The sequence below is a fragment of the Panthera pardus genome, unplaced genomic scaffold, assembly GCF_024362965.1.
Source record: "Panthera pardus isolate Hobbes unplaced genomic scaffold, ASM2436296v1 HiC_scaffold_6, whole genome shotgun sequence".
NCBI lineage: Eukaryota > Metazoa > Chordata > Mammalia > Carnivora > Felidae > Panthera > Panthera pardus.
The window spans coordinates 655,494-764,453 of NW_026526991.1; the positions used below are offsets into that span (position 1 = coordinate 655,494).

General features: G+C 53.7%; 3 protein-coding genes across 11 annotated transcripts; 1 reads left to right on the top strand and 2 right to left on the bottom strand.

Annotated features, from left to right (window-relative positions):
• Positions 1–34,902: 34,902 nt before the first annotated feature.
• Positions 34,903–59,120, bottom strand: KCNJ4 (potassium inwardly rectifying channel subfamily J member 4). 7 transcript variants are annotated; one of them, XM_053895163.1, is made up of 2 exons: positions 58,648–59,120; positions 34,903–37,114 (listed from the first exon to the last, which is right to left on the bottom strand). In XM_053895163.1, the coding sequence occupies exon 2, from the start codon at positions 37,073–37,075 to the stop codon at positions 35,696–35,698; it is 1,380 nt and encodes a 459-aa protein (XP_053751138.1). In that variant the 5' UTR covers positions 37,076–37,114; positions 58,648–59,120; the 3' UTR covers positions 34,903–35,695. The 7 variants fall into 7 exon arrangements, with proteins under 7 accessions (XP_053751138.1, XP_053751141.1, XP_053751139.1 ...); XM_053895166.1 differs by lacking the exon at positions 58,648–59,120 and adding an exon at positions 57,495–57,608; XM_053895164.1 differs by lacking the exon at positions 58,648–59,120 and adding an exon at positions 55,671–55,888.
• A 10,301-nt stretch (positions 59,121–69,421) lies between these two features.
• KDELR3 (KDEL endoplasmic reticulum protein retention receptor 3) lies at positions 69,422–84,065 on the top strand. 2 transcript variants are annotated; one of them, XM_053895815.1, is made up of 5 exons: positions 69,422–69,698; positions 74,355–74,455; positions 79,005–79,163; positions 79,803–80,055; positions 80,827–84,065. In XM_053895815.1, the coding sequence occupies exons 1-5, from the start codon at positions 69,587–69,589 to the stop codon at positions 80,865–80,867; spliced, it is 666 nt and encodes a 221-aa protein (XP_053751790.1). In that variant the 5' UTR covers positions 69,422–69,586; the 3' UTR covers positions 80,868–84,065. The 2 variants fall into 2 exon arrangements, with proteins under 2 accessions (XP_053751790.1, XP_019302435.1); XM_019446890.2 differs by having other exon boundaries at positions 69,429–69,677.
• DDX17 (DEAD-box helicase 17) lies at positions 81,761–102,333 on the bottom strand. 2 transcript variants are annotated; one of them, XM_053895814.1, is made up of 13 exons: positions 102,052–102,333; positions 97,546–97,696; positions 96,563–96,662; positions 95,607–95,740; positions 95,246–95,311; positions 93,628–93,769; positions 93,109–93,269; positions 92,850–93,022; positions 92,419–92,529; positions 92,234–92,295; positions 90,556–90,615; positions 86,190–86,426; positions 81,761–84,807 (listed from the first exon to the last, which is right to left on the bottom strand). In XM_053895814.1, the coding sequence occupies exons 1-13, from the start codon at positions 102,099–102,101 to the stop codon at positions 84,302–84,304; spliced, it is 1,953 nt and encodes a 650-aa protein (XP_053751789.1). In that variant the 5' UTR covers positions 102,102–102,333; the 3' UTR covers positions 81,761–84,301. The 2 variants fall into 2 exon arrangements, with proteins under 2 accessions (XP_053751789.1, XP_053751788.1); XM_053895813.1 differs by having other exon boundaries at positions 86,184–86,426.
• Between the last annotated feature and the right edge of the window lie 6,627 nt (positions 102,334–108,960).

Here is a 108,960-nt window from a genome sequence, read left to right on the forward strand (position 1 = left end):
GGGCGTCTGGGTGGCTCAGTCGGTTAAGCGGCCGACTTCGGCTCAGGTCATGATCTCACGGTCCATGAATTCAAGCCCCGCGTCGGGCTCTGTGCTGACAGCTCGGAGCCTGGAGCCTGTTTCAGATTCTGTGTCTCCCTCTCTCTGACCCTCCCCCGTTCATGCTCTGTCTCTCTCTGTCTCAAAAATAAATAAACGTTAAAAAAAAAAATTAAAAAAAAAGAATAGTGTCTCTGGCGGGGCGCCTGGGTGGCTCAGTCGGTTAAGCGGCCGACTTCAGCTCAGGTCATGATCTGATAGTTTGTGAGTTCAAGCCCCGCATCAGGCTCTATGCTGACAGTTCAGAGCCTGGAGCTTGCTTCCGATTCTGTGTCTCCCTCGCTCTCTGCCCCTCCCCGGCTCACGCTCTGTCTCTTTCAAAAATAAAATAAAACATCAAAAAAAAAATTAAAAAAAAAAAAAAAAAAGAATAGCGTCTGGCACACAGGAGGTGTGAATGAATATTTGCTGACTGAGCGAATGAATAGTCTGTGAAGAGACAGCCTTCACTCTCTCTGAAAAAACAAGAGCTACACATATTGAGCGCCTACTGTGTGCCAGGCACTCTATAGGACACATTACCCGCATTGAGTCATCCAACCTACACGTCCATCCTCAGCAGAGGAAGTAGACCGACAGAATCTGCGCCCCTAACCACTTCTCCCAAGCTGGTGGAGAACACAGGGCGGAGACGAGTCCCCGGCCCCTCCATCAGACTCTTGAGCCCCTCTCCTGGAAAAGCAATTCTGGGCCCCACCAAGAGCCACAGGGGCCCGAGGGGGCTCCTTGATTCCGGCTCGATCATTCTACAGGCGGAAAATGAGCCCCAGGGAGCCTCACTCAAAGTCACAAAGGTAGCCCAAGACGGAAGCCCACTGTGGTTAAGAAGCTGGCCTCGAAGGCTGACTTCGCTCCTTTTGAACCGTGTGACCCTAGGAAAGTTCCCTAACCTCTGAGTCTCGTTTGTAAAATGGGGGTAATACAGATGATGATGCACGGGCAAGTTAGCCCAGAAGAGGCCCTGAGGGAGAGGAAGATGTTGACAATGTTGTGAAGAGCGGGCAGGGAGGGAAATCCAGGCCACCTGACTCGGACTTCTCGCACACAGGCTGCATCACCTCCGGCTTCTTCTTCCCTTGCCCTCCCCATCCCCTTGAGTGGAGGTGGGCCGGAGGTATGCACACGCAGGGGGGCCCAGGTGAGCCACTGGCCTTGCCCACCCTGCGTCTTCACCTATGGCCTTGGCTCTCAGATGCCCCTGCAGGGCGTTTTCTGAGTCTCCCTCTTCTTAGCTGCTAATTGTGCCTCTCCCACGACCCCCGAGGGTCAATGACCCACCACAGGCTCTGCTCCAAGGGGTCCTCCTCCAGCTTGCCAGCCTGAAAATGCTGCCCTGGTGCATTCTTCTCGCCCAGCGAGGCCTTGGCAGCTTGCCCCCAGACTCTTCCATGATGTTCCACCCACCTCTGACTGCTCTCAGGGCAGCTGCAAGGGACTTGGCCCGGGCCTCTCCAGACTCCACTGGCTCTAGATGCTTCTCCTGGTGATCTCACCACATCGCCATGTTTCTCCGGCAGTGGTTCCTCCCTCCTCCTCCTCCTCCAGCTTCAGTGGTGAGGCAGCCGGGTACGGCAGCGAGAGGCCTGGACCAGGGGCCAGGAAGCCCACATTTGAGTCCCAGCTCAGCCACTGGATTTCAGCAGGAATTTGGAGAATTCGCAGCCCCTCTCTCAGGGGCTGGACAAGGAGACCTCTAAGGCCCTTTCTTCAGTCTCCCCATCTATAAACTAAGGGCTGGACTGGATGGGGAAGGTCTACACATTCCACATCTGGGGCACTCTGTTGAGAAAGATGCCGAGGTCACACACATGTGGGCTCAGAGGGAAAGGGTTTTCTCCCCCCACCACTCCCATATTTAAGACATTGTACGCGTCCCATCGGCAACACCTCCCAACTGTACTCTGAACCCAGTCACCTCTCACTGTCTACATCCTTCACTCGGATACTACAGTGGTCTGTTACCTGGGAGATCACACCCCTTGGCTACCGAAAATACACCAGTATTTTCTGTCCTTAGCGTGCGATCCATGTTCTTTCCCAGGCCTGCTCTGCTCTGGCCCCGGCCTGCCTCTCGGACCTCATCTCAAACTATCTTTTTTCATTTCTTCTTGCATTTCAAAAGCCTCAAGGCCTTTGCATTTGCCATTCCTCCTGCCTAGAATTATCTCCCCCCCAGATCTTCAATGGCTTGAACACAATGACTGGTGTTCAAGTCACAACTCAAAAGTTACCTCCTCGGAGAGGCCTTCTTTGACTACACAGTCTTTTAGTAGGTTCCACACCCAACAAGGGGCTTGAACTCACAACCCGAGATCAAGACTCACATGCTCTACCGGGTGAGCCGGCCAGGTGCCCCGACCACACAATCTTAAGCAGGCCTCCTTCCCCTCTGCCTCTTCCTACTGGATCATCCTGCTTCCTTTTCTTTTCTTTTTTTTTTTTTTGTTTATTAATTTTTTATGTTTATTTATTCATTTATTTTGAGAGACAGACACAGAGTGTGAGCGGGGGAGGGCAGGGAGAGAGGGAGACACAGAATCCGAAGCGGGCTCCAGGGCTCCGAGCTGTCAGCTCAGAGCCCGACGCGGGCCTCGAACTCATTAACTGCGAGATCATGACCTGAGCCCAAGTCGTACTCTCAACCGCCTGAGCCACCCAGGCGCCCCCATCTTATTTTCTTTATGGCACTTACTACAGGCTGAAAACATTAACTTGTTTATTTTGAATGCCCTTACACATAAGCTCCAGGAGAGAGAAGTCCTCTTATATGCTCCTGTGGGTGTCCAATTGGTAATGGGTGCCCCATAAATACTTGTACAATGAGCAAATTCTGCTGCGGGTGTGTGGTTGTAGGAGTGGAGGCGAGGGCCTGGCACTTTCCATCCCTGGGCCATACGATGCCTGACAGCCTTCCCTTAGGGACAGGCCTTACTTATCCTGTGGTTCCTCCCCACCCCGTCCACCCCTTCTTGGGGTGGGCTCTTGTTCCCCCCCCTCCTTCAGGGCAAAGCCTCTCTCGGGGTTCCCTGTGGTGCTGGTCTTTGTTGGGGGAATCAACTCCCAGAGGAGCTGGGAACGCCGGTCGCTATAGGCACAGGCACCCCAGCATCACCAAAGGGCCACCGGCTTCACCTCTCCTCACCCCCGCTCTCCCGCCTCTGTCTCTATCCTTCCTTCAACTCGGCCTGTCACCTCGCTGCCCCTCGGCTCAACACGACCTCCCCGTTCGCACTGCGGCCAGTTCTCTCCAAAACGTGCTCCTTCCATCCTCTGGGAATCCAAGGAATCCCATCTCTGGGACACACAACCACTCATTAACTGGGCCGCGGGAATTACGATGATTGCCACGGCTAATGATCCCAATTCCCACAGCAACACTTCTCGACTCAGCATAGCTGGGGCGACTCATCATCTCACCATGTCTCACGTCTGTCCACAAACATTTCCTGATGCCTACTCCTCTCGGGGCCTGAGAGATCCACACCGAGTCCTGCTCGCCTCCAATTGACAATCCTGGGGCAGCTGGGTATACACAGGAAAAAAGATGGATGAAGGATCCCGGAGAGGACCTTAGTGCTAAATAGTGAGCGCCACAGGTCACGTCCACGTGGCCTGGGGTCAGTGGGGGGGAGTGGCACCACGGGGTGGCCGGCCACCCCTCTCACCCTGCACCCGGGGAGGGCATCCTGTGAAATGCACAACGGGGGAGTTTCTAACTTTATGCGAAGTGCTACGTGGATGAGCATCCAGATAAGTCCCTGAGGCCTCTTCTAACCAGATTGCCCACCAAGCCCCTTCCCTGGAGAAATTGGGGAGTTGCCCCTGGGGAAGGGAGAAGGAGGAGGGGCTCGAAGGTGGGGAGATTTGGAGGGTGGAGAGGGACAGCCCGAGCCAACCCAACGCTACGGTAGGAATCTCAGACATTTGAAGCTGGGGGGGCCCACCGTAGGGAGACCAGTCAAATGGCACCCAGGATCCCCCTCCCTGGGGGGAGAAGGCTGATGAGGGAGATGGAGGCACGAAGGGTCTTTAATCGCAAGCAGCTAAATATGGGATTTATCCACTGGTTTTGCTCAGAACAGCTTGGAGTTCTGCACACAGAAAGGAAGAAGAGGGAGAGAGTGAGAGAACTCGAATTTGCTGGACCATGAGGCACCACAATAGGCACTTTTCATTGGCTCGTGCTTAATTCTACAGCCAGCCTATGAGCCGGAGATCACCCCACCTGTTTTACAGGTAGAAACCTGAGACTGAGAGAGTGTACCAGAACATGATTTAATATTCACAAAGGTTAGGAAGGACTCCAATTTACCCTTCAGACCCACCCAGGGGCCTCACCCTGCCTTAGGGACTGTACCCCACTCAGCCTTCGTTTCCCACGGGGCGCGCCAACAGGAACCTGCACGGATCTGAGGCCCCGAGGAACGGGTCCCCTTCCCCTTCAGGACACCGTGAGTCTGCTCACCTATGCTGAAAAGCATTCAGGGGATTCTGGTGACCACTAACGGAGCTGTCTCCAAAGTAGATGCCAGCGCCCAGGAAGTTCCCTAGGCAATCTACTGGGGTGTGGGAAGAAAGATCAGAATTTGTATTCTTATTTAAGTTCCCAATCTTAGCTTTCCAAATATTCTATTTTCATGTATGTTTTATAATGCGCACATGAGGGGCACCTGAGTGGCTCAGTCGGTTAAGCGGCTGACTTCGGCTCAGGTCATGATCTCACAGTTCTTGAGCTCGGCCCGCCTTGGGCTCCGTGCTGACGGCTCGGAGCCTGGATTCTGCTTTGGATTCTGTGTCTCCCTCTCTCTCTGCCCCTCCCCCACTTGGTCCGTCGGTCTCTCAAAAATAAATAAACTTGGGGGCGCCTGGGTGGCGCAGTCGGTTAAGCATCCGACTTCAGCCAGGTCACGATCTCGCGGTCCGTGAGTTCGAGCCCCGCGTCAGGCTCTGGGCTGATGGCTCAGAGCCTGGAGCCTGTTTCCGATTCTGTGTCTCCCTCTCTCTCTGCCCCTCCCCCGTTCATGCTCTGTCTCTCTCTGTCCCAAAAATAAATAAAAAACGTTGAAAAAAAATTAAAAAAAAATAAATAAACTTGAAAAAAAAAAAAAAGAAAGAAAAGAAAGACATGGAATGTCCATTGGATTACGAGAGTTGATGCACATAAAGCCTGCAGCCCGGAGTCTGGCACCTGAATGACAGATACAGTTATTACTGATGCAGTCACAGGGAGCAGAGCTGGGCCTGGCCTGGGCCTTGGGGTGGGCTGTGCCCTAGGGAAGTGCATCTATTGTAGGAGACCCAGAACCCAGAAGAAGTCATTAGAAATCAGTGTGACCAGGGTTAAGACGGAGACTGCTAAAATTTCTAGGGGAGGCTGACAGCCTTATTACTGTCCTAGAGTGACAGGCTGGGCAGAAAGAGGCGGCTTCAGAGGGTCGGGGACCCTCACTACAAGATTTTTTTAGCACTTGGGAAACTCCCACCATGCAGTCGCATGCTGTAGGGGGACATTCCAGGAAGGCCAAATTAGAAACACAGAGCAAAATCTCTCGGGCCTAGAAACAGATGAGGTATGGAATTTCTCATCCTAACCAAGATGTGGCCACAGGTACTCACCAGATTCAGCCGACAGGTACCCAGATCCCTCTCTGAAGATGGCCAGGGGGCCATGAAGATGAGGGGGTCATGGTGGGGGTGTATGACCAGAGATTGAACAGGCCCTAAAAATGGAAGGAGGCCCTGGCTACCCGTCAATGGACAAGCTTGGCAGTGGGTACTAGGAAGGGGGGGTGGGAGTGGGGGGGAGTTATTATCCCATTTCACAGATGAGGAAACGGAGGCCAAAGAACAGACTTCTGTTTTCTCTAGGCATACCTTAGCCTAGTCCAAGTGCAGTGATGACTCAACCCTGACCTCCTCCTTCCCCCAGCATCCCGTAGTCTCTGTTGCAGAGATCCCCGGGGCGGGGGGTGGGGTGAGGGTGGGGGTTAGGAGCCCTGGGTCTAAACCTACTCTGTTACTGCTACCTGTGTGCATCCTGAACAGATCCCCTGTTCTCTGAACCTCAGTTTCTTTATCTGTACAAGGGGTTGGTTCCTAAGCTCCACCTTCACTCTCCCCTCCTACTTTTCTTCCAGTCCTCTCACTTCAAAGCCCTTCCGGAAGCTTATCCCAAGGGGTTGAACCCTTCTAGGAGCCTGGAGGTCGCAGCCCTGCCTTAGGGTCCTGTCTGTGCCTGGCCCCCACACAGCGGATATGAGCCCATCGGCCCCAGACCCAGAGACATCTCCATTCTGGGGAGCCTGTCCTCAGCTCTTCATCTACTCCCTCAGCAGCTCTGGCTGGCCCAAATCCCTCCTCCAAACTCACAAACATGTGGACCCTTTTTCTTCCAGAACCACGGGGATGATGTGGGAGGCTTTCTACATAAATTAGCTCACTTAATCCTTACAACATTCTGGGGAAGTAGCTTTATGGATCCAGTTCCCTGATGTGGAAACTGATGCAAAGATCGTTCTCGAGATCCCAGTGTTGGAGGTGGAGGTTGGCCTGACCCAGAGCCCGTGTTTTCCTCTGACACTTCCCCGTCTCCCCCTCAAATCCTTCCTGCAAGGGTTCAGAGGAGCACCCAACCACGGCCCCTCCCTCAAATGTAACATTATGCAGCCATTAAAAATAATGATTACACACACACAGATGACTAATAACAACACGAGAAAATGCTCCTGACACAACGTAAAGAGGAGAAAAGCAAGACACAAAAATTGTAAATACAGTACGATAAAATTATAGTCACACGATCGCGCACACAAACAAGACTCTGGAAGAAAATACACCGCAGCATCCACAGTCGTTCCGTGCGTGTGTTAGGACCACGGGTGATTTCTTTCCTACTTTGCTCCATTTGCCCAACAGTCAATCCATGCGCATTACTTTTACGACGAAGAAAAGATACCAGGTCCAAAAAAATGATAGCTTTGTGGCTGAAATACTTGGAAACCTGCTGTTTTCCACTTCAACTTCCTCTCCTTCCAATCCCTCCAAAGCCTACATTTTCAGTACAACGTGACTCTGGCCAAGAGGCATCGCAGGAGTTTGGGGGCAACCGGCGCCTCCCCAGACCCACGCACAGCTCCGTCTCTCTGACCAGCCTGCTTTGACCAGGCTCTCCTCTGCGTCCGGTGAGGACCCCCCACCCCGGACCCTCCTCCCAGCCCCCAGCCGGGGCTCCTGCTAACGCTCACCTGACACTCGCTGGCCGGCCTCCCGAGACGCGAGATGAGCACACCTGTCCCTCCAGGTGAGGACTCGGCGGCGGCGCCTCGCAGGAAGGAGGGAGCCGGCCGGGGGCGGGGCCGTGACGCCACCCTCCCAGCCCCGCCCCCGGCTTCCCGGCCCCGCCCCGGCTTCCAGGCCACGCCCCGGCTTCCCGGCCCCAGGCGGTGGTGATTGTCGTGCTTGCGGGGTGAGCTGCCGAGGACACTCCTCCCGCCCCGCACGCCCCACGTGGGCGGAGCCCCCAGCCACCAGCCGCACCGACCAAAGGGAGCCTCCGAGTGCTCCCCCCGGGGGTGGGCGGGCTGAAAGGGGAGGTACTACTTTTCCAAAGCGAGGGTCCCTCTGAGAAGCCTGGAAAGAGCGGGGATCCCTACTGCCCCCCCCAACCCCCACCCCTCCACCACCACCCCGGGTTTACAGGGACTGTTAGGTCCGCAGGTTCCAGGTTCAAATCACTGGAAGTAAGGAGTGACGTCCGAGGGACAGAGGGAGTGTTTTCTTCTCTTTGTACCCCCCTCTGGGTGCTCCCCCAGGACCCTTCCTCCGACCCCTTCCGCCAAGGAAACCAGAATGGGGGTGTATGGTGAGTAACCAAGAAATGTGGTTCCAGCCCTTGGGGGTTAGGAAAAGGTAATCGGGCATCTGACACCTGTGGTCAGAAAACTATTTTCACCTACTTTATATCATGCGAGATTGCTTATATTTGGCAAAGTTCTGTATTGGAAACGCCAACCTGCCGGCTGTGGCGAAAAGAAAGGGCACCGCTTCTTTGAAAAGGCGATCCAGCCTCGCCTATCCAGAGCTTTAAAAATGTGCTCACCTTTGGACCCAGCAATCCCATTTCTTTTCTTTTCTTTTTCCTTTTAACATTAAAAAAAATTTTTTTTTAATGTGTATTATCTTTTGGGGGGGGGAGGGGCAGAGAGGGAGAGACACAGAATCTAAAGCAAGCTCCAGGCTGTGAGCTGCCCGTCATGGGGGATTTGAACCCACCAACCGTGAGATCACGACCTGAGCCACCCAGGCACCCTGAGCAATTCTGTTTCTGAAAATCTACCTAAGGAAGTCATTCAGAATGCATGTTCATCGAGGTGTTCCTATAGCTTGCTTGCTTGCTTTATTTATTTATTTATTGTGGTGTTCTTTATAATGGTGAAAATTGGAAGTAAGTGTAGGTGTCCAAAACCCCAGGGCAGGGGTGACCAGCACAAACCACAGTGGAATATTACACAGCCATTAAAAGGGATGTTTACAAACAGCTTATAATAATATGAGGAAATGTGTTATACTATTACAAGAAGAAAAGCAGGATGTAAATGTGTTGACAGCAGGATTACAGTTGCGCTTAAAAGCAGAACACAATCTCACGCACAGGAAAGAGCCTGGAAAGAAATTCTCGCTGTGGTTCTCTCTGGGTGGGGGCACTAGGAGGCTTCTTTTTCCTCCTTCTATTTTCCTGCATTTTCTTCTAATGGGCTTATATCACTTTTATAAAGCTCCTTTATTTTAGCGTTTATTATTTATTTTTGAGACAGAGACAGAGTATGAGCAGGAGAGGGGCAGAGAGAGGGAGACACAGAATCCGAAGCAGGCTCCAGGCTCTAAGCTGTCAGCGCAGAGCCCGATGCGGGGCTCGAGCCCACAAACCGTGAGCTAATGACCTGAGCCAAAGTCGGACGCTTAACCAACGGAGCCACCCAGGTTCCCCAAAGCTCCTTTATTTCATAAAATGTTCTCATTAATTGACCACTTACTAGAATCTAGGATAAGCCCCTTTCACGTAATCCTTGCAATAGCGCTGAATAATAGGAATTACTATTTTCCTCATGATACAAGATGAAGAAACCAAGGTCTGAGAGGTTGTTTCTCAAGGTCAGAAATGCTTTCTCTCTTTCAAGGCCAAGGGGCACTTTTAAGCACCCTCCTGATTAGCCACCAGGCTAAAAGGGCTACCAGCCTCAGTTGGGCTAAAGGGAGCCACGGAGAGGGTTTGTCCATCCTTGGGCTTTAAGAGGAGAAACACTGTGAGAGGGAACCACAGAGTCTCAGCATGCCCCCCTTCCTCCCTGTGGGTGGGTCCTTCCCTCCTGCCTGGGAGACTTTGAGGCTGACTCACACTGGTGGGACCCAGGGAAGATAGAGCTTTCCAGAGACCAAGCTCCAAAGTTGAGAGGTCAGCTAACTCAGCCTCGTTGATTAGTTGTAGCCTTAATATATTTTTCTGATTATAAAGGCAATATATAGTTATTATAGAAAATTGGAGAGACCCATAAAACATAAAGAAGAAAGCAAAAGCCGACCCCTTTATTGCTTTACCTTTTATTATAGGTATTTTATTTTATTTCTTTAAAGTTTGTTTATTTATTTATTTTTAAGTAATCTCTGCACCCAATATGGGGCTCGAACTCATGACCCTGAGATCAAGAGTCTCATGCCTCACTGCCAGCCAGGCGCCCCTAGACATTTTAAATAATACTAAACAGTTGAGGGAATATAGTGTAACAAACCCATGCACCCAGCACTCATTTTCAACAAACATCAATATTTTCCATTCTTGTTTCATCCATCCCTCACCTACATTTTGTTAAAGGGAATTCCAGATGTATTATTTCACCTATAAATACTTCAGTAATTACCTCTAACAGATGAAGAGTTTGTAAAAGAACAACAACAACAACCCACACACATAATACCCTCCTTACACCCAGCAATAGTAACACCGTTTTTTTCCATCAAATTATTTAAGAGGCAATCCCTGTTCAAATTCCCTAATTTGCCTCCAAAACGTCTTTTTCCTGGGGCGCCTGGGCGGCTCAGTTGGTTAAGTGCCCGATTCTTGATCTCGGCTCAGGTCATAACCTCATGGTCCATGAGTTTGAGCCCCGTGTCCTGTTGGGCTCCGTACTGACCACGTGGAGCCCGCTTGGGATTTCCTCTCTCTGCCCCTCCCTCTCTCTCTCTCCCCTCCCCTCCCCCACAATAAATACGAAACACTTTAAGAGAAAAGTCTTTTTCTAGTTGGTTTGTTTGAATCACGAGCCACCGAAGGCCTACTACCTATTATATCTGGTTGATATATCTCTTACATTTCTCTTTCTCTCTCTCTTTCATTGCACTATAATTTACATACCATAAAATGAACCATTTTAATTTTTTTTAATGTTTTTATTTATTTTTGAGACAGAGAGAGACAGAGCGTGAGTGGGGGAGGGGCAGAGAGAGAGGGAGACGCAGAATCCGAAGCAGGCTCCAGGCTCCGAGCTGTCGGCACAGAGCCCGACGCGGGGCTCCAACCCACGAACCGTGAGATCATGACCTGAGCTAAAGTTGGATGCTTAACCAACTGAGCCACCCAGGCGCCCCAAAATGAACCATTTTAAAGCGTACAATTTGGTGGCTTTTTGTAGAGTCACATGGTTTGTAGCCATTACCACCACCTAATTCTCTAACATTTTTATCACCCCAAAGAGAAACCCCCTTACCCACTGGTAGTCACTCCCCATTTCTGCCCTCCCCTAGTCCCCGGGGACCACTGATCTACTTTTGCCTTTTGCCGATGGGAAATAGTTCCTATAAATGAGATCATACAATATGAGACCTTTTGTGTCTGGCTTCCCTTAGCATCATGTTTTCAAGTTTCAACCACATAGCATGTTGTCCGTACTTCCTTCCTTTTTATGGCTGAATAATATTCCAGACTGAGTTTCCCAGTCTGGAGTTGCTTGATTGCATCCCTGTGGTGTCTTTTAACGTGTTCCACTATCCCCCAGATTTCCTAGAAACTGGTCATCGAAATGTGGACTTTGAGGCTGGAGGCTTGATTGGATTTGGATACGATTATTTTATCAAGAATATTCCACAGATGACGTCGTCTTCTTCCTGGTGCATAAGAGTAGGAGCTGCGGGGTGTCAGGCTCTTTACTTTCTAGTGATGGTAACGTCGATCGGCGGCTTTAGGTGTTGTTAGCCTTGTTGTCTCTTATAAAGTTACCCATCGGGGCACCTGGGTGGCTCGGTCGGTTAAGCGTCCGACTTTGGCTCAGGTCATGATCTCGCGGTCCGTGAGTTCGAGCCCCGCGTCGGGCTCTGTGCTGACAGCTCAGAGCCTGGGGCCTGTTTCAGATTCTGTGTCTCCCTCTCTCTGACCCTCCCCCGTTCATGCTCTGTCTGTCTCTGTCTCAAAAATAAATAAACGTTAAAAAAAATTTTTTTAAAAATAAATAAAGTTACCCATCAACATCTGACCCAGTGATTTTAACATCCATTGATAATCACAGCCTAAGTCTGCTCTTTTTTTTTTTTTTTAACATTTATTTATTTTTGAGACAGAGAGACAGAAAGCGCACGAGCAAGCAGGGGGAGGGGGAGAGAGAGAGGAGAGAGAGAATCCCAAGCAGGCTTCAAAGCGCCTAATGCAGGCTCAACTCACGAACCATGAGATCATGACCTGAGCCCAAGTCAGGTGCTTAACCAACTGAGCCAGGTGCCCCTGATCTCCCTTTTCAAATGAGGAAAACTAAGGCCCAAACCGGTGAAGAAACCTGCCTTTCTTTGATGAGTCATTTGGCAATCCATGTCAGGAGATTCGAGACGACAGATAAAGGGAGAAAACACAGTTCTTGCTCTGCTAAATATAGACACAAACAAGGTGTACAGAACCATAAGAGAAAAAGATATGGGAGTCATGGAAGTCTTCCCAGAGGAAGCATCACTGGATCTGGGCCTTCAAGTATGTGTAGGAGTTTGCCACGGGGACTAAAGGCAGTGGAATGAGCCCACCGTACGAATAAGGCCTGAAGTGTGACTTGGGCTGTGGTCGAAGACTCCATTCCTCACCATGGACATATTCTCACAAACGTGTGTCTTTGGGAAGGAGGAAGAGAGGGCGTGGTTTGGCCCATCACGTACTTAGAATATGCAGGCTTATTACAGAGTGAGGAGTACAGACAGCACTGGGATAGGAGTCTGGAGATTAGCGTTCAGCGCACTGGGAGGCCTGGATGTTGCACCCAGGTATGGTCCCTACCCTCAAATGCCTAAGAAAAACGGATGGAGATAGACCTGGGGGTCATTAGCTCTTGCCCTAGAAAGGAGAAAGGTCACCTAGTCCAGTCCTCCAGAAGGGGAAAAAAATGTGCAAATCATGCTGTCCTTCATATACAAAGAACACCTGGAAATCGATAAGAAAATAAGAATACACACAGACTATTTGCAGAAAAGGAAATACAAAGGTCTCCGAAACCCAGGTCAAGACTGCTGCCTCATTCAAAATAGGAAAAATGCAAATTAAAATTTACACAGAGATTCCACACTCAGCCGGCAGGTGAGGAAAGTTACAACATTTTGGGAACACTGACGGCAAGTCTCGGGGGGAACTGGCACCTTCATTTGTGGGAGAGTAAATGAGAACAGCCTCTAAGGAGGGTAACATCTACCAAATTGACAACTGCACATTTCCTTTGCCCTCGGAATTCCAAATCTAGGTATTTATCTTACAGGTATAATCGCGCAGGAGGGAAATGGCCTATCGAAAGTGTTATTCATAGCAGAGTCTGTGTGTGTGTGTGTGTGTGCGTGTGTGTGTGTGTGTCTGATGGACCTTTTGTCCATCAGTAAAAGGGCTGAGAAAGTAAATCATAGAACATTAATCCAAGGGACCATAAGGAAGTCACGTAAACGAGGAAGCTCTTTGTTTACAAATGGGGAAAGGGCTACACAAAGTATTGTGCTGCGTCGGTGTCTCTTTATGGAAAAAGGCAGGGAGAAGAAAGAACGCACATCATTTTCTTCTGTTTCTATCATACGCGTGCGTCTCTGGCCGGCCGTGTCAGAAGCTGTTGAGTGGCCGTCTCCTCCAGGAGAGGAAGTGGGGGGCTGGGGGCAAGGCACGGGACGGAAACTTTTACCGTACCCCTTTTGGTAACTTTCAGACTTTGATCCACGTGCAAAGATTTTCCATTCCAAAAATTACATGCAATTCAAAGTTTAAGGGTCCGTTTTACAGAGAGCGGCTCCGCGGGTGTCCAGTTTGTAAGTGCCTCTCATAGGCGGCCCAGGGTGGAGGAGGGCAGGAGAGGAGGGTTGTCCTCTGGTAGGGCATCCTTCTTGGTCTCCTGATTTAATCCTCATGGCAGCCTCCCCATTTTTCAGATATGGCCACTGAGACTCAGAGACAGAGAATGACACCCTGAGCTTCCAAGGCTGGGGTGCGGTGGGGAGCCAACGTCTAGCTCACATTCATGGCTCATGACCTTCCTATCGGCCCTGTCACCACACAGTGCCAGCCCCAGCTGGCCAGCAGGCGTGACGGATTTCTCATTCAACTGGTGCCGGCCATGCTTCATCCTGAACTTTCTGGTTATTTGACCGAAGTGTACTATCGTTTGCCTGAATTATACTTTATTAAAAAAAAAAAAAAAGGATAAGCCGATTGCATGAGCAGTCATAGGACTGGAATAATTAACGAAATTATTTTCCGATTGAATCATGGCAGTTTCTGTCAAGACTCAATTTGCCTCCTTCTGAAGCTTTTCTAGAGTTTACCAAGGAGTGCCGGGGGCATTGGAGGCTCCTACCAGTCAGGTTCACTCTGTGTAGCAGGGGCTTCCTGCCAAGTCTGGTCCTGGGGCCACTTCCTCTGGGAAGTCCTCTAGGATCCCCCACACTCTGCCCTCCACGGCAGTCACGCCTCCCTGCCCCGACTTCCCGGTTCACACTGGGTGGTAGGGAAGGGTTTCCAGAACTGTTTCCCTATGAGGCTCTCTGCTCTTGTGGGATGCAGGCTGTGGCTTCACCTGGTCCCAATGCTTGGCACATGTCTTGGCTCAGAGCAAGGGCTCAGGCCAGGGGTGGAATGAATTCACCCCAGGCCTTCTGGGTCCCAGGCCACGGACACAAGCTGCCCTCCCACTCAGCTGGGACATTCAGCTTAGTTCTTCTGGGGGGGGGGTGGGTTTCTAACTAACCCATGGTGGAATGATATCCCAGCACCCCCCTAATCTAGCATCTAGCACCCCCTAATACAGATCTCCAAAGTGCACCGGCCTCTACAGTTTACGAAGAGTTCCCCACCCTCTCTAATACCCAGAGCCATCCACTGAGGCGTGGGTTCTCTTCCCCCTCGTACAGCTGACATCCCCCCGGGGCTCAGAGAGGGGCAGAGTCTTGCCCAACATCACAGAGCCGGTGGGCGGGGCAGGTCAGGACTCCAGGCTCCTGGAGAGCAGGACTGAGGCCAGGAGGTGTGCAGGGTGGTGGAGAGATTATAGGAGGAGCCTCACCCTGTGCTTGAAGGGTAGAGGGATGCAGACTGGGGAGAATCTAGGTTCAGGGAGTTGTGAGATGGGGCAGCAGGAGGTCAGGGAAGATTCCACAAAGTCCTGGGAGGTGAGGAGATGGCCAGCAGTAGTGGGAGGAGGAAACTGACGTGGAGTCACCTATTCAACCAGCAGCAGACCTGAGGGCTGGGCCCCGGAGGGTGGTCAGGAAGATACTGAAGGACGAGGAGGTGTTTGCCCGGCTGGAAAAAGAGAATTCTGCCAGCTGATGCTTCTCAAGGGCCCGCTGTGTACCTGACTCCGTTCTAATTGTTCTCCACACACTGACCCGCTTAGCCCTGCGGCCAGCCTGGGGGCTGGGGCTCCAGTTCACCGGGCGGGTAAGAGACAGAGCTAGATGTGAACCCCGGGCAGGGAGGCCCCAGAGCCTGGCTCTTTGCCGCACTGCCCCGGCCTCCCAGCACACCGGGTCACGGGCAGGGGGAATGGACGCTCGGGGATGTGGAAGGAGCAGCTCTCAGAGGCAGGTTTTCTCGCTTTTTCTACGTTCCCAGCAGCATCGCGGTGAGCGAACAGAAGGCAAGAGGACTTGGGTTTAAGCCCCACCTCGTGCACTCACAACTGTGCAAGCTTGACCTCTCTGAGCCTCAGTTTTCCCGTCCGTAAGATGGGCAGAGAATCCTTCCTGGAAGCTTATGGAGAGAAAGCCCAACACCTGGTCAGTAAAGCGGGGTCCCCTCCCTCACTCGCATGCCTGAAGAGGACAGGGACACAGGCGCTTCCCTTCAGCCCCAATTCCAGCGGCCTAGGAAGGTCTTCTTGTCCAGCCCTCTGTGTATATAGAGAGCTGGCTCGTCTCTGGCCAGAGATGCCCTGAAGAGAAGGAAATTCTTTGAACTTCTTGATGATGATGGAGTTGGGCATGATGACAATGAAGGTGGTGTTGGTGGTAGGGACAAAGCTCTGGCCCCTCCCTGACATTCCGGCAGGGCAGGGCAGCCTCAGCTAAGTGCCGAGCATAGCTCTGGGTTGGGGGGTGGGGGTGAGCACCCAGAAAACTCCCCTGTGGCGGTGGTGACTTTGGCTCTGTCACCATCTGAGCCCCACCCTCAGATCATGGCTCTGATGACGCCCTCGGCCCCACCTCTACTACTCTGTGACCGAACGTGTTCCCTGGGACTGACTACTCAGGAGGCTACATTTCCTAGAAGGTTGTAACCAAAGCCCAGAGAAGGGAGACACTTGCCTGAGGCCACACAGCAAATCGGGACAGGGCAGGAACCCAGGGTTCCAGACTCTCAACTCTCTGCCAGCCCCATTTGCTCCCACCGAGTTAAGAGGGTGGACAGGGAGCCCGCTTTAAACAAACCTCTCGGCAGATTGTGCCGGAGCCCCTACTGGGCGCTGGCACCAGGAAGAGCCTGGAGTTTGTGGGAAGCCGGCTCTGCCCAGTGGAAGGTCACAGGGCCTTGGGGGAAGACGAAGGAGGCACCCAGAAGTGGGGCAAGGTCGGCCTTGGAGGGTGGGAGGGGGCATTCCTAGAGGCAGGAAGGCCAGAGTCAAAGGAGGGAGGGAAGGAACGGCAGGACGTGGGCTCCCGTGAGGCTGCTGCTCCTCGAGGTGGTCGTGGGTGCCCACAGGGCGAGCGTAGGGTCCTGCGCGTGGTGGGGCCCAGCGGCCCTCGCGGGGTGGCGGGAGAGGTCAGCTGGGGCCAGGGGCCAGGAGCTTTAAATGCCAGAACAAAGCCTCTGGGTCATATCTTGCAGACTATGGGGGGTCCCAGAAGGTTTTTAGCAGAGGACAGGACCGAGGGTTTTCCCAGAGGCCAAGGGTGTGCGTGACAGCTGGGGTAGGGGCAGGAGGACTCTAAGACTCCCTGAGTTACCATGACTGTGCTCTTGGGAGCATAGAGCGTCTTGCCCAGCGTGACTCTGTGTTGGGATGGTTGGGGTCTCGGATGGGTTGGGAGGTGTTGGGACATTGCATGACAGTGACAAGGGAGTCGTGAGTGTGCTAGCCGTGCCCCGCCTGCCTGTCCCCCGTCAGCGCCCCATTTCCTTCCCCTTTTGCACTCTGTGCTCCCAACTCAGTCCCCTTGCCTCTTGGGGACACACTCTCCCTCCTCTTCTACAACTTTGAGAAGTTGCTCAAAACTACCCTGCTCTGCCTGCCTGATTTCCTGCAGTTTGTTTATTTTTTTTTTTAAATGAAAACAATCAGGGGCGCCTGGGTGGCTCAGTCGGTTGAGTGTCTGACTTCCGCTCAGGTCATGATCTCACAGTCCGTGAGTTCGAGCCCCGCGTCGGGCTCTGTGCTGACCCCTCAGAGCCTGGAGCCTGTTTCAGATTCAGTGTCTCCCTCTCTCTCTGCCCCTCCCCTATTCACCTCTGTCTCTCTCAAAAACAAACATCAAAAAATTTTTTTAAAAATGAAGTTGTCATTTTAGCCATTTAAAAATTTTTTTTGAATGTTTATTCATTTTTGAGAAAGAGAGAGAGAGAGAGAGAGAGTGCAAGCAGGGTAGGGGCAGAGAGAGAGGGAGACCCAGAATCCGAAGCAGGCTCCAGGCTCCGAGCTGTCAGCACAGTGCCGGATGCAGGGCTCAAACCCATGGACCGTGAGATCATGACCTGAGCGGAAGTCGGATGCTTAACCGACTGAGACACCCAGGCGCCCCTATTTTAGCCATTTTTGAGTGTCACTAAATACATTCATTCACTTTGCCGTGCCCCTGTCACCACCACCACCATCTTCCCGTATTGAAACTCCGTGCCCACGGAACACTAACCCGTCCCCCCCAGCCAGGGGCCGCCACCCTTCTTTCTGTCTCTACAAATTTGACTCCTCTGGGTACCGCATGCGAGTGCAACCATACGACCTGTTTCTAAAAGCCCAGAGGGGCCGCCTGGGTGTGGCTCAGTCAGTTGCGCGTCTGACTGCAGCCCAGGTCATGATCCCGTGCTTCGTGGGTTCGAGCCCCGCGTCGGGCTCTGGGCCGATGGCTCGGAGCCCGGAGCCTGCTTCCGATTCTGTGTCTCCCTCTCTCTCTGCCTCTCCCCCACTCTGATTCTCTATCTCTCCCCCCCACCCCCAGGCAGAGAATCACGAAATGAGCTTCAGGTTCCCCCCTGCTCCACGCACCGCAGGGGGGGGAGAGGGGGAGCTCCAGAGGGCTTCTCACCCAGCACTCCTGCTTCAATAGTGTGGCCTTGAACTGGGGCCAGGGGAGGAAATTCTTTGAACTTCTTGGAAGTCCATGATGATGATGATGATGATGGCGGTGATGATGAAGAGGGGGAGGAATCTCTAGCCTTCCCGCTGACACATTTCTCTGACCAGGGCGGTCCCTGCAGACCGGGATCACGTCTTTTACCACCTCTGCCAAGGCTGGGCACTGCCTGGGTCTGAGGGCAGGGTGGTGGGGGAGGACCGCAGCTCTCGCCACCATGCCACCAGCCTCTCATCCTCTGCGCCCCTCCCCATGGTCCTCGATGCTGGTGGCCCTGGCTGTCCCCTCTGTGGCCTTCCCTTCCCCCCCCATAACCTGGGGAGGGGGTACTGGAGGGTTGGCCCTTGATGCTCTCCCCCAACCCTGGCACTATCTGGAACACGCTACCCAGGTCAGCTGGGAGGCTCTCTTCGGTACTTTTTTGCATTGTGAGTGGGTAGGCCTGGGGAAACTGAGGCACGGGGAGGTGTTCTGACTCACCCAGGCCACTCTAGAAACCTGTTCCCCTACTGTGCCCCATCTGAGGCCACATGGGGAAGCAGCCTGCTGGGCCCCTGCCCAGGAGACAGGGCAGACCCTAGGCTCAGTGCCAGGTGTCAGCCAGGCTGACCCGGGTCATATGGTGCCAGCCTGCTCACTCGTAGTGGCCATGGCCCCATCCTCGTCTGTAAGTGGGACAGGTGCTGGTGTTGTGTCCCACGGGGACCGGAGCACCCAGTAAGGCAAGCACTCCAGGGCAGGGCCAGGCTCGTGGTTAGGGGCTCGGCAAATATCCCCTCTGCCTTTTCTTTCCTGCCCTGAGGTATGACAGCTGGATGGTGTAGACAGGCCTGCAGACAGGGAGGTTCAAGTCCTGGCCTGCCCCTGAGCTACTCTGAGCCTTAGTATCTTCGTTTGCCTCCTGTAGCTGCTGTGCTGTGCGCGTGAGAGGGGCCATGCCTAGGGGCTTCGAAAGGCGCCCCCAGCTTTGTCCTCCCTCTTGCGGGGGATGGAAGGGGCTTGTGTTAGGCTGGCCATGAGGAGGCAGCTGGAAGGGGACCAGGTGGGAGGCAGGTGCTGGGCGGCAGGGCCGACACTGCAGAGGTTGTGAAGGGGGGCTGTCCCCTGAGTCCAGGACCTCCCACGGGGCCTCTGGAGCCTCTCCCTGGTCCCTCTGTGTGCAGAATGGACTTAAACGTCCCTTAAAGGTCCAGGGAGCACTGGTCAGAGACAGAGGCACACCTCTGCCCTGTCCTCAGTGTGAGAGCACAGGCACATCGCTTCCCCTTTGGGGGCTCGGGTTCCTCATCTGTACCTGGGGATTCCCACAGGCCCCGGGCTGGGCTTCGGGTCAGGTGTGACCTCAAGGGACTTCCCTCCGTCTCCCAGCTTTTCTCCACCTGGAGATAAGAGGCTTCTGTCAGTTGGAGGCAGGACCCCACCGTCTGAGCCCGGACACCAAGGCACAGAGCCCCTCTCTGTTTGTTACTAACGTTCATTCAGGGATTGCCAGGGTCAAAAAAGTCCCCTGTAGGCAGCCTAGTCCATTTGATAGATGGGGAAACTGAGGCTCCCCGGATGAGGTGACCTGCCCAGAGCAGGTAGTAACAGCCAGACCCAGGCCCAAGTCCTCTCCCTGAGGCTTTTGCTCTCTGAAGAGTCCAGGCAAAGGCCCCGGGCTAGAACTCAGGCGGCGGGCGGCGTGGAGGGCGCTCGCCTGCTGCCCCCGTGTGGCCGCTGCGGGTGCTGCATCCGGGACGCCGCGGTGCCTCCCGGTCGGGGTCACGCGGAGCGGGGGCGGGGGGCTGGGGCACTCCTCGGTGCCAAGCTTCCCGCGGACGCGGGGCAGCTCACTGAGAGAAGACAAGCCCTGACTGTCCAAAACCTTCGGGCCTGGGCCTGCGACCCCTAGAAGTGCCTTGAACGGGGTCACTTAGAATAGGGAAACCAGGAATGCTTCTGGGGCGTCGTGTCACTCGAACAGGTGGCCCTGAGGGTTGGTGAGCGCCCTGCCTTGGAGAGGTGCAGGCCCCGGCTGAATTATGTGCTGGACTAAAGTAGCGAGGCTTTGCTGAGCCACCCAGGCACCCCAAGAGAGTTTCCTTTTAAAATAAATTTGCTTAGGGGCACCCGGGTGGCTCGGTAGCTGAAGCGTCCGACTTCAGCTCAGGTCATGATCTCACGGTTCGAGGGTTCAAGCCCCGCGTTGGGCTCTGTGCTGACAGTTCAGAGCCTGGAGCCTGCTTTGGATTCTGTGTGTGTGTGTGTGTGTGTGTGTGTGTGTCCTCTCTCTCTGCTCCTCTCCCTGGTGCTCTGTCTCTCACTCTCTCTCAAAAATAAATAAACGTTAAAAAAAAAAAAAAAGAAAGAAAGAAAAGAAAAAGAAAGTGAAGGCTGATTCAGAGAGACCCAGAGTGAACGTGGAGATGTTACTGGGCTCCCCTCCCACCTTGGGGGGCCCTGAATGCCAAGGGGAGTGGGTGGGTCTTTGCCGGGGGTCACAGCTGCCCTCCCAGGCCCCAGAGCACCCAAAACCCCAGCGGAGAGAGATCTCTGCCTGAGAGCAGGGAGAGATAAAAGCCCCCCTTCCCACCCTGAACTCACACCCATCGGCCCCAAGCCTGGCCAGCTTATGTTGGAAAAAATCTCCCTGTTCTCATCACCTCTGCTCTAGATACAGCCTTTTCTTCGGGAAGGAAACCAGCGCGCATTGAAGAGTCTGATCTGCTCCATTGCGCGAGACTCCTGACCCACAGCATTGCTGCCCTGAGATCCGGGAGCCACTGCCACCCGATACAGATGAGGAAATGGGGGCTCAGGGAGGGGGTCAGATGGGAGTGTGAAGAGTAGCCTCCAGAAGGACACAGGGGAACAGTCCTGGTGCTTGCCTCGGGGCACGGGGGCGGAGAATGAGGAGACTCACTTGTCTGTTTGAATGTTTACATCATGCATTACGAGGCGCATATATTCTGAGGGGCTATAATTATAATGCATGACCGTGTGCTTGCTCAATAAATGAATGCGAAAGTAAATAATCACCTGGGGAGCTCCTTAGACACGCGGGCTCCTGGGCTGCAGCCCCCCCCCCCCCCCCCCGGGAGATGGAAGCGGTAGGTCTGGGGGGTGGCAGGGGACCAGGATGCGTTCCCCAGGTGATTCTGTCACAGGTGGCCCTGGACCACACTTCGGGAACAAAATCACCAGCTGGGGCCTCTTCCCACCAGCCACCAGCCGGGCTCACGTGCAGGGTCTTTTGCATATATTTGCATGATTTCTCTGGTTCCCCAGGAAGCCTCCGTTAGCCCTCACGCTCCTTTCTGCCTGGGCCTAAGGAAAGCTTCTCCCCTCCCACCTCATCCCCCAGCCCTGCCCCCATCCCCGGACCTGTATAAGCCCCTCCTCCTCACTCCCACCCCCCCCACCCCCCCCACCCCCCCCACCCCCCCCACCCCCGTCCTCCAGCCAGATACACCATTCTCGTGTCCCATCTGCACGTTTTCCCGACTCCCCAGGGCCTGGCACACACACATCACCTCCCTCAGAAGCCTTCCGCACCTCCCAGCTGAAAGTGCGTTCCCAGTCCTGCCCTCCATCCCCTCTGCTAGACTCCCAAACACGCCTGCCCCCCACCCCCCACCCCCCACCCCCCAATTAGGAGCGTTTCCTGTGCCCAGGGCTGAGCCCACCCCTACACCCATCCCATCGCATCCAGTCCCTCAGAGACCCCATGACCCATGAGACGGGACCGCATGAGGCCCATTTTACAGAGGAGGAAACGGAGCCTTCAGGAAATCACGTGACTCGCCAGACAGCGGCGAGCCCTTCCCAACCCACCAGTCAGCCTCCTAGAATGCCCCGGTGCCCGTTTTCTCCCACCTCGTGGTAACGTTATTTGGGTTTTCTTTTGCTTCGTTTGCTTTAATTGTGTCTTTACAATTGCTTTCTGGAAAAAAAAAAACATGCAAACGATCCAGAAATGTTTGAAGCAAGCATGAATTCTCTGCTTGCCCATCCTCCCCCCCCCCACCACCCCCCCCCCCCCAACACTCTATAGGCAAAGCTACTGTGAACAGTCTGGGGGTCTCCTTCCACCCTCTTGTGCCCTTACATACAGATGTGGTATATGCAAATATACAGGCGTAGCGTTTTTATTGTAAGACACGCATGCAAAAGGTAAACAATTTAAAGAACAATCCAGGCGCGCCTGGGTGGCTCAGTCGGTTAAGTGTCTGACTCTTGATTTCGGCTCAGGGCGCGATCTTGTGGGTGTGTGAACTCCAGCCCCCATGTAGGGCTCTGCACTGACAGCTCAGAGCCTGCTTGAGATTCTCTCTCTCTCTGCCCCTCTGCAAGGCTAACCTATTTTCCAAGGAGATTGAACCAGTTTTGACTCCTACCCAAAGTGGGTGAGCGTCCTCACTGAGCCATGCCTTTGCCAAATGCGGAACTGGTTGACTTTATAATTTTTGCCAAGCTAGTGGGAGTAAAATTCCAACTCATTGTGGCTTTAATTTATGTTTCCCTGATTACTAATGATATTGGCTGTCTGTCTTGTTTATATCTTCTGTATCCTTAGTGATTCTTTTCTCTTTTTGATAGATCAGTCATCGAAAGTGTTGAGATAAAATCACTAATTGTGAATAGTGGGTTTGCCAATTTCTCCTTGTTTTGCTTTATGTGTTTGGAGGTTATGTTGCCAGGTGTATGAGTTTAGAACTGTTCAATCTTCTTGGAGTTATATATTCCTTCTTTGTTTCTAATAATGCCTTTGCCTTGGGGCGCCTGGGTGGCTCAGTCAGGTAAGCATCTGACTCTTGATTTCGGCTCAGGTCATGATCTCACAGTTCATGAGATCGAGCCCTGTGTGATAGGCTTGCTGTCAGCCTGGAGCCTGCTTGGGATTCTCTCTTCCTCTCTCTCTGCCCCTCCCTCCCTCCCTCATGCATGAGCCCTCTCTCTCTCTGCCTCAAAATAAAGAAACATTAAAAAATAATTATGCTTTTGCCTTGAAGCCTCATTTGTCTGTTATTAATAGAGTGAAAAGCCTTTTGACTTTGATCTTTTTCCAAAGAAGGACAATTTATTTGCCTCCAAACAAACTACGACTAGTTGGCTTAGTGAGAGGTGACCCGATTTCTTAGTTTATAAGTATTTATATTATAGAAACTTTTCAACATCTACAGAAGTACACAGTCACATAAAGTGAACCTCCTTGTACCCACCGACCTGAGTAGACACATACCAAATCAAACGATTTTAGCTCTCCCATCCCATATTATTTTGAGGCAAATCCCACATACATATAAATCAATCCCTAAACATTTGAAGATGTATCTCTCTTTTTAAAAAAATTGTTTAAGTTTATTTATTTATTTTGAGAGAGAGAGAGAATGTGAGCAAGGAGAGGGCCAGAGAGAGAAAGAGAGAGGGAATCCCAAGCAGGCTCCGTGCTGTCAGCACGGAGCCCAATGTGGGGCTCGAACCCACCAACGGCGAGATCATGACCTGAGCCGGAAGTCGGACGCTTAACCGACTGAGCCACCCAGGAGCTCCTGAAGATGTATCTCTAAAAGAACTTAAAAAAACAAAAAAAACCCAAACCCCATCACCATCCTATAATGACAATTCCCTAACATTATCAAATGTCATTTTTTTTCCCATTTGTTTAAGTCAGGAATCTTAACAAAACCTGTCAGGGTGTAATTGGTCAATTAAGTCTCCATCTGTAGGTGCCTACTGTATCTCATTTTCTTTGCACTTTGTGGAAGAGATCAGGTCATCTCTCCATTATATAACAATATTTTGGGGACGCCTGTGGGTGGCTCAGTGGGTTGAGTGGCTGACTCTTGATTTTGGCACAGGCCATGATCTCACGATGGTACGTGGGATCGAGCCCCACATCATTGGGCTGTGTGCTGACAGAGGGGACCCTGGTTGGGATTCTCTCTCTCCCTCTTTCTCTGTCCCTCCCCTGCTCACGCTCTGCCTCTCTCAAAATAAATATATAAACTTAAAAAAATAGCTTGTTTGATGGGATTCCATAGATAATGTTCTTTAGCAATATATATGGGCCATCTTTCCTCTTAGTACATAGAAGTCAATGCTGGGTTTCTGGCTGGTGCACAGAACCCCATAATTACTATTTGGTAAAGTGTCTTATCTCCTTTACTTACTAGGAGGATTCGATGAGAATTCGGCAAATATTTAGCGAGCCCTTACTTAGTGCCAGGCCCCATACAAGAGTCTGAGAAATATAACGGTGAACACGCCAGAGGCCTTCCTGGAGCTTCAACTCAGACTTTGGTGGTCCGCCGCATCCCTTGAAAGATTTGTTACAATTCAGGGCTGCCGGAGGCCTGGGAGCGGGGGCGGAAATGGGTACTTTTTGTCTACCTAGTCCACAGCTATCTTGTGGAAATATATGACCTCAAACAGGACCTGCATTTGTCCTTTTAAACTTTCTACCTATTACATAAAAAAGTAGAAAGAAGGGCGCCTGGCTGGCTCAGTCTGTTGAGCACCCGGCTCTCGGGTTCGGCTCAGGTCATGATCTCTCGCTTCTTGGTGAGATGAAGCCCCACGGTCATGACCTGAGCGGAAGTCGGAAGCTTAACCGAGACACCCAGGTGCCCCTAAGAGCAAAATATAGTTAATAAATATACTTAATACATACATTAAAATACTTTAATTATGTATTGTATTTAACCCGAGGTATCCAAAATATCATTTTCAACATGTAATCGGTAATAAAAAGTTACTGGAGATGTTTCGCTTTTTTTTCGAGAAGAATGAGACCCTTTCCAAGACACATGTTTTGGAGTGTTTATTTATTTATTCTTTAAGATTTCCTTTAAGAGAGAGAAAGAGCTTAAGCAGGGAAGAGGGGCAGACGCGGGGGGGGGGGGGGGGGGGGGGGGCGGGGGGGGGTGGAGAGGGGGCCGGAGAGAGAGAATCTTGGCAGGCTCTGGGCTCAGCGAGGACCTGGGCCGAAATCAAGAGTTGGGCCCCTTGTATGCTTTTTAAAATTTATTTATTTAAAAAAAAAATTGTTTTTTTTTTTTAAACACACTAAGTCCTTGAAATCAGGCGTCTGTTTTACATTTACAGCCATCTCAACTCCGATGAGCCACGCGTCGAGTGGTCTTTGCGGGGTCCGGGCTGCGGTTCTAGAAAGCACAGCCCGCGAGTCTGATCCGGACGGCCGGGCGGCGGGGGTGGGGGGGGGGGTGGGGGCACAGTGGGGGCGACGCTGGGCTGGAGAGTGTCTCTGGAAAGCACTTTGCAAACTCTGGTACCCCACACAAAATACGGGGACAAAGTCACACCTGGGCTCAGATCCTGACTGCGTCCCCTCCGCGCCCCGTGCCGCTCCGAGACCTTGGAAGTTGCCTTCACCTCCGGAGCTTGGATGTGCGCGCCCCGGTGGAACCGGCGGACGAGCCCTGCCCCGCGGCGGTGGAGGAGCACCCGAGACCTCGTGCGGGCGCCCGCTGGGTGTTGGTGGCAGGGCGGCAGGACGGCTGCGGGGAGGTTTGGTGGCGCAGAGAAGGCGGAGAGCGGGACTCAAGCCTCGGAGACCCAGCGGACCGCCGGCCGCGGCGCCCGGCGGGGAGGGGGTGCCGGTGCTCCGCCCGGGGCCACGTCGGCTGGGCGCCCGCCGCCTGCAGTCCCCGAGGCCGCCGCGGGGCGGCGGTGTGGGACAGGGACCCCGCGAACCGCGCAGGGCCCTTGGGGTGGGGGGGGGGGGGGGGGGAAATACAGGCCCCGCGGGGGGCGAGGTGAGAATTACTCTTAACAGCTTCTCTGGCGCGGACTTCCCTGGGGAGCGAGCGTTCTGGTGTCTTCTGCGGCTGGAGGGGAAACAGGCAAGGAGCTGTTCCCTCCCCATCTTTATCCAATTCCACCAACAGCTGCTGTGATGGAAGGGACTCGGGTTGTGACCAGCTGGGGGCCTCGGGCAGGCGGTCCAGCAGCCCGGCCTTTTCTCTCGCCTTGGGAGACGGGGTTTGCGGTGCCTCCCAGGGCCTGGGGGCTCCCCCGCGGACGATGGCCAGAAAGGGGTTTTGCCACCCGTCTGGTGCTGAGCCAGGGTCACCCGGCGCGCAGGGATTGAAAGCTGAACTTGGAAGGACGAGGATAAAAATATCAACTGCCCTTAACTAAGGGCTTAAGCCCCTTAACTCTCCCGTAACAGCGCAAGGGTTCGGTGCCACTATTGCCCCCATCTTACAGATGAGAAAGCTGAGCCTCGGGGACATGGTGTGACTTAACCTGAGGTCACACAGCCCAGCAGCGTCTGTCCCCTGACATCCGGGTTCTGTGCTCGTGCCTGAGTAGAAGTTGGCTGAGGTTGAAGGGGACGGATCTTTTCCTGCCCCGCCTCCCTCTCCCATCCCTGGTGCCTGGCTTCCTTCCTCCCTTCTGCTTTCTTCTCAGCCTCCCCAGCCTCCCCGCCCCGCTGAGGCTGTCTTTCCCCCCATTAAGACACGCGCCTCTTCCTGTCCACAACTCAGGCCTGGCCAGTCAGGTGCCCATGCCCCTGACGGCCATGGTGGGCTCAGGGTTGCAGGTGACTCAAGCCTGGCCGATGAGGCAGGATTCTGGGACTCTGATGGAACTGTTGAGACTCCTTTTGCTGCCGAGGAGCTGAGCAGCCGAGAGCCTGGAGCCCAGGTGGGGGTCGAGGTGGGGCCTGGGAATGTTGTTTGAGCCTCAGCCTTTACCTTCAATGGAGCGGAGCTGACTGAACCCCCCCCCCCCCAGGATTAAGGAATGGGAGGCAGCCTCCCCCACTGTCCACCTCCTCCTCATCTCCACCCCTCTCCCTGCCCACTCACCAGATGTGAGGCTTAAAGGGTGCAGAGTATGGGCTCTGGAGACAGACCCCCTCCACCCCTTCCCCCCCCCAACCCCCCCGGGCTCTCATTCCAGGCTCTTGTACTCACGAATGTATAACCTTGGCACTTCTCTCTGTGCCTGTCTCTTATCTGGAAAACGGGGGAAAGAGGCAAGTCCACCGGTGTCTCCAGAGACCAAAAATGTTCTGCCCGATGACAGCCGACCTGTCTTCCCTAAGGCTCTGCTCAGCCCATGCCGTCCCTCCGCATGCACGTTCTTCCAGAGGGACCCTGGAGTGGTTCAGGGCGCGGACCTAGGCCGCCCGCTTTCCAGTCCCAGCTGGAGCTAAAGGAGAAGGGCGTCCCAGGCAGGGGAACTACAAGTGCAGGGACACTGAGGTTAGAAAATGGCGCCTCGCCCTGGGGAGAAGGTTCTGGGGGCTGAATGAAAAAGGTGCATGGTGGCACTCCTAACCTCGCAGTCCTGTCTCCTTCCTTCTGCCCCCAGGAGGACTTCTGATGGGGCTGTGGAAGCATGCAGGGGGCCTCGTTTGAATAATGCAATGGAGACTGCGGGGCCCCTGACCAGCGTGATGGTCCTGGGGTCTATGGGAGACACGGTGTCCAAGTGGAACTGAGACCCTCCATTGGAATTGGAACTGAGCCAGGAGGAACAGGCAGCCTCGGCTCGGTGAAGGGCCCTGGGGGCCCAGGCCGTCACCAGGAGGCAGAGAGGCCAAGGCCACAGCTTGGCAGGAGGCGCAAGGTGTGGGCACGGATAGCAGGGTGTGGGGTGAGGGGCACGGGCTGGCAAGCGGTTGAGGACGACAGCTGCCGAGGGGGCCGGCAGCCTGAAGCCACAGTCATTACCTCCCTCCACACTCCCAGCAGCCCTGGGCAGTAGGAGCTGGGGCTTTCCCTACTTCACAGAACAGACCCAGGTTCAGAGACACCAAGCCACTCACCCAAGGTCACACAGCAGCAGTGGCAGAGCCGGGAATTCGGCCTGGGTCTGGGTGGCTCCGGAGACTGTGCTCCTAACCACAGCTGTGTGCGTGAGCATGACCGCGATAAGCAGAAGGCTCAGCCCTTTCCTGAGAACCTACTACGTGGGGGGCCCTTTGCACACGTTAGTTCTGGGAGCCCAGGCCCCATCCCGGCGGGAAGCCACCATCATCCCCCTTTCCACCGACGGGCCTGAGGCCAAGAAGGGTCAAGCGTGGGGTGTTCCTGCCTCTATCCAAGTTACCACACAACCACGGTCACGTCCTTTCCCCTTCTGGGCCCCTGTGTCCCCATCTGTAATTCAAGGAGATGAGGCCCGGTCCCAGCGGGCCTGGCCAGCTCTGGTACTGTGAGACGCGTCGCCGGGAGACTGACAGAGGGCTGGGGGCGGGGAGGGGGCCGGGACGACTGAGGGAGCGTTTGGAGCCTGCCTTCCCTGCCCTGCCTCCAGCAAACCCATTCTCCAGGTCTTCAACCGAGGCCTACCCATCCCCGAGGGCAGAGAGGGAATGCTCATTTGCTTAGCCCAGAACCTGCCTGACACTGTGCCACTTAGTCTGTATGTCCTCGTCCCCATGAAAGAGCCGCTGTTACCGTGTCGTTCTTACCGGTGAAGCCCCGAAAGGGAAGACAGATCCCACAAGACGACTCAGAAAGGGAGGGACATGACTGTGATGCTCAGGGAGGCTGTGGGCTCGAGAACCTGCCCTTTCTGCTGCCTCCTTCCTGAAGCAACAAAGTCAGCCCCAGGCATTCCTCAGTCGAAGACTGATTTTAGCCACCACCCCCCTACCCGCGCCCCCCCTACCTCCCCAGCCTGGGTTCTTGGCTGTCCCTGGGGCGGGGAGGTCATTTGTGGCCTCCTCCTCACCCACCCCTTCCCTGCAGGGTCTGGGCCCTAAATAGCCTTGTCCATCGTCGAGGTAGGTTTCCACCTTTGCTGCTCGCTGTGCTCAATTGCCCGTGTCCTCCCTCCCTTCACCTGTCATGGCGAAGACGGGAGCCATCCCACCCCCTTCCATTCCCCCCCACCCCACCCTGTCACCCCCCGCCGCCCCCTGCCGAGGCTCCTCTGGCAACATCTCAGTCCGGACCCCCTCGGGGCTGCCACTACCGCCTGCCCTGGACAGCCAGCTTCCGTCCCTGCCCACTCCCCCACTCCAGCCCACTCAGCCCGAGCTCGGCTTCCTGAGTGCCTCCCCCATCACTCACTCCCCTGCTCCAAGACCGTCCAGGGCTCCCACGGCCTGCAGGGAAAGGCCCAGATCTTCACCTCCTTGCCTGGCAACTGTCTTCTCCCACACGCACCCCCTTCCGGCCCCGCTCTCCTGTCAGCCAGCCTCTGCTGTGGCTCAAGGGCTGAGAACCCGTCACCAGTAGGCCCGGGGAAAGGGTCACATTGCTGTGAGACCTTGGGGAAGGGGGGCACAGCCTCTCAGAACCTCTGCCTGTGCAGTGAGGATCCGAACAGGGTCCCTCCTCAGAGGGCTGACGGGAATGTTAAATGAGAAATCAAAGATTAAGGCTTTGTAGGGGCGCCTGGGTGGCTTAGTTGGGTAAGTGTCCGACTTCAGCTCGGGTCATGATCTCCCAGTTCGTGAGTTCAAGGCCCGCAGCGGGCTCTTGTGCTGGCAGCTCAGAGCCCGGAGCCTGCTTCTGAGTCTGTGTCTCCCTCTCTCTCAGTTCCTCCCCCCCCCCCCGCCCCCGCTCGCACTGTCTCTCTCTTTCTCTCAAAAATAAATAAAGATTTAAAAAAAAAATTTTTTTTTAAAAAGCTTGTAATCTATAAGGTGCAGACATTTCATTGTTGCAGTTGTCCCATGAAAGGCTGGGAGATTTACCTCGCACTGTAACCAGGGGCCCCGCGGGATGCGTGGGACAGGGTGGGGCTGCCCCACGGGGCCTCGAACACAGGGCTGGGAGGCCACATCCACATCCCCAACCCAACCCACCTCTTCTCTCCGCCTCTGCGCCTCTCCTCGGACTCCACTCCGGGCAGCTCTTCTCTTCCATGAAGTTTCCCTCTGGCCAGCTCTCTCTCCCTGTCTGTCCTGCGGGCCTCTGTCTCTGCCACTGTCTCTCGTCTTCCCGTCTCTGGCTCTCTCACTGTCTCTCGGTCTCTTTGTGTCTTTGTGTTCTCCTCGCCCTCCCCCACCTCTGTCGACAGCCGCTCTGTCCCTGTCACCTTCTCTCATATCGGTGTGTAATATCCCCTTCATCCCTCACAGCATGGGCACCGCCCCTGGAACCCTCTGTCGCCTCCGTGGACTCACCCTGAGCCCCTGTTGACAGGGAGGCCCCGGAGGAGGGGAGGCCAGAGGGGGGGCTCAGACAGGCCTCAAAAAGTCCTGGAGGTGAAAAGGGAGGACGGTGAGCTGAGCCTCTGCTCTGCTTGGCAGGGAAGGTTCCAGAAGCGTGAGGGACAGGTGCTGGCCTCTGGGCCCTCATTCCAAGTGGCCACTTCCAGTGCAGGTGATCCTAGGGGCAGGTCGGGGGTCAGGAGCCCGGTCCCGGATTGGGCTCTGCACCTGCCCCTCTGTGTGATGTCTCCCTGAGCCCGTCTATACCCCGTCCCTGAGGTCCCACCCAGGGGTCCCCTCCTGGCCTCCCTCCCACTGTGGGCACGGTGAGTGCTGGCAATGGCTTCTGTCCGGTGGGGGCTCCGGCCCACCTGCCCCACTGCTCTGGCACCTGTCACCGCAGTGGACAGTTACGGAGGCGGAGACCAGGGAATCCTGCTCACTGTCCTAAGCGTAAGCGAGGAGGGGCAGCGACTGCCCATGGTGCCACCTGAAGTTGGCAGCAGGACCCAGGCCAGAGGCCTCAGGGCTGCCAGCCCAGCCCCAAAGTCCGGGGTTGGGGGTCTGGGGGCCCAGGCCCCAGCTACATCTGTGCTTGTTTGGCTCAGTGCTGAACCCCTGCTCCTAGACCAGGGGCCTTACTTGCTCATAGTAGGTGCTCAACGAGTATCTGTTGAATGAATGAATGAATGAATGAATGACACAGAAGCCCTTGGGAATCTGTAAGAGTGATGCTGATGTTTGCGCTGACAGTCAGGGTGCAGGCAAATGCCTCTGCTTGGGGAGTTCCCGCTGCGGCTGGCGTAGGGACTTTTATATCAGACGTGAGGCAGTCAGTGCATGGAGTTAGAAGTGGATCCCGGAGGTCATTAGGTCCAACCCCCTAACTTCAGAGATGGAGAAAATGAGGTCCAGCCAAGGGAAGAGAGCACCCGGGATCACACAGGAAGTCGGAACCCCAGTTCTTGCTCTAGCCTCCCACGCCTCATACACTGAGAGCTAAGTGATCTATCTGGTTTCCCTTTTTGCATGGCTGCCAGGAAGCTCAGAGGTCAGTTTTCAAACCGTCTGTGTCTCCTAAAGCAAGACCATCAAAATCTTTTCTGGAAGGTAAACTCACATTACTCGGGCCCCCTAATGTGCCCAACACCATGCCGTGCCTGGTCCCACGTGAGATCTCATTTGGTCCACGTGAGCATGTGAGAGAGGTATGAATGGTGCTTTTTCACAGATGAGGACACAGGTCCGGAGACATAACTGACCCAAAGTCCCATAGCTGGTAGGTGGTAGAGGGAGAATTCAAGCCTGAGGCCCTCTGGCTCTCACACCCACAGCCTCTCTTCTGGGCAAATACACACAAGGGTGCCACTCTCTGCTCTCAGCTCCCGCCCCGGGCCACTTCTGTGCCCTCCCCTGACCGCCCCGTCTCAGCACACGGCCCCCAGAGAAGCTGTGGAAGGGGAGCTTGGCTTTAAACCTTCTCCCCTTCGTCATCCTTACTTAGAACTCAGGTTTGTACTGTCCTTGTGGAAAGATTGAGACGCTGGGGTTGCACTTTGACACAATCTGGCCAGTGTAGCCCAGAACTCTGTTAATACTCAGCCTGAGCAAACAACCACATGAAGGCAAACAAGAAACAACAACAACAAAAAGCAGTACAAAGGCGTTGGTCGGCAGCTTTTCTCGTGGAGAAGAGCTGGCGTTCATGGTGATCCCGCAGGGGCGGGTTCGCCCAGCAGAGCTCAACTGAAGGCTGGCTTCACGGGAGGGACCTGAGCTCGGTTTAATCCCCGTAGTCTCTGTCTTAAAAGTCTTAATTTTCTCCTTGAACTTGTGCTTCGTAAGTGAAGTCCGAAGAGACACGGTGGCAGGCACGTGAGCAGAGAAGGCAAGTAATCTAAAGACAGGAAGAAGCTTTACGTTTTGGGTGTGCCCTTAAAGTGGCGGTTTCCCCAACTTTTGAACAAGGGACACGTATTTTCACGGTGCAGGGGACCCCGCCGTTGGGTAGCCGTTCTGTGTGTCGTCGTGGCAAGGGCCCTGGGCCGGGATCCAGGACAGCGGGGTTCAGGGCTACTCCCCTCTAGGCCTCAGTTTCCCCACCTATAGGCGAGGGGCTGTTCCGCTGAGCTCTAGGCTTCCATGAACAGTATGCAGTCGTTCAAAATTGGAAATCCGTCAACTCCGTCGATACCAAGAAAAGCCGCTACCCATGACAAACTACGGTGAGAAAAGCCTGATCCAGGAAGAAGGGGCCCCAGATCGCAGCCGGTGACCTAACGAAGGGCCAGCAAAGATAAGGAGGGGCTTTAACTTTTTCAGAAGCTGGCGGGAAGGAAGCAGAGGTGGATTTATAGGAATTATGCCTGAAAGGTGGGATTTGAGGCAAGATGAGGGGGTGTTTTTTCAGCTCCATCAGACCACACCCTCTCTCGCGCCCTGCCCCCCCCTTCTCTTCCTCTCCTTCTCCCCACCTGCTATCCCTTTCTCCATTCCTTCCCTCCCAGCCGCCCACCACTTGCCCCTGCTGTGACTGAAGGGGGAGGGCAGGGCAGGGGAGGTGAAGGCCTGGAAGATGCAGGCGCAGCGAGGAGGGGCTTAGTGCCCCCCCCCCCCCCCCCCCCCCCCCGCTTCAGCCAGCCCGTTTCTGTGACTCCGGGCTTCATGATACCCGAGGTTCCTCCACCCCAGAGACAGCGACCCCCCCACCTCCAGTGAAGTGAGACAGATCAGAGGAGTTGCCTGCCAGCAGCAGGAGGGAGGGCAGGTGGGAGGGCTGTGAGAGGGGAGCAGGTGGGAGAGGGAAGGTGAGTCAGCACCAAGCCGAGCAAGCAGGGGTTTGCAAGCAGCCCGAGTGGCCCGGGAGCCTCCCTGCAGCTCTGTGGCCCTGCCCCCTGCCCACGGGCACGGCACTCCTCTTTGACACCCCAGACAGTCCTTGCTTTTCCAACCCCGTGTCCTCTAGATCGTGCCCTTATGTTAACCTCTAAGATATGTTCTGGGGGCTCAGAGTGCCCGAGTCTGAGGTCCTCCCTAGGGACTGCTGGTTACCCAGGCACCAAAGCATACTGGGAATGAGGTCGGCAGGAGAGGATGAGATTGGCGAGGCCCACCCAGGAGCCTGCAGGGGAGAATAGAGGGACATCTCTGATGAGCTGGGTGAGAGGTAAGGACCCCGGGGTGCCCCCGCCTGGCAGAAGGGCACTAAGGGACCCTCTGAGAACGTGGGCAACTGGGAAGCTGCCCTTTTGTCTTGCTGAGTGGTCCCCCGTAGGCCCCCACCCACCCACCCCAGGCCCCCAAAGGCCACAAGTGCACTCTGGGAAATCTGGATGGGGCAGCCCCTCCCCCTCACTCAGTCCCTGCCGGGGAGAGGGGAGCGAAAGGGACGCAGGCCTCTTGGCCTCTGACGGTCCTCACCTGGGTTCAGGCCAGCGCCTTAGTTCCTCGGCCTCCATTTCCTCACGTGTAAAGTGAGACCACAGTCCTTACCTCCCCGCCTCTTGACATTTGGTAAGGATTCAGCGGACGAAGGAATGTGAAGGGTGTCATGTTAACGGGAGGCATTAGGACCAGTGATTTGTTGAGGGGCTTGGATCCGGGTTCGCTTGTTAAGCTGTTCAAGCACGTGGGGTGCACAGCGTTTTACCCAAATGGCACCCATGTGGCCAGCACTGGTGGGAGGCGATCGTTCACGAAGGAGCTCATCGCACTTCGCAGTAGGTGACCTTGCCTGCTGGTTCCTTGTGTTTCCGGAGGTGGGGGCACCCTTACCCAGAAGATTCCTGGGAACAGGGAGGGTCCCTCTGCCTCCTTATACTCCGTGGGTATACAGTTGGCATGTAGCTTAGAGGTAGGGCTGGAAGGAGCGCTCAGACTGAAAGGTTCTGTGATAGACTACCAAGTACGCCCACAGTCCCACCCTTGGCCGTGCGACGTCACCAGCGCTCCCGAAAGCTGGAGCCCGATTTCCCATCCTTCGGCTCTGGGTTGGCCTCGTGACCCGACTGGCCAATAGAATGGGGTAGCAATGTTATCCAAGTTCAAGGCTAGGCCCCAGAGACCCGGTAGCTCCTGCCTTCACCGTCTCAGGTTGCTGTCCTGAGAGGCCCTGAAGGAATCTGGAGGAAGAGAGGCCCCAGCTAACAGCCAGACCAACCACCTGACGTGGGGGGGACAGCCCGCTTGGGCCTGGCCGCCTAGGTGGCACTACCAGCCGAGCCCTGCCGCTGGAGTGAGCCCAGAGAAACCAGACAAGGCAGCACCCAGCCCACCCGCAGAACCTCGAGGAAGAATAAAGCACCGTCGTCTAGGTTTGAGGGGTGGCTCGCTGTAGAGCTCAGGCTAACTGAGGCCCGGAGAAAGGAAGGAACTTACCCAAGGTCCCACCCACAGTGAGACAGAGACTGAGTCGGACTAAGACCGGGTTTCCCAGCTGCCCCCTAGAGCCCTTCCCACCAGGGTCCCGAGGCCAAATTCACCAGCCCAGCCTGGGGTGTGTGCGTGTGTGCGCTGTGTAGATGCAGGCTCTTCCCCGAGCTGCAGAGGGTCAGCTGACATCCACCCAGGGCTTTCCTGCCCGTCATCTCTTGGGAGGGAGCGATGGTTCGTCCCATGCTGCAGATGATGAAACCGAGGCCAAGAGCATCCGGGTAACTTGCTAGCCGCCACACAGCTAGGAGGCAGCGAAGCTCCGACCCAAGCCCAGGTCCTCTGAAGCCCCCTCGGGATCTTTCCCATTGGCTCCCAGGAAGGAGAATGGCAGGTGATACAGTTCCCTCCAGGGGTCAGTGTCTCAGAAAGGGACACACGTACCACACACAGACACACTCACATCATTTCGGCCTCTCTTTCTCTAACTCTTCTTCCCAGCTTTCCATCTCCAGCCAGCCTACCCCTAGTGGACCATATACTTTATTAAAAATATATAGTTACAAACTCCATTGTCAATCTGGGCCGGACCCCGGGGACCTGGAGGGACCACGGGGGTGGGGGGTGGGGACGGTCCTCATCCTGCCCCTTGGGGTCCCACCTCTGCGCCCAAACCCAACACCGTCCAGGGGCCAAGATGGCTGGCTTTGGGACCAGCCAGCTCGCGGGGCAGGGGGAAGGGGCTAGGCTTGACGGGCAGGGAGGGGTGGGAGAGGGGTTCACCGAGAGGGACCAGCACCTCCTTGTCCTGCAGGTACAAATGGCAGAAGGTGGATTCGGTGCCTCCAACTCTGCATTTATAGGTATTTACAAAAGAAAGGCAAGAGCAACAGGTCACAGTCATGCAAAAGAAACGCACCCCCCGCCCTCCCTCCCCCCAGCACTAACCCCTGCCCACCCCAGAACCCCATGATGCCCACCCCCCAGCAGTCCAGCCGCCTTCCCCAAGGTTCTGAGAGCAAAGGGGGCACGTCCTTGAAGTGTCGGTGGGAAAAGGGTGGTGGGTCTGGGGTCCCCGAGACGCCAGCGGGTCGGCTGACAGGGCAGAGGGTGTCCTGGGCCCTTCCCAGGCCGGGGCTCTGGAGTCGATAGGGAGGGGTTCCCCAGTCTTTGAAGCCCCCACCTCCCTCCAGAAGGTCCACGGAGCCAGGGGCGGCTCTGTCCTGAGCGTGGAGGGGCGTGTCCTGGCGTCCCACCCCTCCCCCCGGGGGGGGCGGGGCAGAGGCTCCTGTGGGAAGTGACGAGGGCGGGGCCTGGAGGTCAGATGGCGGACTCCCTGCGGTAGGAGATGTTGTCCAGCGGGAGGGTGGCTTGCATGCGCTCCAGATCCAGGTGGCTGCCAAACTCCAGCATTCGGATGATGCCCGCCTCCTCCTTGGAGCCCGCCTCCAGGCCCAGGCCTGCGGCCACGGCCGCGGCGGCCGCGGCCTCCTCCTCCATCACCTCCTCCTCCTGGCTCATGAGGGCCAGCTCGTTCTCGTAGCAGAAGGCACTGGGCGGGGGCGGCGGGGCAGGCAGCACGGTGATCTTGCTCTCCTGCAGCTCCCGGGCCGAGCAGCAGGGCGTGCCGGCCACCTCGTAGGTCTTGTGGAAGCGCGAGTAGTCCACCTTATAGTGGCTCTTCTCCTCGAAGACCACGGGCTCGAAGCGGTGGCCCCACAGGATCTCGCTGGCCAGGTAGGAGCTGCGGGCCTGGGTGGTCATGGCGGTGGCCTCCACCATGCCCTCGAGGATGACCACGATCTCAAAGTCCTCCGACTCCAGCTCCTCCTTGCCCATGCCGTAGAGCGGGCTGTCCTCGTCGATCTCGTGGACGATGATGATGGGCGACACCAGGAAGATGCGGTCCAGGCCGATGTCGTAGCCCACGTTGAGGTCCCGCTGGTCCAGCGGCAGGTACTCGCCCTCCTGGGTCATGTAGGGCTTGATGAGCTGGGCCCGCACGTGGGCCTCCACGATGTGGCTCTTGCGCAGGTTGCCCACGCGCCACATCAGGCACAGCTTGCCGTCGCGCACCGAGATGACCGCGTGGTGGCTGAACAGCAGCGTCTGCGCCCGCTTCTTGGGCCGGGCCATCTTGGCCATGATGGTGCCGATCATGAAGGAGTCGATGACGCAGCCCACGATGGACTGGACCACCACGGCGATGACCGCCAGCGGGCACTCCTCCGTCACGCACCGGAACCCGTAGCCGATGGTCGTCTGCGTCTCCACCGAGAACAGGAAGGCGCCCAGGAAGCCGTTCACGTGCATGATGCAGGGCTTGGGGGCCGCCGGGGCCGCCGCGCCCCCGCCCGGCGGGGCCCCCCCCGCCCGCCGCCGCCGCCGCCGCCCGCCCCCCCCGCCGCCGCCCGCCGCCGCCGCCGCCGGGCCGGCCTCCAGGTCGCCGTGGAAGAAGGCGATACACCAGAAGAGGAGGCCGAAGAAGAGCCAGGAGACGAGGAAGGCCGCGGAGAAGATCATGAGCATGTAGCGCCAGCGCGTGTCCACGCACGTGGTGAAGATGTCCGCCATGTAGCGCTGCGACTTGTTGCTCAGGTTGGCGAAGTAGACGTTGCATTGGCCGTTCTTCTTGACGAAGCGGTTGCGGCGTTTCCGCCGGGGCACGTGGGCCTGCCCGTTGCGGCTGTGCCCGTGCATGTCCTGAAGCCGGCGTGGTCACCTGGGAAGACGCAGGGCCTGGGGAGGAGAAGCCCGAGACGCGTGAGACGCCGGTGGCCCGGGACCTCCCCCTCCCCCTCCCCTGTCCCCGCCCCCCGCCCCCAAGAGATGCTCACAAGGGGGGGGGGCCTGGCCCAGGCCCCCCTCTCCCTGCGCGCAGAATGTGGCACATCAGCCTCTTCTGCAGACAGGCAGGGAGTATCGGGACCAGCGCCAGTGCCTCCGGGGACCAGAAGCTGAGGCCACCAGGACAGCCCCTCGCGCTGCCCCCTCCAACCCTCCTTGGCCCCCACCCCGGCCGGGGAGCTTCCTCATGCCGTCTGTCCCAGCGCCCTGAGCAGAGGGAGCTGTGAATGCACTGGCCCGCCCCCCCCGCTCACCTCCCTGGGTCCAGCCTCTGCCCTCTTGGGTCTCTCTCTGGGGCTGGACATCCTCCCACGCGGTCCAGGACAGCAGCCAAAGGCCACCTGTGGCTTTTGACATTTACTTAAATACAGTTGTAAGTTCAGTTGCCGGCATTTCAAGTGCTCGGCGGCCCCTTGCGGCTAGTGACTGCCATTCGCAGACAGAGTGGACAGAGAACGTTTCTACAAGTCACAGGTGGGGGGAACAGGGCTCAGAGAGGGGACGTGACCTGCCCGAGGCCACACAGCCGATGCGTCAATCCAAACTCAGGTGTGTCTGACCTTCAGTTCCCCGGGTGCCGTCAGCGTCTTCGAGCTCACGGTTGTGGAGACCCAGAGGCAGGGAGGCAGGCACGCCTACTGCCTCGCCGTGACACCTCAGATAACTCGTGTCCCGTCTCTGAGCCTCGGTCTCCTCACCCGCGAAATGGGTATCAGAACCCTACCTCACAGGACCGAAGGAGATAGTAGGTGCTCAGTTAAAACGGGTCACCCTGCTGTCCTCCTTCCCGCTTCTCCAGAGCGGGAGGAAGCCGGCAAGAGGCAGGAGTCACCTGTCAGCGTCCTCAGCTGTTTTAGTGGAGGCGGACGGCCCTTACCCCACCGGGTGGCAGGCGCACCAGCTGGGCCCACGGAGGGCAGACCCTCCCCTCACCCCTCCCTTCCACTGGGGCCCCGGCAGAGACAGGGTGCTGTGGGGGCGGGGAGGGCAGCCGCTGGCAGGGCTGGGCCTGGGCCCGGGCTCCCGGTAACGTTTTGGCCCAGAATTACATAAGGCTGGAAGTTTCTATTTTCTGTTCTATTCTTCTTCCTGATCTAATTGTGCATCTGTGGCAATGTTTATACACTTCCCCGTTCAGGACAACTCGGTTGCCGCAGCAACCAGTGCGCGCCAACGCTATAATTTAGAGATCAACAGCCTGGTGCCTGCCTGCGCCTCTTCCCGGGAGAAACTCCCTCCCTCGGCCAGGCCTGGGGAGAGTGAGCCCTGCCCCCCACCTCCCCCGCGATCACCCCCCACTCTGGGTTCTTCTTCTTTCCCCACCTCAAAGGCGCTCCCTGGGTCCCACAGTCATGCACTGAAGTCCTTCATCCGCCGCATAACACGGGCAAGTTACTTGGCTGCTGTGAGCCTCAGTTTCTTCTTCTGGAAAATGGGACCGGTGAGACCCACCAGTCCAAAGACCTAACAGACAATGTGGGCGTGCAGTGCCGGCCCTTAAGAGGTCATAACTTTAGCCGGGAGTCCCGGACCCTCTCTGTCGCCTCCCCCAGAGCCCTAACAGCCAGGGCTCCCGGTGGTCAGGGCCGGGAGCACCTTCTAGTTTTTAGGGAGGTCTTCCTTCACTAAACATCTCCGTCTGCTCTGCCCCCACTGTCTTGAACGCCTCCATTAGCACCACAGAAGGAACCAGAACCAGAAGGAACGGGCGATCACTGATTTCAAGACCCTCATTTTCTATCTGAGGCCCAGATTTGCTAAGGGTCCCAGAGTGAGGCGGGGTGGGCCAGCCCTGACCCAGGGCTCCTCACTCCCGCTCCAGAGCTCCTGGAAGGTTAAGGTGCCCCTGGAAAGAAGGGCGTCCTCCCTGGAGTACTTGGAGGGCGGTTTGGGGCTAGAGAAGAGGGGGAACCTGCTTGGCCCCCGCATGCCCTGGACCCACCGGCCGCATGCCTCAGGAAGAGGGGCAGAGGGGACAAAGTGTGGTGACCTGGCCTTTGACCGATGACACTAAGGCCCAGACAGGGTGAAGGGCCTTCCCAAGGCCAAGCCCAAACCCAGGGTGCTGGGGACCCCTGGCTCTCTGCCCAAGGGGACTTGTGCTGTAGGAGAAGGCTCTTTATGGGGCTTTCACTCTCTAGGAGGGCCCTGGGGGTGAGGGTGAGGGAGAAGATCTCTGAATGCTCTTGGCTCTCGGTCCTCCCTGACCAGCACTGCCCACTTTCCCCCCCTTTCCTGAGCGGAAGTGGCAGGAATCAGCCTAGCCCCATGCTCCGGGGTCAGCCCCGAGGCTCCGCATGTCCCCACCTGACGCTCCCCCACCCCCAACTTCAACCCTCAGCCCCAGCCCCTACCTTTCCATCACCCCATCCCCGCCAGCCTCACATCTCAGCCCGGTGGGGGCTCAGCCTGTCCCCCACCCCTGCGGTGATCCAGACCCTGCGCCCCTCACTCTGCCACGCTCGGGAATGTCCGCTCGGGGCTGTTGGGAAAGCTACCCCCAGACCCGTCCACCCTCCACCACGGAGGAGCCTGCCCCCCTGAAGACGCTCGGTTGGCGAGGGCCCGGTCTGCGGTGACCCGCTCAAAGATGCGAACACTCCCCTCACCGCTAACTCCTCGGCAGGAGTGACAGGCTCACCTGTCAACGTGTGGGCTGCCCCCGCACAACGCCCGACCAAAACGTGCAAAGTACCACCCTGGCATGGTGCTTTCGGGTGACGACCGCCGGGAGACGGCCAGGTTTTCTTTCCCTCGTTTGTCACACGGGGCTTCCTGGCGAAGGCCCAGGGGCCCACGGGGAAAACGCGAAAGAGAAAGGGCACAGATCGTCGAAGAGGAGCGAGAGGCATCGACAGTTGGGCACCCTCCTCTGAATACACGTTTTATTAGAGCGCACGCCCTGGTTGTGCAGGTGCCTGGATCGTGCCTCCAATTAAACCGTACTGTTCTGGAAGGCAGGGAGCTGGTCTAATTCTCTTGCAACAAGGGTGCCACGAAACGAACACACGTGGAAGAACACGGTCTCAACACATTTTCTACGGCGGAGGCTCTGGGAGGCCGGGCCCCTCTCCCTGCCGTGCAGGGTGGCCTTGGACAAGTCCTTCCCCTTCCTGGCCAGCTTCGCCTGCTGGTCACTATCCTTTATTCTGAGTGCATCCTGGGACCCCTTTCATGGTAAACTTTCTTTCTTTGGAAGATCCTGGCTGCCTTTAAAAACTTAACGTCTCAGGGCGCCTGGGGGGCTCAGTCGGTTGAGCGTCTGATTTCGGCTCAGGTCACGATCTCACAGTTTGTGCGTTCGAGCCCCGCATCAGGCTCTGTGCTGGCAGCTCAGAGCCTGGAGCCTGCTTCAGATTCTGTGTCTCCTTCTCTCTCTGCCCCTGCTCCGCTCACTCTCTCTCTCTCTCTCTCAAAAGTAAATATTTTTTTAAATGTTTATTTATTTTTGAAGGAGAGAGAGACAGAGTGTGAGTGGCAGAAGGGCAGAGAGAGAGAGAGAGAGAGAGAGAGAACCCGAAGCAGGCTCCAGACTCTGAGCTGTCCGCACAGAGCCCGACATGGGGCTTGAACCCACAAACCGTGAGATCATGACCCGAGCCGAAGTCGGACGCTCAACCGACTGAGCCACCCAGGCACCCCTCAAAAGTAAATTTTTAAAATAAATAAAAAAACAACTTAGCGTCCCTTCTTGGCAAAATGAAGGATTCGCAATGTTGTATCCGTTACCAAAAAAACGTTTTTCCATTCAATTTGATTGTGCTGCAAACATCCAAAATCTGGAGCCCCTAGACCAGACCTCACTGGACAATTAGAGAAACTGAGGCCAAGAGCAGGGCTGTGGCACAGTGAGGCCCAGAGCTGTCGGCTCAGTGGCGCTATTGCTAGCCTGCTCCTTCCGGAAGAGGGCTGGGCACCCTGCCTGCCAGGGGTCCAGAGGAGGCAGGGAAAAGACCCCACGCCCGTCACTCTGTTTTCCCTCTGATTTTACGACACCATATACCCCCCCTCCTGGCCCACAACTTCCTTTGCAAAAGAAAAGCTGCTAGGGGGCCCTGGGTGGTTCACAGCGGGTTAAGCGTCGGGCTCTGGGTGTCAGCTCAGGTCTGGATGGCACGGCTCGTGGGTTCGAGCCCCGTGTTGGGCTCTGTGTCGACAGTGTGGAGCCTGCTCCGGATTCTCTCTCTCTCCCTCTCTCTCTGCCCCTTCCTCATCCGCTCCCTCTCTAAAGAAATAGATAGGCTTTCAAAAGAAAGAAAGAAAAGCTGGTAAAGTGACAGCCGGCCAGGCGGATTCCCACAACCCCGGCAGGCTACGAGGGCAAATCTCCCTGCGTGCACCCACCCCACTCACGGGAGAGTTACTGAGGGCTGCGGGTACATCTCACCCCACCCTCGAGCCCTCAGCAGCGGCCCCTCCAGAGACCTGAGGCAGGCAGGCTCTCGTAGGGGGCAGACGGCTTAGGGACAGGCTGGCCTGCAGGGCCTTTATGCATCTAACTGTTATTGGATGGGACAAGAGGGGAGGTGAAGTGACTTGCCCGAGGTCCTACTGCTCAGCCCTGGGGCCCAGCTGACACTGTCTCCTTCTTTGTGGCTGCTTCCAGGCAAGGAACCCTCTGGAAGTGTCAGCTCCCTGCCAGGCACTGCCTGGTCTATCTCCCCGAAGCGTCACTGCAACCCTGTGTTTATTTAGCAAGTATTTATTAAGCACCTATCACAGCAAGAAGCAGGGTTATTATTTCTCTTCCGAGCTGAAGAATCACAGGCTGGGGGTGGGGGGAGTGGGGACGAGGACCGGGGTCACAGCAGAAGTGGCAAAGCTGGGATTCTGACTCAGGTCCGGCTGGTTCCAGGTCCCCGGCTCACCCCGGTCCCCAGTCTGGCTTCCGGCTCCCTTCACTTTCCACAACACCCTGCGCAACCAACGCGGATCCCTTGTGCCTCTTCCCAGCACCCCTCCCCCCAGCCCCCCAGGCCCAGCCCCCCCCCCCCCAGGCCCCAGTCTCTGAATCTTCCCTGGCTGTCCCACCAGCCGCAGCCCTGCTTTCTCAGAGCCCCTTGGCCCTCACCACCTGTCTGCACCACCCGGCTCCTTTTCGACTTCAGAAAAACAACGTGTTGGCTAAGCCCTCGCGTTTGGGTGGTAAAACCTGGCTGTCAGTCTCAGCTCTGTCACCTCCCAGCATGTCCCCTTCGGACCTCAGTGTCCTCATCTGCAAAGCGGAGAGGATGCCGATGTACCTACCTCACCCGGCCCTTTGTTGAGACCAATGTGCTATAACTACTGGGAACAGAAACGCCGGCCGGCCTGGAACAGAAACGCCGGGCCGGCAAAATGCGAAGAGTATGCAGGTGACGATGGTGGCGGTGCTGCTGACCAAGATGACGGTGATGACGAGACAGGGAGTCGGGAAACCCAGCTTCAAGCCCTGGCTTCACCACTAAGCTGCTCCGGCCAGGCGCTCCTTCCCTCCACCTGCAGAATGGGGGACCATGTTTGCTCCCTGGCAGGAGAGTGGGAGAGAAACAAGGCGCCCAGCACAGAGTCCGAAATAAGGCGGGAGATCTGGTGGGTGCTCCCGAGTCTCTTCAGCCCCGTTCATCCCTGAACCCCTCTGGGGTTTGGACAGGGAGGCTGACTCTTTTCTTCTACCAGAGGGAGCAGACACAGGGCAATAGAGGCGAGGCGGGGCCCAGGGGTTCCTGACTCAAGTGCACCCAGGACGGGTTCTAGAGGGTGGGAGGATTTCCCTGGGGGCCGTGGAAGGAATGAACGCCCTTGTCCCCCTTTCCCAGCCCCGCGAGGAGCACGGGGCCTGCCCCTTCTCCCGCTCTGACTGAGGCTTCTCCGGCCTGGCCGGCCTGGTTGGGGGGGGGAGGGTTCATTCAGCTCTGACCTGCTGCTCAGGCCCCAGGAGGTCTGACCACGTCCTCGTCATGAGTCTCAAGAGCCCTCATCGTCCCCCTGCCGTGGCTTCAGCTCTGGACTCTCTGCACCAGTTTCCGCCTGCGTGACCTTGGGCAAATCACTTAGCCTCTCTGGTCCCTGCTAACAATAGTCCTTACCTCATAAAACTGTAATGAGGAACAAATGGGATCGTGCCCTTCACGTGCCCCGCGCGGAGTAAATGATTGCTAAGTGGGTACAAATCACTCCCCGGGGCTGCCCAGTCCTTCCCTTGACCTCCTCCCCTGAGTTTCAGCCGCAGCTCCCCAGAGCCGGCCCTGCGCCCATCACACGGCCCCGCCCGGTTCGTTTTCCGACACCAGCACAGGGAGGAGCTGAGTGAGGGCCGTGGCCTCGGCCTCTCCCCAGGCTGACCCGGAAGTGGACGGGTCCCGCCTCGCTCCAGCAGACTCCTTGACCTCTCTCTGGGCCTTGGTGTCCTCATTGGCAAAGGAGCGTGGTGATCCCTACCTTGCAGGGGGGTCGTGAGGGCCGGACGCAGGCTGCCAACGGTCACAGACGTGCAGGCCCCCCAGGGGGTGCCCAGTGAACGCCGCTCCTCCCTCGCACCTTCTATACCCCGAAATCCCACTGCACACGCACCCCCTCCCCCACTGGCCAACGGTGTGACATTGCAAAATCCACGCGGAGCGTTTAGCACGCGCTTCCTCTGGGCCGGCGCTGGTCTGAGTGCTTTATGCTGATCAATTCCTGCCATCCTCACCATGACCTCAGAGGAAGTTACCATTATTATCCCTACTTTAGAAGAAAACTAAGGCAGAGAGAGGTCCGGCAGCTCGTCCAAGGTGACACAGCTCATTAGCGGTAGAGCCAGGTTTTGGATCCAGGCAGTGGGCGCCCTAGGCTCCCGCCCCAAAGGAACACTGTCACATTGTTTCTTCCAGTTGGTAAACATTTACCGAGTCTGACTCTGTGAAGTCAGCCCTTCGGGGAAAGGAGGAGCTGGGTCGTGGGGCGAGTTGGAGCCAGGACCTGGTCCCTGATTTTAGAGCCAGACACACGGGAGACGCTGGGGTCCCCGAGGGGCTCTGAGCGGCGTGACGTGAACTGGTTCATTCCTCCATTTCTGCGCCTCAACTCCCAGCTCCCCCTCCCGGCCACTCAGCCAACAGGTGAGCAGGCTTAGAAAGCAAGTTCCCCGGCGGGGCGCCCGAGTGGCTCAGTCAGTCGAGCGTGCGACTCTTCGTTTCGGCTCAGGTCATGATCTCGTGGTTCGAGAGTTCCAGCCCTGTGTCAGGCCCTGCGCTGGCAGCACAGAGCCTGCTTGGGGTTCTCTCTTTTTCCCGCTCTCTCTGCCTCTCCCCCTCTCTCTCTCAAAATAAATAAATAAACACTTAAAAAGAAGAAGAAGAAGAAGAAGAAGAAGAAGAAGAAGAAGAAGAAGAAGAAAAAGAAAAAGAAGAAGAGAGAGAAAGAGAGAGAGAGAGAGAGAAAGAGAGAAAGAAAGAAAAGAAAGAAAGAAGAAAGAAAGAAAAAGAAAGAAGAAAAGAAAGAAAGAAAGAAAAGAAAGAAGAAAAGAAAGAAAGAAGAAAGAAAGAAAAGAAAGAGAGAAGAAAAGAAAGAAAGAAAGAAGAAAGAAAGAAAGAAAGAAAGAAAAGAAAGAAAGAAAGAAAGAAGAAAAGAAAGAAAGAAAGAAGAAAGAAAAAAAAGAAAGAAAGAAGAAAAGAAAGAAGAAAGAAAGAAAGAAAGAGAAGAAAGAAAGAAAGAAAGAAAGAAAGAAAGAAAGAAAAGAAAGAAAGAAAGATAGAAAGCAAGAAAGAAAGAAAATTAGTTTCCTAGAATGTCCAGAGAGGCCTCCTACCTTCTGATCATGGTCACATAGCAGGAGCTGGTGCCTGGAGGACCCAAGGGTCACTGCTCCCACCTGCAGACGTGCCCTTTACTGCACCACCAGCGCCTGGCCCCTGCCCTGCCGGAATGCTCCCCACCCCTGCAGGAGCCCCCTCTATTGGCCAGACAGTCCCACCAAAGGGACTGTCCCCAAACACCTGTGCCCTCCTTCTATACAGGGATTAGAAGGCGAGAGCAGATCCCTGAAGGCTTCTTGTTTCTAGAACATCCTCAGCTCTCTCATTGGTGGTGGGATTCGATCCCCCACGACCTTACTGGGGCCTCTAGGGGCCTGGTCTGCTGCTTATTCCTCCTCCAAAGTTGCTCAATTGCTATTTATTGCGCCCTTGCTGCGGGTCAGAACCAGGCCGTGGACCCACCCAGCCTTCTGGATCAGCTGCGGAGAGATGCCATACACATAAAAGCATCTGCATAGACGGGGGGTCAGAAATTGTGGCAAGCTGCCTGAAGGAGAAGTTCGGCAGGACATGAGAGAGGACAGGGGCCTCTGGTTGGCTGGGGGTCCCCTGGGGCCTCTTTGAGAAAGTGACATTGAAACTGAAACCTGAGGAGTGACTGGGGAGTCCAGCCGGTGAGGAGAATCCTGTGTCTGTGTGAAAGCTGGTGTGTAGAACATTCCAGAAAAGAGTTTGGTGAGTCGAGAATCTGCAGCAGGCCGGGTAATGGGAGTGAAGTGAGCAAGACGAGGGGGAGAGAACTTGCCCAGGATGAGGCCCCAGAGGTGGGGGGAAGAATCACAGAGTTCATCCTCATGGCCACAGGACACAGGTGGGCAGGTGGTCGGGGTTTGCCTGGTTTGACCGTTTAAATTTCCATGCAGGGCCTGGTGGCAGGTTGCACGGGGCGATTGGGAAGAGGGGTGCTGGGAGCAGGTAACGAGACGCTGAAAGAGGACCAGATTTAAGGAGTGACTGTTTCCAGCGTGCGGTGGCTGTGGGGGTCCAGGTAGAGAAATCCACAGCATGTCAGACCCCAAGGTCCGGGCTCAGATGTTAGGTGCTGACCGCCCGGGGCGGTGTTTTAAGTTGTGCAAACCGGATGCAGCCGCCTGGGGCAAGAATGCCGGGAAGAAGAGGGAAGGGCCCCGGGGCCGCTGGGCGTCTCCTGCCCGCGAAAGAGGACCCGGACCCAGCACGGCAGAAGACCAGAGGAGCAGAAGGACAGCGGGGTCCCCAAAGCCAGAAGAGGGGTTTTAGCAGGGCTGCCCAGTTGGCCCTGACCAGCGCAGACCACACAAGGCCAGCCGCCCCATGTCCCTTCTCCACTTGGATGCTGTCCCTCCCTTGGCCACAAGGGGTGAAGTGAGGACATGGGCAACAGGAGAAGGCAAGGTGTGGGGAGAGCGGCTGTGGTGGGCCGGCGGGCAGGAGCAGAGGGCGGGCTTGGAGACCACCACCCCAACCTTGGTTTCTCAGCAAACCAGACTCCAGGAGCCTGGCGGGGGGAGGGGGTCCCCTGAAGCTGTGCGGCATGGGGGCTGTTGTCCCTCGCTCACACCGGCACAGGATTCTCTGGATTCTCCGATGGGCCCACAGGCCACACCTAAGAAGAGGTGTCGGGAAGAAGGGAGGGTCAGGGAAGGGGAGTCTGAGCCAAGTCCCAGGCTTGCTTCCTGTCTTGCTCTGCGTGGGCCTGGGTGGCTTCGGAAGAGGCACGGGACGGACTGTCTGGGGCACTTGGGGGCACCCCTGGGACCTCAGCCCGCAGACAGTCACGCGCATGGGGAGCCAGGAGCCCTGTATGCCCAGCCTGGCCTGGAAGAAGCCAGTGCCCACCCATGAACGGCACATCGCACAGCCGGGAGGGGGGGGCGGCGGGGAAAGGAGGAGGGAGCCTGGGAAGGAGCGATGCGGGTCTTCAAGATGTGTTTTTAAGAGAAAAAAAAAAAAAAAGGCAGCAGCGACGAACGTTGAGCGTAGTATCTACCATTTGTGTAAAAAAGCAGAGAAAGAAATTTATAGACACACATATTTGCTTGTCTCGGCTTGTCTGTGGATGGAGACCCAGGAAACTGGTGACACTGGCTGTCTCCGGGGAGGGGAAGCAGGTGGCTGGGGATGGGGTGGGAGGAAGAATTCTCACTGTATTCCTGTTTGTGTCTTGTTAATTTTAGAACCATATGAATGTATTACCTACAGAAAAAAAGACACATAGAAAGTTTTAAAATTAGTGCACACATATGTGTATTTTTCTGAGAAGGCTGATAGCGTTCATAAGGTCCTCAAAAGGGCCCGGGATCCCAGAAAGCCTGAGACTCCTTAACTTCTGTGCTGTGTGGCCTTGGGGAAATGCCTTAACTTCTCTGAGTCACGTCCGTAAAATGGGGAGGAATGACGCCCACCTCCTAGGCATGCTGCGAAGATGAACAGGAGTGGCGGACAGGAAGAGTTTATAAACCGTAAGGCGCAGAAGCCCTTCTCGAAGGGGGTGACTCTACCAGCATCCACGTTCCCCTCCAGGGTTCCCTTCCAGGGCTCGGCAGCTCTGAGGGAGGCCCTGGCTCACCCCTGCCTTCCTCCTTGAGTCCTCCGGGCCTGAAGGCCCCTCTCCGGATGGCCCCCTCACTCTCCCTCCTGCAGCCTCTTGCGGCTCCCAGGCTCTGCCTTGGCCTAAAATACCACCGGTCCCCTCCCCCCGACCGCCCCACCCGTCCTTGGGAGCAGCGGGCAGAGTGACCTCCTGCTCCCCAGCGGCGTCTGCTAAAAAGGGGCACTGCCGACCCAGCGCTGCCGAGACGACCGACGACCCCTCCCCAGCCTTCCCCAGCGCAGTCTGTGACCTCCACCCCCGGCCCAGAGGGTTGCTCAGCTAACACTGGGGCGTCACCCTTCAACCCCCCCAACGCCATCATCGCCATGACGCTAATGATGGTGTAGCGACTAACACCGTTAGCTGTGGGCCAGACCCTGGCCACAACTTTGACCCCACGCCGGAGGTGGGTGCCGTTACGCTCAACCTCACCTGGGTTTCGGGAGCTCCCCCAAGAAGGTGGACGGCCCCACGCTCTGTCCGTCCAGCCTGCAGCGTCCTCCCTGCGCCACGCCACGTCGTGGCCAGACGACTCCAGGGCCTCCCCCGCTGCGGTCCCACGTTGCCCCTCGGCTTGGAGCCCTCTGGACTTCCCACGACGCGGCCCTGGGCCTCTCCTCTCCACCCCACCCCTGCCCAGCCTTCCTTCCCGTTCCTCGAACGCGGCGAACGTATTCCCCTCCGGTCTTTACTCTGGCCGTTCCTTCGGGCTGAAATGCGCCAAGACGCCACTGCTCACACCTTGCGACGGCTCAGGCGTGGGTCAGAGCCTGCCTCCTCCAAGAGCCCCCCTCCCCCCACCCCCCATGCTCGGCCTCCCGATCCTCACGGCATTTATCCGATCCGGGCCCATCTCATGTACAACCTCCTTAAGCGCAGGGACCTCGAACCTCTGCTCTCTGCCTCACCCCCGGCCCCCGGTGCCCGGCACAGAGTGGACCCTTAACAAACCTCTGACGACCGACCGAGAAACAAGCTAATTCCAGCTCGTCCATAATTCCCGCGAAGGATCCAAGCAGGGGATATGACAGAATGTGACCAAGGAGGAGTTATTCCTGTCCCCGTAGTCAGGGAGAACCTCTCAGGCGGAGGTGGTCTCTGAGTGGAGCCAGATGGAGACCTTCTGTGGCACCAGAGGGAGTGCAGGACGGCTGAGGCCTCAGGCCTTCGCCTCACCCTCCCACAGAGCATAGGCTTCTCTGACGTGTCCCCTGGGGGGCCCCTGGGTGTCCCCGATTCACAACAAGGGCTCCAGGCCCAGAAGAGAAGCTCCAAGGACCGGAGGAGGAGGGCGGGGAGGCTGGGGCAGGCGGACCGGTCTCAGAAGGGCCAGAGATGGCGGCAGGAACACCCAGCCCCTGCTTCTACCCCAACACTCCTGCTCATCCACAGACACGAGTGACTGTCCCTAGCAGGATGCCTAACACACAGGCAGAGCGCTACGTGCTCCCCATTCTGACAGTCCGCCCAGCCGGCTCCTGAGGTCAGAGACTCGAAGACTCCATTCATTCATTCATTCATTCATTCCTCAACCTAAACGTCCGCTGAGCTGCAGGGACCTCCGCCCTCCTGCCCCGTGTGTCTCCGACTCAGCACAGAGCCTGGCCTCGGACGGTGCTCTCTATGAACCGCTGTGGAAGGAGCGAGCATTTACTGAGCACCTGCCACGTGCTCGGGGAAGAGAAGCAGGTAAGACACACCTCGTGCTTTGCCCAGGTCCCCGGGGAAACAAAGGGTCTGCAAGGCCAGAGGGCTTCCTGTCCCCAGGAAGATGTGGGGCAAGCAGGAAGTGCGAAGAAAAAGCAGGGCTGGGCCAGGGCTGGGCTGGGCAGAGAGCGGGATGTAGGCCCTGGAGAGGGGGGTGGTTGGGCGGGGGGGACTGGACGGCCTGGAGCCAAGCGGGCTGCTGGGCCAGGGAAGGGAGGTCTGAGGACAGAATAGTGACATCCTGGAATTCCTGGCACTTACATTCCTAGGAACTGAGCATCCTGGAGAAAGAGGAATCTGCACGCGGAGCGTCTCCCAGCGCTGCCTCCAGGATTTCTATACAGGGCAGTAGCTTTTAAACTTTCGGACCAAGGGGCGCCTGGGTGGCGCAGTCGGTTAAGCGTCCGACTTCAGCCAGGTCACGATCTCGCGGTCCGTGAGTTCGAGCCCCGCGTCAGGCTCTGGGCTGATGGCTCCGAGCCTGGAGCCTGTTTCCGATTCTGTGTCTCCCTCTCTCTCTGCCCCTCCCCCGTTCATGCTCTGTCTCTCTCTGTCCCAAAAATAAATAAAAAACGTTGAAAAAAAATTAAAAAAAAAAAAAATAAACTTTCGGACCAAGACCCAGAGTAAAAACAAACATACCGTATACTGACCGTGGGCTTTTGGAGGGCACAGCCGTGGGGAGAGTTGGTGAAGGTCGCGAGGGAATACTTGGGACGGTCTGTTAGGCCCTTAGGGCCACGGGGCCTCCGCACTGAGGCCCACACAACAAGGACTCTGGGCTCTGGGTCTAATCCCTTCCCCTGGCCCTGTATGAGAACCTGCTGCTGTCCTCCTAACAGATGTCATTCAGCAGCTGCTTGCACACCTCCCGTGACAGGGAGCTCACCCCCTCCTTAGGCAACCACTAGAGCGTGGGGAGGCTCTGCCGTGCTATTAATGCAGCTGATAATTGTAACCCCCCTCCCATAGCTGGCGGTCCATTCTCCTGTCCCCTGGCCTGTCACCTCAGGGACCCAGGCCAGCTCCAGCACGAGGCCAAGCCTGCTCTCCGCCCCACCTGGTTCCTTCCCCTCCTTGTTGCCCAGCTCTTGCCCAGTGTCGGGGGGGATGGCTCTGAAACCCAGCCAGAGAGGCTCTTTCCAAGGTCAGGCGGCCTGAGGGTCTGCAGCTGTTTGGCCCGGCGCTGGTACTCAGCCAGCCCTACCCCCACCCGGGCAGGTCTGGAGGGTTCGGCAGAGAGTTCAGGCGCTGACACCCGAGATAACTAGACAGGCAGCATCGGAAGGTGACGGCCAGTGAAGGTGTGGGGCCTGGGGCCTGGGGCCTGGAAACCTGCGAGGAGTCGCCACCGACCGGTTCGGGCCACACAGCAGCTCAGGCAACAAGAGGCCTAATGTTATAGTCAAAGCTCATGGATCTTCCCATCAACAAGCCCACCCCACCCCATAGGTCAGGGGTAGAGGCTCAGAGAAGTGAATAGGCTGCCCGAGGCCACATAGACACTCAGGGGTGGAGGTGAACTTCAACCCAGATCTGTCTCCCATCCACAGGCCTCCGCTGGGACCAGGGAGGCCGGAGGAGAGAAGCCTCGGGGGCACGGGATAGCCGGCCACCTCTCCTATAGGGAAGAGGCTGGGGCCCTCCGAGCGAAAGCCAAAGAGGGAGGCAGGTACCAATTAGCAGAACCTTCCAGACACAGTGGGCTGCCCCAAGAGATGGTGAGCTCCCTAGCAAGAGGCGTTGGGGCGCCTGGGTGGTTCGGTCGGTGAAGCATCCGACTTCGGCTCAGGTCATGATCTCACGGTTCGTAGGTTTGAGCCCCGTGTGGGGCTCTGTGCTGACAGCTCGGGGCCTGGAATCTGCTTCAGACTCTCTGTCTCCCTCGCTCTCTGCCCCTCCCCAATCACACTTTGTGTGTGTGTCTCTCTCAAAAATAAATAAACATTAAAGAAATTTTTTTAACAAGAGGGGTCACGTGCCAGAGTGACTGAGCCCCTCCTGCCCTCCCCCACCTCACCACCCACAGCCAGGTCACCTCCAGTTCTGTGCCTGCCACCTCCCCTATATGGTCCCATGGAGTTTCCAAAATGCTGGCCCCCATTCCAGGGCAGGGGGCTTGGACTTCTTTTCAGGCCTACAGTGGGAGTTTGGAGTAGAGGTAGAGGTTGGGAGGGGAGGCAGCAGGGCGGGGTGGGGGAGAGACTTTGCCGAGGGCAGTGGGGCGGTATCCCAGAGGCCAGATGGTAAAACCTGGTACCAATTACGCCACCCAATCAAGGTTGGCCAAACTCCCTCCCCAAGGCCTCAGTCTCCCCATCAGTAAAATGGGATGAGTCCCGCACAGTCATGCACCCTCTCCTCCCTGGCCTAGCGGGTCCCCTCCCATCTCGCTGCCCAGGTGGAGCCGGGCTGAGCTCTGAGAGCAGACGGGGAACAGAAGGGGAAAGCCAAGCACAGCCCCTCATCGCTGCAGGTTGCCTCTGCTTCACGGAGGAGCAAAGGTCCTCGTCCCAGTCAAGGTCACAAGGGGTAAGTGAGTGGCTAAACTGGGATTAAATCAGAGAGCAGGTGTCGTCAGGGGAGTCAGGAGGCAGGGGAGTCACGAGGGGCCCTGGGCAGTTCACTGTGGTCTCTGGGCTCAGCGGCTCCGTGTCCTAGCAGAGTGCTGGAGGATGAGCAGATACAGGAGACGACGGGGCCACCAGAAAACGTTGGGGAGAATTTTCTCCATCGTCCCAGGCCCAGGGGTAACTCTGCTCGACCGCACTCCCCGTGCCCAGCCCCATCTCCCCTCTGCCCTTCCGGAGGCCCCTGCTGGGCACACCCAGCAGGCCTAGACCGAATCTCCCAGCTGACAGGGTACCGCAAGGCCCTCTCCCTGCACAGCTCCAGCTGGGGTCTGGAACACCAAGGACCGCCCGTCTTGGTAGCTTCTCTCTTTGGCCTGGCAATGCCCCGCATGGACGCGTCCCCTCCCCCTGCCCACCGAGACCGGATCTCCTGCTGCTGGCACGAGAGCTGGTCAACAACTGGCCAGGTAGCCACAGGGAGGAATGCAGGGGGAGTTGAGGGGAGCCCCAGGCTGGAAGAGACACACCCTTCCTCCTGCAGCAAGCCAAATGGAGGGTCCCAGAATGGCTAGAACTGGGAACATTCCGGCAGGATGATGGTATACGGCTGAGCCCACCCCGCCGGACCTTGGGCAAACTCTTGCTTCTAGCTGAGCCTCAGTTTCCTCAACGGAGGGTGACAAGGAGGATTAAGTAAGATCATGAACACAAAAGCCTCGCCTAGAGCCTGGCACTTGGGGGTCTGTCCCCGTTCCTACAGCAGGACCCCCCAAGAAAACCTCCCTGCAGCCCAGCCAGGAAGCAACAGCGCCGCGTCTCGGAGCAGCTGAGCGTCTGGGTGTGCGCCCGAGGGAAGGTGTGAGAGGGGGTGCGAGCGTGCGCTGGGAAGACTGAGGCAGGGGGGACACCAAAGGGAGACGGCGCCACACCCCTGTACTCCTCTCCCCCATTTGCCTGTGTGCCCTAAGGCAGAACAGGGGTCTAAGAATCGGGCAAAACCCACCAGCTCAAACCTAGTCCGGGCCCCTTTCTATTTGCGTCCCGCCAGCCACTCCCCCTTGCTGGGACCTCAGTTTCCCCTCCGGTAATCAAGACCACCGATGTCCCAAGTCTTGCCGGTGTGCCGCAGGGAGCAGGGAGTGGGTGGCAGGGGGCAGAAGGGTCCCAGGCCTTTGAGAGTGGGGGGCCGAGACCCAGAGCCAGCTGGAGCATGAGCCCACCCTGCCCCCCCACGCTGCACCCCACCCACCACCCCGTGAGCCCCGTGTGCGCGCCGGCAGGAGCGGGCGCGCGCGCGCGCGTGTGTGACTCAGGGTCTATTCATAGCTGAGCTCCACCAGCTGCAGCGTCACAAGCAGAGGGGCCTCAGCCCATATTATTATTTCAATTACCATCTGAATTAAAAGTTTGAGCAGCGATCAGCCCACGTAGCAAGGGGAAGAGGGAGCAGGAGAAAAATAAAGATGAAAAGGAGAAGAAGGGCTGCGCCCGGAGATTCCCCCCACACCGCAAGGAGGGCTGAGTCGCCGAGGAGGCTTAAAGGTTATGCCAACCTCCAGGATTCCTGCCTGCCCCTTCCCGGGGCCCAGGGTCCTCGTGGGGATGGGAGGAGCACTTTGGGATGACAGCCCAGCGGCTGCTACGTTCGTTGGGAAACGGATCATTCGGTCCAGATTCTTGGTCACACGGGTGAGCATACCAAGCTCAGAGAGGGTGAGGAACTAACCTAAGGTCACACAGGGAGCCACACCCAAGGCTAGCTCCAAGAGCCTCCGCTCGTGCCAGGCAGGCCCCACCCACGGTTTCCCCTGACTTCACCGGGGGTCTGACATGGACATCTGCGGGCAGGACCAGGGCCCAGGGGAGGACAGAAGTGGACCCGCTGTCCCTGCTGATTTCTCTTCCTGCTCCCTTCTCCGCGTTCCCGCGTTCTGGAGGCCGACTTCGCCCCCCACGGCCCTAGCCTGGAGCCAGCACTCTCTCTCAGCCCTCTGCCAAACCACTGAGCCGCCTGCACCCCCAATCCCAGACCTAACACCGTCATCGGCCCAAAGGAGCCTCCTGCCTCACCAGCGCAGGGAAAGACCCCTGGCCCAAATCTGACTCTCTGGGCACCTTTGGGCGGGTCACTCTTCGTCTCTGTGCCTCGGTCTTCCCACTTGTAAAGTGAGTTCTCCCTTGGGTGCACGTCTATAACTATGTCTCCAGAATGGAGCCCCCAGAGGATCCTTGAGGGGGTGTCATGCTGTGGGGGCGACACATCATCTCTTGCCAAGCCCCGGCCCAGGGGAGGGACTTTTTTCCACTCTTTTCTCAAGGAAGTCCCAGGGACAGCCCCCGAGAATCAGACTGGCCAGGACTCAAATCCAGACTCATTCACTTCCCTGCTGTGTGACCTTGGGCAGATCACATAGACTCTCTGAGCCATGGCTCCCCCATCTGTGACACAGGGACATCAAATCGACATTGCGGGGTTGATGGGAGGATTGCAAGCGAAAGTATTTGCAAAGAGCTCCCAGCCCAATGCCCGGCGTAACAGTGAGTTTCCTTGCTGGAAAGCGGGCAAGCAACGACGGCTGCGTCCCAGCCGCTCCTGGGATAGGAAAGGCTCCTGGGATTTTGGAGGCGGGACTGTCATTCAAACTCACCCGTAAAGTAGGACTCACTGGGTCTTGGCAGGTACTCATCTGGTTCTGCTTAAATAGCTCTGGGAATGAGGAGCTCACTACTTCACAAACCATCCAGAGGCTCCCCATCTTTCTCTACCTCCAGCTCTGAGAATCTTCTAGAAGGGGCCATAATCTTCTAGCTTAACTCCAAATCTAGCGTGTCGCTGCCTGAGACGGCTTGAAACTCACTTTAAAATGAACCCAAGGTGGGGTGTCTGGGTGGCTCAGTCGGTTAAGCGCCCGACTTCAGCTCAGGTCATGATCTCGCAGTTCGTGGGTTCGAGCTCCGGGTCAGGCTCTGTGCTAATAGCTTGGAGCCCGGAGCCCGCTTTGGATTCTGGGTCTCCCTCTCTCTCTGCCCTCCCCCTGCTTGCGTGCTCTCTCTCTCCCAAAAATAAATAAACTTAAAAAAAATTTTTTTTAATGAGCCCAAGGGGCACCTGGGTGGCTCAGTCCATTAAGTGGCCGACTCTTGATTTCAGCTCAGATCACGATCTCACAGTTCGTGGGATTGAGTCCCGTGTCAGGCTCAGCGCTGACAGCTTGGAGCCTGCTTGGGATTTTCTCTCTCTCGTTCTCTCTGCCCCTCCCCCCCCCAAAAAAATACATAAATAGACTTTTAAAAATTACATATTAAAAAAATAATAATATAAGCCCAAAAGGGAGCTCTTGAAACAGACCAGACGAAGGAGGGATTAATGCCCAGGGATGGTGGAGATGATGGGAGCCAAGGAGCAGGAAGGGAGAACGGAGGAGGCCACAGTGAGAACGGGGCCCTCAAACTCCTGGGTCCTGTCCAGTCTTGCCACAGTGTTCCACGGGGTAGGTATCTTCCTGCCTGCCTGTCTGCTTCTAGGCAGGGCTGGGAACTAGGAGCCCCGGGTTCAGGCCCCACCTCTACTTCCTCTATCCCCCAAACCACCACTGTGGCCTCGGGGTGGGGGTCCACTTCCCTCTTTGGGCTTCGGTTTCCGTTTTTTAAAACAAGGACGTCAGCCCAGTGATTTAAGGGCCAAGCCTTCTGTCTGTATGGAGATACTGGTCTACTGCCCCCGTCGCCTCCAGCCCAGCCTGCCGGGAGCCACAGGGTCCCCGAGGGTCTGTGGTTTCAGGGCCAGAGACCCCCCTGTCTCTTCCCCTGTCTCTCACCTGCGTGTCTCGTACCTCTTCCACATTTAGCGCCTTTGAGGGCTCTGTCGACCCCGTTTGACAGGTGAAGAGACGCAGGTCTAAGGTCTTGCTAAAAGTCACAGTGAGCCACCGAAAATGCAGAACTCCTCCTCTGTGCCCAGGAGCGCAGCAGGACCCAAGGGCATCTTTTTTCAGGAGAGTCCCCAAGCTCTCGAGTGGCCAACTGTTCTCCACACAGATGTAGACACTGCACAGGGCGGGGGTGGGGGGCGGGGGGACCTGCCCAAGGTCACACGGCAAGGCGATGACAGAATGTGCTGCACTTAGGCTCCCTGCCTCCCAGGCGCCACCTAGCCAGGGGGACAGCGACGCGGTCTGACCTCCGGCCCTGGCCCTGGGATCTCTCCAAGATGGGAGCCCTCGTCCTGCCTCCAGGCCCTGCTTGCCTGCTCCCCGGAAGCCCCCAACGCCTGGGACTGAGGCAGCAAGAGTGAGCAGGAAGACAGGAATGAAAGTTGAGGCTTGGCCACTTGCCCCCCGGCCCTCTGTCCCTCCCTCTCCTCGTGCAGGGGGAGCGGCGGTGATGTAATGCACTCGGCTTTGGTCCCGGTGCCAATCTCAGAAGAGAGACGACAGATTGCGTGAGCCAAATTTGGCATCCTAGGGGGAGAGGCATGAAAAGTGGAGATGTGGAGGAGAGGAGCGAGGAGCCTGGGGAGGTGCGGGAGAAGCCCCCTGCCCGGCGGCCCCTAGAGTCGCCTCTCCTTCTGCCCTCGCCTTCTCTCCACCCTAGCCCGCCTGACCTCAGGGTCTCCCCGCTACTCCCTCTGGGAGACCAGCCCGGTTCTTCTTCCCCGGACCCTCCAGCCCCGGTACTGCCACCCCCCACCCCTCCCCGACACACGGCTCCAGCTCCGTTTCCCACCGCCACGAGTCTCCTGGTTACCATGTTGCTGGTTGTCATGTCGCTTCCATGTCCTCGTGACTCAGTGGTCCCCGCAGAGGGGGCCCCTCCTCCTCACACCCCCCTCGGCACTCGCCCCCGCCTCCCCCAGATCCACATTAAGAACCAACCCGCCCTGTAAGCCTACACTGTTCCTCCTCCCCTTCCTTCTTATCCGAAGCAAAGAAATCTTTCCACAGCCTCTAGAGCTACTTCATCCTGGTTTCTGCAAACGTCTGAGAACCTACTATGCTCCAGGCTTTTGCAAGCTGCTTTCAGAGGCCTCAAATAGTCGGCAAATCGCTCGGCAACCCAGTGGAGTCAGTACCAACGTCCCCATTCTCCGGGTGAAGACACTGAGGCCCAGAGAAGTTGAGCCAGCGGCCCAAGGTCACCCAGCAGATACTCAAGGCCAGCTCTGCCTGTTCCCAGTCACCCCAAAGGCTTTCATGGGGAGAGGGGCTTCCTTTTCCAGGACCCCCAAAGGTTCCTGAGGAATAGCGCCCAAGCCCCAGATGCCCCTCTAACTCCTGGACATTCCCCTCCTTGGTCAATCCTCTCTTGGAGGCCATATACTCCCTCCCCGTTAGCTGTTCACCTTCCTGAAGGTAAAAGGAATCCTTACTGCCATCCGCCCAGCACTTTCTTGAGTCTGTGAACGGCCCTCCGCTCATCTGAGCCCTTGGAGGTCAGTGGGGCAGGGAGCTGTGTCCTCATTCCACAGCTATGGAAGTTGAGGGTCGGGGAGGAGAGCGACTGCCTCAGGGTGCTGGTCCCTCAGCTAGTGAGCTGATTTCCAGGAGCCTGAATGTAGGGTGTGTGAAGCCCCCTGCCCAGGGTGGAAAGCCCCCAAAAGAGCCCGCCTCCCTGTGGAAAACGGTCGAATGTTCTAGGCTCACCCCTCCAGGCTCCAACTTGGATATGGGTCAGCTCGACGGCCAGCAGCCCGTGCTCCTGCCATGTTGCAACCCAGACCTTAACCCACCACCTCTTCTAGCTGTGGCTGCTCCCATCCCAGGCCAAGGCAGGGCTTGCGTGGCTCGCAGGGCCCCCAGAGTCCTGCCAACAGCTCCCCAAACTGCCGAAGCCCTGGAGGTCACAGGACTGTATGTGGGGAGAAGCGGAACAGACATTTTAAACACACACACACACACACACACACACACACACACACACACACACAGAGGAGGTCTGGCTCCTCTCTGGGTCTCGAACGCGTGGCCCTGGGACCTCCATCCCTCAGTTCCCGGTTCCCCCAAGCCGCTGCTAAGCATCCTACTGGCCTTGAGGGCCTCACCTGCCGGCCTGGCCAGGCTGCCCTGCCTCCGGTGCTTCCATCACACTCCCACCTGCCACCTCCCTGTATTCTCTCCCCATCTCACAGCCTAGGCACCCACGGCCGAAGTGTGGTGTTGATGCCGGTGGGGAGGCAGGGAAGTTTCCCTGCTCAGGGGTTCATTCAGACCTCTTTCCTTGGGGCTCTCCTCCAGGGAGGGAAAAGCAGCCCTTGCCTCTCTCCACAGTCTCTACCTCGTTTACTGGACCGCACCCTGGGCTCACCTGGCCCAAAGTAGGTGCTCAGAGCATGAGAAGTGGGACGTTGTCGTCTTCGGTCAGATCAGAGGGCCAGGGCCCTTTGCAAACAGGTTGCAGCTGGGGAAGCGGAAAGGGGACCCCCCCCCTCCTTTGCCACAAGTCACCTGCCTCGAAGCTCCTCAGAACGGGCTGACAACCGGGGGTGGGTGGAGGCAGGGAAAGGTCGTGGCCGGGGCAGGAGGTCAAGGCCTCTTCCGCCCACCTCTCGCGGCCTTGCCGGCCACAACCCAGACCTTCGCGCTCCCCACCGACCGACCGACCGACCGACAGAGCGACAGAGCTTGCCAGCTCCCGGGGAGTCGCTGGACCGCGCTGAACGCGCGCCTGGAACCCGAGACCCGCGGGGATAAGGTGCTCGGCGGGCGGGGCCCACGGAGCCCAGACGGGACACACAGACACGCACGCGGCCGGACGGACAGACGGACGACGCCAGCGGTGGGCGTGGGCCCGGCTTACCGCGGGGCGGAGGTTCCGACGAAGGTCCAGGAGGCGGCGAGCGGGCTCTACATCCCCCGGCGGCGCAGTCGGGCGGGCGGCGTCCCGGGCGGGGAGAGGGGAGTCCCGGCGCCCCCTCCCCGCGAACTCGGCGGGCCGGCCCCGCCCCCCTCCCCGGCTGCAGGTGGACGTGTCCGTCGGTCTCCGGGTCTCCGCGCCTCCGGGCCGTCCCGCGCCGCTCCCCGCGGGCCGCCCAACTTTCAGCGCTGCCCCGCGCCGCGCCCCCGGCGCCGCCTGGGCGTCAGCATCGTCGGGCCGGGCCCCGGCTCAGAGCGCGGGGGTCCGGGGGCCCATGGCGCTCGGCCGCCCGCGCTCGCGCCCCCCGCCCCCGCCGCAGCCGCCTGCCCTCCGCCGCCCCCCCTGCTGTTCTCGCGCCGTCACTCCGCGCCGTCCCCCGCCCTGCGCTCCGCTCCCTGCCCCGCTGCACTGTCCCCCCCCCCCCACCCCCTTCCTCCTCGGCCGGCCGGCCCGGGATCCGCCGCCACCTCCCCCGGCTGCCCCCTCCCCCCGCCCGCCTCCCCGGATCTCTGTCGCTCGGTGGGTCTCCTCCTTCCCGCTGCCGCTCTCTCCGTGTCTCCCTGCGGGGTCCCTTCGTCTCCGTCGCCCTCCCGGTGTCTCCCCTGCCTGCCTCCGCCTCTGCCCTGTCTCTCTCCCCTGCGCGTCTCTATCTGTCCTCCTCCCGGTCCCCGTCTGTCCGTCTCCGTCTCTCTCCCCCTCCCACTCTCGGTGCGGCCCCCGCTGTCTCGGACCCAGGCCCGCGCCTCCGCCGCGTCCCCGGCTCGCCCGGGAGCCCGAGCTCCCGCCGCCCGCGGCGTGCCGAGAACTCCCAACTCGCGGCACGCCGCCCCGCTTTGCGAGACTTTCGCCCCTCCTCACACGTGACCCGCGCCCCAGTGCGGAGGCCGCGCGCCCCCCCCCCCCCAGGGCCCGGGCCCCCGGCGGCCCGCGGGCCCCCGGCCCAGCCCCCTCTCCGCAGCCCGGCGGGTCTTCCAGCCCCCTTCCGCCGGCCGGCCGCGCGGGGCAGGGCCGGGGGCGGGGGGCTGCGCGGCCCCGCTCCTGCCCGCGATCCTGCCCGGGTTTTCCTCCTCCCTCCCGGAGCGCTCCTCCCAGAACCCATTCCGAGAATCCGCTCCCGGGTTTCCTGGCCCCCAGGGACGGGTCGGTTGGGTTCCTCCGGGCCGGGAAGGGGGTGGGTGGGAGAGGGTCTGTCCTGGGTTCCGTGGCTCCCGGCCTCGCGGCTCAGCGCTCCCCTTCCCCTTCCGGGAGTACCCGCACTTAAAGACCCTACGCACCGTGCTCGGGGAGACGGAGGTGGCCTGGCCGGAGGGACCCTCACGGCCGCCTAGACAGCGGCGCCTCATTTTACAGACTGGGAGACTGAGTGCCAGAGAGGGTCAGGAGCTCGCCCAAGGTCACGCAGAGGTGGCAGAGCCGGACCCAAACCCAGTCTCCGGGTCTCTGCGCCCGCATTACTCCGAACTGTCTTTGCAAGGGAGGATCCCCGCCCCGGCGTCCCCCCAGGTCTGGGCCCCACACTCTGGGCTGCGGGGAGTACACCCCCGGCCCCTCACCGCCCCTGGCCACCCCGACCCTCTGAGGAGGGGAAGTGCTCCTCCACCGGTGGTGGGAGGAGAGAATACCTATAGTTAGACAGCCAGAAGAACTTCCCCGAGAGCCTGGCCATCTGTGGCTAGTCTCAGTTAAGAGGCGGACAGACTGAGGCACCCCAAAGCCGGATTGAGAATTTATTGCAGGTGAAATTTCCTCCAGCTTCTCCTCCAAGCTGATCCCGGAGCATGTGTCCCGCACACTAACCACCATGACAGCCTCCCTTCCCCGTGCCTCGTCCCCACCTCCAGTCGGGATCCAGTCCCAACTCCTCAGCATGATGTACAGTCAGGCCCCACCTTACCCAGCACCCTATATACCCACACATACGCCCTGATTCCCACAGATTCCAGAACATACCAGATGCTTCCGCACCTCTCTGCCTTTGCCCGTGCTGTTTTTCCTGCCTGAAGTGCCCTGCCTCCTCCTCTGCCCAGAGAATTCCTGGGGCCCTCCGAGCCCAGTCTCCCCGCCACTTCCCCTGGGAGGGCCTCCTGACGCCCGAAGCACAAGTCGTTCATTACCCACTCATTCATTCATCCAGCCCTGGTGCCCCGATTTTTTACTTAACCTGTTTGTAACACGGGGTCCCTAACAGTCCCGCCCCCTCGCAGGGGCAGATTAAGGGAGGTAGATGCACAAGAAATGCACAGCTCATAGCAGGTGTTCAATAAACGTGACCATCTCGCACGGCTCATAGTAGGTGTTCAATAAACGCGACCGGCCCTTTCTCAATCCTCCCTTCAACACTGTGCAGAGCCCCAGGGAGCACTCCATGCCCCCTCCCTCATGACTCTGCGGTGGCCTCACCGGCAGGCAACCAGGACTGGGGTTCCCGTGAGTCTTTGGTGTGAACCGCTGGGGAAACTTAAGTAATCGGAATCCTGGCTCAGTGGCAGAGAAGTGTCTGGTCACTGTCACACCTTTCCGGGGAAACTGGAAGGATTTCAGGGGAGGCAGATGACCTGTGTGGTCCCTTCACGCAGCCAGAGGCCTGGCCTGGTGGCTGCCCTGGGAATGCGGGGTGCCAGGGAAGAAGGGAAGGGCAAGAAGGGGGGGGGACAGAGGTGTCTGTAGACCCAGAGCCTCTGTTCCTGTGGGATCAGTCCTGATGCTAGGTCACTGGGCACAAGTTTAAGGAAAAGGTAGAGGCTCGGGGACAGTGACGTTTGGGAGACAGGAGAGGGAGGCCTGGTGGCTGTGACACCATAGGGTTGAGAGGAAACGTTTGGTCATGGCCCCCTTGCTAGTTCCGGGACCCCTCTGGCTCATCTCCTGTAAGGAGGGTCTGGTGGAGGCCGACGGTGGGCTGAGAGGAGGTGCGGTGAGGCAGACAGGGCAGCTCCAGTCAGAGAGAGGTTCAGGGACCCCAGGAAAAAGAGTCCCCTCCCCACACCCAAGCCTTGAGCGCCTCTGGGCAGCTCTCCTCTCCTCTCTGTGCCTCAGTTTCCTCATATGTATGATACCCTATCATATCGTAGGACAACACCCCCACTGTTGAGACTAGAGGGAGAATTCGCTATATTGGGGAAGGGCAGGGGTGGGGAGGGGGCGGGGGGGAGGGATGTGAGACAGGAGCGCAGAGGCCTGAAGGGGCAGGGGAGAGAGGCTTAGATGTCAGAACCTGGGTGACCCCCGGCACGTGGCTTGTCATCTCTGGACCTCAGGAGCCTCACCTGTGGTGGGACAGTCTGGACTGGGTCCCCAGAGGGTGAGTAGGCTTTGACTTCATCTAGCACAGAAGCACGCCCCGGAAGGAGTGAGTAGAACGGGCCCCCTCGAGTGGTTCCATTAGCCCAGCACTATATCACAGGCCTTCGGGGGCACTGTCCCATTTAATCCTTGCAAGAACTCTATGGTGCAGGCGCTTGTTACTCAACGGGGAAACTGAGGCACGGGTCATCTTGTTGTGAGCGGCGGGGCCCCCGGTGGCCAGGGACAGCTCTCTGGAAGGGCAAGACTTGCTCTGAAGTTGGACGGGTAATGATGGCGAAACCTTCATCCGCCTGGACGTTTTGCCAAAGCCCCCCTGCCCGTTTCCCACTCTCAGATTTGAACCTCGCAATGTCTTCTTTATGAGGGAGAGTCTACGAGCGTCCCTAGTGCACAGGTGAGAAAACTGAACTAAGACACGGAGAGAGGGAAGTGCCCAGGCTCACTCAGAGAGTAAGCAAGTGTCTGAGCCAGAAGTGGAACCGATTCCCAGTTTCTGGAAAGGTCGTTCCAGGCCAGCAGGGCGCTCACCGGTCGTTTCGCTCTGGGAGCCCAGTCAGGCCTCCCTGGTCCCACGGGGGCCTTGAGAGCCTGTGCAGAGGGCAGGGAGGACTGGAGGTGAGGGGGCTTGGGCCAAGCAGGTTGGACACCCGGAATGGGGGAGGTGGACGGGAAGGGCCGGTTCAAAATGCCGGAGTCACAGAGCCCAGGGGTTTGGGGCTTAGAGAGTTCCTGAACATCTGGCCAGCCCATTCTACAGATGGGACAAACTGAGGCAGCCCAGCCGCTTAGCTTGGTAATCAGACCAGGACACAGCTGGCCTGCCTCAGAACTCTAAAGTCCCAGCAGCCCCGAGGGGGTGAGGACCCACGGTGGGGAAAGGGGCCACGGGGGTCCAGCGCCCCAAGACCCAGCCCAGCAGGCTGTGCCCTGGGTATGGAGGACCGAAGGGGTCTCTCCCGCCCTCCACTCCCACCCTCGCCCACCCCCCAGCACTCAGTAGTCACCAGGGTGGAATATTTTAGCACCTATAGAAAAACCGCCACAGACGGCCTGTGGCAGCTGTTGCTAAGGAAACGCTCCCAAAATAGCCCCCCTCCGCCAACCTTTCCCGCTGCTGCTCCTGCTGTGGGGAGGGGAGGAGGCCAGGAGGGGAGGGGGTGGCACACGAACCCCGGACCCAGCTTCACCCACCCGCCCTTGCCTCTGCTGCCACGCTGCCCCAACACTGGGGCAAGCCAATGACCTGGGCAGCCACAGGTCTGCAGAGGGGGCAAGGGCTGGCCGGTGGCCTCGACCACAGTCCTCGGCTGGAGGAAGGTCACCCAGATGAGGGGAGGTGGCGGAGAAAAGAGCCGCTGCACCCCAACCCCCCCGGCACACTCCTCTACGGGCACCATCACAGACCTCACCGTTTTACACGTCCACTTGTGCACACCACAAGTACAAACGCACAAATGCCCCCCCCCCCAGATATGCCTATTCACCACCCAAGACACAAATAGACGCCCGGGTAAACACATATGCCTCAAATACACAACACACACCTGCAAGAACATACCCGCAGCCATAAATACGCACATTGACATACACATACTCAAATATGAATCCCAAGTACACACAAACACCAGTGCATGCACGCACGCCTGGCACACGCACACACACACACACACACACACACACACCCCGATGTATACACAGTCTCACAGCCCGCGAATATGCAAGTGGACAAACACGTGCCCAGCACGTGGCATTCAGAGAGCCCCGAGTGGTGCTACCGTCGGGTTCTGTGCAGAAGCCACGCGCGCCCGGGGCTCTCCAGACACCCTCGCTTAGTGGAGAACTCCTGTGACCCGGCCACGGAGTAGAAGATTAGGAGGAGGTGTACAGGAGCGTGAGTAGAGGTCGATGTCTCTGCGAATCCCTCGAGTAGGCGGTGGGGGGACCAGAGGATCCCTGGTGCCTGGGAGAACGAACCTGGGTCCATTTCTGGGAAAGGGGGCAATTCCGGGAGGGAACTGCAGACCGGAAACCTCCGGGCCTGGAGAGTTGGGAGCCCCAGGTTCACCGGGCATCTGGATGTCACCAGGCCTGCAGCTGGGGGGGAGGGCGGGGTGAGGATGAAGACAAGAGGACACTGGAGTGGCAGCAGTGACGGTCCTTAACATGCGCACAGCGCTTTGCAGTTTACAAGCCACCTGACGCTCGTCATGTCACATAGTTGGTAGCGGCTACTCTGAGTTATCCGCGGCGCTGTCCCATCTCTGCGGCACAGGAGGGAGAGGGGACTGGAGGGCCACGCGGCGAGGCACTAGCAGAGCTGGAGCCGGAGCCCAAGCAGGTGCCAGCACCCAGCTCCACGCGCCTGCCACTCGGCTGCACTGCGCGAGCTGGAAAGCAGGCCAGCGGGGTGCAGGGCTTGCCTTGGCCCCTGATTTCGCCCTGTGATATTGGGGAGCAGCCAAGCCCTCCATCTCCCCGCCGGGAAAGCGGAGAGCGGACCCCGGGGGTGTACACGCTCAGTAGTTTGTAGCCACAGGGCTAGACAGAGGTGCCTGCCGGATGCCCTCAGAACGGCACCGCAAGGAGGCAGGGCACCGGTCGCTCGCCTCCGCACTTGGCCAGCCACCCCTTCCCCACAGCCCCCCCGCCCCCACCCCCGCCCCCGCGCACCACGCGCTCCGTGGCTCCGGTTCCTCGATCCGGGTTCCGGGTCTTCGCTGACGCCTCGTCACTCGGGAGACGCGGCGAGCGGCTTGCGGTTGCCTTGGGAACCTCGCGGCGGCCCGGGCGCGCGGCGCACGACTCGCGGGGCGCGGGGCCTGCACCGCGCGCGCGGAGTGTGGCCTTTGATGTCTCAGAAGGACACCTGTCGCCGGGAGCGAAGGGAGGGGGTGTCGCAAGGTTTGTTATGTTTCCTTTTTCTATTAATTGAGGTGTAACTTACAAGCCGTAATACCTACATCTTAAAGGGTCCAGCTCAGTGGATTTTTACGTGTGCATGAAACCTGTGATCACCGCCCGGATCAAAACACACAACGCTTCTAGCGCCCCAGAAGGCTTCCTCGGGCCCAGAGGTTATTTTTAATTGTCTTTTTTGCACTTCTCCTGGAATAAACCGGCGAGGGGATGATCGCCTTCTGAGAACACGGAATGTTCGGAGTTTTCTTCTTTTCTCCCGGCTCTGCTTCGCCAGGCCCTCTTTGGGCCTTGGTGTCCCCTCAAGGGAAGCCAGGGACTGGTTCCCCTTGTTGAGCGGTTTCCTGTTTGCAAAGCGCTTTAGAGACTTAGCTAACTTTGACTCGGATAACTAACCTATGAAGTCAGTCCTCGGTTCACACCCAGGTTACCCATGAGAACCGTGTGACTTGGAAAGAGAAAACGAAGTGCCCAGATTCGGACAGCTCCTCAGTAAGTGGTGAAACTTGAGACTTGAACAAAGATCTGTCTAACCTTGGTGGTCATTCTTCACCCCCCTCCCCTTTCCCCCATTTATTGGCCTCTTTTAAAGATCTATACAAATAAAATACGCTGGGAGAGCGGGTCGTATCCCATTTCCGTGCCTTGGCGCACATCGTTCCTTCTATTTGGGACTCCTACTCTTTTCTCCCAGGTTTTGTCCTTCAGGCAAGCTCCTACTCATGCTGCAAAACCCACTGGGGCATCGTCTGAAGCCTTCCTAACTGCAGTCCTCCCTCACGACTCCCCCCACAACCAAGGGTAATCAGTCTCTCCCCTGTGTCAGATTTAACCCTTGCAGGGACCCCGCCTCCCACGGTGCCCCAGGGGCTCCTTGAGGCTGCCTCTTGGTTCACCCTGCAAGGCACCAGCACGCAGCTGGTCTTCAACAAACGTGCTCGGAGCTAAAAGCAGAGGTTTTGGAGCCTTGGTTTCCCACTGTGTTAAAAATAGGGCCGCACTCGCTCTGCGGAACGTCGCTCAAGAGATACTGGGGGGTGGGAAGCTTCCAGAACACCTGGGCAGAACTGCAGGAGGAGAAAGGCTGCCCGCAGCCCACCCAGACTAGGTGAGGGAACGGACTTGTCCGCCCCTCCCGAATGACGAATGACGCCGTGGGGGGCTGCCCGGGAAGAGTTCATTCCTCCTACTGGGGGGCGCCCACTCGTGCAGGCCAGAGGATGCCATAGCGGCCCCCGGTGACCCTAAGGGAGTCCCAGGAGCTGGGGCCCATAGCTCCCCAGTGTTTCCAGGGCCCTGCCCAGCGAGAGGCAGCCAATTCACTGGTGGGTATCCTCGGGACGGTGCTTTTCACCCGATAGCCGCACTTTCCTTCCACACGGAATTTGAGGCAGCTATTCAGTTGGGCGTGTAACAAAGTGTAACAAAGGGCGAGGACCAGGGAGGAAAAGAGATTGTTATACCCATCTTCTTTCCCCCCTAGAACTCAGTAACTCCCCCATCCTCTCTCCTTTGACTCTGAATGTACAATTTGCATTGTTAATGAGGAAAACAGAACCCTTGCCCTTTGAGTTGAAGGACATTTCCCTCCTGGCGTCCCCCCAACCGCATCCCCGACGCACCCACCGACCGCAGACACATGTTGGGTGTCGGGAAAGCGGGGCTTGCCGGGATGAGGGATGTGCCCGGAACCACCCAGCATCAGGGAAGGACAGTGTCAGCTGGTGGCCTAAGCGCTGGCATGAGCCAGAGCCAAGGGCTTTCCCTCTTCTCCACGAGGAGCTTTGAAAAGGGTTCCAGCTTAAAGATGGGGTGAGTATGAGGAAGGCAGGGCGGGTCACTAAGAACAGAGTGGTGGGACTTTGGAGAGAGCCGTCTACGTGACCTGGGGGAGCAAGAGACAAGTTTGAGCCTCAGTTTCCTCATCTGTAAAATGGGCGTGATGAGCTCCCTGTCTTGAGACCTAGGGAGTACCAGTTCCCTGGGGACGCTGGAGACTAGAGGCAGGGAGGACCACGTCCCCCGTCAGCAATACTTTTCCCTTCGTTGTCCCCACTAACAGGTGGAAAAGCTGAGGCCCAAGGAGGGGCCCTGGGAGGCTCAAGGCCACGGGGGCCACCCAGCCCGGGATCTCTCCCCTCCGCCACCACGGTGGCCATTCCTCAAACCTACCCTGGTCTCAGCCAGTTCCCCTGGGACGGGGAGGGGGGCCTGGAGAAAGAGAGGGAAGAGGAGAATTCTAGCCTTGTTCCAGCCCCCGCTGGCAGTTGGGGCTGCTTCTCGGGAGGACAGATGTTTCACCAAATGGCAAATGCACGTGCTTTTCCCTGGCTTGGGGAGGAGGTGGGCGCTGAGAAGGAGATGCCAGCTGGTAGGGCAGAGAACCGTAGCCACACCTGAGGGGTTTAAATAGCCACCGCCTTCTCTGGGCGAGAGAAGCATCTGGGCAGGACTGGCGGGGGGGGGGGGGGGGGGTGTGGCGGGGTTGGGGGGGAGGAGAGAGCAGAGCAGCCCATTCAGAACCTGCCACAGCCCCGAGACGAGTGCCTGGCTCCTCCTTCCAGAAAGACTTGGCTTCCGCACCTCACCTCCCTGGACCTCCACAGCTGTCACCTGCAAAACGAGGATTTCAAGCCTGCTTCGGAGGGTGTCTGCGGAGGCTGAACGGATAGAAGCAACTAACGTGCCCGACGCATGCAAGGGACCCGGTCACCGCTCAATACTTGGCGGCTGTTGTTACTCCAAACTCCCTGCCAGGGCAGAAGCCCCCCCCCCCCCCCCCGCGGCATCCTTGGCAAATGGACACCCACTCTCTGTTCACCCACCTCTGGTGACAGGGATCTATCTCATCATCCCCTATTGACAACCCACGGTGTCGTACATTCATTTAATTGCATAAACCCTGGGGGGGGGGGGGCCTGGCTGGCTCGGTAAGAGACGCACGCGACTCTTGATCTCAGGGTCGTGAGTTGAGCCCCACGTTGGGTGTAGAGATTACTTAAACGCAAAATCTTTTTTTTTTTTTTTTTTTTTTAAAGCCACGAATCACATAAACCCTGGAGCCAGACTGTGCTGGAATCCAGGCTCCAGACTTAGGGTCTGCGTGACTGGAAGCACATCACCTAACCTCTCTGTGCCTCAGTTTCCCGGCTGTAAGATGGGAGTGATAGCGGTACCTCCCCCATGGTATTGCTTACATCAGTGCCTCTCAAACTCCCGTGGGCCCCTGAATCAGCCAGGGATCTTGTTTAACCACAGATGCGGATCCAGTGGGCCTGAGGTAGGACTCAAGATCCCTTTTTTTTTTTTTTAAGTTTATTTCTTTATTTTGGAGAGAGAGCAAGTGGGGGAGGGGCAGAGAGAGGGCTCGAGAGAGAATCCCGAGCAGGCTTCGCGCTGTCAGGACGGAGCCCCGTGCGGGGCTCGAACCCACAAACTGTGAGATCATGAGCTCAGCTGAAGTCAGATGCTTAGCTGACTGAGCCCCCCGAGCTTGAGATTCTGCATTCCCAGCAGGTGATACAAATGTTGCTGGCCCGTGGACCGCATTCTGAGTCTCGAAGGACTGCCTTGCCTTAGGAGTCATGGTGAGGGAGCCACGGAAGGGTGATGAGCAGGGGCGAGACAGATTCCATGGTAGCAGAGCCTCTCTGGCCGGGGCAGGGATGAGGCTGGAAGGAGGCCGGTGTTTGGGAGAGAAGATCCTGGGGTCAAAAGGAGGGTGGTAATGAGGGGCCTTAGCTCATGCCGTCCCCTCTTACAGATGCAGAGACCAAGGCCCGGAGAGGGTGGCACAGCCCTGGAAAGACCCCTGCGGGCCCTTCACCCTTCCCGCCTCCCAGCCTGCTGGCCAACAGCCCGCAGCCCCCTGGAGTCTCCCGGCCTGTGTTCCCGTTTTACATCCTGTCACACCAAGAAGAGGGAGACACTAGTCGCGGCCCCCGGGGTCTCCCTGACGGACATCTTTCATACTCACAGCAACCTCATTTCACAGATGAAACCACTGAGGCCAAGAGCGGGGGAGGGAGGCCCACAGCACTCGGGCCGGAACAGAGGTCAGCCTGACCCCAAACCTGAGGGCCATCTTTCACCAGCTTCACCGCCCCGACTGGGCGGGTCAGGACAAGGGGGCTCTGGCAGTGGACAGGTAAGAGCGCGGGAAAGGAGGGAGGCCTTGAACCCCAGGCGGATGCTGACAGCGGCAGTGGGTCACATTCACGGGGCGCTGCCAACCCTCTAGGCTTAGGCCAAACGCTGGCGCGCGCCCCGCCCCCCCCCCCCATCCACCCAGGCCCCCGAGTTATAAACCCTGGAGGCGGATGAGGGGGCCCCCGGCGGCGGGAGGGGCGCGGGGGCCCGCCCAAGGTCACGTGCGGGAGGCCCCGGGGCCGCGGCGCTGGGACGGGAGGGAGGCGGGATCTCGGGCGGCGGCGCTTCCTGGCTCGCCCGGCACGGCTGCCGGCCTGGCCACGTCACCGCCCGGCCGAGGGTGCGCTGGCGGAGCGGCGGCGGCGGCGCCGGCGGGGAGCGCGGGGCTCGGAGCGCGGGACCCAGAGCCCGGCCCGGGGACGTGGCAGCCGCCTCTCCCGCCAGAAAGTTTCCCAGGAGTTGGCCGCGCGCGGTGCGGGGGCAGGGGTGGGGGCCGCCCGCCCGGGGAACCATGAACGTGTTCCGGATCCTCGGCGACCTGAGCCACCTCCTGGCCATGATCTTGCTCCTGGGGAAGATCTGGAGGTCCAAGTGCTGCTCCGGTGAGGGTCGCCCGGGCGGAGGTGTGCGACGGGGTGGGGGGTGGGGAGTGGGGTGGGGGAGGGAGGGCCTGGGCCGCCTGGGCCCCAGCCGGTGCCGCCTGCCTGCAAGCCCTGGGTGGGGGGCTGCTGAATTTCCGTTCAGGGTGGGGACTTCGGCCTGGGGGTGCTTGAGACTGTCTTCGCACAGCTCAGCTTCCAGAGAACATGGGAAGGTGCACCCCATCAAAGAAGGAGGACCCTCGGAGATTCTGGAGGGAGGGTGATTTACCCCTGCCCCACCCCTGCCAGTGGGAAGAAGAGGGGGTGCGCAGGAGGTGATACCCTCTTGCTTCCGCTAGTCTGGCTTGTTGGACAGTTTGCTCTTTCTGCTTCTCAGGAGCTGGCGGCCTGTGACTCTGTGTACCCTCACTCAGGCCCAGAGTGGGATCCGAAGGTGGAGGGGGGGGGTCTGCACCCAGGACTGGCCTCCAGTTCTCAGGGGCTTCTCTTTCCTCCCCCCACCACACTCCACGGCCCCTTCCAGACATCCCCTCAGGCTGGGCCCTCTTCCCTCCTCTGCCTGCGCGTGGCACACGAGGCCGTGATGTGGCAGGAAGGACACCAGGCTGGGCCCTGGCGAGCCCGGACCTGCCCCTGTAGCAGAAGCCCCGGAAGGGCAGGAGAAGTCCCCCTTTTGCCCAGCAGTCTGGCTGCCTTCCCTGGGGGGTTTGGAGACGTTTCAGGGTGGGACTGCTGGTGGCCAAAAGGACCCGGTGCGTCAAAAAGGCTGCTCAGGCCTCCTGCAGCCATCTTTGCCCCGCTGGTGTCCTGGAGGGGCCCACCCTGTGCTTGGCACTGGGGTCAGGGGATACAGAGATGAATGCAGGCGGAGTGGGGGCCCGAGGAGGCAGAGAGCAGACCCCTGAAGTGTTGGTGGAGGGAGCAGCTCTGTGCTGGGTCCTGGAGGATGGGCGGGCTGTCACCAGGAAGGGTGTGCTGTGTGGAGGGTGCTGGGGGTGCCAAAGCCCACAGGGATTGTCCCAGGGAGAGCTAGCAGCCCGATGTGGGGGAGGGCCGCAAGGGAGATGAGTGGCAGAGGGGTGGGGGGTCCAAATGTGAAAGCGCCTTGTCGGTCAGGCTAGGGAGTCGGGACTGGGGAGCGGCGGAAGTGTGGGGAGCAGGGGAGGGGGGCTCGGAAGGGACGTGAAGCAGGTCACTCCCTCGTGTACTGGCCACGGAGGAGGGGCTGGGTGCTGGCTGGCGGGAGAGGCATTACAAGAGGGTGTGGTCCTGGACCTGCTGGCCATTCCGGTTTCCAGTCTCTGGAGAGATGGGCACTCTGGGCCCCTCAAGTTCCCACTTGGGGAAGTGAGGCAGGGGCTCCGGTGTGGGGAGGGTGGGGGAGTCTACCTCGGACCGGTCCCTGCACTTCCACGGAGGGCCCTAGGCGGGAGTGAGCAACCATGACCGGGAGGGGGCGCTGTTCCCCAACCCACGCTGCCCCGCCCGGCCCTTGGCCCCCCGGAGGGAACACCGACAACTTGGGCCCCGCGCCTGGTGGAGGGGACTTTCTAGCAGTGGAGACGTGCCAGCCAGCAACAGTCGTAGCAGCCAAGTAAATGATACGGTTTCTTAGAGGTGCTAAGTGCTACGGGGAAAGAAAAAGGGCAGCTGGGCGGTGAAGCGTGTGTGTGTGTGTGTGTGTGTGTGTGTGTGTGTGTGTGCGCGCGCGTGTGTGCGCGTGTGTGCGCGTGTGTGCGCGCGCGCGCAGGGGGATTGGCACACGCCTGGCGGGGATCTGAGGAGGTGAGGTGCCTGGACGCCAGCCCCGTCTGCCCCCAGACGCGGAGCCTGGTGTGACCCTCGCTGACCCACCCCAAAAGGTAGGAGACTGGGGCTTAGGTCTCGCCCAGCCACTGACTCCCTGTGTCACCTCGGGCCTCAGTTTTGCCATCCGTCAAATGGAAGGAGGGCTGCTGTGTGCTCAGGGGATCCCCGGGGCGGGGCGGTGGGGGGACTCTGGCCAGGTACCGGCTCGCATTCCCTTCCTTGTCCCGGGTCTCTGTGCCTGGCTCCCTTCGGTGGAAATGTTTCACTGCTTTCAAAGGAGCGTGAAAACCTTTGTGCTCCTGACTGTCGGGCTCTGGAGCACTGAGGTGTGAGTGAAGCCCAGGAACCCAGCAGGCTGAGGATGCAGAGGGGAGCGGGGGAGGAAGGCCATGTGCCGAGAGGGTAGCTGTCCCCCGCCGGACCCTCCTCCTGGACCCTCCTCCTGGACCCTCCTAAGTGGTGCCGAGGACCTCCCTGGAGAGGCCTCTGGGAGGGCTCAGTGAGATGGGGTGGCCACAGGCATGGCCCGGAGCTGGCCTCGGGTCGGCATTGCCGCCTGGACCCCAGGCGCCACTGCCAGCAGTGGGCTCCGTCACCACAGCCAGCCCCACGGCCTCAAGTCCAAGTCCCAGACCCCCCCAGGGGGCACTCACACCCTCACTGAGTCCTGCGTAGGCCTCACGTCAGTGCTGTCCCACCCATGGCAGGGGGGGGGGGGCGTTCATCTTACAGATTAGGAGTGTGGGGCTCGGGCTCGCCATACTGGCAGGAAAGCCGGCACGGGGGGCCCGGTGCCCCCCAGAACGTTGGGGGGCATCAGCAGTTGTCTCCCTCCCCAAAATGTGCAGCACCAGAGAAATAGATAAGGCACAGTTCAGGCGTATAAAGGAAGCGGGCCCTTAATCAGGTAATGTCACTTCTGGGTGCCAAAGTCCCCAGTCACTCGGTTACACGTAGAGTAAAACCCAGATGTTATCATCGTGACTGGAGGGAGGGACTGAGGGGGACAGTGATGAGATATGGGGCCAGGCAGGCCGCCAGGAAAGGTTGGGCGGGACCTCAGGAGCCACGAGGAGGATATGAGTCTCTATTTTAAAGGGCATTTGGGAGCCACTTAAGGGCTTTAAGTGGAATTTTATTTTAAAAATAGCCCATTGGTTGGCAAGTGGAATGGGGGTGGGGGTGGCAGCAAGGAAGGACTTGGGGAGACGGGTGGGAGCCCTGAGGTAGGGTGCTGGGCCGGCGAGGGGCATGGGAGTGGGGGCGGTGGAGGTGGATGGCTCTTGCTTTCCTGGCGTGAGCTTGGAGGGGACCGTGGTGACATTCTTGAAGGAGGGGAGACACGAGCGGGGCTCGCGGGGAGATGGTGAGTCTGGTCAGGCTGGAATATAGGGGTCAGAACTCGGAGGAGAGTCCGGAGCTGGGGCGTCCCTGAGACGGCACGGGGCCAGGGAGAAGCCCGGGGAGCCCTCAACGATTAGGTGGTGAGGACGGGAGCGGCCAGGGGCGGTGAGCTAGCCATGAGGACAGTCGCAGAAGCCCGGGGAAGGATGTGGTTCTGAACGCAGTCCTCAGCCGCCTCTGGGGAGGTTGGGTGAGTTGACCTTTGGATCAGACACGCAGGCATCGTCGATGGGGATGGTTTGGTGAGGTGTCCAGACTGTCCTTGCCTCCCCCACCTCCGTGACGTAGCAGAAGTGGCCGAAGGGCGATTAAGGAACGTGACCACTAAAGGCAGCATCGATCCCTGGATTGGCTCGCGGAACAGGAGGAGGGTGTCAGTGGGAAAATGGGTGAAACCTGACTGAAGCCTGGAGCTCGGTCCTAGTAGTGCCATACGAGGGTGAATGTCTTAGTTTTGGTAAATGTTCTGCAGGAGGAAGCTGGGTGACGGGTATACGGGAACCCTCTGCACTGTCTTTATGATCAGCTGCTTTTTGTTTTACAAAGAGCAAAAATAGTTATTCCTTTTATCGGTGAAAAAAAAAGCATTTGGAAACTTTAATTTCTTAATTGATTTTCTTTTTAAAAATTTCTTATGTTTGGGGCGCCTGGGTGGCTCAGTCGGTGAAGCGTCCGACTTCAGCTCAGGTCACGATCTCACCGTCCGTGAGTTCGAGCCCCGTGTCGGGCTCTGGGCTGATGGCTCAGAGCCTGGAGCCTGCTTCCGATTCTGTGTCTCCCTCTCTCTCTGCCCCTCCCCCGTTCGTGCTCTGTCTCTCTCTGTCTCAAAAATAAATAAAACGTTAAAAAAAAAATTAAAAAAAAATTTCTTATGTTTATTTTTGAGACAGAAACAGAGCATGAGTGGGGGAGGGGCAGAGAGAGAGAGGGAGAGACAGAATCCAAAGCAGGTTCCGGGCTCCAACCTGTCAGCCCAGAGCCCGACGCGGGGCTCGAACCCACGAACCATGAGATCATGACCCGAGCCGAAGTCGGACGCTTCACCGACTGAGCCACCCAGGCGCCCCGCGTTTTGAATGTTTAAAATTTGGAAAATAAAATAGGATGGTCCTCCGGCCCTGCTTCTTCCTCTGCCCGCTCTGGTCTCCCTGATGAATCACCTCTCAGTGAGTTGCCGTCTAAAAGGCAGAACTTTGGGGACTCAGTGGAAGTGTGAGGGTGGAGCGAAGAGAGGCCCGGACCCCCCTACCCCCACCACTACACACCCCCTCTCCAGAGCTGAAATCCGGGCAGGCACACGCAGGGACACCGGGATCCCTGAGATCGAGACCTGAGCTGAGGTCAAGAGTTGGACACTTAAAGGACGGAGCCCCCCCCCGGGGCGACCCCGGGCACTGGGCCTCTTGAGTGTCGTGGGGCCTAGGAGTTCGGGTCTCATTTTCCCCTCTTCTCGTTTGGCCACAGGCATCTCTGGGAAGAGCCAGATCCTTTTTGCTCTCGTCTTCACCACCAGGTACCTGGACCTGTTCACCAACTTCATCTCCGTCTACAACACAGTGATGAAGGTGAGGGCGGCGGGGGGGGTGGCCGTGGTGGCGGGGTCCCCTGAGCCCCGCAGACCGAGACTGCGCGCTCGGGAACACGGGCTGTGGAGCCGGGCAGACCTGGATGGGAATCCTGACTGTGTTGACAGCCGCTGGGGGCCCTGGGCTTGGGCGAGGCCCTGGGCCCTGTGCACTTCATCTTCAGACTGAAGACGGTGCCAGTACTCGCCTGGGCGGGTTCCGTTGTGAACACGAAATGAGGTAATAAATGCAAATACACCACAGCCATCGTATATCAAGTATTCGATAGAGGGTGGCTGTTATGACGGTTCCAAAAAATGAGCCAAAAATCAAACCTGGTACCCTGAGCTTGCAGAGAGGTTATTCGTCCGACATGCATTTGACAAATATCCGTATTTCTTGAGCACCTCCTGTGAGCCAGGTACCTGAAGAAGACCCGCGAGGCTCCTGTTCTCAAGGAACCTACATTCTCACTGGGGAGACAGATAATAAAACGGCCAGCAAAACTTTGGTTAGGGGTGAGGTTATGCAGATGTTATTAAAATAGGGTGACGTTGGCTTTCATTCTGTTTTTTAACGTTTATTTATTTTGAGAGACAGAGTGCAAGCGGGGGAGGGGGCACAGAGAGCAGGAGACACAGAACCCGAAGCAGGCGCCAGGCTCCGAGCCGTCAGCACAGAGCCCGACGCGGGGCTGGAACCCACGGACCGCGAGATCATGACCGGAGCTGAAGCCAGACGCTTCACCGACTGAGTCCCCCCAGGCGCCCCTCCTTTGGTTATAAGAAAAGAAGTTTTAATACCTGGGTTACGTGATAGAGAAGGAACAGGAAAATGTTCAGGGAGTGTGACCAGGAGGGGCCTCTCTGAGGAGGTGACACGTAAGCCAAGGTCTGTGTGACACAAGGAACCAGCCACGAGGCGATCAGAGGAAGAGCGTTCCAAGCAGAGAAGAGCTGGTTCAGAAACCACCCAGGTGGGATCAAGCCTGCTGTATTCAGGGGACAGGCAGGGGCTCTGCCGCCGAGGGCTGGGGGAGGGTGCAGGTTAACTTGGACTTCACTTTGTGATGGGAAACTGTTGCTTTGAAGCATGGTCCTGTTTCACAGGGGAAACTGAGAATGTCTTGGTCCTATTCTGACGTCTTGGGCCCCGGGCCACAACCGTTGGAGGTTACGTTGGGGTGAGCTTTTTCCAAATTAGCCATCCCACGTCTTTTTAAACTCCGCACCCAACGTGGGGCTTGCACTCGCGACCCCCAGATCGAGAGTCACGCGCTCCACCGACTGAGCGAGCGGCCGGGAACTTCTCTCCCTCAGCCATCTTAGCTCTTTAAGGCAACACAGGTTAGTGGAAGGAGCCCGGGTTTCAGAGGGAAGCGGAATGTTCCTGCTTGGATGCTGGTAACAGAGACTTAAGAGTGGTCTCAGTAGGGGCACCTGGGTGGCTCAGTTGGTTAAGCGTCTGACTTGGGCTCAGGTCACGATCTCGCAGTCTGTGAGTTCGAGCCCCGCGTCGGGCTCTGTGCTGACAGCTCAGAGCCTGGATCCTGTTTCAGATTCTGTGTGTCCCTCTCTCTCTGACCCTCCCCCATTCATGCTCTGTCTCTGTCTCAAAAATTAATAAAAACGTTAAAAAAAAAATTAAAAATAAAAAAAAGAGTGATTTTAGTAAGATGAAGGTTTATTTTTTCTTTACTCATAACATGGAATCTGGAGGTGGGCCATCCAGGCCGGGGATGGCAGCTCCTTTTGTTTGTTTGTTTATTTATTTAGAGAGAGCGCGCACACACGAGCAGGGGAGGGGCAGAGAGAGGGGAGAGAGAGAATCCCAAGCAGGCTTGTCCGCGTGGAGCTCGAAATGGAGCTCGATGCGGGGCTCGAACTCACAAACTGTGCCCAAATCAAGAGCTGGATGTTGACCGGCCCACCCAGGCACCCCTAGCTCCTTTTAACGTTCTGCTCCACTATCTTTAGTGTGACCATGACTTGTCAGTGTGGGACACATGCAGTTGCTCAGAAGAGCCCTACACTGGGTTTAATGCTTTGCTGTTGCCATCTTGAAAATTTTTTTTTTTTTTTAACATTTATTTATTGTTGAGAGATAGCGCGCGAGCAGCGGAGGGGCAGAGAGACAGGGAGACACAGAATCCAAAGCAGGCTCCAGGCCCTGAGCTGTCAGCACAGAGCCCGACGCGGGGATTCAAACCCAGGAACTGTGAGATCATGACCTGAGCCGAAGCCAGATGCTCAACCAACCGGGCCACCAGGCACCCCTTGAAATTTTTAATTTTTAAAGAGGCCTTGCAAGTTATATAGCAAGTCCTAATGTGGCATCTAGCCTCAAGGTTGCCTCAGGGTCACAAAATGGATGCCAGGGCTCCTACCATCACATCACATTCTGGGCAGGAAGGAAGAGGAAAGGAAAAAAGAGCAACAGTGTACCTGCCATCTGGGTAAGCCCTTTGTAAAGAGCTTTCCCTAACCCTAGCCGGTGACTGCGCGTCACTGACCATCCTTATCTGCAAAGGAGGCTGAGAAATGTAGTTTTCAGTTGGGCACATCATCTAATAGTTCCATCTTTTTTTTCCTAAAGTTTATTTCTGAGCGAGCGCAAGCAATCATGAGCAGGGGAGGGACAGAGAGAGAACATCCCAGGCAGGCTCCACACTTCCGGCGCAGAGCCCGATGCAGGCCTCGATCTCATGAACTGTGAGCTCATGACCCGAGCTGCGATCAAGAGTTGGATGCTTAACTGAGCCACCCAGGCGCCCCACTAACAGTTCCCTTTTTAAGGAAGGAAGGCTACATAATGGGGAACTCTACCGATCTCGCGGGGCTATTGTGAAGACTGTATGAGATGATTTAGGTAAAGCGCCTGGCACCCAGAAGGTACTTTCTCCTCCTCATCAGGGATGTGACTTTGGGATTCCAGGCATCTTGCTGGAATGGAAGATGTTGTTGCCTGTGGGGCGTCGAACTGTGTGAACTTGTCTGAGGTCCTGAAATCACAGTCTGCTTAAATTCAACACGGAAATAGCAACCACCACCTGCTCGGTTCATTTTTCTGCCTGAGGGTCGGACTTGAACGGTCCTGGGAGGGGCTGAGGACCCAGCACTTGGCATGGCAGAACGAGTTAGTTGTGGAAACCTCAGAGAGGCCAGTTTCTGCATTGGTGAAGTGAGGAAGTGATCACCACTTCATTGATTCATTCATTCGTTCTGGGATGTTTTTTGTGCCGGGCCCTGAGTTAGGGGCTGGGTGTTCAGAGGTGGACAGGACAGTCAGGACCCGCTTACAGAAAACGGGGGAAAGAGACCGGGTACACAGACATTTCCAGAGCATGTGATTATGGGGGACATCGTGTATGTTCCCGTGGAGCTATGGTGACACCAAGTGTATTTGCCTCATTCTGGTGAGAGACTGAGTTTTGAAGTTCACATAGGAGTTCTCTAGGCCAGTGAGTTCCTGGACCAGCAGCATCAGCATCACATAGGAACCTGCTAGAAATACAACAGGCCTACTCAGACCTACCAAATCAGTAACTCTGGGGGCAGGAGGGGAAAAACGTGGCTACTTGTGTGATTCTGATGCACAAAGTTGAGAACCTCTGGCCTAGAAAGTTAGAGGCCAAACCATAACGTCACATGCTGGAGGGACGGCTACTGCAATTAGAGCTTTTCTGGGCGCTTGGGTGGCTCGGTCAGTTAAGTGTCCGACTCTTGACTTCGGCTCAGGTCAGGATCTCCCGGTTCGTGAGTTTGAGCCCTGCATCGGGTTCTGCACTGACAGTGTAGCACCTGCTTGGGATTCTGTCTCCCTCTCTTCTCTGCCCATCCTCCGCTTGCTCGCTCTCTCTTTCAAAATAAATTAAAAAAAAGAGCAGTGCCCGGGTGGCTCAATCGGTAAGTGTCTGACTTCGGCTCAGGTCATGATCTCGCGGTCTGTGAGTTCGAGCCTCACGTCGGGCTCTGTGCTGACAGCTCAGAGCCTGCAGCCTGCTTCAGATTCTGTGTCTCCGTCTCTCTCTGCCCGTCTCCTGCTTGTGCCCTCCCTCTGAAAAGTAAATATTTAAAAAAAAATTTTTTTTTAAAGAGAGTGCTTTTCCGCAGGACCAATGACCAAATGATTCAAAGGACGTTAGTCCTAGTGGAAGAATGCTCACAGGTCACTGATGCAGATCTAGGAATTTGACATTTAAGAGCCCTGGAATGCCACTGCTAAATCCCCCGACAGAGACCAACCCATCCCCCCATCTCCTGCCTGAGGCTCTCCAGTAAGGAGATGCCCAGGCACCTTTGGGTCCTCACACGGTTAGTGCCAGTGGTCCTAATTAGAAGCAAGGAGTTACTTAACAAAGGGGTCATTAGTTTCGGAATCGAGGGGAATGACTCCGGAGAAATGGTACGCATTTCACTTCTTCCCCCTTGGGGCAAGAGCACTGGCCCTTTAGTTAGGCTGGTCCCAACTCAAGGTAGCTTGGAAGCCCAGCCAAGAGAGTGGAAAATGACTTCATTATGGATTCCCCTGTGGCTCTTTCCCTTGTCAGGTGGTTTTTCTCCTCTGTGCCTACGTCACAGTGTACATGATCTATGGGAAATTTCGGAAAACATTTGACAGTGAGAATGACACGTTCCGCCTGGAATTTCTTCTGGTCCCTGTCATTGGTCTCTCCTTCCTTGAGAACTACAGTTTCACTCCCTTGGAGGTAAGTGAAGGGACGCGGAATACCAATCGCTAAGGGTAAACACATTGCCGAACATCCTTCCCTCTGATCTTTTGTAAGGTCTGGGCTTGTGTTTTGGTACAACCGTGACCATCGCTCGTGTATCGTTGTTAGTTGAGAAATCGGTAATAAGCTATTCACACGACTCCATTTGGAAATGGGCGCATCCAAATAGTCCTGTGGACAAACAGAGCAGGCATCACAGCACCACTTATGGTTACTGAGAACTTCTGTCCCAAAGGTGGACACCTGAGCACAGTCCAGGCCGAGAACGTAACTCAGGAAGTCTGGGCTGTGGACCAACAAACATGAACTTGTGATGCCCGTGCATTGAGAAACTATGGCCTGCATGAAGGCGAGTTTATACAATAAAGTTCTGCTACGATTAAAAAATTATGTTCGAAAATGTCCACGTGATGTGAAAAAAAAGCAGTTTACTTGGAACTTTTAAAATATTTCCTATTTACAGAGAAAAGGGGGTGGAATGGATTATATTTCGGGAACTTTCTTGTTTCGTCATATTCTGTCCCGTGAACATTTTAGTAGTTACCTTCTTTTGAAGAGACGGCCCCCTTCTTGGTCTTGATCAGCCTCCTCCGGCCTCTTCCCTCTTTGGCTCAGATCCTCTGGACTTTCTCCATCTACCTGGAGTCGGTGGCCATCCTGCCCCAGCTTTTCATGATCAGTAAAACCGGAGAGGCGGAGACCATCACTACTCACTACCTGTTCTTTCTCGGGCTGTACCGGGCGCTCTACCTGGCTAACTGGATCAGGCGGTACCAGACCGAGAACTTCTACGACCAAATCGCGGTGGTGTCTGGAGTGGTACAAACCATCTTCTACTGCGACTTCTTCTACTTGTATGTGACCAAAGGTAGGTGCTCGGCCACAGCAGTGTTGCTGGCACTGGCAGGTGTCACCCGTTCACCAGTTGAGGGCGTTTGGGAAGTGAACGTAGCTCCAAGTCTCTGTCCCTCGTGGTGCTTTTATTTCAGTGGGAAGAGAGGAACGAGTGTCGTTAAGAAACGAGCACCGCGAAGAACTACAGACCAGGACATGGACACAAATGATATACATAGGTCGACTAGGAGAGGACATCGGACAGAATGCTTGTTAGAAAGATATACAAGGAACATTCCGGAAGAATAGCTTGCGCAGGAGCCCTAAGGCAGGAACCAGCTTGGTGTGCTAAAGGACAGAAAGGCTAGCGTGTTCAGAATCTATGAACCTGGAGAGATCAGAGGGTAATAATGGGTTTGCATCGCACAGGGCGGCCACCGGAGGGCTCATTTACAGAGCCAGCAGCTGCTGGGCAGCGAAAGGGGCCGAAGCAGGGAGACTTGTTATGGGGCAGGTGCGGTTGTTGGAGAGGTCACCGGTGGGTGGGCAATCTTGAGCGGAGAGGAACCGGATAGGTGTGAAACGGAAGTGGAGGCCAACTGCATTTGTGGCCCGAGGGAGCGTGGGATCAGGAACGTAGGTGGGGCGTAGGGGTGAGGGAGTCTGTAGGTAATCCGTGACGAAGCTTCCCCCTTGGCTGTAACATGTAGCTACCGTGGACTGGGCATTAGAGATCCTAAGGTTATGTAGTTAAAAGGGAGTTCTCGGTGTGGTGAATTCTCATTTCGTCTCTATTTTCTCCTAGTCCTTAAAGGAAAGAAGTTAAGTCTTCCAATGCCAATTTGAGGGCCCCACAGATGGTTCTACGCCTTCACGAGGACACAGAATAAACTCTTTGAAATAGTCTCCCGGACGACTTCTACAGGACTCAGGCCTAACGTCAGTCAGAAAAATGCTTAGTGGGGATATCTCAGCAGAGCACTGATCTACGTAGAAGACGTTCTCACCAATCTCTCCCTTAAATTATAGCTGCAATGAGAAACCCAGGCCAATTACACGAGCATGGTGCCTGTCAGCTGGACATCAAGAAATCTTAGGTGCTTAACCCATATATGGGTGAAATAACCTTGCTCTCTATGGCCCTAGTGTGAGCCTCCCACTAAGGAACAGTCAGTCCCACCTGGAAAGATGTCTCTCTGTGTAGAAGACAAATGCCCCCAAAGACCAGACCAAGAAAAGCAGGCTGCTGTGGCGATTTTCACTTCCCAGACAGGAGACCAAGTTTAGGCAGGGATACAAAGCTGATAGTCTCACGGGGATGAAGTGTCGTTACTCCACTTCTAACCCGCCTCCAAAAGCCAGACGAAAGCCAAATAGATGAGCTTCGGCCAGACTTCAGTAGTCGTGTGCCTCGGCTCTAAAATGGCCTTGCGTCTTGCCACGGCTACGGCAGCTCCACACGGAGTACTTAAATCCAAGCAATAACCCAGGTGGGTACTGCTACCGCGAGGCCCATTTTATCAGTGAGGAAACCGATGCTGAAGCCTCACCCTACTAGGTGTTCTGCCTCGTTGCTTTGGGATTCAAATCTTCCCAGTAAGAGCCATCAACCCCACCTCCCTTCCACGTTTTTAGGTGCTAAGGTTACTACTCGACCCAACACGCCCCAAACTTGGTCCTGAAGCGAATAAAAACTGTAAGGCGACTACCACTGTCCTGTGCAATAAAAAGCTCACACCTTATTGTCAACAGTGTTTTATTTATACCTACAAAAGAAAACAAGATGGTATCAAAAGGACAATTGACAAACTAAGAACAGTAACGTAGCTCTTAGAATCCTGTGCCTGAACATCACACATCTACACATCTTTCAAGTCTTAATGCGACAGGAATGTGTTCAGAGACCAGCAAGAACATGAATAGAGCACTGATCCCAAGCAAAAGCCACCAACCTTTTAGATGAGAGAAGTCCACACAACGAATGGTTAGGGAGGAACTGGGGAGAAGCAGCCCCAGAGCTTAATTTTGAAATCCTTTCCCTAAATGAGTTTCAACCGTGACTGCAGTAACTAGCCTCACACGAGGACTCTTCTGCTCATGTCCTGAAGCAAAGGCAGAGCCTGAATCGTGAGGGACAGACGGAGAGGCAGAAGAGTTACTCTAAAGCCGTTTAGGAAAAACTCTGCCCGATTTCAGCTGCGCTCAGGCCACGATAGCTTTTGAGATTCGGGCTATGCCGTTCTTTTGACTCTACGACCACAATATCCCTGGCGGAAAAAGGGAAGCGAGTGGCAGACCGAATGCCGTCTGCGGGCCCAGAGGCCTTCACCACCAAGGGAGGCTTTAAGACCTGCGAGAGAGCAAACGGCACCCCTTACAGTGGCACCTCTGTTTAAAAATAGTCACGAGTCTGATGTAGAAAGAAATGTCTACGATGGACTGGTCAGTGCTCAGACACAATTTTTCTGTGGCGGGGGGGCACTTTGGTTTGAAAGCACAGAGCGGTTCTGCCCAAGTTTTCCTGTGCCTACCATCCTCCCTCGGCCTCAACTTCTATAAGGGGGGAAAAAAGAGAAGTAAAGGAAGAAGAAAGTGTGGGGGGACTGGGGGGAGACGACATGTCAAAGTTCTCACATGCACAGATTTCAGCTTATGCTGACAACCTACCTGTATGTTGCACATTCAACCATACTTTTCAGAACCCCTCAGAAACCATCCCTTCTCTCTCCCTGAAGAATTTTAAAAAGAAAAGAAAAAAACAAAAGAACCTCAAGTATTTAGATATTACAAACCAGCAAGCACCCTCAGGCCTTAGCCAAAGGACGCAGTGGAGCCTTCCCCCTTTAACTACATTGTTCATGAACGATACCAATAGCATAAAAAAATTAATAGTCCAACACTGGATATGGAAGAGGTTTCTGGTGCTGTCTGGTTTCCCTGTCCTGTTACGGTGACCACAAGAGCAGAGAATTCTTTCTAGGCCCGTGTGCTACAGGGAGTCTCAGTTAAACGGTATCATTCTAAAGGGGACAAACTCACCTACCTTCGGAAGGAGGAAAAGTGAAAGGACTTAGGCTTTAGTCCTCTGTAACTTCTCTTAAGCACTACCTACCTGTAAAAAGCTGAGTGCAAAAGGATGCTGAAGAAAATGTGCATCCCAAAGCTGTTACAACAAAGCACTGCAGAGAAGAGTATGAAGAGAATTAAGAGTTCTTTCTTAACAGACCCCGAAGGTTCTTTATTCAAGAGAATTTGGCCGAAAGGGCAGAGTAGCTGGCAAGAGTTGCTTTTATTCTAGCTTTATAGATACGGAGTTTAAAAAGAAACTTTGCCACTGAGTATATTGTTTATAATTAAAAGTGGTTTTTACACTGCAGGTGAACGCATATGTAACTGGTTAAATTATTTAACTGGTTAATAAATTTTCAGTGAGCATTTACGTTCATTCTGCCCCGAGCAACTATCTAGTTGGAAAATGAATTTCACAGATGGTCCCTGGTTATGTGGGGAAGAAAACTAGGCAGCTTCCACCCAGACGCCGAGATGCTACGTTTCACCATTTCAATAAACACTTGGGGTTTTTAAAAGACACACTTAAGAAACTCAGACTCAGCAATTCAATGTCTAACCTGACTAAAATGGTTATTTTTCAGTAATTGGGAAGGGGCAAGGCAGATATAAGGGAGACAAAACCAATTAGGAATTTTTTTAACTGTCAAATGCGCTTAAGGAGCAATCAGCCAAAATGACAACGGCCAATGCATTGTCTTAAATACTCATCAGGCCCAAGGAACATTAAAAAGTATTACAGAATGTGCAGGGAATTCCCTCTTGGTTTTCTAACCCAGTAATGAGAGCAATCTAAAGCACAGATGCCACCTTCTTCTGCAGAATTCAACCCTCTACCCTCCCCCCCCACCCCCAACTCAGGACAACAAAAACGGGCTCCCACAAAAGGGCCTAATACCTTACTTTTTCTTTTAAGATGAAAAATAGCTCAAGTATCCTCAACATGCAAGAAGTTGGGGAAAAAAAAAAAAAGAATCTCTTCCAGTCGGCTATATATACGTTTTTACAAAATCTGTTATTTCAGACTGGATCATTTTGGCGGACAGAAGAAACCTGGCAGTGAATTCTAACTAATCTGCATGAAAGACAAATCACAATGGTTGGGGGGAAAATAAAAAAAAAGAAAGAAAAGGGGAAGAGAAATAAAAGGGAAAGACAGCGTTCCTTTAAATGCAGTTAAGTCTGCGCAAGTCACTACCACTCAAGTGGTTTCATTTACGTGAAGGGGGAGGGGGAGGAGGGGGAGGGGGGTATTGATAGGCCGTCTGCCCCATGTAACCTATCATATTGGTAGCTCCCGGAGGCTGTGCGAACTGTTGTGACATCAGTGGCTGTGGCTGCTGCCCAGACCGGCCTATCCCACTAAACTGCTGGCTAGAGCTCTGTGAACTTCTCCCAGTCGAGGTGGTGCTACCAGCCCCGTAAGTGCCAGCGCCATATTCCTGGGCTGTATAGCCACTGGTGCCATAAGCAGCTGCCCCATAGGTGCCTTGACCATAGGTGTATTGGCCTGCTTGCGCTCCAAAGGCAGAATTTGGACTTCCATAGCCACTGCCGTTAGCATAACCGGCTCTATCGGTTTCACTACGATCCCGATAGCTCGCAGAGTCTCTCCGGCCACCATCCTTGACTCCTCGAAGCCTCCGGTCACACTCGTCCTGATACATCAGATTGGGATTGTTGGCAGAAGAAGTGGTCCGGTATCGAGAACGACCTCCTGATGGGAGGACACGAGGAGTTTTTAATGCCAGAAATACAGTCCAAACACGACCACGTGTAAAAACTTCTACCGGGTACAAAAGCAGTCAACGTTCCTTCTTGATCTGATTTTTACCCAGGCCAGCCTCCAAATCCGTTACTTTAAAAGATACCCACCATTCGATTCTTTAATAGGACATATTCAAAAGAATGGTAAACACGAAAAGACATTCAGCTTCTCACCATTGTAAATCCTTTTCTTTGAGGATTATTAAGAAACAATCTTACAAATGTAGCAACAATGGTAAAGAAGTTGAGGTGACTTACCATAGATTAAAAATAAAAAGACAGTGGGGCGCCTGGGTGGCTCAGTCAGTTAAGCGTCTGACTTGGGCTCAGGTCATGATCTCACAGCTCGTGAGTTTAAGTCCCGCACTGGGCTCTGTGCTGACAGCTCAGCGCCTGGAGCGTGCTTCAGATTCTGTTTCTCCCTCTCTCTGCCCCACCCCTGCTCACGCTCTGTCTCTCCTTCAAAAATAAATAAACATTACACGCAAAAAGGTAAGCAGCCAAGTTGCTATGACCCTACGAGGACCGTCTACTAGCGCACACCAGCTCTCGGACGTTGCTCCGTGGGCCTAGCCGCGTCAAAGTTACCTCACAAACTTGAAGTTCCTAGGCTCAATTCCAAACCCACTTACAAATAAACCAAAAACCTTGTATTTTAAAAACCGTTCAGGTAATTCAGACACAGAGCTTTAGCATGCAGTGAGTTGGGGACAAAAGAATACCAAAATAGTAGTTCAGAAGCTATGACCCTAGCCTATTTTGCAACTACCCAATTTTTTTTTTAAGTAGGCTTCATGCCTAGTGAGGAGCCCAAGGCGGAGCTCGACCTCATGCCCGAGATCAAGACCTGAGCTGAGATCAAGAGCTGGGATGCTTAACCAACTGAGTCACGCAGGTGTCCCAGAACTATCCAATTTTTATATTCGTTAACTATACCTGTTTCTACTGCCACAAAACGATATAAAATTACTGCTGTCTTCACATGAGGAACTGAAAGCCTAATACACTAAAGTTTTTGAAGGTATTAAAAATAACCGTAATTCACCTTAATTTTGAACATGCACCATATACTTCACAACACAAAAGTCAGTTTTAGATTACTGTCTATGGAAATACCATGCTGCTAGGAGGCCAAACATGACAGCCCCCCCACCCCCCGCCCCAATCACATGGTCTTACTCAGGAACAATTATGAAAACCTATTAATCACTATCCTCTGTTATTCAGTAACACTTCAAAGTCTTCACAGGACTTAAGCAAACCAAAAAAAGGCCCAATGAGCCCAAAAAGATACCTTGGCAGTACCTGGAAAACTCCAGGACTTACCCTTACCCCCTCCTCCGCCGCCTCCTCTGTGGTCCACCAGCTGCATCAGTTTTGGATTGATAGCCTGATTAGCCTCTTCCAGCACTTTGATCAGCTCTCTGGCCTGCTTTAGGTTCCCTGGGGTGAAGAAGGTGTAGGCAGTGCCCTTGTTGGTGCTACGGGCCGTTCGGCCAATACGGTGCACGTAATCCTCAGAGCTGTTCGGATAGTCATAGTTGATCACAAACTTGACATCTTCCACATCTTCGAGGCCAACGACGAATCGGTGTGTAGGTTGATGTGGCAGGGAAAGAGAAGGTAAAGGACATGCCAACAACAGGTGGGAAGCACGAATGCAGATGACAGCAAGAGGAAAGAAGATCAAGTTAGTAACCATTCTGAACAGGAACAAAAAAAGACTCATCCCAACAGAGTAAAAGAGGATTACTGATTCTTGGGACATGCACAGGAAGCGGCATCTTTATCAGCTATGAAATCCTAATGGAATCCCGTTCGACCACCCGAACTCTTGCCTCTTTATTTTAACCAACGTACTGGCAGGAGTTGTATCGAATTCCAGCTCCTTTCCAAAACCGGAAATGCAGAAAAAAAGTGGTACCACCGATAAGCTACAAGATCAAATTACTTCTACTCTGTTGGGAGAAGCCTGGCAAAATCTACCAGTAGTATAACAAACTTACCTTTAAACCAGTCACAGAGCAAAATGAGAAAAGAAACTTCATATATACTTTACTGCATTTTCAAGGAGACTCAATCAGAATAGATTAAAAGAATTTTTGCTCTCGTCATTTAAAAAACTGATCAGAGCCAAAGTACAGTACACACCTATTTTCCTTTGCAGAAATATCCGAATTATCTTTCCCCATTCAATTACCACAAGAGCACATTACACTAAAATTTCACTGTACTACCAAGCCCAGCTCTGCCAAATGAGGTTTTTTTGCTCAACTCAAGGTTATTTCAACTCAGTACTTGCTTCAATTGTCAAAGATTGTCTACATAACCTGGGAAATTAAAATAGCCAAAGAGGGTGGGAAAAACCATGAAACCTTGAGACACAAGTTTAATGTTCTATCCACTGCTGGGAATTGGGTTGAATAACCTCCTAATGCTTCAAGTATGTAAATGTTAGTGTAATGCTTTCAGCTAAATGTCGATTTTTACCTACTTAAACAAACAAGTCTAATATAACAAAGAATCCTAATGTTTTGTGGAAAAAAATCTGCATTTTACAAAGAATATTCAGAAAATATCCTAGATAAAACACAGATTTTTGTGATATAAATAATTAAAAAACATTCTCTGTTTGTTACCAGACCGATGCACACTCCCTCCTCCTTTGGGAAACCGCTGCAGCCGATCCCGTCTCTTTGCCTTTTATTTTTGGCGGCCTCCTTTCGAAAACTCCGCCTTCTGACACGGGACCACTGGAGCGCGGGGAGCATGCATCAAGGGTCCGTGGCAGTGAGAAGTCCCCACACACGCTCGCTCTGTGAACTGGCTTAGATGCTTCTCTGTAGCCCCATTTGGTTGCCAAGCGCCGGAGAACCTGGGTTCGGGTAAAAATTTCAGGTCCTCCAACGCCTCCCCCAAGGATAATTGGGGTGATTGTAGAAAAAAATAATTAATTAAAAAATGTAAGTTACATCCAAAGGGTCAGACTGCATCTATTGCCCAGACTGGATCAATTTCAGGGGAAAGGGGAGATGATTAAAAAAAAAAAAAAAAAAAAAATTAATTCAGCTGTTGTTAAAGGGCCTGTGAAGAAAGGGGCATTATGTCTGTTTCTTATTACGATAAAGGCTCCTCAGTCTTTACTGACCCCTAAAGTCCTGAAATCACACCAGAAAGACGAGAAGGCAGTTATCACAGGGGGCAGCGTGAGTCTCCGGCTAGGGTCGTTGATGCAACAAAGGAAAAATAAAAATTGCCAGGGCCAGGATGGATGTGGGCTGAAGGGCTGGGAAGTTACGCTCCAGGACCACATCTTCAGACCTATGGTAATGCTCCTCAGAGTCAGTCCCACGGTGTAGGACCGTGGGCAGCAGAGCAAGCTGAATTACTGCACTGGAGGCGCAGACGTGTGCTTTCCTAGCAGAAAGCACTGGGCACTGGAGTCAACCGTTCAGAAACTTTTAGTCGGGAGTATTTCTGGAGGGGTTCGATAGGGGACGGCCATGTCGCAAGTTCTTCACCCTAGAAAGGGGTCCTGTGTGTGTGCACACAGAGCTGGCTGAGGGCACCAAAGAGCAAGCGCAGGATCTGGTTTTCTCCAGTCGGGCCTGCCCTGATCTTATCTGCGCACTGCCACAATATGATCTTGCTGCCTTTAGAGGAGATGCTGTAGCAGGGTAAGACACTGAAAAGTTAACGTTTTGGCCAGCTGCCCGGGATAACAACTTTCTGTCTGACAAACCCCTCCCAATCACTAATTGGGAGGGACTGAGACTAGCCAACAGGCTCATCTAGAGCTGCTTCGGGCCAATGTAGATTTGCCTCGGCCATGTACTGAGTGATCTGCAGCTGATATCAAAGCTTCTGTTAAAAAACAAAACAAAATCAATTCAATGCTTTTAGTTTAACAGTGTGTAGTTTAAACGAAAAAAAAAGAAAAAGAAAAATTAAAAATATCCCAGCGCAAAGGGAAGAGTGGTTTCCTGAGGATGACTATCATAAAACTATGGGGATTGAAGAACTTACCTGAAGGGAACATTTAAGAGGCCATCGCTGGACAGGAAGTGAAAAAAGGCCTGGTGACTCAGCTGAAAATTGCACCCCTGTCTATGAGGTAGAAGCCTTCACTTTCCAGGATCTTGTAGGACCTTGGTCAGCATTCTGCCATTTTGGTGGGTTTTCCCCCTCCTTTTGATTTTTACAAGGCAGCAAACAAAGGGGCCCAAAACAAGCACTGATGCTGAGTAACAAGAAACAGACTCAGGTACCTTCCCTCTCCCCTCACTTGGATGAGTGGGGGTGGGATGAAGAGTCTAAGTTATTCTAATGGTAGCCAATTGATTTGGTTTAGAAATGCAAGGGGAAAGGGAGGAAGTATTTTTAATTGTCTAGGCAAGATGCACAAAGAAGCTACCAGCACATAGCAAGCCTGTTTAAAAACCACCATCACTGAAAGCTTTTGTGTAAACTGCTTTCAGGCCTCAGCCTCTTCTCCCAACAGGCCCAAGTTCTAACCGCACAGATCCAGACATGACCTCTGAGGGCAGAGACAATTTTCAGTCATGGCTGCAGGCCACCACCCCTGAAGGAGGGAATGATGAATGCAATGTATAAAAAGCCTTCATTCTCTTGTATTCCGGTTGAACGCTTTCTCTTTACGCTACGCATTACAAGGGAATATGGTACTTCTCACCTTACTGGGCAAGAAATTAAACACCTGTCAGTAATTTAAAAAGATCTTTGTGACAGACATAATGTCATCTTTTTTAATATAAAAATTTCGAGATGTACCTGTGTACCTCGGAAAATAATGGGATCAAGTACCACAAAATAGTTCTATAAATTTAAATCGTAATGGGTGGAAACCTCCAAAAGAACATAAGCTTCAAGTTAAGTTCTTAAACTGGAAGACAGCACATTGATGATAGGAGCATAGGTGGGAGGAGGGGACAACTGAGCGTACACAATTACCTTACTTCAGTGAATAAAATTGGGCAATGCAGATTTAATTACTGAATGATAACATATTTATGGACTCATTAAATACCAAGATTATGTTAGCATTCATGGAATCGGAACTCCACATACATATAGATGTATATATACACACGTGTATATATATATATATATATATGTATATGCATATACAGAAGAGGGGGGGAGAGAGGGAGGGAGAGAGGGAGAGGGGCGGGGGAGAAGGAGGGAGGGAGGGAGAGGGAAAAGGAGGGAGGGAGGGAGGGAGGGAGGGAGGGAGGGAGGGAGGGAGAGAGGGAGAGAGAGAGAGAGAGAGAGAGAGAGAGAGGAGTATCTGCCGAAACTAGCTTCTAATAAGTTAGGTTCAATCAGACTCATCCTATCCAGCCAGAAAACAGAATAAAACCAGGAAAAAGCTGAGCTGTTCAACTGAATGTCTCCTGTCCCCTCTAACCATTTGAATAGTCATGCCTAGGCCTTGCTGCAGACCAAAGCCTGTTTGTCAGGAGCAGGAAGAGACTTTGAAAATAAAAGAAAACAAAAAACAAAAAACACCAAGGTTAAAAAAAAGTTGTGGGGGGAAGGGAAATTATCACATTTTGTGTTCTTCTCTTTTAGATATTTATCTAAACACATGTATACACGACTCTAATTTGAAATGACAAAGAAATCTTTAAACCAAAAGATACATATACCATTGACAGAGACGCCTATCTATACAAACCTAGCCCACGGGAGGCTACATCTGTGGCAATGAGGATGGGAGCCTTTCCTGAACGGAACTCTGCAAAACAAGAATAGTACCACGAAAGCCAAGTTATACAATCAAGGCCAAATGATTATCTTTAAAAATGACCACACAGACATTCCTAGCTATCTGGCCTTTTCACTCTACCACGTTAAATTTCAAGTGATGGTGTCAAGAACATGCCAAGCTCTTTTAAATTCAAAGGAAAACAGTGATTCTTTGAAAATCTTCACTCTACTCACTTTTAGCAGAGAGGCAACAGACCAAAAGCTACCTCTACTGAAAAGGACTGTTAAAACTATGTAGCAATTTGTAACAAAATTTAAATGAGCTACAATTTTTTGCCCTTAAATTATGACACTGAAGTTACCTTTCACATGAAATAAAACCAAAAGTTAAGGGGCAGGAGAAGGAAGCAACTTTAAAAGATGTGAAATGAAAGGAGGAACCCTACTTTCCTCTGTGAAATAACAGAAAATACGTGTATTCGTCTCTGCCCCCAACTCCTGGCACTCAGCTCCTAAAACGCTTGTAAACAGAAATGCTAGGAGAGTCTTTTATTCTTAGTCTTTGACCTTAGGTCCTGACACACAGACCCCAAGTCTCTCGGAAGATCCTGGGTGACGGAAGTATCTTTTGTGCTGAGGCAATGCTTGGTGGAATCCTGGAAAGCTTCAGGATGGGGGCTGGTCACCAGGAAGACCAAGCCATGATTCTAAGAGCTTGGAACTTTCAGCCCTACCCCTCATCCTCAGAGGAGAGGATAGAGATCGAGTTAATAATCAATTAGGCCTATGTTATGAAGCCTCCATGAAAATTCCAGAAGTACAAGGTTTGGGGAGCTTTACAGGCTGGTGAACGTATGTATTTTAAATTTTTTTTTTTTTTTTAACGTTTATTTATTTTTGAGACAGAGAGAGACAGAGCATGAGTGGGGGAGGGGCAGAGAGAGAGGGAGACACAGAATCTGAAACAGGCTCCAGGCTCTGAGCAGTCAGCACAGAGCCGGACGTGGGGCTCGAACTTACGGACAGTGAGATCATGACCTGAGCTGAAGTCGGACGCTTAACCGACCGAGCCACCCAGGCGCCCCCGTATGTATTTTAAAGATAAGACCTTAGGGGCGCCTGGGTGGCTCAGTCAGTTAAGTGTCCAACTCTTGGTTTTGCCTCAGGTCATGATCTCACAGTGAGTTAGAGCCCCACACTCTCTCCCCCTCTCTTTCCCTCTCCCCTGCTGGCGTTCTCACTCTCTCAAAATAAGCTTAAAAAAAAAAAAAAAAAAAAAAAAGACCTTATGAAAGAAAATGTGGTGTAAGTTATGAAAAAGTGTAAACAGCCCACATTATTGACTTTAAAGGACAGTAGAGATATGCCAAAAATGCCCCTAATATTCAATAAACAAGGGCAGAGTTTGGCAAACGCTGGCCTATGGATCAAATCTGGCAATATCTATTTTTACTTTTACTGCAACACAGCCAGACCATTTTTTTCCTATGGTTCTTGACCATCTTTTTGCTGTAACATAAGACCTGAACGACTATGACACAAACCCCCATAGAGTCTGCAAAGCAGAAAATCTTTACTACCTGGTCCTTTACAGAAAGCGTGCCCATCTCGGAAACAGTACGGACAATATTTAGTTTTGAACTCACCATTAAGCACCCAATCTCTTTCCGGTTGACTCTTGTCTCCATGGATACACATAGCTGGCCAACTGTCAGAGGAAAAGTAACCAATATTTCAAAAATCTTTAAAAAAGAGGAAATCTAAACTTTAAAAATTCCTACTGAACTATAAATATAAAACCTGAGGCTAATTACCTCAGCGCTGCACTCACCCATCTCTGCGCATCCTTCGAGTGAGGTCATCACAGCGTCTCTTTGTCTCTACAAATATTATTGTCTTATTTTCCTTTTCAGCCATTATTTCCTCCATGAGTTGGATCAACCTGAAAACAAGACGAGCAAAAATGCAGTCATTCGGAGAAGGCCTCCCCGTACACTATGTAGAAGGGAGGTCTACAACATAACTCCCCAAAACTACGGTACTTTTTTTTTCACATTATGTTCTATACAGCTGGTAACTATCACAACTAAGGATCCGGAATCCTTGCTTCTAACGACAGTGCCCTGATGAATGATACAAAGAAAGCTAGTAATGCTTTTGATGTTTTGGGGCCTCAAAAAATGTCAGGTTTCTCAAATGCTTTAATTTTGGAGGATAATTAGGAAAGGTTTAATAGCACCCAAACGGTAAAATCTCTCTTACTTGTGGTCTTTTTCACTTTCCATGCAGACATCCACAATCTGGAGGATGTTGTGGTTGGCACTCAACTCCAGATTGCCCACGTTGATCTGGGTGTAATCACGAAGGAAATCCTCTGCAAGCTGTCTTACTTCTTTTGGCCAGGTTGCGCTCCACATCAGTGTCTGCCTATCAGGCTACCAGGAAAAGAAAAGCTTTCTTTCAGGCTAAGGATGGCAACAGGCACTAGGCATAAAGATGGTCGATCATCAGCTTTACACACCCTGATTTGGTCAACAATTTTACGGATCTGAGGTTCAAAGCCCATATCAAGCATCCTGTCAGCCTCATCCAGTACAAGGTAAGTACATCGGCGAAGATTTGTCTTTCCTGACTCGAGGAAATCTATCAGGCGTCCAGGAGTAGCTATACAGATCTCGACACCTATAAAACAAAACCGCAGATCTAGTCAACTAAGAATTCTTTATACGCTCTCCGAGCCTCACCAAACTGAGAAGCACCAGCTCCGGTGGCTGCACTCAATACCACAGAGCACTAGCTACATTTAACACCATACTTGGAAGAGCATGATGTAAAGACACTTGACGTATAATTACCAAATCTCCACAAAGTTTGTCTCTAATGATGTGAAACTTTCCCCTAACAGCCTTTCAACCATACCTGAGAATTTCTAACCTGCTGGAATACTGAATTTCTTCCCACAAGGACCCACTATTTTCCTCTTCGATTTCATTCATAAAAATTGATAAAACTCTTACGTGCTAATTTTAAAAAAGATTACCTCTCTCCAAGTCTCGAATCTGGGGACCTTTAGGAGCACCTCCATAAATGCAAGTACTCTTCAATCTAGAACATTTGCCATAGTCATCAGCCACCTGCTGTACTTGCTGGGCAAGCTCTCTCGTAGGAGCCAGAACTAGACACTGAAACAAACATGCACATTAATACACCTCTCCCAAGTTAAAAAAGAAAAAGAACAAAAAGGTGATCTAATTCTTTCTACTGCCTAATCTGATACTTTAAAAATTACACGATGGGGAGAGAAGGCAGAGAGTTTAAGACTGTGCACCGGAGTGTGGCAAAAAAATTGTGACAATATTTAGCATATGGAATGATGGTTTACTTTTGATACAGGATTCATTACAGTTTATTGCTATCTAAGTGGATTTACAGATTTTATCACCTAGTTTTAACAACTCACAGAATGAACAAGTGGCTTTAACCACGGATTAAATATTAGTAAAAAGAGATAAACAAGAAAGAAGCAGACACTTTTCTGAATTCCAGTTTAAACTTTTAGCCAGACACACAAGGCAAAAACAATGATGACTTCTAGAACACTCAAAACAATACAAAATTAGGACTCTTTTAAATAGGTATCGTATACATAGTTATCAATGACTCCCGTTTTGTGTACAGATCCGTTAAGTATTAGCTAACAATAATAAAGCTGATTCTATTAGCCATATGGAATATATGATGTATCATATAATGCAAAGTAATGTGTTACTTCTTTTTGCGAATATTTTGAGACGTACCTGTTTGTAAACACATTATCAAATGCGAGCCCAATTTTTTAAAGATTTAAGTAATCTCTACACCCAACGTGGGGCTCAAACTCACAATTCTGACATCAAGAGTTGCATGCTCTACTGATTGCGCCGAGCCAGTAAGGCACCCCTCAATTTTTAAAAAAAAAAGTAAGAATGTACATCCAAAATGTTTGAAAACCACTACACAAAACTTACAGGAAATAGCACTAAGTGAAAACAATCAAACCAGAAAATCATCCTGCCCCATAAACACTTACAGAAATACTACTTAACCACAAAGAATACACACCCCAAATCTGACTGACATGCAGAGAAGTGACATCATTTCACACTTCCTATAATCCCTCACAGCACCATTGAGCAATTAAGAACTGTATTTGAATTTACTACACAGTAAATGCCTATATATGAAAGCAGTATATATAATGGTTAAAAGTAACATTGGTTCAAACTCAAGTTCAGCCATTTAATAGCTATTTTGGCTAGGGGCGCCTGGGTGGCTCAGTTGGTTGAATGTCAGGACTTCAGTTCAGGTCAGGATCTCGCAGTCTGCCCGACATCGGGCTCCCCACTGATAGTGAGGAGTCGGCTTGGGATTCTCTCTCTCTCTCCCCCCCTTTCTCTGCCCCTCCCCAACTTGCGCATGCTCTCTCTCAAAATAAATAAAAAATAGCTATTTGGACTAGTCATTTAATTGCACTGTTAAAATTTATCAGTAAGAGAGTATCACTTTCAGATATGGAGGATGGACTTGAGAATGAAATCTGAAAACACATGCAAAGCACAGTGCCTGAAACACAGTGATCAATAAATTACAGTTAATTTTATAATCATAAACACACTTACAATTGGGCCGTCTCCCCTTTCCAAGTATGGCTGGTGGTTAATATGAACAATTGCAGGCAGCAAATACTGGGGGGGGAAAAGAATGACAGTCTTATTCCAAAACTAAGCCATTACCTTAAATTATCACAGTAACTGATAATGCCTAATCACAAAAATGAAAACAGAACTCACAACTGTTAAACACGCATGCAATGTAAATTTGAACACAAAATACTTGCACATATCTCACCTAACTAAGAAAGCTGAAATACTACCTATACCATCTGAATCAGAACTTTCTAAGAATTAAGAATTAATGGGATAATCAGAATAGCAAAATAAGTCACCACAATATTAACCTTCCCCTCCTGGTGGTACGTACCGCCAATGTCTTCCCAGACCCAGTCTGCGCAATGCCCACCATATCTCGGCCACTGAGAGCCAACGGAAATCCCTGGCACTGAATCGGAGTTGGTTCTGTGAAGTGCTGATCCATCAACACATCCATTACATATTCTGTAAGAGAACAACCATTACTGCTTTTAGATAAAAAACTAAGAACACGGCCAAGAGAATTCTAAAAAACTGTTCAACTCATCAAAGGAAGGATTTACCCGGCTTTACATCCCTCCAAGGAAAGTGCTGTTTCTTTCTTTAGTTACTGAATCTCTGACCCGATGACGACTACCTCTCTGAATGCTGCTGCTAGATATATCTACCCTTCCCCTCAATACTTAAAAAAAATTTTTTTAATGTTTATTTTTGAGAGAGAGCGAGCATGAGTGGGGGAAGGGCAGAGAGAGAGGGACACAGAATCTGAAGTAGGCTCCAGGCTCTGAGCTGTCAGCACAGAGCCCAACGAGGGCTCGAACCCATGAACTGCATGATCATGGCAAGAGCCAAAGTCAGCCGCTCAACCGACTGAGCCACCCAGGCGCCCCCCCCCCCCCTTTAATACTTTAAAAACCACTGCCGTAAGGTATAGAGTGGGCACATGGCTGTCAGTCATGTATTGTCTGCCAAGTCATATCCAGCTAGAAAGCAATTTCATTCTACTTTCTGAAAGAAGGAGACAAAAGTTCTAGGGGAAGATGAAATAAATAAATAAATAAATGAACAGATAAGCATAAAAAAAAATCTCTTATTCAATTAATACAGCATTTACTTCCAAGCCTTGAAATTATAAAACAAAACATTTATCATCACCTTTGTGAAGGGTTTCTATTTGCCTCTTCAACAAAATCCTGAGCCCGAATGAAAACCTTTGAATAACCCGTTACCCATGTTTACGGTTCAATAAAAACTAACAAGTAAAATCCTGGATTAAAGAACACTTACGTGGGAAGTTAGCGTGATGGAAGGCAAACACAGGTTTAGGACAAACATCCCCCCCTCTCACTGTAATTTCTTTCTTTCGGCGTAGTTCATCAACCTCGTACTATGGAAGAAAACAAAGTAAAACAAGTAAGTGAACAAAGTTATTCTAAACATGCAAAACTTTACTTGCCAATCAAGCTCAACAATTATCATCCATTCCACGATTACACTGGAAAATATATCTAACACTTCTAACAGCTCTTTCACATACATTCAACGTCACCCAATTTGTAAGGATCCTCCCAACTTTGTGAGTCCATGAAGTGATAATGGTAAGAGTTCCATTTTCCCCACGAGAAAATGAGACACTTCAAAATATTAAGTAATGTGCCCAAGGTCAGAAGTAGGAAGGAGAAACGGTGGAACTCGGAACCAAATGCTCTTTCCATTACACCTTCTTTTGAACAAGTAATCATTTCATGAGTAGAGTCCAAAACAATCACAATGAGGTTAAAAAAAGACAAACAGAAGTATATTTAGACCAATGTTTTATTTTTTTAATTTATGTTTTCAAGTTTATGGAGACAGCACACACAAGAGTCTAAGTGGGGGGAGGGGCAGAGAGCGAGAATCCCAAGCAGGCTCCATGCTGTCAGCACAGAGCCTGACACGGGGCTTGAACTCACCAATGGTTAAGATCACGACCTGAGGTGAAATCAACAGTCAGACAACTTAACTGACTGAGACAGCCAAGTGTCCCTATATTTATGCCAATGTTTTAATTTTAACTTCATAGATGAAAAAACATGAACCTCCTATACAGTTAAAATCTCCTACATGACCAATTGGGAAGTATACCAATAAACGAAAACCAAACAAAGAAGAATCTAGGTACCACACTAGAACAAAACAAGTAATAGCAGTGTGAGTAAAGACTGCCTAATATGTCAACTGAGTTCGTTACCGTGTATACAAAAAAGGTGAAATAAACCCCCAAAACTTACCGGAGTCAGCCTTGCCACTTCCGGATGCTCTACATAAAAATTCTTCTCAAACTTGGGGAGCTCACTCAAATCCCACTTCTTTTTACGTAAACGCTCCCCAGGATTACCAAATTTCTTCGGGGGAAGGCCACCGCCACCTCTTGCTCCAAATCTAGAAACACCAAAATTTTTACTTTACTGAGTATTTACTTACGAGGGTGGCACCTTAGGTGCCATAAAAAACAAGCAAAAAACTCTTCTCTTAGGATACTACCAGGCCCCTCCAAGAATATGTTTTTCTTACTCAAAGGTATGGAGGAAAAGGGTTCATAAAACTTCCTTTACTAATATTGTTACAGGTATGGTTATGAGGGGTGAAAAATTAAAAACTCTTTTATGTTTACAGATATGTATCCTAGGGATTACAACCAGATTCGGGAATCACTGAAAAGGCTTGAATTTTGATTCTACTACTTAAGATGTTGTTATGAACAGTTTAGCTTCTCTGTACCTGTTTCTTATGTAAGTGGAAATACTACTACCACCACCTATTTCAGAGACCGCTATGAAGATGAAACGAATGTGTGAGAAGTATTAAAAAAAAGTACCTGGCGTAGTATTCAATACAAGTTAGCGTAACTGTATTCATTCAACAAAGTTACTGCACCGGGTACTGTTTTAAGCGGTTCCTGGAGATACTAAACTGAATGAAACAGAAATCTCTACTCTCGTATAACAATCAGACACGTAGGCAAAGGAAGACATTAGTTTATGTTTAAACTAAAGGCAAGCAGGTGGACAGGTAGAAAGATCCACTTGAAGCAAGTCGCCCCATACCCGCAACAGTTTCGTGGACTCCTTACCCGTAACTGTGGTAAGTACTCCTGTTGTCTGCTAAGCTAAGGAAAACTACCAGGGCCCCTATAAGACCAAGAGGCTACTCTTCACCTTTAGTTAATGCTAATGAATAGCCAGAAATGATTTATGACCTCTCCTTCCTCTTAACTGCCACCTTTACCTTCTCCTCTTTGTTCCCAGGGAAATAGTACTGTTAACTATAAATGCGCCGAAGAAAACACTACTGAGTCTTATTTAAGTTTTTCTTTTTTGTCTTTTTTTATTTAGTAACCTCTATGCCCAACATGGGGCTCGAACTCACAATCCCAAGATCAAGAATCACATGCTCCACTGACTGGGCCAGACAGGAACCCCTTACTTAGGGTTTTAAAAACGCAAACAGATTTAAGGCCAATCTTTGTTTTATCCAACATTCGTAACAGACAAGTTCAACTGGAATACAAATATGACCACTAGGCCAACTTGCAACGTCCTACTCTTCCTAGACCACAAAGATGATCTTCATTCCTGAAGTGTGGGCCATGGTTTTGAATACAAGTAGTATACACTTACATGATGTTTCCATTCCATTTCTTTACCTCCCAAAATACTATACTGAATTTAACTTCCCCTTTCCACTCTAACCCACTCACATCATCTTGCAGATGGTTCCACATCACAACTGACAGGCAGTAGCTGTATTATTTTAAAGGGCTTCAATTCCCTAGGATTCAAAGCGTTCCTAAAACTTACCCAACTAGATAGTTCTCTAAATACAAAGACTGACCGCAGGAAATTTTCTTGGGACCACTGAGTACCTACACTCAACAGGCAGAACTTGACAGATTCCATGTATACTACTGAACTGTTAACAGAAATCAGGAATCAAAACTGAAGCATGTTACAAAGATACGTATATTGAAGACATAGATCAATGACTTCTTCAACTTGCCCTCAGGCCCAAAGGTCAATACCGAACAGATCAAAGACCACCTGGGTCAACTTTCCTCCCTATAAAGGAAGCAACAGTTCTAAGTAAGTAGGTAAGTCAAGCATTTTGATTGTCAGGTTTGCAAAGAATTATAGGACCAATTTTGAGAGACTGTCAGCCTAGTTTATACTATTTTTCGAGAGACTGTCAGCCTAGTTTATACTATTACTAATTTATGTAGTTCCTAGGTGCTCTTTCCATGCTGCTGCATTCCAATGCTGTCCAGACCTTAAACTAATGATCTACAAGAGAACTTTGGAAAGTCAGGTTCCTTTAAAGGCTTATTCAAAGGAAGAGGTTTTTCCCCCGTATCATCTTGGCTATTTCATTCTCCAAGACATACTACTCTATACTACAAATATATTTTGAAACACGGGATTCTTCAAAAATATGCTGCACCTTTATAAAGCTAACCCAAATAAGATAGCCTTTTACTTTCACAGAATTTTTGAGCACATATCCTAATCCCTGACATACCATACTGTTCATTAAGGTCTTGACTGCATATGAAGTTTGACTTTGCAATAAATGCAGCTCTTAAGATTCAGCAACATCATGCCAGTTTAAATTTACAATGTATAAAATGTTCAAATAATCCATTGTTCAAACTAATAATCCATTTCAGCTCTGTTAACACTCAGTTAAGAAAAACAGCAATTTAAATCGTAAATGAAATTTCATGGTAAAGGTAGAATTAAGACACAGACATTATGAAAAAGTGTCATTTTGTTGATATGAACCATTTTTAAAGCCTAAAATGTCATCTGATAGTCAATATGGGATAAAGTAGGGATCAGTAATTCACTTTTTCCTCTTTTAAAATAATTTATTTTTATTGTTACAGCATATATACGGTGAAATTAAGTATTAAACCAAACACCCACAGTAAAGAGGACATTATCAGTACCTTGGTAGCTCCCTGTGCCCACTTCAAGTTCACACACCCCCTAACAACCATCTCAAATTTTGCTTCATAGTTTTGTCATATACGTCTTTATAGCTATTATCCTTTTACCACGATTTTTTTTACTTAATGTTTGTGAGTCATCCATGTTGATGTTAAGTTTTTTCTTTTCACTGTTGTGTTGTATTCTACTTGTATAAATACCCACACTTTATCCAGACATACACAGGAGCTGTGTCCACTATTAACATAAACAATGCTGGTATAAACGCTTTTGTATACAAATGCTGGGGAAGGTGTACAAGGTTTCTCTGCATTTTAATGTCTACAGTATAAAGCTTAAGAGGGGAATTACTTGGTCATTTTCAAATTTACTAGCTAACCTCAAATTCCCTTTCCTAAATGGTTGCACAGAAACTGACTTCTAAATTTAGCTATACTGTGAAACACTAAGCAAACACTCCACTTCTAGCCCTCCAAATTTAACACTAAGATCAAACATTTTCCTTCCTAACAAAGCATAAATAATCTTTTATTTTGCAACTCAAATGATAACTGAAGTGCTTGTGACTCGTACGTCTGGGACGTGTGTATCTGAACCACAAAAAACAAAAATGTTTGAAGAAAACATCAAGTAACAGAACACCCTACTACAAAGAGACAATTTCACATGGTATCTTAATTCCAGAGAACAATGCAAAGTAAAGGCAAGTATTATGCCCATCTTCAGTTGAGAAAACAGGCTCACAAAGGTCCAGGATCTTGCCCAAGGTCACATATATGTTAATAAGTGGCGTTCCATGACTTTTTATCCAGAGGTTAAGACTTTTATTACATAAAAGTAACAGCACAAACCAACATGGAGCTCTTAAGCAACTTCTTCTTTTTACGGATTTTAAGTTGAATCTCAGTATCTGCGAAGACGTCGGGTCGAATTTTATTAACTTTCAACCCAGGAACCGTGGCATTACCCCACCAAAAACTTTCTGGCTAGGCCGCGAAGCGAATACCCGACACCAAGCGGAGAAAAAGAGACCGAAACACGGGGGAGGGGGGGGGGACCCCTAAACTAACGATTAAAAAAAAAAACAAAACCCCTCCCTCCTCAAACAAGATCATTTAGATCGCTAGCAATTCCACTGCTTTACTGTCCAATGTGCTTCCTTCGAATTACCTGAAATACGACTAAAGGTGATTTAAAAATACGTTTAAAACGAGAAGTCAGCCTTAGGGTCTCTAGTTAGTTTCCAACCAGGTTTCCAGCTCCATTAACAGTGATCTCTGGCGGCCGACAACATAAGGGAAGCCATTTGGCGTCAAGATTTTCCCAGGCCGAACTCGGAGACCTCCTCCTCTTCTCAGCAAGAACATCCGTGGTTTCACAGATGAGCGCTGAGGCCTGGAGATCAAATGACTTGACCAAATTGGCCGGGCTCGAAATGCCGGGCGGCGAGGCGAGGCCGGGCCGGGTCTGCGGCGCCGGGGCGGCCGCTGCCGCTCCCCGCCACGACGGCGGTCCGCAGAGGAGGGGCCGGGGCGTCGCCAGGCCGCCGCCCCCCGCCGGCTCACCCGCGATCCCGGGGCGCAGGCCCCCCCCCCCGAAGACCCGCGCCCCACACCGCCATTAAGTCCCCGGTCGCCTCGCCTCCCGGAGTCGGGAGCGTCGCTCCCGGGCCCGCGGTCCGCTCCAGGTCTCCCGCTGGGCCGGAGGCTGCGGTCTCCTCGGGGAGCAACCTTCCCCCTCCCCCCCGGCCCACGCACACGCGAGGCCTTCCCTCTCCCCCTCCCCCCTTACCCTCCACGGTCACGGTCCCGGTCCCGGTCCCCAAAGCCGCCTCCGCGCATGGTCCCAAACGGATAGAGATCTGGGAGCGGGGCACGGATGGCCGGGCTCGGGAGGGCCTGCGGCTCCGGTCTGGTGACGACCGATGGCGGCGGCGCCTCCGCTGTTGGGGCGGCGGCAGGCGCGGCGCTCTCTCGCTCCGACGCGCTGTCTCCCGTCGCAGACGCCACCGTCGCCGCCTCTCTCGTCGGAGACGGGAGCAAAACACAGAGAATCGGGGTTATAAAAACAGTGGGTAGGTTTGGCTACGCTCAAACCCGGCAGCGCCGCGGTCTAGGCGTCTCCTTCCTTCCCAGCGACTGCACAAAATGGCGGCCGGCGCTGAGACTGCTCCAGCTTAACGCTACGTACGTCGGAGACGATACGTAAACAGCGTCTTGGAATGGCCCGAGGGCTTCGCGGAGTCCTAAGGGTATTCTTGGAAGCACTTTACGTCAGTTGCGCAGACAAGCCCATTCTGCATTCGGTAGAAGAAAAAGAAAGTACGAAGCGGGCGTAGAGTTCTCGCGCCACCTGAACTAGAACGTGGGGTGGGGTGAGGGGAAGAGCCTCCGGTGCGACGTAACATTCTTTGCGTCGTTAGCCGGCCCACTATTGCGGAGATGCGCAGTGTGCGTAACGCATTCTGTTTGGAGAATAGAGGATTTTGCCGTGCTCCGAACGCGGGACGGTCTCGCGTCCTCCTTGTGCAAGTTGCTTTGCGGAGACAATAACTGTCCTCCATATTGCAGTCGCCAGGTGTCAGGGCCTTCAGGCGCCTTAAGCCCAGGAGGGTCTTCAGGGTCCCTGGCCGGCGCTCCCAAACAGCGCTGCCGGCTCCCTGGCCCCGCCGGCCTGGGCCTGCCGTCACGGGCCGCGCGCCTCGGCGCCATTTTCTTTCGGTTGCCTCTGGCTGCGCCGTCGCCGGCAGCCATGATGGATGCGCCTCGTCCGTTCTTCCGGGAGGTGATCCGTCGACGACGTCTCGGTTGGGTTCAAGTCCTCTCCACGACGCCCGGTTCACACCGAAGTGCTGTTTCTGAGCCGAACGTTCCCGCTGGCCCCGGCTGAGCACAGTCGGCTAGCAGCGAACCAAAACGTGGGTGGGGTCCCTTGGCCGCCGTTCATCTCGGCGCGGCCTCCGGAGGCCCTCGGGAGACCCTTGGCGCTCTCCGGAGACGAAAAGGCTCAAAAGCTGTGGCCTGTAGACACGGAAGAGGTGAAGGCATAAGCACGTGTGTCTAACCAGGCCGGACGGCGTTCCTCTCGCTCAATTCCTTCTGAGCTGGCGTCCAGCCTCCTGCTTGCTTCTCTCCCAGACTGAACTTCAGTCTCCCAAGCAAGGCCGGATGGTGTCGCAGAATCGTCAAGCAGCTAGGGCCCTCCGAACAGCTCATCTGTCGTCTCTTTTGTTTCTTTCTACAGATGGGAGATTTGAGGTCCCTCGCTGTGGGGCTGAGTGTTGTCTCCTACTCTGTTGAGAATGTTTCCCAAATTACTATGAAAGCATAGGGAGAGGAGCTTTGGTGACGAGCCGTTCAGGTGTCTCTGGCTGGGACCATGGACGCAAATGGGCAGTGGGGATCACTGGACAAGTGTCGATCGCCTAATGGGCCAAGCGCTGTGCTAGGCCCTGGGGTTAGAGCAGTGAACTTCCGGGTTCCTGCCCTCATGGAGTTTATACTCTAGTGGGGGAGAGGAGACAAATGGTAGGTTAAGTATCGCCAACTAAAACAGAAAAAAGAGAGGAAGGGCATAGTACTTGTGTGCCCGTGGGAGAGGGGAATGTGTAGGTGTCCTAGCGTTACTTGCCTAGAATGCCCTGGGGAAGGCCTCCCTAAGTAAGTGGCATTTAAGCAGAGAACTACAGGGAAGGAACATGTGCAAAGGCCCTGAGGCAGAATGTGGCCCGGCGTATTTTGAGGAGGAAGAAAGAGAGGGGGCCAGATTGTGAACTTTATCTTTTCCTTTTGGTAAAATGGAAATCTCCAGAAAGTTTTCAGCCGAGTGACATAATGAAAGGACCCCTATGATGACAGTGTGGAGAAAAAATTGAGAGTGGGCTAGTGCAGCAGGAGGCAGATTAATTAGGAGGTTGGTGCAGTAGTCCAGGCAAGAGATGATGGGCTTGGTGCAGGTTAATAGCACTGGGTGAAAGAGGAACGGTCTGATTGGAAATTTAGCCAGTGATTTGCTAATGGGTGGGATAGGAAATAATAAAGACTCAAGGATAAATCTTGTAGGAGTGGCACAACGGTCAAGCTCCCGTGATTTAGAACGTATGGGCGCTGAAAGAATAATTTGGACTAGTTTGCCTGTTTATCATGGATGCTAAGTAATTAAATCTGAGGCTCTCCATATAACAATTTATAAAGTAAGGTAGCTCCACTGAAACCCTCCCTACATTTTGCTGAGGAGAAATAATTTGTATTTTGCTACGAGATCAGGTCCTTGTCTGACAGCATCTCCTAGCTCCTTTGTCTTTATAAAACTTTTCACTGCATGCAATTCTATATTTATGTCATTAATTGATTAATACCACGTCCAAAAAAAGTGAACTTTTAGTCTTCCTATGTCAGACAAGTTTTTGATTATAAAGTGAATCCACAGTATGCATTTCTCATTCTTTTTTTTTTTTTTTAATTTTTTTAAATGTTTTTTTAATTTATTTTTGAGACAGAGCATGAACGGGGGAGGGTCGGAGAGAGAGGGAGACACAGAATCTGAAACAGGCTCCAGGCTCTGAGCTGTCAGCACAGAGCCCGACGCGGGGCTCGAACCCACGGACCGTGAGATCATGACCTGAGCCGAAGTCGGACGCTTAACCGACCAAGCCACCCAGGCGCCCCCGAGGAATTTTAGGACAGCGAAACTATTCTGTGTGGTACCATGATGGTGTGAATACGTATTATTATACATTTATCGAAACCCAGAGAATGTACAACATTAAGAATGAACCATAATGTAAACTACAGACTTGGGGTGATGATGATATATCGACGTAAGTTCATCAATTGTAACGAATGTGGAGAGGGTTGATAATGGCGAGGGGCTCTATGTGTAGGACAGGAGGTAGATAGGAACTCTCTGTACCTTCCTCTCAATTTTGTTGTAATTCTAAAACTTCCCTAAAAATAGAAACCCTTAAAAAAAAACAAAAAACCCTGAGAACCGATGACCACGGAATGCTCATGCTCACCATATCCTAGGCATGTGCTATGAGCTGTTACTTTATTTTATTTTATTCTCATCTGTAAACGAGGTAACAGTACCCCATAGGATTTTAGAGCCAATGAAAATCCCATTCAGAGCGGCGTTGCCTGCTATCATCTCTCAGAAGAGATCACTTTCTCAGAATGAAGGGAAATATCACTTTCTCAGAAAAAAGGCTGAGGCTTAGGAAGATTAAGTCACTCAGCCAGGGTCACAGAGCCATTGGCATAGCTGGGACTCAAACCGAGGTGCTCGGAGAAGGTTTTCACATAGGACTGGTGACAGTTTGGGCCAGAGAATTCGTTGGGGGGGGGGGGGTTGTCTCACGCAGTGTAAGCTGTTTAGCAGCATTCCTCAACTCCACCCACTACAGGCCCATGGAATCTCCCCCCTCCTCCAAGTTGTGGCAACAAAATGTCTCCTCGGGAACATCGAGAATGACTCCGAACGGGAACCACTGTTTTAGGACCCCTATGCTACACTCCCTCCCTGCGGGATCCCAGGATGATCATTCTCTTTCAGTTGTCAAGTTTTCCTGCGAATTTGGTTTGCCTTCTGCACTCCGTGTGCCAATACCAATGCCATTTTCAATTTTATCTGTTTTATTGTTATCACAGCAGTAAAATTTGTATTCAAAACCCAATTGCCAACCACGAAGAGAGTTATTCCTCTTTAGATTTAAAGCCATAGGTTTTTGTTTTTAAGCTACTTTTACCATCAACCACCCATGCTAAGTTCTATACATACATTCTCTCTTCTCAGTGATACAACTCTGCAATTTGGGTCATTAAACTCACCCAGAGGTGAAATGCAGTTGCCCCGCTTTCTGTCTTGGTAGGACTGACGTTAGTTTTTTGCTAGCTTGGTTCGTTGTACTTTAGATATAAGTTGAGAATACGGACATACTTAAGTCAACAAAGGTAACTTAAAGAAGTTGCCTTTAAACTATGGTATGTGAGGGACACACTGAAACAGAGTTTTTAGGAAATCTATTTCCAAAGCATGAACTTTCATACATACTTTTCTCTAAAATTGGTAAAACTGAGAAATATATTTAAAATGTCACCCTCCGATTTTACAAACAAAAAGAGTATTGCTCTTCTATCCAAAATCTCACTATGGGGGCGCCTGGGTGGCTCAGTCAGTTAAGCATCTGACGTAGGCTCAAGTCATGGTTTCGCAGTTAGTAGGTTCAAGCCCCGTGTCGGATTCTGTGCGGACAGCTCAGAGCCTGGAGCCTGCTTCAAATTCTATGTCTCCTTCTCTCTCTGCCCTTCCCCTGCTCGTGCTCTGTCTCTCTCTGTCTTTCAAAAATAAACTTTGGGGCACCTGGGTGGCTCAGTCGATTGAACATCCGACTTCGGCTCAGGTCACGATCTCACGGTTCGCGAATTCTGAGCCCCCGCGTCGGGCTCTGTGCTGATAGCTCAGGGCCTGGAGCCTGCTTCGGATTCTGTGTCTCCCTCTCTCTCTGCTCCTTCCCTGCTCACACTCTGTCTCTCTCAAATAAAGATTAAAAATAAATAAACATTAAAAAAATTTTTTTTAATCTCACTATGGACTTTGCTATGCATGTAAAACCTCAGAGGTGCTGAATACAGGGACAATTAGAAATGACGATATTGAAGTGAGAAAAGGAAATGATTCTAATGACTTGGTAACACATCCTTTTGCAAAGTAAGAGATTTCCAGTTCTTTGCTTTCAACAAATGGAAAGAGGACCACGTAGAATTTTCAGCCAATAGATTGTCAAAAATAATTTAAGATAGATTACTAGATTTTTGGCATATAACTTGAAAGATTAAAGAACTGAGTGACATTACTATAACAAAGTTCTTTCCATTCCCACCTACTAAATTATGTGATCAAAGAATCTCAGCACTTATAGCTGTAAAAAATGTAAAAAAAAAAAAAAAAAAAAGAATACCCAAAAGTAATACTATTCCATGGATACAGGATCTTTTTTTCTTAATCTGCCTCCATCTTGTTTTTAAAAAGATACATTCCCAGGACACTCGGCTAGCTCAGTAGGAAGAGCATGCAACTCTTGATCTCAGGGTTGTGAGTTCAAGCCCCATGATGGGTATAGAGATTACTTAAATAAGTAAACTTTTTTAAAAAGTTAAAAAAAAAGATACATTCCCAATAAAAAATGTACTATGTTTAATAGTTATTAAGAGGTTTGATGTATTTATGATGCTTTGTTTGTGTTCTAATAATAGTTATAATGATAACTTAATCCAGAAGAAATTTTAATATGTAGAGCCTTAGAATCATAGGAAATGAGAAAAAAAAATTGAATATTTGTGCCACAATTCTGGGTGACAGAGAAATAAAATTAAATGATGAATAAGACATTGGATATAAAAAACATGGGATGAAATTCTGGAAAGAAAATAAGAGTTCAAAGAGGAAAGAAAACCATATAAAATAAAAAGAAAACCATATAAAACCATTTATTATTATAAAGAATAATAATTTAAGTAATAATAATATAAATTATTCATATATTTTTATTTTTTTTAAGATTTTTAAAATTCTTAAGTAATCTCTACACTCAGCGTGGGGCTTGAACCAACAACCCCGAGGTCAAGAGTCTAATGCTCTACCAATTTAGCCAGCCAGGTGCCCCTCCTATTCATGTATTTTTAAAGGGAGATGCTGGGTATCAAACTGCTATGGTATTTAAATTACACTGGGTTACATTTAAAAGAGTGATGTGACAGTTTCATTTTAAAATGTCAATATTTGGGGTGCCTTGTGGCTCAGTTGGTTAAGCATCCAACTCTTGATTTCGACTCAGATCATGACTCATGGTTCATGAATTCAAGCCCCACATGGGGCTCTATGCTGACAGCAAGGAGCATGCTTGGGATTCTCTCCGTGCCTCCCTCACTCACGTGCGCTCTCTCTCTCTCTCTCTCTCTCAAAAATAGATAAACTTAAAAAAAATAATTTTTTAATGTCAATGCTTTGGGGAAGGGAGAAAATAAAATTTTTAAAAATTAAAAAATAAAATAAAATGTCAATACTTCACCATATCATAAATTCCATCCTTTCAAACAATTTAAACCTACAATGAAGAAGTTTAGGTGTCAGCATACATTCTGTTTTCAGAATTTTCTTAGGGTCCTATTTGAAGACTGCTATTCCAAAAAGGCGAACCCAGACCAGGTGGCCATGCTCCGTCTAGAACGGGTGCTTCACTGTCCAGCTAATTGCTGCTAGGCAGAAATTTAGGCCGAGAGGTGTTAGTTACGGACTCGAGTTGAATGTGTGTGTTTGTGGCTTCTGTATTAGAGAGACATAGGAGAATGGAATCCCACTGTCACTGTTTTTCAACTCCGCTATTCTGTATAAATCTCTTGCTTAAAAACTTTCCACGGCTCGCCATGGCCTGAGGACCCCGTTTTAGTTCCATAGTCTGACTTTGAAGGCCTTCCAAATTCTGGCTCTAACCTCTCACCACCTGCCTGCTCCGGCAAATCTCTATTCTCTAGCCTTCACCCACATTTAAAATATTTATGCTAAAATAAATAAATAAATAAAATAAAATATTTATGCTAACTTTTGTGATTTTTGTTAATCCTTGTCTATACGTGCGAGTAGAAAAACTCAAGGTCTACTTCTGTCCCCTCCCTGCTTGGAAACTTGGAGAAGTGATCTCCT

Bases quoted from the DNA above. Each gene is read 5' to 3' on its own strand.
- KCNJ4 (XM_053895163.1), bottom strand. From the start codon at position 37,075: ATGCACGGGCACAGCCGCAACGGGCAGGCCCACGTGCCCCGGCGGAAA.
- KDELR3 (XM_053895815.1), top strand. From the start codon at position 69,587: ATGAACGTGTTCCGGATCCTCGGCGACCTGAGCCACCTCCTGGCCATG. The intron at 69,699-74,354 runs GTGTGCGACGGG...GTTTGGCCACAG, and splicing joins TGAGGGTCGCCCGGGCGGAG to GCATCTCTGGGAAGAGCCAG. The intron at 74,456-79,004 runs GTGAGGGCGGCG...TTCCCTTGTCAG, and splicing joins TCTACAACACAGTGATGAAG to GTGGTTTTTCTCCTCTGTGC.
- DDX17 (XM_053895813.1), bottom strand. From the start codon at position 102,101: ATGCGCGGAGGCGGCTTTGGGGACCGGGACCGGGACCGTGACCGTGGA. The intron at 93,270-93,627 runs GTAATCTTTTTT...TTTGTTTTATAG, and splicing joins GATTCGAGACTTGGAGAGAG to GTGTCGAGATCTGTATAGCT. The intron at 86,427-90,555 runs GTTTGTATAGAT...TTGGCCTCGAAG, and splicing joins TGTAGCCTCCCGTGGGCTAG to ATGTGGAAGATGTCAAGTTT.